General features: G+C 44.3%; 1 protein-coding gene across 2 annotated transcripts; it reads left to right on the forward strand.

The window, feature by feature from the left end:
- The first annotated feature begins 37,737 nt into the window (after nt 1–37,737).
- On the forward strand, nt 37,738–104,425 carry TSPAN32 (tetraspanin 32). Of its 2 annotated transcripts, XM_044270988.1 has the most exons (8): nt 37,739–37,917; nt 44,202–44,316; nt 49,096–49,193; nt 61,742–61,816; nt 89,323–89,424; nt 93,903–93,980; nt 95,614–95,697; nt 104,093–104,425. In XM_044270988.1, the coding sequence occupies exons 1-8, from the start codon at nt 37,852–37,854 to the stop codon at nt 104,255–104,257; spliced, it is 783 nt and encodes a 260-aa protein (XP_044126923.1). In that variant the 5' UTR covers nt 37,739–37,851; the 3' UTR covers nt 104,258–104,425. The 2 variants fall into 2 exon arrangements, with proteins under 2 accessions (XP_044126924.1, XP_044126923.1); XM_044270989.1 differs by lacking the exon at nt 61,742–61,816 and having other exon boundaries at nt 37,738–37,917.
- Nucleotides 104,426–144,179: the final 39,754 nt, after the last annotated feature.

Raw genomic sequence — 144,179 nt, forward strand, 5'->3', positions numbered from 1 at the left:
ATAACTCGCCCAGCTACAGCACTAAGGACAGATTTAGCGGGATATAAATTTGAGGCCTAGTATTTAGGCGCTGGGTGACAGGTATGGGTTTAGTGCCAGAATTAGACTTGGAAATACACAGTAGCGGGTGTGTGTGAAGTTATTCTGAATGACCCAATGTGCACCTTGAATATTATATACCCTTTTAGGGATAGATTTCAAATAGCTCTGATATAGCAGAAACCACTAAATTATGAAATTGCTAAATTGGGAATTGTATTTCAACCCAGAACAAGAAATGTGCTTGAACGGACACTAAATAACTCGCCCAGCTAATGCACTAGGGACAGATTTAGCTGGATATAAATTTGAGGCCTAGTATTTAGGCGCTGCGTGACAGGTATGGGTTTAGTGACAGAATTAGACTTGGAAATACACAGTAGCGGGTGTGTGTGAAGTTATTCTGAATGACCCAATGTGCACCTTGAATATTATATACCCTTTTAGGGATAGATTTCAAATAGCTCTGATATAGCAGAAACCACTAAATTATGAAATTGCTAAATTGGGAATTGTATTTCAACCCAGAACAAGAAATGTGCTTGAACGGACACTAAATAACTCGCCCAGCTACAGCACTAGGGACAGATTTAGCTGGATATAAATTTGAGGCCTAGTATTTAGGCGCTGGGTGACCGGTATGGATTTAGTGACAGAATTAGACTGGGATATGGCCAAAAAATAAACAGACTATTGCTGGTTAAATGCACTTGGTGTGACAGCTTCACCCTGATGTAGGCTTTAGCCAAAAAACAACCACACCATTGAGGGTTAAATGCACTTGGTGACAGGCGCAGCTTGCCCCTGATTTAGTATATGGCCAAAAAATGAACAGACTATTGCTGGTTAAATGCACTTGGTGTGACAGCTTCACCCTGATGTAGGCTTTAGCCAAAAAACAACCACACCATTGAGGGTTAAATGCACTTGGTGACAGGCGCAGCTTGCCCCTGATTTTGTATATGGCCAAAAAATGAACAGACTATTGCTGGTTAAATGCACTTGGTGTGACAGCTTCACCCTGATGTAGGCTTTAGCCAAAAAACAACCACACCATTGAGGGTTAAATGCACTTGGTCGCAGCTTGTGCTGGCGCACCACAAGACACAAAATGGCCGCCGATCACCCCAGAAAAATGTGACTGACAAACGGTCTGTGCAGCCTAAAAACAGTGAGCAATTGAGGATCAGCAGCTCAATGATCCACAGCTGCAGATCGATCAGTTAATCAAGTCCTTTGGAGGAGTTAATCTGCCTAATCTCGCCCTACTGTCGCAGCCGCAACCTCTCCCTACGCTAATCAGAGCAGAGTGACGGGCGGCGCTATGTGACTCCAGCTTAAATAGAGGCTGGGTCACATGGTGCTCTGGCCAATCACAGCCATGCCAATAGTAGGCATGGCTGTGATGGCCTCTTGGGGCAAGTAGTATGACGCTTGTTGATTGGCTGCTTTGCAGCCTTTCAAAAAGCGCCAAGAAAGCGTCACAAAAGCGCGAAGAAAGCGACGAACACCGAACCCGAACCCGGACTTTTACGAAAATGTCCGGGTTCGGGTCCGTGTCACGGACACCCCAAAATTCGGTACGAACCCGAACTATACAGTTCGAGTTCGCTCATCCCTAGTGGTGACACCTCAACAATGTCCGGGGGACCCAGCGTACCATTGGGGCCACCCCAAACCCGGCTACTAGACTTGTATCCTGGGAAAACAAAATAAGCCCAGCATTCTCTGCAGGTTTGGCCAACAATAGACTAAAGTGTATGAAGCTTTAAGGGTTCCATACCTGCCAATTTTTGAGAATCATAAATAGGGACAATAAATGTGCGGTTGCTGTGGCAATTTTTAGAGACATATACCAGTACATTTTTGGGTTAAAAAAGAAATCATGAAAATAAAAATATCTTAAAAGGGAAAGGCATCTGTAAGCAGATCTGTACCTATGACACTGGCTGACCTGTTACATGTGCGCTTGACAGCTGAAGGCATCTGTGTTGGTCCCGTGTTTATATGTGTCCGCATTGCTGAGAAAATTTAAGTTTTAATATATGCAAATTAGCCTCTAGGAGCAACGGGGGCGTTACCATTACATCTAGACGCTCTGCTCTGTCTGCAACTGCTCCACCCTATGCCCCATAAACTGTACATTTTTCTTTTTCATTTCTTCATAAATTGCAAGACAATATAAATTACATACATACAAGTTCTAGACTTGACAGCGGCGAATCAATGGATGTCGTGTATCTGGACTTCTCCAAAGCATTTGACTCTGTACCACATAAAAGGTTAGTATATAAAATGAGAATGCTTGGACTGGGAGAAAACGTCTGTAAGTGGGTAAGTAACTGGCTCAGTGATAGAAAACAGAGGGTGGTTATTAACGGTACACACTCAGATTGGGTCACTGTCACTAGTGGGGTACCTCAGGGGTCAGTACTGGGCCCTATTCTCTTCAATATATTTATTAATGATCTTGTAGAAGGCTTGCATAGTAAAATATCAATTTTCGCAGATGACACTAAACTGTGTAAAGTAATTTACACTGAAGAGGACAGTATACTACTACAGAGGGATCTGGATAGATTGGAAGCTTGGGCAGATAAGTGGCAGATAAGGTTTAACACTGACAAATGTAAAGTTATGCACATGGGAAGGAATAATGCAAGTCACCAGTACATACTAAATGGTAAAACACTCGGTAACACTGACATGGAAAAGGACCTAGGAATTTTAATAAACAGCAAACTAAGCAGCAAAAACCAGTGTCAGGCAGCTGCTGCCAAGGCCAATAAGATAATGGGTTGCATCAGAAGGGGCATAAATGCCTGTGATGAGAACATAGTCCTACCACTTTATAAATCACTAGTCAGACCAAACATGGAGTACTGTGTACAGTTCTGGGCTCCTGTAAACAAAGCAGACATAGCAGAGCTGGAGAAGGTCCAGAGGAGGGCAACTAAAGTAATAACTGGAATGGGGCAACTACAGTACCCTGAAAGATTATCAACATTAGGGTTATTCACTTTAGAAAAAAGACGACTGAGAGGAGATCTAATTACTATGTATAAATATATCAGGGGTCAGTACAGAGATCTCTCCCATCATCTATTCATTCCCAGGACGGTGACTGTGACGAGGGGACATCCTCTGCGTCTGGAGGAAAGAAGGTTTGTACACAAACATAGAAGAGGATTCTTTGCGGTAAGAGCAGTGAGACTATGGAACTCTCTGCCTGAGGAGGTGGTGATGGTGAGTACAATAAAGGAATTCAAGAGGGGCCTGGATGTATTTCTGGAGCGTAATAATATTACAGGCTATAGCTACTAGAGAGGGGTCGTTGATCCAGGGAGTTATTCTGATTGCCTGATTGGAGTCGGGAAGGAATTTTTATTCCCCTAAAGTGAGGAAAATTGGCTTCTACCTCACAGTTTTTTTTTTTGCCTTTCTCTGGATCAACTTGCAGGATGACAGGCCGAACTGGATGGACAAATGTCTTTTTTCGGCCTTATGTACTATGTTACTATGTAATGTAACATTCCACCATATAGTGCAATGACCCAGAGGCCACTGCTTAAAGATGTTTTCTGGTTATAAATATATTTTAAATAATGCCACTAGCCTGTGTTCTTAAAAAGAAGATTCATACTTACGTGCCCCACATGGCTCCGGTCCTCTGTGCTCTCTTCATCTTCCGGTCCCGGCACTGTTTACGTCCAGTTGGCTGTGGGCATGATCACACGCCCCATTCCAACCAATGACTGGCTTCAATGGTGATATGCTCATTCCTGATAATTGCCCCATATAAGGCTACTTTCACACTAGCGTTTCAGTTTTCCGTTATTGAGATCCGTCATAGGGGCTCAATACCAGAAAGAAACGCTTCAGTTTGGTCCCCATTCATTGTCAATGGGGACAAAACTGAACTGAACAGAACGGAATGCTCCAAAATGCATTCTGTTCCGTTTAGTTGCGCTGAGCGCTCCTATGCCATGTTAAAGATAATACAACCGGATCTGTTCATAACGGATGCAGATGGTTGTATTATCAGTAACAGAAGTGTTTTTTTTACTGAACCCTGCCAGATCCAGTAAAAACGCTAGTGTGAAAGTAGCCTTAATGTGTAGCTTATCACTTGATAAACTGCACTTCACGGATCTGTTGTTTACGTGGCACATGAAATCAGAGAGGTGCTGCAGGCAAACAATTTATCTGTATTGGGATGAATGATCACAGTAGCGATCATTCACTCACGTGCAGAGGTGATAAATACTGCATGTAAAGGCAGTTTAAAGGGCTGCATATTGTCACCACCAGACATCTGAGAAGCTCTGACAGACGTTCTTCAGAACCTCCTGCTTGAGGTTCCTTTTGTTTTGCTTTCGTTTTCTCATCTTGTTAGCCTCTCTCAGCTGTCATGTAGTTGCACTGATTGCATCCCTTTAAATCCCTTCCCATACTGCATCACTTTGCAGTTTATACAACTTCCTGGAGTGTGTGCATGCTGGATGCTACTACTGAGTCTTCTACAGATAAGTTTGTTCATTCATTTGTGTTTTCCTGTTTGCTGGATCCTAGGTGACCCTGACTCCCTCCGTATTAAGTGTAGGGAGCCGGTGGCCGTGTCCCCTCACTATTATAGGGTGTTCAGGTGTCATACAGTCGAGGAACGAGGATATGCAATCATCTACCATAGAGATTTTTGCATAGGCTGAGCAGTAAGGGAGAGAGCCAGGTCTGTTGCAGGGCTCTCCCTTTGGTTCCTTAGTTTTGGATCCAGTCAGTCGGATCTTCATTTTGTGTCTTCTAGTTTCTGTACACCTTCCGTGACACATATTGATAGGATATGCAATAGATGTCTGGTTCAGGTGACACTTGTAGGATCTGGTCATGTCACGAGGCTCTGAAGTGAACGGAGAACAACCTGCGCATGCACACCCACCATCTATATACCGGTATGGGAATTCCGAAAATAGCTGACTGCTGGCACATAGTGGGAAATGGAGGGGTGGCTGTGCTTGCTCAGCTTGTACCCCATTCACAGCTATTTTCGGCAGTCCCATAGCAATGAGAGGAGAGTACACCTTGCACACGTGGCCTGTTCTTCGTTCACTTTGGAGCCCCATTCTGGAGAAGAGAGGGGGTACCAGAGGTGGGACCTGCACCTATCTGACATTTATGGCATATACTATCCATTTTCTATAAATGTTCCAGATGGAACAACCCCTTTAAATGAGTGGGCAATGACTGGGAAAGAACAGTTTGTTCCCGATCATTGCCCAGTTTATTGGCCAATGTAAATGTTCCCTAACGAGGTAAATCTAATTAAATTACCTGAGAAAAATATGGTACTCGCTAAAACTTGACCTGTAGTGGTTTCTTGAAGGCATGAGAAACAAAGGTATGCAAAAGATGAGACACAAAGTCATCACTAAGTCGTCGCTTGAGTTTTTCCAGAGACCTACAGCTATTGAGAGTGCGGAGGTTGTGGAATATCATAAGACCATCTACAAACAGGTATACAAACACATTAGACAACTTTTTAGAATTTTAAGTATTTGATTTAATAAACAAACACATTAGACAAATTTTTTGAATTTTAAGTATTTGATTTAATAAACATGGTGCCATAAAGGCTTTAGATTTCCCATTTTTGCTGGACCTCCCTTCTAGTATATGCCGCTCTTTTTCTGTTTCAGTGTTTCTTTATTGGAAATACAACGTGTCCTGCTTATTAGCGATGCTGCTCTTTTTCTATAGCACCACAGTTTATCAGATGCTTTTTGAGATCAGCATTAAAACGCTTGCTTGTACACATTTGCAATGATAATTTTAGATGTCATGCCCCTCTTTATCCTGATCCATCTCTGCTTTTGTCCCCAGGCTGCTCTCCTGTCTGCAGTTAAGTGGTTCCTGTATCCACGCACAGAACTGTTCCTGTTATATGTCACTGCAAGCAAGGACAGTCGCGCATCCGGCACACACACCGCCTCGGGGTATCATGGCCTACCCTCTGATCTGAGTGTATCACTGAAGGTCACATATACAGAGGGACCCCTCCGTAACCTTGCTTTCTGTGTCCCGTGGGACTGGAATATCTCTCTGTCTTCAACTTGGTGGCCTGAGGGATCTTAAAGAAACATGATGTGCACCATCTTTCGTAGTTTTTTTCATTAAACCTTTATATAGCATCTACAACAAACTCCCTCATAGTCTTTTTCTCTTCCTCTTTGAAGAAGTCACCGCCTTCAGCCAGCCTTCCATGGTCCCGACGCCTGTACACTACTGCGCATGCGCCGGGACCAACGGCCATCTCTGCAGTGTACAGGCATCTATGTGCAGCCCGTACTGACTCCTACACAGCGCTATGTAAGCACTGTGCAGGACAGGAGTGACAGCATAGCGATAAGCCACAGAGGCTGATCGCTGTGCATGTCAGTGTGTGGATGGCACTGGGGGGCACTGTGGATGGCACTTGGGGGGCACTATGGATAGCACTGGGGGGGGCGCTTTGGATGTCACTGTTATGTTGGCGCTGTAGAAGTCACTGTTATGGGGGCATTGTGGATGTCACTGTTATGGGAGCGCGGTGGATATCACTGTTATGGGGACACTATGGCTGCCAATGTTATGTTGGGGGGCTGTTGATGCCACTGTCATGGGGCACTGTGGGTGCTCATGCAAATGACTGTGATCGGCCCAGGAATCCATGTCCTGGTCCATGTGTCAGCCACATTTTCCAGGCAGACTACGGGTTCCCGGACTCAGACTGCCTGTATGATAGTAATGTATGATACAATCAGTCTTTATCTGACCATGGGGCAGTTGTCATGCACTCACCTCCTCATGTGTATTTACCCCCCAATCAGATAGAGACTCCCTGGCAGTTGTGTCCTGCACACGGACTGTGTTTCCTTGGCTGATCATGATCGTATCACATGTGATAAGCCAAGATAAACACTTCAGTAGCCAGGACCAAAAAATATAGGATTAGGCCTCATGCACACAACCGTATCCATTTTGCAATCTGCAAGTTGCGGATCCGCTAAATAAGGATACCGTCTGTGTGAGATACGCATTTTTTGCTGAGCCATTGACTTCTATGGGTTTGAGGTCTGCATTTTGAGGACCAGATGTCCATGTGTTTTCCACATTTGTATGTCAGTTCCACAACAGATAGAACATGTCCTATTCTGGGCCTCAAACTGCAGACCTAGAACCCATAGAAGTCAATGGCTCTGCAAAAAAATGTGTATCTCACATGGACGGTATCGTTATTTAGCGGATCTGTGACTTGCAGACCTCAAAACGGATACAGTCGTGTGCATGAGGCCTTAGATAAACACTTCAGCAGCCAGTATCACACAAGATAGGATTAGATACACAGCTCAGCAGGCAGTATCATACATAAGAATCTTTGATACAAGAACAATAGGCACAGTGGACTGTATCTGACATGATAAGCTTAGATACACACCACACCAGACAGTATCATACAAGATAGGATTAGATACACAGTTCTGCAGGCAGTATCACACACAACAAGTTATAGTACATGATAGGATTAGATACACATGTGATTTGATGTGCTTGCTGATTAAAGCTGTTTATCGCACTCTGGAGATGGTGAGGCAATGAAAAAGAGACTAGCAGGATTCAGCTCCCTCCATATTGACTGCCAAGACTTATACCCTTGCCCCCCAACGCCTTGGCCGTCTTGCAGCCTATAATAAATAACAACACTTGACAACCATCTTGTTGGGTGAAGGTCGGTCACAGCTTTATGAGTTATTTTTCTCCAACCATCCAACTCTTATAATACCAAACAAATTGCCTCGGAGTAGAGGAAGCAGTATGGCGTGGGGTAGGCAACTTTTCTATTGGTTGCTAGGGATGTTGCTAAGCAGTGACAAAGCCTTCTCATTGGCCCACAAGCTAGAAGAAGGGAGGAATGATCACCTGATGTGTACTGTGTTCATGTGCAATGAGGAGATGAAATGGAATGATGAGGGAGGCAATGGTTGAGCCAAACAGGAACTTTACTTGTAAATTGTAGTCTTGCAATAAATATCATCCATTAGCAGCACTTTGTCATAAATGCAGATGGTAAAGCTGTAAATTCCCATACCAGGCTCAGTGAGGTGGTGTTTATGGGTGCAGCGTACCAGACACCCTAGGGGTGATATGTGGTGAGTGTACTAGTGATTAGGTGCCGAGGATAGTAGAACTCACAGTTCAGTTGTCCCCTGGGGCCGGCGTGCAGTGGATGGGAAGACAGCACTAAATCCTCCGGGGCACTCTCTATTGCAGAAAACACCAGCCAGATGGAATTTGAGGTGCCCTTGATGATATAGGTGTTTATGGTGCTTTGGTGGCTGGGCCCATGTGTTGAGTTCGTGACACCAGCACCGTGAGGTGCAATGAGGAGATGAAATGGAATGATGAGGGAGGCAATGGTTGAATCAAACAAGAACTTTACTTGTAAATTGTAGTCTTGCAATAAATATCTTCCATTAGCAGCACTTTGTCATAAATACAGATGGTAAAGCTGTAAATTCCCATACTAGGCTCAGTGAGGTGGTGTCTATAGGTTCCAGCTCCACTGTATAGAAGTGATGATTGTAACGCTCCAACGGGTGTGGACCCGCTGTGCCACTTGCCGGTTTGGCTTTGGGCCAAACTTGGGAGCGGAATCTAAGTGTTCCCCTGGTCTTCACCCTTTATCCCGCTCCAGGATGAGGAAGCTGGTCTCAGCTGCAGGGGAGACACCAGGTCGCTACCGCAAGAATCGTCCCGGCTAAGTGGCAGGGTGCAAGCACTGGAGATACAGGCAGGTGGATGGAAGAAGCGCCGCAGCAGCAGAGCCAGATGAAGCAGAGCTGAGTTGGTGATTAAGTAGAGCTGGAGCTGTTAGAACAGGAGAGCTGAATAGCTCAGGTGCAGCAAGTGTAACAAGCTGAACAGCAGACAGAGGCGTGGTCGACAATCCGAATCATACACTTTAGAGCAGCGAGGTACAGGAGGATCAGGCAGAGACGAGGTCAGGATACAGGCTAAGGTCAAATATCAAAACTTTATGTCAAATGTAGTTACCCTTTAATAATCTACCCCATGTTATTTATTTATTTATTTTCATTTCCTGGTGAACCCCTTTGTAAAGAAGAAAGGAGCTCACAGCGAGATAGTGGCTTTGTGTTTGTTTTGCTTGCTTTCTTCGGCCGCCATCCACAAGTGTTGGTCTGTGATTGCTGTTGGTTAGACATTGTCTGGAAATTGATTTTTTTCTGAAGAGATCTTTGGTCTTTATCTGAAACTGATGAAATGCAATGATCTGCAGGCGCCTTTGTTTGGCCACTTTTACATTCATCAGATTCTCGGAAGATGGACAGCCTGAACATCACTAATTACACAATTTAAGTGCTAGAGGTGACAGCCTCATTTCAGGGAATTACTCTGCTCCGGGTGTAGGAATATTCTAAGATAGATGAGACTTAGCTACTACTTTTATTTCTTTTTTTTTTTCTTTTTGCCATATTATGAAATTTTTAGCTTTTAATTTGATATTTTGGGGAATATGTTTTATATGGAAAAAAATTTAAGTCAGGTTCTGCGAAGGAGCTTCAGATTCTGGCAATAAAATGAGAAAACAGCAGTATGCAGTAGTATTTTGTCTGAAAGAGTGCCGGAATCCACTCTGGAAACCCGACAGGCCTCATTATAGTCAACAGGGTCCAATGAGCACCATTGGTGTCCAGCATACGCCACATCCAGAAATTACATTGTTATGTTCCTATACTGGAAAAGAAAAAAAGAATTTGTCAGTATGTGTGTAGCTAACCTTAGTAAATAGATTCCTTCAGATTTCAGATTCTTAAAGAGTTTGGCCCATCTCACGATATCCTCGGCAAGGCAAGGTGGCCAGGCTTATAGAAATAGCTGAGCAGGCCGGCAGTCCACTATTTCCATAACTCCCATTGTGGTGAATAGGAACTTCGCAAACAGCGTAGCAGAACAAAATACACTGCAAATGCCAGCGTTACAGAAGAAGAGTAGCTTGATTTGCTACACTGTTTGCGTAGCTCCCAATCCCATTTTACACTACGGGAGTTATGGAAACAGTGGAGCACCGGCCTGCTCGGCTGTTTCCATAAGTCCAGCCACCTATGCGAGCACTTATTTTCATCTTACCATTGAAATATTAGTATTTCTGCTTTTAGTTTTACACCGTCGAGTTACATTATTATGACCACTTCCTACTTTTGACGTCAGCAGCGTGTAATTCATGATCGAAGTCACGTGTGGTGAGCTGGCTTGGTGGGTCTGTAAGGGTCACCCCCTAGAATGACCAAGTTACATTGCGCTGCATTGCTAGTGATAATGTTTCACACAGACTGTGATTCCTTCCTCCAGCCACAAGAGGCCGCTGTGTCTTTGAGTAAGAGAGAACTGAAGTTGTTGGTCCCAGAGGATGTAGGAGGAGTTCAAGTTCCTGGGCTTTGCTGGGTGGTGTGTCTTCTTCCTGGCTGATGTGAACAGAGACTGTAAAGTGATTCTTCCTGGCTGCTGTGGGACAGATCAACAGAGACTGTAGAGTGTGTCCGAGAGGAGTGATATCGTTCAATTCAGAGATCAGTGACAGGACGGGTTACTCCTGTCAGAGCTGAACTATGTGGATGCCTGTACCTGCAATCTAGACAGAGAGAGGAAAAGACCGCGCTGGGACAAGCAAGCGACCGGATCAGGAGCCAGACTACACCTGCCTCCACGTACCAGACCAAGACAATCAGCTACCTACAGAACTGTGAATGTGCAACAGTGCCAATCTGTGATAGGTCATAGAGCAGGATACTTTAGTCAGTGCATTGTAGAAACGTACCCTGGATAGCAACAGCAGACAGGAAAATAGTAGAAGAGAGTAACCTGTTTTTTTATGTGTTTGTTGGGGCGCATTTTTTGGGATGCAAAGTTCAGTCATCCTTCTTGTAAATTTATGTAAACTTGTTAACACTGTTCCTGTCATTTGTCAATTGCGTCCTTATCTGCTGTACTGTATTTGAACCCAGTCCTGCGGTTTCTTCCTCCTCTGACCGCTACAGGTCTATGAGATATGTGATACGCTGTCTGCACACGTATCCCTCATTGCTGTCATGGGTAAAAGGGGCAATTTATCAGAGTTGCAAAAAGGGGTGATTATTGGCTTTCCATTTCTGAAACTGCACAGTTTGTGCACGGTTCTCGTGCTGCTTTGATGAAAATGTATTGTGAGTAGACAAATGGCACTATTGTGAATAAGAAACGTGGAAACTGCAGAACACTAAGTGCCACTGATGTGAGAGGTAACCGCTGGCTACGAAGGTGCGCGAAGGTGGACCGATACACTAAAGTGGAGCAGGTCACCTCCAAATAAACCAAGGGGCTACTAGATGTGTCACATGGCACAGTGAGGGGATGCATTTCCCCTCTCTCCTGTTACAGCAGCCCAGAAAGCAGCTCCTAGAGCACCCCACTCCTTGCTTTTGACTGAACTATAGACTTTATTTACATGATAGGGAAAACAGGCAAGAAACCCCCTACTCATTGAATAAATAACAGTCTTAAGCCAGACAGGAACCAACAGAAGCATTTGGACAAACTGCCGCCACCTTGCACCCTGCTGGTAACAAGTGAAGTGAATTAGTTCATTCAGTAAACTAGGTTCAAGTTTCCGTCTGGACTTCTTTGTCTACTTCAACTGAATTATTGCAGTGAACCACTCCCCAGGGATCGACAGCCTGAGGTAGGACCACTGTGACATAAGGACACTACACAAGGCCATATTATACCACAAGCAGAGCTCAACATAAATATACTGGTGCTCCCTGGGGCGTATGTTGCAGTTGGCATCACATACAGGATGTTTACTTCTGTGCATTATCATCACAAACATCTTCAGGCCGTTTTTAAACAGCTTAAATAAAGACTTTCTTATTGCTGAGGCTTGTGGAATCGCACCATCACTCGCACACGGGCAGAGCAGGGGTTACCTATATTGCCGTCCCTCTTCTACCATGGGAAAAGAGGGATCCACCCAGCCTAAGCACGGAAAAAGAAAGAAGGACTGCCCACTGAGATCCACCCACTCACAGAATTGATTCCGGTACCACAAGAGTTGCAGCGATGGCGAGCAGGAGGCCACCAGAGCTTGACTGGGATATTATGACCCTCGGCGAAGAGTTAGAGGTCCTGCATGCCTTGGAAGAGATTAGGATTGGTCTCAAGAGGAAAGCCCCCGAAGTACCAGATGTGGGCTCCACACCAGCCAGCGCGGCAGAAGCGGCTGGAGTTTCCACTCCGCCACCCAGACCGACAGCCTGAAAAATCCCGACACCAGGACAGACTGAAACCAAGACCCCTGTGAACTCCATGAACCTGAAGGTTCAGCTCGCTGTGGTGGCTCATGCTCATGATACATGGATGTATAAGGTGGCCATTGAAGATTGGGTCATACAGGTTCTGAACCACCCCTGGCCAGGAAACCCGAAATTAGAAAGGTGGTTAGGCACTGTGATTTAGTACTGTGATTTAGTTTTCGGTCGAGAGGGGAAGTAGTTTCCTTGCCGACAGCGAGACCCAAGAAGAACTTTTCGGTTCAGGTGCTGCATAATCATATAAAGGTTGATTCAACAAGGGATTGACCCTGCTCCCATCCCCTATGACACCACAGACCGCGCCCTAGAATTGACTGGAGAGTCCTGCAGCCGCTTCACAGGTGTGATGTCTTCAGGAAGCCCTAGATGGGACCTTATGATTCGGGCCTAAGCCAATGAATCCAGGCCTGCCTGCCGCGGTCCTGATCTGTGTCACGACTAACTTTAACCCCATCTTTGCCACAACCTTCAGTGATTAATTGGCCACAGTGGGGTACCAGCTACCATGGAAGATGATGGTGGAGTAGCTGGTCAAGAGCCAAACCAAACATGTTGCGCAGCTGGCACCACAAGTCCTTCTGCCAGCTCCCATGAAACCGGAGATGCTAAGACCTCTGGCTTCTGCACTGCACCTGATCTGAGGTCTGAAACTGGAGTCTGACATACAGGGTCCAAAGAGGGTCTGAGCTGAGGTCTAATATGGGGGTCTAACATGAAGGTCTGATGGGGAGTCTGATCTGAGGTTTGATATAGGGTTCTGATCTGAGGATCTGATATGGGGGTCTGATCTGAGGTCTGATATGGGGGTCTGATCTGAAAGGTAAGGGGGGATTTTTTGTACTGGCACACAATATAAGTTTTTTTTGTACTGGTCCACATTATAAGAGGGTATTTCCACTGATGCACATTATAAGGGGGTAGTTTTTGTACTGGCACACATTATAAGTTTTTTTTTGTACTGGTCCACATTATAAGAGGGTATTTCCACTGATGCACATTATAAGGGGGTAGTTTTTGTACTGGCACACATCATAAGTTTTTTTTGTACTAGTCCACATTATAAGAGAGTATTTGCACTGATGCACATTATAAGGGGGTAGTTTTTGTGCTGGCACACATTATAAGGGGTATTTTTCTACTGGTACACATTATAAGGAGAAGTATTATTACTGGGGGACTATGGGGAACATGATTATTAGGATGGGCACAATGGGGGTATTATTACTATTGGGGACACTGTTAATACTATGCACTCTGGCAGATAATTATTTCTATTGGTGGGACTTTGGGGAGCACTATTAATGTGGGGGGCACCTGGCACAGCTTAGCACAATTACTTTTGGGGCACATTATGGTTACACTATTAGTGTTAGACACTATTTGCTGGGTGCAGTTATGTTTTAGGGCACTGTGTGCCAATAAATATTAGGGAGCAGATCGGGCACAGTATTGGGGGTGGCAGGATGGGATGCTCAGAAGGTGGGAGGATGCTGGAAAAGTAGGAAACTAAGATGTCTTTGTTTGTCAAACAATGCAGAAAAAATTAATGATTAAAAGAAATCATCATGGTAGTCTGGCCTGAAAGGAGAATATCAGGAAAGAGACGATCCTGAGGATAGGACATCAATAGTATAAATAGGACAACCCCTTTAACAGTAGGACTGGAGGGAAGGGGTTAGGTTGAGAATTGGGCATGAATGAAGGGGGGAGGGGATTTAAATTTTATCCTCAGGCAGCAGAAAGGCTAGGTGCACCCCTGCCCCTTGCCACAAAGCACTGAGGAAAAGGGAGGGGGCCCAAGAGCCTTAAGCTACGACCCTATTTGAATCACTATTTCTAAGTGAGGGGCCCACATGTATGAGATGCTGCACTGCCTCACGTCTGCAGGAGAGGGCACTGGACAATACACAGCTATTGGCATCCCTATTTCCATGGTAACAGAGCATGCAACAGCAGCTGCAGCTCTGAATGGACAAACTGTGAAGTCAGGGGCATCGGGAGGAGCGTGGGAGTCGGGACAAAAAGGGAGGAGGACCTGCTGATTTCTCAGGAGAAGCTGCAGCGTCGGCTGGAGAGCGGCTTCCCATGCCTGGGCTTCCGTGAGAAAGGGGGATACAGTGAACACATGCCTGAGGGGACTCCCACAGCCTACACTGCCCCCACATCCCTGAGGTGACCACCCCACATCCCTGAGGTGAACCCCCCACGTCCCTGAGGTGAACCCCCCACATCCTGAGGTGAACCCCCACATCCCTGAGGTGAACCCCCCACGTCCCTGAGGTGAACCCCCACATCCCTGAGGTGAACCCCCCACGTCCCTGAGGTGAACCCCCCACATGCCTGAGGTGAACCCCCACATCCCTGAGGTGAACCCCCACACAAGTCGAGGGGTGGAGCCCCACAGAATTTGCCTGTATGGGTCCCTGAAATTCCTGATGGCAACCCTGCCCCACAGTAACAGTCAGGATTAGAGATAAATCCAATCCTGCCGTAGAGATTAAAGATTCATTGAAAGGGAGTAGTATTGCAGTAAATAAGCATAGCTACTACACAATGGACAAAGCTATGTAGTTTTGGTGCCTGCTTCCAGCATTTAGTAAAAATTTGTTGGGAGTTGGTCCCCAGGCTGGCAATATAGGCAATGTAGGCAGTATGCATTACATATATTTTGCCGGCAGTGTTGCTTTACAAACATGGTTCTATTTTTTTCATTCATGGGTGGTGATTGCACATAGAAGGCAGGATTTCACTTATTAAGAGACTCCCTAAAAGGACCCGATCACATAGAAGAATTTTGGTGCACCGCACCATAAATCCTGCAGTAGTTGCATTGCCTCTGCCTCCCATTGCTTTCAATGGGAAGCAATGCTGCATTTAATGGGCCAGCTTCTTAAAGTTGTGCGAGCGCCAAGAAGAACCATTTTCATTCACGGCGCGGTGTTTGCAGATCGCCACTGCTTGGAGCTGTGGTGGGTGTCCGCTCGCGGTTCAGCTTAATTTGAAACGTGCAAAACCACAGGGGCAATATGTGAGTGTAATGGTGTGCCAAATAGGTGTAGTAGTTGTACTCACTTTTTCCGTAGCTCCCTGGGCCGGCTTTGCAGTGGAGGGGAAGACGGCACTAAATCCTCCGGGGCACTCTCTATTGTAGGGAACACCAGCCAGATGGAAGTTGAGGTGCCCTTGATGGTAGTAGGTATGCTTAGTGTGCTTTGGTGGCTGGGCCCCTGTTGTTCATGATGCCAGCACCGTAAGGTGCAATTAGGAGATAGAGTTGAATGATGAGAGAGGCAGTAGTTGAACCAAACAGGAACTTTACTTGTCTTGCAATAAGTATAGCAGCACTTTGTCATACATACAGATGGTAAAGCTTTAAATCCCAATAACAGGCTCAGTGAGGTGGTGTATGTAGGTTCCAGCTCAACTGTATAGGAATGAGGATCTTACTTGTGTTTGGTTCCTGATCTTGCTCTGGTTACTCAGCCTTTCAATAATACTTTGGATCCTCTGTAAGTTCTATTCTGCACTTAGAAATTCAGCAATATTCAGTGCTTCACTGATTCAGCCACCCAAGGGTGGTCTCCCTCATGGCAGGAAACTCTCTGCTCCAGCACGTATTCTCTTAAACCCCAGAAGGGTCCGTGAAAGGGGTATTACGGTAAAGGATCAATAAGTCCTAGTCTTGGACTACAAAGGTTGAAGTAGCTTCACTCCCTGGGCTAGGCCCAGGAGGACAGAGCCAAGTCTGTCTCCTCTCCTCCTAACTCCTCACTCCTAATCTCTCACTAACTAGCTGTAGCTGACCTATATAAATGGTGTTACTGAGACCTATAGTGTTGGATGGATGCAATGCATTCACCAGCCTCAACTAGGAATGTAGCAGCTGTGACAAAGGGAATGCATAAAATGGCATGAAATGACATATAGCAATTTGGAGTGTTCCCATCCAACTGGAGTGGGACACTACATTCCACACTGCTTTAATGAAAGTCAACCTCGACTTTAGACTTGCTAGATTCTGTGGATCTCAACACCGTCACTTGAAAAACACCAAAAACATATATACATATATCTCCATTTCAACATTGCATGGTAATATTAAGGCACTGCAATAAAAGAGTTTGCATAAAAATACACATACTGTATTAGTACTTTTCTTGGTTCTCATGGCGCAAGAAGGGAAAATGGGCGTTGTACTCTTCTTTTCTTGACGTAGGGTTGAGCGATATACCGGTTCCTAATATACGCAGTGTTTAATGACGTCATAGGAGCGGTCACATGTGTGCCGACCGCTCCTAAAATGTCCACATCCTGCCGCCTGCTTACATGTCAGTTCCCGCAGCGGCGCATTCTCCTAGTTCTGAGACCTCCAGGTGCAGGTTGGCTAAGTATAGGGAGGTGGGTTTGTGGTGCTCAGGGTCCATTTCCTGCTGGGTATAACGGTGTCGGATAACGGCTGGTGCAGGCGGCTTCTCTGGGCATGGGCGCTGTGCAATCACTGGCCTCTGCCTCCTGCATTACTACTAGCGCGCGGAGGGCTGGGCGCGGCTGCAAGTGCGGGTTAAAAAAAAAAATTTACTTTATATATACTTTTACAAACAAGCTGCATGTTAACGGAGGCTCCATGACCCGCAGACACATTTCTAACATAAACTGCTGCGCAAGTCACTTTGGTTTTATGTGAGGTGAGGTCTGTTATTTCCTCTTTTTTTAGAGAGTATTTTTCTCATCCACAGCTATTGGTCATATCCTGCAAAGCAGCCAGAGCACAAGCATCACAGTGCCAGCCTGGGTGCCCCCAAAATAGTGTATATCAAATTACAAGCATGACAGTATGCAGTATGATGTCTCCTTGGCCCCAGCCGCCCCATGCAGTATAATGTCACCTTGGTCCCAGCCGCCCCATGCAGTATAATGTATCCTTGGCCCCCGCCGAACCATGTAGTATAATGTCTCCTTGGTAGAGATGGTCTTGCGGTTCGCCCGGCGGTCGTTTCATGGCGAACTTTATGCATTCGCGATTCACCGAACATATGAACATATGGCTATATTCGCACACACCATCTTTTTCTGCATAGCGCCGAACTTTGACCCTTTACACATCCATCAGGTGGGACAGGATGTTTAGGCACATGGACATACCCCCAACCCTTTAACAGAACCCGATCTGGCAGCCATTTTACATTATGTGTTTTGCCAGTGTTGGGAGAGGTTGCATTTTGGAGCAGGGACAGACTGTTAGGGACACCAAACGCTAGCTAATAGGGCCACAAAAGTCCTTTAAAGGACTGGTATAGGTGTGCTATCGATAGGTGTGATATAGAGGGGTGTGATATATTTATAATATACTTTCTAACATAGAAATTATATTATAGTGTATTTGTACTGTGTAGCAGTTGTGTGCGGTTCTGCTGCGATACCGCAGCTGGATAGAGGTGTAACACCCCAGAGTTGTGTTACTACACTCCTCTACCCTGCTACTGTCTGTTGAGAGCCTTTACCTTGTCATCTGATATAATTCACATTATGTCTTCACAACTGTGCATTTAAAACCTATGTTACATTCGATGTCCTTGTAATTTTCCATGTTCACCAGCAGGTCGCAGCAATGCGTTGATAAGTAACTAGTTACAGTTTAGTAAATCTATGCAGGAATGGTTCATTCCAGCTTAGCTCCCCCCCCTTCAGCATGGGAGGAGAAGGAAGTTAGGTCAGTGTGCCAGCCACCCCTGTTGGGGAAGGCTGTGTGATAGAGTTCAGGAGTCCCCCTGTATAGGGAAGAAAGTCAGGATCTTGTCTCAGCTGAGACATTGATCAAATACCCAGACTGAGCCCTGCAGCCTCAGCTGGACGACAAGAAAGCAGACAGCCTCCAGAGTTCCAGGACGAAAGCATTCCCTGAGAATACATCTGAGAGTAAGTCCAGAGACCTAGGAGAAGCCATATTCCTCCTCATCTAGTCAGTCCCCACAAAGTAGAAGATAGAGAGAAGCGCAGAAGATACATTCCTGCCACAGTTACAGAGCTACTAAGCAGACTTCTTTTCCTGCAAGCTCCAGATTAATAGTGCAGAAGATTTATTCCTGCCAACCATTGCTAAAAACCTGCTGGAACTAAAGACCAAAGCTGTATTCTGTTTGGATTCAAGCTATCCTCAGTAAAGAAAAGTTTGAACTTCACCTAAAGGTCTGGACATCAATTTCTTCTGCAAAATTCCTCTATTACTCCTACTATCACTACACTCAAATTTATTGCAAGTGAGCCAGTAGCCAGGAGTCTAGCCGTACCCAGGTAGGAGACACCATTGACACCATTATCATCACCATACAGAGACATTATAGGCAATCATAACACTCTGGCATTCCTAATCTGGGACATGCATTATAACACCTTGGGAGGGCCATGTGATAGTACCCTGTGCACGCTGCAATTGACGTCACAAACAAACCTATAGACTATTAAATACCCATATCCTGACCCATTGCATAAGTGGCGTCAGTGTACCCGTTCCTGCTCATTGCAGAGGGACAAACGCTATTGAAGTAACTAATTGCAACAGGTGTGATATACCTGTTGCCCCAAAAAAAACTTCTTGAGGGCTGCGATATACCTTCTTCCACAAAATCCTAATTAGGGGTGCTATATACCTGTTTCCGCCAAATACTGATTGAGGGGTGCTATATACCTGTTTCCACCTAATATTGATTGATGGGTGCTATATACCTGTTTCCGCCAAATACTGATTGAGGGGTGCTATATACCTGTTTCTGCCAAATACTGATTGAGGGGTGCCATTTACCTTCTTCCACAAAATACTGATTGAGGGGTGCTATTGCTATATACCTTCTTCCACCAAATACTGATTGAGGGTTGTGATACACCTGCTATTGCTATATACCTTCTTCCACCAAATACTGATTGAGGGGTGCTATTTACCTGTTTCCGACAAATACTGAATGAGGGGTGCTATATACCTAATACTGATTGAGGGGTGCCATATACCTTCTTCCACAAAATACTGATTGAGGGGTGCTATATACCTGTTTCAGCCAAATACTGATTAAGGGGTGCTATGTACCTGTTTCTGGCAAATACTGATTGAGGGGTGCTATATACCTTCTTCCACAAAGTACTGATTGAGGGGTGCTATTGCTATATACCTTCTTCCACCAAATACTGATTGAGGGCTGCAATACACCTGCTTCCACAAAATACTGATTGAGGGGTGCCATATACCTGTTTCCGCCAAATACTGATTGAGGGGTGCTATATACCTGTTTCCGCCAAATACTGATTGAGGGGTGCCATATACCTTCTTCCACAAAATACTAAATGAGGGGTGCTATATATGTAGCTGGCCAGCTAAGACCTGTCCTAGGTTGCTAATATAGCTTATATGTTTATACAGCTAGACCTGCCAATAAACTTAGTACAGTTCCTATGTGTGTGTGTTAAAGACAAAAGCAGAGTTATTTACAGTGACTTCATGTTTGGATGTCATATAACTGTTATATATATTGTGTTCACAGAAGCAGAAAAGATAATATGCCTTTAAGATTCATTATATTAATATGAGGTAAGCTCAATGACACAGCAGAAACAACAGAAAGCATAGGGTTAAACTGTTGTTGCTGGGCAGGAGTCTTGACCAATCCTAGCCAGCCTCACACAGCCCAGGAGTTTTGACCAATTACAGCCAGCCTCACACACAGCTTGTATGGGAAATTCCCTAGCAGGAGCTGCTGGAATCATTATTCACCAGAGAGAGAAGCTGAACAGACATTCGCTCCACTAAGAGCTGTGTATTATGGCAGCAGAGAGGCCAAAATAGGTATTTAAAACAGTTATATAATGTTCCTACTGTTAATATAGTGATTAGAACTGTATACTGAACTAGTTATATATGTGTTTACTTACAGTTCCACCAATTGCAAATACCATACAATTGCAAACTACAAAGTTCGCAATCCAAATTCAAATTCCATATTCAATCCAAATTGCATACAACCAAAGCAGATCATACTCAACCAATCTGCAAATAGTTACTGCTAGCTGCATACTGCAAATTGCGACCAAATTTAGCAAGTACAACTATTAGTTAGACCTCAGATATACCTCTCAGAGAGATCATAAAGTGCTTAAATAACTTAAAGTAGGAGTACAGCTACTGAAGAGAGAAATATATCCACCATTTTATTTTGAATGACAAGATTGAACAGTTGAACCACCATCGTATGCATACTGCCATCTCAGGAATCTTTATAAGTTAATAAAGAAGTTATTTCAAGCATTTGGTGTGCTCTTTAAACCTACTGTTTCCATAGAACGGCGCTAGAAGAATTACAGAGTAATTTGGTAGTTTGGTTAGACTAAAAAGTCAGAAATATCAGAATTCTTCTAATGCCACAGCGCAGAAAGGCACTTCATAGTGCTGCGACTGCCACAATATACCTGTTTCCGCCGAATACTGATTGAGGGGTGCTATATACTTGTTTCCGCCAAATACTGATTGAGGGGTGCCATATACCTTCTTCCAGAAAATACTGATTGAGGGGTGCTACATACCTGTTTCCGCCAAATACTGATTGAGGGGTGCTATATGCCTTCTTCCACAAAATACTGATTAAGGGGTGCTATTGCTATAAACCTTCTTCCGCCAAATACTGATTGAGGGGTGCCATATACCTTCTTCCAGAAAATACTGATTAAGGGGTGCTATATACCTGTTTCCGCCAAATACTGATTGAGTGGTACTATATGCCTTCTTCCACAAAATACTGATTAAGGGGTGCTATTGCTATATACCTTCTTCCACAAAATACTGATTATGGGGTGCTATATACAAACCGGATTCAAAAAAGTTGGGACACAAATCGTGAATAAAAACTGAATGCAATAATGTGGAGATGGAAAATGTCAATATTTTATTTGTAATAGAACATAGATGACAGATCAAACGTTTAATCCGAGTAAATGTATCATTTTAAAGGAAAAATACGTTGATTCAAAATTTTCACAGTGTCAACAAATCCCAAAAAAGTTGGGACAAGTAGCAATAAGAGGCTGGAAAAAGTAAATTTGAGCATAACGAAGAGCTGGAAGACCAATTAACACTAATTAGGTCAATTGGCAACATGATTGGGTATAAAAAGAGCTTCTCAGAGTGGCAGAGTGGCAGTGTCTCTCAGAAGCCAAGATGGGTAGAGGATCACCAATTCCCACAATGTTGCGCAGAAAGATAGTGGAGCAATATCAGAAAGGTGTTACCCAGCGAAAAATTGCAAAGACTTTGCATCTATCATCATCAACTGTGCATAACATCATCCGAAGATTCAGAGAATCTGGAACAATCTCTGTGCGTAAGGGTCAAGGCTGTAAAACCATACTGGATGCCCGTGATCTCCAGGCCCTTAAACAACACTGCACCACAAACAGGAATGCTACTGTAAAGGAAATCACAGAATGGGCTCAGGAATACTTCCAGAAACCATTGTCAGTGAACACAATCCACCGTGCCATCCGCCGTTGCCAGCTGAAACTCTACAGTGAAAAGAAGAAGCCATTTCTAAGCAAGATCCACAAGCTCAGGCGTTTTCACTGGGCCAGGGATCATTTAAAATGGAGTGTGGCAAAATGGAAGACTGTTCTGTGGTCAGACGAGTCACGATTCGAAGTTCTTTTTGGAAATCTGGGACGCCATGTCATCCGGACCAAAGAGGACAAGGACAACCCAAGTTGTTATCAACGCTCAGTTCAGAAGCCTGCATCTCTGATGGTATGGGGTTGCATGAGTGCGTGTGGCATGGGCAGCTTACATGTCTGGAAAGGCACCATCAATGCAGAAAAATATATTCAGGTTCTAGAACAACATATGCTCCCATCCAGACGTCATCTCTTTCAGGGAAGACCCTGCATTTTTCAACAAGATAATGCCAGACCACATTCTGCATCAATCACAACATCATGGCTGCGTAGGAGAAGGATCCCGGTACTGAAATGGCCAGTCTGCAGTCCAGATCTTTCACCTATAGAGAACATTTGGCGCATCATAAAGAGGAAGGTGCAAAAAAGAAGGCCCAAGACGATTGAACAGTTAGAGGCCTGTATTAGACAAGAATGGGAGAGCATTCCTATTTCTAAACTTGAGAAACTGGTCTCCTCGGTCCCCAGACGTCTGTTGAGTGTTGTAAGAAGAAGGGGAGATGCCACACAGTGGTGAAAATGGCCTTGTCCCAACTTTTTGGGGATTTGTTGACACCATGAAATTCTGATTCAACATATTTTTTCCTTAAAATGGTACATTTTCTCAGTTTAAACTTTTGTTCCGTGATTTATGTTCTATTCTGAATAAAATATTAGAATTTGGCACCTCCACATCATTGCATTCAGTATTTATTCACGATTTGTATAGTGATTTGTATAGTGTCCCTTCTTCCACTAAATACTGATTGAGGGGTTTTATTGCTATATACCTTCTTCCACAAAATACTGATTATGGGGTGCTATATACCTGTTTCCGCCAAACACTGACTGAGGGCTGCGATACACCTGCTTCCACAAAATACTGATTGAGGGGTGCCATATACCTGTTTCCGCCAAATACTGATTGAGAGGTGCTATATATCTGTTTTCGCCAAATACTGATGGAGGGGTGCCATATACCTTCTTCCACAAAATACAGATTAGGGGGTGCTATTGCTATATACCTTTTTTCACCAAATATTGATTGAGGGCTGCGATATACCTTCTTCCACAAATGCTGCTCTTCTCTACGGACTTAGGCAGAGGGGCATTTAGAAAATGACAGGCAGAGGAAGAGGAAGGCTGTTCCACAAGGATGGTAGGGGTCGGGCAGGTGCATCAGGCCGGAGCCTAAGTGGGAAGCTGGAGAAGGCACATGTGATAACTTCAAAGGGCGCACCAGAGTTGGTTGAGTGGCTCACTCAGCCTTCCGCTTCTGCACTCTCCTCATCCTCTGTATCTGCACCCTCCTCACTCTCTGCTGTGTGCACCCCCAAAGACGCCACCGTAGCCCCTCCACTCGAGTCAGAGGAATTATTTTCCATCCATTCCCAGACCTTACCGATGCGCAGCCATTCAGGCATCAGTTGAGGAAGAGGAGGTAGCAACGCCCACCACCCAGCAGTCTGACGACAGTATCTAGATCAGCCCAAGGAGGGTGGTCCCCGCTGTTGCTGCCTACTCCGAGATCTCGAATATCAGTGGTGGTGAAGGTGATGATGATGAGGTATCGATAGACGTCACATGGGTGCCCACAAGAGAGGAAGAGGAGGGGAGTTCAGAGGGAGAGACAGAGAAGCAGATAGGGAGGAGAAGCAGGCAGAACTCGCAGTGCACAGGAGGCAAAAAGCAGACTGAAAATGTATCTGGGGCAAGCCATCCACCGTGCACGATCACATCCTGCACTCCCAGGACACCGGCACATGGCTCCGCAGTGTGGGCTTTTTTTAACGTGTCAGCTGCTGACAATAGTGTTGCCATCTGCAGCCTGTGCTGTCAACGCATAAGTCACGGTTAGCCCAACACTCACCTTAAGAAGGCACCTGGCCTTCCATCACCGAGCCCAGTGGGGGCAACGCCATCAGAACCCACAAAGCCACACTCCCGGCGCTCCACGTCCTGCCTCTTCTCCTTCTCCTCCCATTTGTCCTCCACCTTCCACCATGCCGTTGTCGTGTTCATTTATCACAAGGCAGGCTTCCGTGATAAATAAAAAGATTATGACTCCGGATAATCTTCTTGCCCAACGGCTGACCGCTGGCTTGTCGAAACTTCTAGCCCGCTAACTACTGCCATATAAATTGGTGGACTCGGAGGCCTTTAGAAATTTTGTGGCTATTGGCCCACCGCAATGGAAGGTCCCTGGAAGGAAATATTTCTCCCAGAAGGGCATCCCTGAACTATATGGCCACGTTCAGCGGCAAGTTAATATATCTCTGGCACACAGTGTCGGTGCCAAGATACAGCTGACCACAGACACGTGGTCTAGCAAACACGGGCAGGGAAGGTACATAACTTTTACAGCCCACTAGCTGAACCTTCTGACGGCCGTCAAGCATGTAACCCGTGGCACCTGTGTGGATTTGGTGTTACCGCCAAGGATTGCATGCAGGCCTACCTCTTCTCCTCCTCCTACTCCATCCTCCATCTCCTCTTCGGCTGACTCCTCCTTTTCCACTGCTACCGCCTCTTCTGCTGCACCCCCCAAGCTCCTAAGAACCTATTCGATGTGCCAGGTGAGACGTTGCCATGCTGTGCTGTGGCTGTTGTGCCTGGAAGCCAAGAGCCACACCGGTCCTGCACTGCTTTCAGCTCTGCGATCACAGACCGATTAGTGGCTAACCCCGCTCAATTTGACAGTTAGTAAAGTGGTGTGCGACAACGGTGCCAATCTGCTGAGCGCGCTGAAACAGGGCAAAATGACACACGCGCCGTGCATGGCACACGTCCTGAACTTAGTCGTGCACCGATTTGTTGCCAAATACCCTGTCTTGAGGCAGGCCAGGAAAATCTCTGGCCATTTTAGAAGATCTTACACAGCCATGGCTCGCCTTTCTGATTTTCAGCGGCGACACTACTTGTCCATCAGACGTCTGATTTGGGATTGCCCGACGCGCTGTAACTCCACCTTGTATATGCTTGATAGGCTGATTCAGCAGAAATGTGCTGTTAACGACTGCCTGTACAAACTCTGCGGCAGGACAGGTTCTGGGGAGCTTGGTCAGTCGCAGCCAGGGCGCCATCAGTGACATCGTACCTTACGCCTTCTTTCTGGAGCGTGCACTGCATTGTGTCATTGATCAAGCTGTCGAGGAGCAGGAGCTGGAAGATGAGGAAGTCGCAATGCTGAATGAATTCCCAAGGGGGGCTACTCCATTTGAGACAAGTCAGCAGGAGTCTGAAGAGGAGTCAGAGGAGGATGGTAACTGGGGGGAGGAGGACGAGGAGCAAGAAGAACAGGCTTTAAACTTTTCATGGATCCCTGGTGTTGTCCGTGGCTGGGGGGAGGAGACCGAGAACGACATTCTCCTGGGCGATGAGCAGGAGCCAGGGAGCTCTACCTCTTCCAATTTAGTGCAAATGGGTGCCTTCATGCTCCAGTGTTTGAAGAGGGACCCCCGTATAAAAAGCATAAAGGTCAAGGACCTGTACTAAGACCCCGGTACAAACACAAAATGGCAGACATGTTACCAGCATCACCGAGGGCTGTCAGAATGAAGCATTTCCAGGCCTTGCTTTGAGAGATGCTGCATTCTGCTGTTGCGGGCACTGGCAGAGGAATTTCCACCCACAGCGAAACAATGTGGGTACCAATCCTACTGCGCCTGCAAAAAATATTGCGGTTTGAAGATGTGTTGGTCACTTCGGATATGAGATCATTCTTGCAGACAGCCCATTGACAGCCGCCCTCCGTTCCAGCCTCGGAACGCTTAGACCGACAGGTGTCCGACTACATCGGGTTAACGGCCAATGTGGATGCTCTGAGAAGCGAAGAACCCCTGGGCTACTGGGTGTGCAGGCTTGACCTGTGGCCAGAGCTGGCACAATTTGTCATGGAACTCTTAGCTTGCCCCTCGTCGAATGTCCTGTCCAAAAGGACGTTCAGCACAGCAGGGGGGATTGTGACGATAAGCGCACTTGCCTAGCTCACGACAGTGTGGACTACCTCACATTTTTAAAAATGAATGAGGCATGGATCTCGGAGGAATTCAACACCTTTGATGACCATGTGTAATAGAATTTCCTCATGCCAGCCCATACATATCCGCCACCACTCAGAAGAAAGAATGGTCCTTGCCTTATGTATATACAGCAGTATAAAAGACCTTTTATGTCAGGTGAATGCCTAATGTTTGGGTCCTGTACTGGCCGACAGTTAAATTTTTATCCTGTGACCACCTAATGTACCTCCAGCCACAGAATCCAAAGTTCTTTGCTGTTGGGTGAATGTCTATTGCCTAATGTTTGAGGCCTATACTGTCCGACAGTTACATTTTTATCCTATGACCGCCTAATGTACCTCCAGCCACAGAATCCAAAGTTTTTTGCTGTCAGGTGAATGCCTATTGCCTAATTTTTGGGGCCTATACTGGCCTACAGTTACATTTTTAGCTTGTGACGGCCTAATGTACCTCCAGCCACAGAATACAGAATTCTTTGCTGTCAGGTGAATGCCTATTGCCTAATTTTTGGGGCCTATACTGGCTGACAGTGACAATTTTTATCTCTAGCCACATAATCACACCCCTGTCTCACTCGGCTGCATCTCAATATGGTGGCGTATGAACCGCATTCACCATAAGAACCTTCTAATGTCACAGGGTCATGTGACTGTGCCCCCCACCCCGTACTGTGCCCCTCATTCCGTACTGTGCCCCCTTATACCCTGCATTGTACCCTCTTACCACACGCTGTGCAGTGCCCCTAGTCATTCCCTGTACTGTGCCCTCTTATACTGTTTTATCCGGTCACGGTATGGCGGTGTTATCCGGTCACTGTGCAGAGGTGTTATCTGTTCAGTGTATGGTGGTAGTATCCCATAACTGTATCCCTTTCCCTGCCCACGCCATCCTTTTTCAGGCCTGGCATGAGCAGGAAAAATATGCAGATTGCGGTGCTAAGAACCTTTGCGCCACAATATGTGTCAGAAATACGCCTAACATAGACGTATTTCTATAAACAAATGACCACCTAATTCTATTATTATTCTGGGGTAGGGCTAATATCTTTATATTATATAGAATCTAGTGTACTATACTGTGCCCTGTATGTCCCAGCAAAAAAATGATCCTTGGGAAACACAGTCCTCATCCCTGACCACCAGGACCAGGTAGCGCTCTGTCAGTACATGGCGGCCGCCCCTCTCCGCCACACTGCTCCGCTGTGTACTGGTGCTTATTCTGACACTATGGCTGGGTTTGCATCCTATTTTTTCCATCCATTTAATGCATACCAAAATCGTATGTGTTAACAGATGCCTCAGACTGATGCCGTACCATGACGTCCGTTCACCATACAGTTCCATGGTAGAAATAAAAATTGCATTTTTTTTACTGGACTCTGCAGGATACAAAAATGTGGAGTGCTGCACATTTGTATACATCAAACCGATAGGAAATAAAACTTTCCTAGGCTCTAGCAGGGCACATTTTTGAGAGTTTCCCTTTAAGACGCATGAAAATGGCCCCTGATTAAAATACATATTTTGGGGGGAATTTATGTCACTGTCCATGTTGTGGGACTAATTGTGCACTCATAGTTTGTATTTGGTGGCTGCAAATATGACCTGAAGGTTTTTTAGGTTCACCTGCCATTAAAGTGAATGGGGCCCGCCACAAACGTGCGGTTCGCGAACATTTGATCACGAATGCACGTTCGCGAAACGTCCCGGCTGATGTTCATCCATCACTACTCCTTGGCCCCCACCGCCCCATACAGAATAATGTCTTCTTGACCCCCACCACCAATGCAGTATAATGTCACCTTGGCCCCAGCCGCGCCATGCAGTATAATGTCACCTTGGCCCCAGCCGCCCCATGCAGTATAATGTCACCTTGGCCCCAGCCGCCACATGAAGTTTAATATCTCCTTGTGGCCTCCATACAGTATAATGTCTCCTTGTGGCTGCCCCATACAGTATAACGTCTTCTTGTGGCCCCCATACAGTATTACGTCTCCTTGAGGCCCCCATACAGAAAAATGTCTCCTTGTGGCTGCCCCATACAGTATAACGTCACCTTGTGGCCCCCATACAGTATAACGTCTCCTTGTGGCCCCCATACAGTATAATGTCTCTTTGTAGCCCCCATACAGTATAATGTCACCTTGCTGCCCCCATACAGTATAATGTCTCATTGTGGCCCACCTCCTCATACAGTATAATATCGCCTTCTGGCCCCAAATGTTTTTTTTTTCTTCTAAATGGGCATTTATCGCGATATTTATCGTTATCGCGATAAATTTCTTAATATCGTTATTGTGGAAATATTCTTGATATCGCCCAACCCTAGCTTGACGGTGACAAAATGGGCGGTGATTCATAAGTAAATAATACAGTCCATAGCAAAGTCCATTGGGGCAAAGTCCAACTCAATATTGAGGTATAAAACATTTATAATCCAAGCAAGTGCAAAAAGTTCTGGTATTGTAAACATGAGTATTGCATAAAACAGGCACAGAAAATGTCCTTCTGGGTACATAGCTTGAACGTTACATAACTTTTGAATTTAAAGTCCCAGACAACCTGCAAAGGGGGGGGAATGGTGTAACAAAAACAAAAATGCGCAATGGGGATATTTTGAGCAGCACTTTGATTAGAGTGTCTAGCATGGAATCCTGAATGTTTTCCTTTTCAAAGAACCAGTAGGCTCTAGAGTAGCCTTTTTGTAAACTACCACTGGGTTTGCAGCAATCAAGAGTCCATACTGATTAATTGTTTAGGGCTCACTGTCGATTTAAAAAAAGAAATTCTTGCAGTGATGGCCTTCTATCCTACTTACAAACATGTGTCTTCTTCTCCAGCATCAATGGCGGGTACCAGCCACCAAGGGAAGTCGTAATCAGATGGGCTGGTTTGAGGTGTCACCGCGAGGGTTACAGAGGTCTCCAAGCAACTGGCGAGAACATATCTTGCTTCTGGCGTAGGTCAATCTCTCTGGCTTCCATCTGCGCTGAGGGTTCGGTACAGGAGCAGCGGCGGCAGTAGGAGCTGGCTCTTGACCCGGAGGTTGTGGTTCGGGCTCCAACCCTTGGGGATCAAGCTCAAATTTAGGTTCAGGACGGCCACGTCCGACGCCCAGTCATCGCTGCACTGCTAACTGGAGTTGGCCTTCCTGGTAGGCCCGGAATTTCTCTCGGGCTTCAGCAGTGGCAATGTCCCTTGCTCTGCGGTGTAGATTGGGGGGTCTGGTAGTGTGGTGGTATTCCGAATATGCAGGAGGGCGAGCGGCTCGTCGTTCAGGCTGTGCTGTGTCGCCATTTTCTCAGCCATGGCTCCTCCTCTCTCTCTGGATCAGCACACATGAAAAGATCAAGCAGGAACTTTCAGTCGTCACACAAACTCCACCTTTTCTCTATCTTGTCCCCTAGGTTCACTTGCATAAGGTTCACTTGCAAAATGAACAACTGTAGCGGTTTCTGCCACGGTATACACAGCGAATTTTGACAGCCGTGTGAATGTACCTTATAATGTTGTGGTGTAACTTTTTAATTGATTTCTCAGACTGTTCATATTAAAATTATGACTCTTCCTTGACAATATATAGAGATCAGGCACTAACGAGAAGCAAATAAATCACTTTGTTTTTTAAAGTTTCACATAGCTACGACAATAGAATAAATTCCATGGTTTAACGCACACGAAGAAGGACTTGCTTTATTGTACAGCACTAGCTCCTGTAGAGATGTTACCATCATAATTACAGAATGTAAATGTCAGAGTTATTACAATAAATGTCTGAAGATATGACATTTCGGTTAAAAAATAAGCCAATTATTCCATTGTATTCAACATAAATATCTTTAAAACCTAACGTGTTAACCCTGGCTGTAGCGATCCTGTTATTTCTCTATTAGTAATTATTAGCTTGGGCTGTTCCATCTCCAGTCTAAGCTGGTCCTGTTTGAGAGGGTCAGTTCGTGTGTGGCCCTGATCCTATTACGAGATGCACCTCAATATGCAGTAAAGATACAGACACGTTGACTGTGAACTTGTGTTAGGGGGAACATCATTTGACAGCTACTGTCACAATATGTAAAAGGCTTGGTGGTTACTAGTGGAAACAGAACAGTCTCTCTAGAAGTGACAGAGCATATTGGTGGCAGTCTCTCTGTAACTGCATGCTATGTGTTGGTTATAGACAGTCTCTCAGAGAGGTACACAGCATATTGGTTACAGTCTATCAGTGAGGGGCACACAGCGTATTGGTTACAGTCTATCAATGAGGGGGCACACAGTGTATTGGTTACAGTCTCTCAGTGAGGGCACACAGCGTATTGGTTACAGTCTCTAAGTGAGGGCACACAGTGTATTGGTTACAGTTTCTCAGTGAGGGCACACAGCGTATTGGTTACAGTCTATCAATGAGGGGGCACACAGTGTATTGGTTACAGTCTCTCAGTGAGGGCACACAGCGTATTGGTTACAGTCTCTCAGTGAGGGCACACAGTGTATTGGTTACAGTTTCTCAGTGAGGGCACACAGCGTATTGGTTACAGTCTCTCAGTGAGGGCACACAGCGTATTGGTTACAGTCTCTCAGTGAGGGCACACAGTGTATTGGTTACAGTCTCTTAGTAAGGGCACAAAGCATATTGGTTACAGTCTCTCAGTGACGGCACACATCGTATTGGTTACAGTCTCTCAGTGACGGCACACAGTGTATTGGTTACAATCTCTCAGTGAGGGCACACAGCGTATTGGTTACAGTCTCTCAGTGAGGGCACACAGCGTATTGGTTACAGTCTCTCAGTGACGGCACACAGCGTATTGGTTACAGTCTCTCAGTAAGGGCACACAGTGTATTGGTTACAGTTTCTCAGTGAGGGCACACAGCGTATTGGTTACAGTCTCTCAGTAAGGGCACACAGTGTATTGGTTACAGTCTCTCAGTGAGGGCACACAGCGTATTGGTTACAGTCTATCAATGAGGGGGCACACAGTGTATTGGTTACAGTCTCTCAGTGAGGGCACACAGTGTGTTGGTTACAGTTTCTCAGTGAGGGCACACAGCGTATTGGTTACAGTCTCTCAGTGAGGGCACACAGCGTATTGGTTACAGTCTTTCAGTGAGGGCACACAGTGTATTGGTTACAGTCTCTCAGTGACGGCACACAGCGTATTGATTACAGTCTCTCAGTGACGGCACACAGCGTATTGGTTACAGTCTCTCAGTGACGGCACACAGTGTATTGGTTACAATCTCTCAGTGAGGGCACACAGCGTATTGGTTACAGTCTCTCAGTGAGGGCACACAGCGTATTGGTTACAGTTTCTCAGTGAGGGTACACAGCATATTGGTTACAGTCTCTCAGTGAGGGCACCCAGTGTATTGGTTACAGTCTCTCAGTGAGGGCACACAGCATATTGGTTACAGTCTCTCAGTGAGGGCACACAGTGTATTGGTTACAGTCTCTCAGTGAGGGCACACAGTGTATTGGTTACAGTCTCTCAGTGAGGGCACACAGCGTATTGGTTACAGTCTCTCAGTGAGGGCACACAGCGTATTGGTTACAGTCTCTCAGTGAGGGCACACAGCATATTGGTTACAGTCTCTCAGTGAGGGCACACAGTGTATTGGTTACAGTCTCTCAGTGAGGGCACACAGCGTATTGGTTACAGTCTCTCAGTGAGGCACACAGTGTATTGGTTACAGTCTCTCAGTGAGGGCACACAGTGTATTGGTTACAGTCTCTCAGTGAGGGCACACAGTGTATTGGTTACAGTCTCTCAGTGAGGGCACACAGCGTATTGGTTACAGTCTCTCAGTGAGGGCACACAGTGTATTGGTTACAGTCTCTCAGTGAGGGCACACAGTGTATTGGTTACAGTCTCTCATTGAGGGCACACAGTGTATTGGTTACAGTCTCTCAGTGAGGGCACACAGCGTATTGGTTAGAGTCTCTCAGTGAGGGCACACAGTGTATTGGTTACAGTCTCTCAGTGAGGGCACACAGTGTATTGGTTACAGTCTCTCAGTGAGGGCACACAGTGTATTGGTTACAGTCTCTCAGTGAGGGCACACAGCGTATTGGTTACAGTCTCTCAGTGAGGGCACACAGCGTATTGATTACAGTCTCTCAGTGACGGCACACAGTGTATTGGTTACAGTCTCTCATTGAGGGCACACAGTGTATTGGTTACAGTCTCTCATTGAGGGCACACAGTGTATTGGTTACAGTCTCTCAGTGAGGGCACACAGCGTATTGGTTAGAGTCTCTCAGTGAGGGCACACAGTGTATTGGTTACAGTCTCTCAGTGAGAGCACACAGTGTATTGGTTACAGTTTCTCAGTGAGGGAACACAGTGTATTGGTTACAATCTCTCAGTGAGGACACACAGCGTATTGGTTACAGTCTCTCAGTGAGGGCACACAGCGTATTGATTACAGTCTCTCAGTGACGGCACACAGTGTATTGGTTACAGTCTCTCATTGAGGGCACACAGTGTATTGGTTACAGTCTCTCATTGAGGGCACACAGTGTATTGGTTACAGTCTCTCAGTGAGGGCACACAGCGTATTGGTTAGAGTCTCTCAGTGAGGGCACACAGTGTATTGGTTACAGTCTCTCAGTGAGAGCACACAGTGTATTGGTTACAGTTTCTCAGTGAGGGAACACAGTGTATTGGTTACAATCTCTCAGTGAGGGCACACAGCGTATTGGTTACAGTCTCTCAGTGAGGGCACACAGCGTATTGATTACAGTCTCTCAGTGACGGCACACAGTGTATTGGTTACAGTCTCTCATTGAGGGCACACAGTGTATTGGTTACAGTCTCTCATTGAGGGCACACAGTGTATTGGTTACAGTCTCTCAGTGAGGGCACACAGCGTATTGGTTAGAGTCTCTCAGTGAGGGCACACAGTGTATTGGTTACAGTCTCTCAGTGAGAGCACACAGTGTATTGGTTACATTTTCTCAGTGAGGGAACACAGTGTATTGGTTACAGTTTCTCAGTGAGGGCACACAGTGTATTGGTTACAGTTTCTCAGTGAGGGCACACAGCATATTGGTTACAGTCTCTCAGTGAGGGCACACAGTGTATTGGTTACAGTATTTCAGTAAGGGCACAAAGCATATTGGTTACAGTCTCTCAGACCTGGTATATCTACAAATGTTTTATTATGTATTGTTGGCAATGGTTGACAGAAACGGGACTAACCACCCTGTTCCTCTCCTCTTGGCTGGTCCTACTTCCTGCCAGGAAGAAAAGTTCATGAGTAGACAGACAGCAAGAAGCTAGGAAGCACATGCCCTAGCTCCTACTCCAAGATGCCATATACAGTACTCCTGTGAGACCATCACTCCAGACAGATCGTCAAAACTAAAAACACTGCTTCCAAGAAGCTTCAGTGTGCCCAGACATCAGAATGATCAGCAAAATCTCAGAATTACAGGTGAGGGACTGCTGCAGGTAAGGGACTATGGCTGAGACACTCATCACCTAGAATAACCACAAGGCCAGACTAACTTCAAGCCTGTATCACACAATGGACACCTATATGCACAAGTGCCTGCACGTGCCACTAAATTACCCCACAACCAGCCACTATACCTCCTCATCTGGTGCCAGAAGCTGCACTTTGTACAAACTACTGTTAGATATGCCAGAAGTTATATTTTGAAGAGAAAAGAGAGAGTAAAGAGAGACTTTTGTACTTTTACTTCTGGCCTGAGTCTTTAAACCACCTTTCCACTGCGCTGATCCTCAGCAATGGCCTGAGGGAGTACACCACGCCACAACACCTCATCAGGGCCACTACCACTCCCATTCTCTACCCCAACTGCACAGGGGCACACTGCATATGCCACCATCTTACATGAATGTGACAAACAGCTGTAATTACACTGGTAATTCATTATTACAGAGAAAAAAACACTTCAACTTGGAAACCGAAGTCCAGTTCGGTTCCAAGGTCTTTTACTGTAATAATCAAATAACGAAGTTATTCAACGAAGTCTCACGCGACTTCGTGAATAACTTGCTTCGGCTCATCGGAGCCCATACATTCTAATACTGTACAGAGACGAATCTCCGTACAATATAATAACAAATATTTTAGCGAAGCGACTTCGGATGTAGCATCAGAAGTCGCTTCGCTCATCTCTACTTATTAGCTTATTGCATGAGGCTTTGAGCTCAGTAATAATGCAGCATACAGTTGCCATGGGTCGTAAACGCCATCTAGTGGCAGCTTCAAGCAGAACACTGTCATTTACTGTATGTCTAAGCAGAGGCTTAGAGAAAAATAAGAAAAACAGAGCTCTGACTACTATAAGGAGATAGGGGGTCATTAATGACCACAGAAGTGGCGTATATCTGGTGCAGATTCTGTCACACGTGGCACGCCATGGTGCGGAAGAAGTGTGCAATTTCTTTCCTGCTCACGTGGGTAGGGAAGGCAACGGGTAGGCCCGTCTCATTCATGATTTTCTACGCCTGGTTTTAGCATAGAAAATAGTCTAAATGTAAGACAGCCAGGAAGCTGTCTTACATTTATAATCGGCGGTGGATCAATTGCGGCACATCCAGCTATAGGGCTTATTAAGAACGGTGTCTTAAACGCTGTTTTTTTAAATAAATGTGCCGCATAGTAAAGAATTAATCAGCCATCATTTTGCACCTAAAATCTTTTGTTATCAGGGCTCGAGATTTACCATAAAAACAAGATTCTGAAAGAGTGCATGCCTTGTAGAGCAACCCAGCTGCTTTAGGCTTCTTGCACACAAACATGGCATGTTTTGCGGTCCACAAATTGCGGATCCGCAAAACACGGATGTCGCCCGTGTGCCTTCCTCAATTTGAGGAACAGAACAGACGGCCCATTATAGAAATGCCTATTCTTGTCCGCAAAACGGACAAGAATAGAACATGATCTATCATTTTTGTGGGGCCACGGAACGGAGAAACGGATGCTGACAGCACATAGAGTGCTGTCCGCATCTTTTGCGGCCCCATTAAAAGTGAATGGGTCTGCATCCGAGCCGCAAAAAATGCGGCTTGGATGCGAAACCAAACCACGATCGTGTGCATGAACCGTGTGGCTTTAGTGCCCATCAGTGTTTTCTTCTCTGAATGACAAGTCAAAGCTGCAGGCATAGATACACCCCTTAAAGGGGTTATCCCATTAGTAATGTAAAAAAAAGACAAAAAGAAAAAAAGAAAATCAGGCATCATATAGTACATGGTGGTGTCTTTCTAACAAACTCAGAACCAGCCCTGTACCTCACATGGATTCATAGATCTGCCCATTCATTGCTGCAATTGCTCAGGGGACGTGTCATTTCTCAGAGGGGGGGGTGGCACTACAAAAAACAATAAGTCTTCCAAAGAATTGCTGTGATAGGGATTTTCGAGTTAAGAGAGGGGAATTTTTTTTTTTAGGGGAGCAGGGTTTAAAAAGAGTTAATAGCTGATCCAGGGAGTGGGTTGAGTAGGTATTAGTTTAAAGGTTCAGAATTGGCTGTGGGGGTAGTGCAGTACGCAGCCTTGCAGGATGAGGCGAATGGTGAGGTCACAGGGGTAGTTACTAACCGAGGGTGGTTATGGTACTCACAGTCTTTTATATACCCTGGGCAGACGTACAGCAGTGATGGAGAGGCTGGCACAGGGGCCCTCTGGGGCACTCTCTGTATATAGGGACCAAGCCGGGTGGTGCGTGAGGTGCCCTGGATGTTGCAGGTTTTTAATGTGCCGGTGGCAAGATCCCTTTTAAGTTCATGACGCCAGTGCCGGTAACGGTGGCACACCGCTTTATGTTAGGAATAATTGAGGAACACGATGTTGTGGTGAACCAAAACTTTCTTTTACTTGAAACAGTTAACTATTTACAGTCTTTTAATCAAAGTTCCATATGTCGGCAGCAGTCACAAGCAGGCTTTACAACAATTGGCAGGCACAATGTTCTTGCAAGATACTCAGAGGGTTAAACACTTACAGATCAGGCTGCACTTTCCTCAGAAACCTGTCTGTCTTTATCCCAAGGCCCGTATGCCCTATTGCTGGCTTTATCCTTGGTTAGGGGAAACTTCCTCAGGTATATGTCTCCTTGCTTTGAATAGATCCTTCTGCCCTTCAGCTCTCTTGTTCAGCTGGCAACACTTTTGCTCTGCTCTGCACTGGTTATAGGAACTTCAGGTTTCTCAGGAGGCAACTTCTTCTCCTGGTGGCAACTAGAAGCCTGGGCTGTCTAGCTGCATGTCAGGAGGTGGCCCTCAGCTCCTCTCTGGCTGAAGTGCACACACTGTTCTGGCTCTACACAGACTCCTGACTCTACACTCACTTTCCTTGAACAGGACCTGACTATTTATACCAGGGGTTCCCTAGCTCCCTCTACTGTCTAGGAGGAGGAACTACACCCTAACAGGCCTGATACACACATAACAGGGAAAAATACACATAAAATGGACTGTAAAATACAATGCCACTGTTCCTCAGGAGTTGGAGAACAACGTGGCCCAATTGACCCTTGTGTAGTGCCCACATTTACCTAGTGGGACACTACAGTAGCAGGTTTGAAGGGGTTGTTTTACTACAGGAAATAGCATTTATTATGTAGAGGAAGGTAATACAAGCCCATTAATAATGTACTGTTATTATCTATATTGCTTCCTTTGCTGGCTAGATTCATTTTTCCATCACATTAAATACTGCTTGTTTCCATGGTTACGACCACCCTGCGATATATCAGTGGTGGTCGTGCTTGGACACTATAGGAAAATACACCAGCCCCTCTGGTGGCCAGGACAGTGGCATGGCGCATAAGCTAGTGTTTTTTTCCATAGTATGCAAGCATGACCACCACTGATGGTTTGCAGGGTGGTCGTAACCATGGAAACAAGCAGTGTTTAATGTGATGGAACAATTAATCCAGCCAGCAAAGGGGGCAATAGATTAGTATGGTAAGTGCCTTGCATTACCTTCCTCTACATAATAAATGCTATTTGCTGAAGTGAGACATTCCCTTTAAGAAAGGTGGGACCAGCGGTGGGGCTCCATGACTTCCGACCTTAGAACCATTAGTTTCACCGGGAAAGAAGACCAGGAGCGACTCTCCTGCTTGTGGGTCCCTGTTTTGGCTTGTGGATTTGGGTCTTTTTCTGTTGTAAGTCCTTTTTTCTAGGGTCTTTCAATCTCTGTCACGGCAGCTGGTGGAGAGGAGGTCATAGATGGAACCTATTGAGGTGGTGGTTGGGCCTCATTGGAGGTTTGTTCCCCCCCCCCTCCTTTTGTAGTTGGTGGGTTTGGTATAGTCAGGTTGTTTCACTAGGGGGGCCCTGGACAACAGGCCTTAAGGGATCAGTAGGCAGTACCCAGATATTTTTGTACTCCCCAAGTTGGCATGTCGTTGCAGCTGGTGAAGTTTGTCTTTGGTACTGAATTTGGCCATCCATGACCTCCTACCTGACAGCTTTCTGGTTGTTTTCCATTATCACACAGCATTAAGTGTTGCAATAGGAATTTTTGAAAGCCTTATGCAGGACAAAATTTCCCATCATGCCTTCAGTGCCTGCCCCGGCCAACTTGTCACTTATCAGCATCTGCCGTGTCAACAGCAGGAAGGAATTTGTGAATGTGCTTAATGAGTTTAACATGCAGCAGCTTGGTCGGTAAGGGGAACGCACACAGCAGTGCCCGCCGAGGTGCCCAGAAAGTGGGGTGCTGAACGAGCATGGGATATAGGTCGTGGGTCCGAGTGGCCAGATGCCAGCTCCTCGTCATCTGCCTCTTTATTATGGTAATGAGATCATTTCTTGTTATTTTATCATTTGTCATATTTCAAGGAAGGAACTTGCTATTCATGGGCTCGCATTATGTGCGCGCTTCATTGTTACAGAGCGCAGGGCAGAGAAGCCCTCATCAATTACAATTAGAGAAAAGGGTGCCCCTAGGAAACCGAACATTTGAACTGTTTGCTCCATTTTGTGACAGCTATGCCAAATTTATGACCAAGTGCCAATGTCTGGTGTTACATTTTGCCACAAATGTATGACGGCCATGAGGTTGCACAATTCAGTATGCGGAACCTTTCACTTCCATGGGGCCGCAAAAAAACTAAATGACTCCATGTGTGTTCCACTTCTGTATGTCCGTTCCACATAGAACACGTCCTATTATTGTCCGCATTACGGACAAGGATAGGACTGTTCTATTAGGGGCCAGCTGCTCCGTTCCGCAAAATACGGAATGCACATGGACGACATCCGTATTTTTTGCGGATCTGTATTTTGTGGAATGCAGAATACATACGGTCGTGTGCATGAGCCCTAGTCCTTAGGATAGATTGTCAATATCAGATCAGTGGGGATCCGACTCCTGGCACTCCCACAGTTCGGCTCCTGCAGGAAAGAAAGCAGCTCAGCTCCTATGTCAACAGGAGCAGCACTGCAGTACCATTCGTGTCCACAATCCAGTGTATGGAGCTGTTCTGTTCTGGATCGCAGCAGCCCTTTAAAAAAGCTGTTCAGTGGGGGGTGCCGTCAATATTACAGTCCTGGAAAACCCTTTTCAGGGTTCCTTCATGGGCAGTTATTGCCGTTATTTAGACCAATACTTGTTCAACTTTTTTTAGTTTTTTTTGTCAATATAATGTATTTTAGTACCTAGCTTTTTTTATTGGTGTTTTTTGCATGCCTAGCATTTTTGGGGGGAGGAAAGTATCTGGTAATGTCACGTTTTCTGTAGGGCTGTATGGGAAAAAAAGCATTGTGAAAAAAACAAAAGCATGCAAAAAACACTATTAAAAATGCCTACACTCTTTGCACGTAGGTTTTATTTGAAGCAGCAAAAAAAAATTTTTTAAAAGAGTTCTAGGGGAGAAAAATGCCAGGCGTTGAGGAGAAAAATGCTAGACTAAGCACATACTTTAAAAAACAGCCATTGACCCCAAACAAATTCATCTCAAGGTTAAAAAAAACACTATACAAAAACAATGCCTGTTTGTCTCGCATTAATATTTTTTTGCTTAATATGTTTTTATATAATACAACATATTCTTACAATGCTAGACATATTTAAGCCTCACTTCTATGTCTGCCCAGAACTGTCTTAGGGCTCAAGAACACAAATGTATTTATTTTTTTACATTCGATCCACATTTTGCAGACCCATTCATTTCAATGGGGCTGCAAAAGATGCGGACAGGACACCATATGCTGTACACATCCAGATGAAAAAAAATAGAAGGTGTCCTATTCTTGTCTGACTGGTATCGGTGTTTTGCGGATCCATAATTTGCGGGCCTCAAAACAGGCTACGGCTGCGTGCAGGAGACACTACCTGGGGGAAAAAAACACCACAGATGTAGGGGATGGAACCTGTGTCTTATAACACTTCTACCCACTAATATTTGCCAAGAGATATAGGGGGTAATTTACTAACCAGACGCATTAGACGTATTTCTGGTGTAGATTGCAGTGCAACAGTTATTCTAGCCACTAGTACACCCCTACCCACCCATATACTGATCAGCCTGAGGAAAACTTTAAAAATTAGAGCCCATATGGAGGGTTGTTGCTGTGTCATGGAAGGGCCAGGATCTGATGATTTGGCCAGATCCTGAGGTCACGGTGAAGACCATTGAGAGGGGAAGAGAGTGTGATGATCACTTGAGCTGGGAGCAGAGTGGAGGCAATCTGCCAGGATAGCACTGTTATCTTGGATGATTAGTAAAATAGTTGAGCTCCACCTGGACAGTCTAGCTGCTGTAAGAAGGACCCTCAAATCATCACTCATCACAAATAGGGTCTGTTAACAAATAGGTCTGGAGATTTGATGGTCATCAGTTAATAAAAAGTTCTTCTAGTTGACCCTCCAACTTTTGTAGGTGAGCCTGATCCTTCAACAGAGTCATTTAGTCTGCATGTTCATGTGCATGTGTAACGCCCCAGAGTGGCATTACCACTTCTTCACCCCGCTACTGTCTCTAATATGCTAATATCATGTCATCTATGCCTTTATTTCAGGTCCACTACACTGTGCATTTCTAATGTTTGTAACTGTCATGTTTAAATGTAACATGCCTGGTTCACCAGCAGGTGGCAGCAAATACGGCAGAGCTACAGTTATATAGAATGGAGCTTTTCATTCCATTCTAACCCCCCTCTTTGGAGGAGTGGGCGAGTCCCACTTCCTGTAGGAAGGGTGGGAATCGGTTTTAGTTAGTCTAGCTTACCCCCTGCTAGGAGCACCTGCTGGATGTGAAGGCCACAGCTTAGAGCCTCAGGAGCCAGGAGGAGAGTTCCCCGTCATGATTAAGAGACAGACTACAAAAAGAGAAGTTGCAGTATAAAGAAGAAGCTAAGTTATACAGCAAGACTGTCAGTACAGCAGAGCCAGAGAGCAACAGATGTAGTATAGACGAGTTTGCCTGCCAGAGTTTTAATGCTAAAGCCTGCTTGGACCAAGATAAAGCTTGAAGATTGTCTTGGATGAACATTTATGCAAAGTAAAGATGCTGTTCAACCTTATACAAGGTCTGGACTCAAGTTATTTCTTATATCCCTCAATTATCCCCCCTATTTGCCTGCTTTGGAGCCAACACCTGGGGTCCAACCATATCGAGGTAGGAGCACCGTGACACTCACACTAGAGGGGACATTTTAGGCCACCCTATACCGCTCGGCCATTCCTACACCTGGGCACCCCTTCAATCCACCTATAATAGGGAGATTCTGTAGTTTCACCTCTATTGATGTGGGGCATGGTTGGAGATCATAATATAGCCTATATTAGTGGAGCAAACAGTGGAAAGCTGGTGAGTTGAGTCACAGAGGCAATCAAGACAGTAATAATTAGCTTTTGGGGGAGATATGTAAAGGCTGCTGAAGAATCAAGATGAGAATCATTTAAGCCATGGAATTTAGTAAATATCCGGAGTACACACACGTGCAGTAGTGATTTTTGGATTAAAGGCTATGCACACCTTCAGGGGCAAATTTTTTATTATTGCATTTGACTCTTTTTTTTTTTTTTTTTAATTAGTCTTTATTAAAAATATTCAGCCGTTCTGTTACAAAGGGTTATGTTACAAAGGCTTTCCAAGACTTTAATACTCAGGATAGGTCATCAGCAACTGATCAGTTGAGGTCCGACAACTAGGACCCCTGACAATCAGCTGTTCGAGAAGGCAGCGGCGCCCGCAGTAGCTCAGCTTTTCCTAGGCCAGTGACGAAACATACATTGATCACGTGCTCTAGGTGCAGCTCAGCCCCATAGAAGTGAATGGGGCTGAGCGTGAGACCAAGCAAAGCAGCTATACAATGTACGCTGCTGTGCTTGGTGAGCTCGGAGAAGGCCGCATCGCTCACGAGAGTGTCGGTGCCTTCCCAAACAGCTGATCGCCGAGGGTCCAGGGTATCGGACACCCACCGATCACCTACTAATGAAATACGCAGAGGATACCTCATCAGTATTAACATCTTGGAAAACCTTTTTAACTGTGTATCTAGCTGTGAGAATCGTACTTTCACCTTATCTCTAAATTACTAATAGCGCTAACACTTATTTTACCCGCATTATTATCAGTAAGATAAGAATTGAGCTACAATGAGTGTTGATAAGTTCAGAGATAAGGAGCTGTCAGCTGAGTTGTCTGATGGAGCATAGTAAAAACACAGAGCATGCTACAAGAGAATCCCTAGGAAGTACAGAGAAAGGGGCTCAAAAGTTTTAATAAAAAACCTATTGAAAAAATTATTTTTAGCTGTTCTGTCACAAAGGGTTAACTGTTTTTCTAGCTATGTTCATCCTACTTTCACTTTCACTTTGTGCCTCTAATAACGCTTATCTCTAAATTAGTAAGGGGTCATAAACACGTATTTAACCCACATTCTTATCAGTAAAATAATGATTAATCTTTGGTGAGTGTTTTTAAGGTCTGACAGCAGAGATAAGGAGCACGTCAGCTCCCTGCCTGACGGAAGAGAGAGAGAGAATTGAGATCCTGCTAATAAACCATCTCAACTCTGTACAGAGAAAATAACTCCATATTTTTAATAAGGACCATTTAAAAAAATGATTTTTACCTCATAATAAGTACAATGAAATAATTAATAAAAATGCCCCCAAAGATGTACATGGCCTTTAAGAGTGGAACCGTTTAAAAAGAGAACTAACATCATCATCAGTTTGAGAGGATACACATTTTAGGCCAAGTTCACACTTCAATTTTTTGCTCAGTTATTTCCATCAGTTATTGTGAGCCGAAACCAGTAGTGAAGTCCACTCTGAGATAAGTTATAATGGAAACAAGTCCAAATCTTTCCATTATACCTTATCTCTGAGTGGGCTTCACTACTGGTTTTGGCTCACAATAACTGATGGAAATAACTGACCAAATAACTAAAGTGTGAACTTGACCTAAATGGGATATTTTTAGGGATTGCAACTGAGACCTCTCTAGAAGACCAATGAGTGTGTGTTGTAGAAACAAATGGGGTCATTCAGCAAACTGATGTAAAGTAGAACTGGCTTAGTTGCCCATAGCAACCAATCAGATTCCAACTTTCATTTTTGACGGCTCCTTTGTAAAATGAAAGATGGAATCTGATTGGTTGCTATGGGCAACTAAGCCAGATCTACTTTACGCCAGTTTGATAAATGACCCCAAAAGGTCATATTGTGAAGTTTGTGAGTTGTGACGTGTGGACAAAAGATCCTTCGGCTGACGATTGGCCAAAAACACAGCCGACTTCTTTTCAGGCAACAGTCTGCCATCAGTTGGCTCGTTGTTAAATTTAACCTGACAAATGATCGATTTGGTTGAAATCATCCTTTTTGATCCACTTTAGACCAATGTGTATGTCCACTATAAAGCTGATCACACACATTATGTCCCTGATTTATCAAGGTCAGTTTGTGTTACAGTACATCGGCCTTGGTAGCACCTGTGCTCTCAGAGGAGGCATATCATTTATGATGAAGCGTAGGCCCTTTCATCAATTATCTGCCTCCTCCGGCTCTCCGTGTGCCGGAATGAAATCAACAGTAGTTTGGAGCTGCCGTAGATTTCAGTCATTATTTACGGCAGTTTCTGGGGTAAATGATGAATTAGCCGGGGCCGATGGTCCAACCCTCACAACGCACACTTTTAGTAGAGCCGCAAATGCATTGAAAAGTTGCAAATCCAGTGGATTTGCAACATTTCTACGTCGACTAAATGGCAGATAAGGAATGGAAGTGATAAGGATCAGGCTTGTTGGATTTTAACTGCCCGATCCCTTTGTTCGGGTAGATGAGATGCTACCAGAGGAGTCTGGCAGCAACCTTCTCTATTCCTACTAAGAACATATACAAGCTTGGCTGACAGCTGCTGTATCTGATGTGTATGGCCTATAGAATCAAGGAATCTATAGACGGCCCACTCTGTGGACGGAGGCAGCGAGGGCCTCGTGTAAGCAACATTAGTATTTTCTAACCTCTGTGATTGCTGTCTGTTCACTAGATCTCGCACATTCCCTTTACCAATATACAGTATACAGCAGTGAGATGTATTTGCTATGGACATCTATACTTAAATGCTATGTAGACCTTCAGAGGCAATTCTCTTTTTTTATGATTGCATTTTACTCATTTTTGGTTAAAAATATTTTTTTCAATCGGCCTTTATTAAAAATATTGAGCTGTTCTGTCACAAAAGGGTTAACTGTTTTTCTAGCTGTGTGACTGGTACTAGAGCATCTCAGCAGCTCTGTACAGAAAAAAGGACTCCATATTTTTAATAAAGACCAATTAGAAAAAATATTTTTAGCCCAAAATTAGTACAATGCAATAATACAAAAATTGCCTCCAAAGGTGTTTATAGCCTTTAACCATTAGCTGAGAACTCAGAATGTGAAACTCTAATGATTATTTTCTATGTGAGTATTATTCTACAATGATGACACTTCTGCACAGGAACATACTGTATGTCTATGAATGAATCTTTGAAATCTTTGTGTATACGACCATGTTATGTAATCTTTATGTTTAGCTTTATCGCTTTGTATCTCTATTAACATGTGTGCACCTTCTTGTTTTTAGGTCCTGTCAGTAGGTTTTGCCTGTCTGACTATAATAACTGGGTTGGGCTCTCACTTCACCACGTTTACAGAGGCTTCCCCAGCTGACAATCCAATCAGGGATCTGCATTCCACCAGTAAGTCTTGGCTTTTTGAACTTTTTCATCGTTATTCGTATTAGTGTTGAGCAAATCAAAGTATCCGAAGTGGACTTCAATCCAAATTTAAGAAAAAATTTGATTTGCCGCAAAGCTGAATTTCCTTGTGCTACAGTCCCATGTAAATAACATAAATCCTTCCCCCAGTCACCTCCAACGTACATTCCTATATAGATAACATCACCCCTGCCTCAGTCCCATGTAAATAACCACTCCCTCACCCACCCCCTCCACCATACAGTCCCAGGTAAATAAAATCACTTCCTCAACCAAGCAGAGAGCGGGTGTGAGAGGAGAGAACTACAACTCTCATCATTACTCTGGCTCTCACACTAAATCCATCCCTTCACTTACCTCTCCTCATGTCACAGCGGTAGATACAGGTTCTTCAGCAGTATTTCTCTGCTTCACAGCTAAGCGCCTTCCTCTCCTGCATTGATCACATGATGGTGACATCATGGCAGGTCCTTCTCCACCACTGAGCTCTGCCTCTAGCTTTGATCATGTTACTGTGATATCATCACAGGTCCTTCAGCTCCTGCAATGCGTCCTGGTCCAAAGTCACCCCTGTTTTTTCATTGGCTGTGGACCAGCTGAGCAGGGGGCCCCACTACAGATGGGGGCCCTAGGCAGTTGATTCAGTTTTGTAGCATAGTGATTCAATTGTATCGCCATCCACAGTCCTATATGCAGTGGCGTGCCTAGGGTGTTTGGAACCCGGGGCAGGTCCTTTCTTTGGCACCCACCACCAATACTTAAAAAAAAATGTATCCTCTTACAGTAGTATTGCCCTCATTGTACAACCTTCACAGTAGTTTTGTCCAGATATGTGCCCTCTCATGGTAGTTCTGCCCATATTGTGCCCCTTCAAGGTAGTTATGCCTTCACTGTACAACTTTCACAGTAGTTATGCCCACATTGTGCCCTTTTAAAGTACTTATGCCTTCATTGTGCCCCCCTTCACAGTTGTAATGCCCTCTTTGTGCCTCCCTCACAGTAGTTATGCCATCTCTGTGCCCATTTCAAAGTAGTAATGCCCTATCTGTGCCCCCTTTACAGTTGTAATGCCCTCTCTGTGCCCCTTCAGAGTAGTTATGCCCTCATTCTGCCCCCATAACAGTAATAATGCCCTCTGTGCCTCTTGATAGTAATAATGCCTACTCAGTGCCCCAAAACAGTTATGCCCACCCACTTTACAAGAGTAATGCTCTCTGTGCCCCCTTCACAGTAGTAATGCCACCTGTGCTCCCTTCATAGTAGTAATACCTATTGTGCACCTTCATAGTAGTAATGCCCATTGTGCCCCCTTCATAGTAATAATGCCCATTGTGCCCACTTCATAGTTATAATTCCCATTTATAGTAGTAATGCTCATTGTCCCCCCCTAATACTAGTAATGCCCTTCGTAGTAGTATTGCCCTCTGTGCCCACTTTGTAGTAGTATTGCCTTCTGTTCCTCTTTGTAGTAGTAATGCCCTCTGTGCCCCCTTTGTAGTAATAATGCCCTCTGTGCCCGCTTTGTAGTAGTAATAATGCCCTCTGTGCCCCCTCCATGGTAGGAATACCCTCTGTGCCCCAACCATGGTAGAAATGCCCTCTGTTAAATAAATAAAAAAAACACAGTACCTACTCACCTTGTCCCGTTCCTGAAGCTAACAGTCCTCTCTCTCTTACAGACACAGATCGCTCTGCAGCACTGTGTGGGCGGAGCTTATGTAGATTTCCGCTCTGCAGGCTCCGTCCACACAGGCCGGTAGCGCGATCTGTGCCTGCAGGCTGAATGATGGAGGGGGAGAAGTCTTCCTGCTTCACCATTCAGTGCGGGAGAGACAGAGCGTCAGCTGAGTGACAGGACCGCAGCTCCCTGTGCTCCTGCAATGAACGCTTCCATCTATATTGATGGAAGCGCTCATTGCCTCATTGCTTCTAGACTCTGGCACCCCCCCCCCCCCCCCCCCCCCGGGTATGCCACTGCCTATATGTCTGGCAGGCAGTACATTCGGGGCCTGGGACAAAATATCCGTGGCCCAGGCCCTGAATGTTTTAACCTAGCGAGGCCCCTGGCCTAATGTGAACAGAGAGAGAGACACCACCCCTTTACTGTAGATAGCTGTAGACGGAGGTCTCGAGAGTTGGACCCCATTGAGCTTATAGTGATCAATATCCTGAACCTGGAAAACCTATGACTATGCATACTTGAATCTCTGTAGCAGAAGAATTTGAAGGGGACGTAATGAACCTCTGTCGGAAGTTTTGATCAGCAGGAATCCTTGTGCTCTGAACCCTACTGAGGGCTAAAATGGAGAGGCAGAACCAGGTTTTACAGAAGATTTTCAGCTGTAGACATTTACGACACCATTGGGTTCCTTGTACTCCATTTTAACGGATGGAGAGCATCGTGTGCATGCACAGCAGACTCAACCCTCTTCTCAGTTATGGTACTCCTGTTCTCCCATTTACATATCAGGCGCATATCTTATAGTTATGGAGTCAACCAGTAGGGATGTAACCACACTTCTAAACTAGCTATGGACCTTACATTAGATATTTGGCAATTTCAATTGGAATCCATTTAAGGCCTAATGCAGTGGTGGCGAACCTATGGCACGCATGCCAGAGGGGGCACTTAGAGCCCTCTGTGTGGGCACGCAGCTTTGTGTGGGCCACGCGTAGGGTTGCCACTTGTTAACTATTACTAATGATCGCTTCCATTGTGGAGGACTCATTAGTATAGCCTTTTCCCCCCTCTTCTGCTTGTGTTAAAAAATAAAAAAATGTAAATCTCACCTCATCCATTTGATCGCGCCACGGTGAACACTCGCTGCTCACTGGATGCGCAGGACAGGACCTGCCCTCCAGCGCAATGCCGTTTTGCAGGTCCTGCTGCCTCCAGTCAATGCTGCGAAACGTCATCATGCTGGAGTGCAGGTCCTTTTCTGTGCATCCAGTAAGCAGCGAGTGTTCACCAATCACCGCGGCGCGATCAAATGGATGAGGTGAGTTTTTTTTTTGAGGTGAGAAGAGGGGGAGGGGTATAAGCTGTACTAATGAGCGCTCCACAGTGGAAGCACAAGAAGTGGGGAAGGGGGCATTAATAATACTGTGGCCTCTAATAGTGGTATTATTAATTCTGGGAGCCACTAATGGAACAAAAATAATACTAGGGGGGCTCTAATGGGGGTCATTAATGAGGGCCGTATTAATACTGGGGGACATGAATGGGGCATTATTATTACTGGGAGCCACTAATGTGGCCTTATTCATACTGGGGGCCACTTATGGGCGCCTTATTAATACTAGGGGCCACTAATGGGACATTTTTAATACAAGGGGGCACCAACGTGGGAATTGATTTTACTGGGGCCTCTGGTAAACAACGTCCCCACAGCTTAACTTTTTCAGTATTCGGGTTAAATTGCCGGGTTGGAACTTTGTGATAAATAAGTGGGTTTTGGGTTACAGTTTGGGCTCTCAGTTTGCCATCACTGGCCTAATGTCTATGAAGTCTGGCAGATAGTCCCTCACCTGCATTGGATTTTCACCTGTGACTTGTTTGATCCTTTCTTTCCCTCGGAGGTGTCTGTTATATATTAAAGGGGTAGTCCAATCTTGGTCTTTCATGGTGGGGCAGGAATGACCCACAGTAAGTGCCGGCTCAGTGAGGCAGTGCATGGCCAAGTGATCAATGCTCCACTGTTTCCATAATTCCCATAGCAGTCAATGGGAGCTACAAAAACAGGAGTTATGCAAAGAGTACAGCTTACTCGCTTCAAATCAGCGGCGTGTAGGCCATTTTCGTAAACCCCGCGCTGGCGCTAGCTGTAGGTTCTCGGCCAGGAGAAGGTCTGCAGACTATCAGGCTAATATTAGTGAACATAAATCTTTACTGATAATTGGCCCTTGAAATCGTGCTGCCGATCAATCGACAAACAAACGCTGAGTGATGGCAGCTTTCAAAAGTTCTTGTTTGTTACCAACAAAGTCCTCTGTAAGCAAGGACATGCTGCCAACAAACTGAATTGGGGATGAATGATCGTAATAACGATTGTTGGTTCCCCATTCACTTTGCACTGTGTAAAACAGTTATTGAATCTTTGGCAGCTTTAGAGAATATGGGATAATGTCCTACTAGGCTCCAGCAGTGGAAACCCTGAGCAAGAGATGAATTCATAGGAACAGAGGCGGGCAGTGTTGTGTGGGTGCAGGGCTATGGATGCCCTGCTGATAAGCGATGGCCGTTATAGATGTAACTCAGTCAGGAAGTATATGGAGGAGAGATTAGTACATAATCTACCAGTACCCACCCCTCCGCCCTGATATGTTATCAATTGTATGAGCGCTGCATGGTCTCAGGAATGTCAGTCTGGATGTGCATAACCTCCAGTCCCTTTGTCCCTCTTTGGGAGGGACAGTCCCTTTTTTTGACCCAAGTCTCTCTGTCCCTCTTTGCTCCTTAAATGTCCCCCTTTTTCATTTCAATATTCATACAGAAAGTGTTTGCCTGGTTCCTCTCTGTTTATTACAGCCTGCCTTGTATATTAATTTATTATTTGATGCAATTTAAATTTTAGAAACGTCTATATTCAGATCATTTTTTGCGCTATTGAAGTGTACAAATATGCAGGGAAAATGTATCTTGATCTCAATAAATTATAAGTGTCTCACTTGGGACGTCCAAAAAGTTGGGAGGTATAAAGTAGATGAACAGGTGTAATACAGAGGTTTATTTCTCCATATAACTCCCTCTTCTCGCTCCAGTGATCCTGTACGGCAGCTTTATATGTGGACTGCTCCTTCTCACCCTCTTACTCAGCACCATGTCTGTTTTACGGGAATCCCAGTACCTCATGGCGACCGTAAGTGTAACATACATGTAATTGGACAGAATTAGGAAAAATTCACATCAGAAGTAAATGCTGTCACTTTAAAGGGGTTTTCCGGTTTACATCAACATCCTTTAAAATCTTCCTTTATGAAGGTCGTCGCTGTAATGTATTTCTTTTACCTTAATTTTTTATTTTATTTTATGCACTTATATAGCGCTACTATATTCCGCGGCTCTTTACAGACATTAGTGTCACACTGTCCCCAATGGGGCTCACAATCTAAGGTCCCTATCAGTATGTCTTAGGTGTGTGGTAGGAAACCAGAGTACCCGGAGGAAAGCCAACCGAACACGGGGAAAACATACAAACTCCATGCAGATGTTGTCCTTGGTCGGACTTCGAACCTAGGACCCCAGCACTGCAAGGCTCCAGTGCGGCAGTAATAGGGGAGTGTCTATGTAACTAGATGGTGGGAGGAGCTATAAACAATATGGGCGTTGTTATCGGCAGTGATAGGGGAGTGTCTATGTAACTAGCAAGGTGGGAGGAGCTATAAACTAGCTGGGCATTGTTAGGGGTAGTGATAGGGGAGTGTCTATGTAACAAGCTGGGTGGGAGGAGCTATAAACTAGCTGGACATTGATGGGGCAGTAATAGGGGAGTGTCTATGTAACTAGCTGGTGGGAGGAGCTATAAACTACATGGGCGTTGTTAGGGGCAGTGATAGGGGAGTGTCTATGTAACTAGATGGGTAGGAGGAGCTATAAAGTAGATGGGCGTTGTTAGGGGCGGTGATAGGGGAGTGTCTATGTAACAAGCTGGATAGGAGGAGCTATAAACTAGCTGGACGTTGATGGGGCAGTAATAGGGGAGTGTCTATGTAACTAGCTGGTGGGAGGAGCTATAAACTAGCTAGGCGCTGTTAGGGGTGGTGATAGGGGAGTGTCTTTGTAACTAGCTGGTGGGAGGAGCTATAAACTAGCTGTGCATTGTTAGGGCGGGGCTGGAGCTGTGGCAGAGAAAGGAGAAGTGCATCATGGGTTTGGTTGGATACAGCAACAGGAAGTGATACATACAGGATGGAATCAGACAAGAGTGATTGATTTACATAGTGAAAACGGGTCAGGAGAGCCCAAATTGAAAAAAAAAAGCATGTACATGACGTAAACAACTGCATATCTGTTAGAAACCACAGTAATCCTGGAAAAACTCTTTAAGGTAACGGATTACATGCAAATAAAAGTTATACGTATCAAAATGTGCTAATGTTGCTAAGGCAACATTCACATAACCGTTTTGTGTTCCGTTCTTTGATCTGTAACGGCCCATGCACACGACCGTATGTATTTTACGGTCCGCAAAAAACTGATCCGCAAAAAAGATGGATGACGTCCGTGTGCATTCCATTTTTTGCGGAACGGAACAGCTGGCCCCTAATAGAACAGTCCTATCCTTGTCCGTAATGCGGACAATAATAGGACATGTTCTATTTTTGTGCGGAACGGAAATACAGACAGATGGAAACGTAAAGCACATGGAGTACTTTTAATTTTTTTTTTGCGGACCTGTTGAAATGAATGGCTCTGCATACGGTCCGCAAAAAAAAAACGGAACGGTCACGGAAAGAAAATACGTTCGTGTGCATGAGCCCTATGAAAAACAGAAAAAAAAACGGATCCTTTATTTTGAGCATCCGTTGTATTAGTTCCATCAGAGATCCGTTATTTTAGACAGTAGAAAAGGTCCTCGTGGAAGACTTTCTCCCATCTAAAATAATGGATCTCTGATGGAACTGACAAAAACGGACATAAAATCAGCACAATGGATGCTCAAAATAAAGGATCCGTGTTTTAGAGGTTTTTTTCTCTGCTCATCTGGAAGATCAGAAGAACAGAAAACTAACCGGTGATGTGAATGTGGCTTTATATTATGTAAATGTCCCCAGGGTTCTCAGAACTGGGAATATACCATAAGTGATAGGGACTGGGAGAGCGTTACTGGCAGCTCCCGGTTTTGCTGATAACTGAGAACAATAGATTGCATTCATGGGCACTGGAAATGCTGATAAGTTCTTGAAACATTTGGTTCAGTGTCTTTCTGCGTCTGTAAAAAACCTTGAAGTGTTACAGTTAGAACTGCATTGCCCCCTACTGGACATGCACTGTAGCTCCAGATGTATCTGCGTTGTGTTCATCCAGGATGGTTTATTTTTTAAACTCATGTACTGACAATTTATATTTTTTAATTTTTAACAAAAAGTCTGAATGAATCATTTGACTATAAAATAATTTTCTATCACCCCTGTATGTAAAGAAATGCATGATGAAAGGATGCAGAATCGGGCTGGGCTCATGGCAATAATCAGAAACTGTTGCTAATACCACATCTTTTTTCCAGCCCAATGACTGTCCATACACGCCTGACCCCGCCAAGTCCCTTTTGTACCCCACAAAGTGTCCTTTATGTGACACACAGCATTAGTGACAGTAATTATGCCGTCTTGCTGCCCCCTCTCAGTATTTATGTCCCCCACACAGTAAGCATGTGCCATTGGGGCCCGCTCAAGGTAAAGATGTGCTTTAAGTCTCCCTTAGCATAATGCTAACAACACAGTATAGATGCCTGAGTAGTGCCGCCACACTGTACTGATGACCCCTTAGTGTATTCCCTCACAACAGGCATGTACCTTAGTGTCCTCCACACAGTACAGATGCCACGGTAGTGTCACCTTAATACCCTCCTACGTAGTAAATATGCTCCCTTAGTGCCCCCATACAGTTATGATGTCCGATTAGAGTTCTCCAAACAGAAACAGTGTCACTAATGATGCCCCTTGGTGCCATTCATACTGTATGATGCCCCCTTAGTGCGGCCCACACAGTATGATGCCCCTTAGTGTCCCCCATACAGTATGATGCCCCCCTGGTGTCGCCCACACAGTATGATGCCTCCTTGGTGTCCCCCACACTGTATGATGCCCCTTAGTGTCCTCCACACAGAATGATGCCCCCTTAGTGTCGCCCACACAGTATGATGCCCCCTTGGTGTCCCCCACACAGTATGATGCCCATTGGTGTCCCCCACACAGTATGATGCCCCTTGGTGTCCCCCACACAGTATGATGCCCCCTTAGTGTCCCCCAAACAGTACAATGCCTTCTTAGTGTCCCCGACAAAGTAAAATTCCCCCTTAGTGTCCCTGACAAAGTTTGACTCCCCCTTAGTGTCCCCACACAGTATGATGCCCTTAAAATGCCTCGAAAATGAATACTCACCCAGTCCACATTCCCAAGATAAATGGAGAAGATCACTCGGTGCATCAGGCAGGATGGCATCACTGAATCATGCCTGCTAACAGCAAACAATTGATGGAATGTGCCACAAGTTGAATGGTGCAGCAGGGAGCAAGTACTTTTGTATTTAACCGCTGAAATCAGGACAGCAACTGTTCTGGCAATAGCTTGGTGTGTATGAGTACAGTCAGACCACAAGGTAACCAGACCCAAAGAAATGCCTGGTCTATATGCTGGCAACTTAGCAGTGCTTACCTAAAACTAACCAACATGGTTTCTAAACATCCTGCCCTTAGTGATTCCAGCCATATTACCTCTGCAGTTCTTGCTCAGCAGTCTCCAACCTGCAGTTCTCCAGCTGATGTGAAACTACATGACAGGGCATGCTGAAAGTTGTAGTCTCACAACAGCTGGACAACCACAGGTCAGACATCACTCTTCTAGGCTTTAGCAGGGATGGGTTTTCCAATTTCCTGCAGATGAGCCGGTTTAATACCCCTAATACTAAACACATATTTTGGCATCTCCCCATTACCACAGGCTGAAAACCAAGCTTCAGCATTCACGTAAAAGTCATCATTTGTGGCCAACACTGTCTGCTTTATGTATTTTTTTTCTAAACCACAATGTGGATTCTCTAGAATGAAGAACCTCAGAGAAACACTGATGGTTCCTAATGTTCCTGCCGTACATGCAACCTTCTCAATCCGTGTATTCTAGCTTCTGCGTGCATGATGTATGTTATTTACTCTGAATTTATGATAGGTCTTTTTCTGTCAACGATGTACATGAGTGGAGTCTCTGAAGAGTGTGAGAGGTGATCTCTCATACATGCAATGGAAGATAGGAAATTTGCTATAATCATTCTCCTAGCAACATCAGTTGCATGTAGAATTTCAGGGAGAGAGATGCAATGGATATGGCTTTAGGTAATTTATTGAATGCACCTTGGAAAATGATGATAGAGATCAAAGGAAAATCCTCTCAACCAGTGGCGTAGCGTGGGTTGCCAGCACCCGGGGCAAGCCAAGTATTGAGCCCCCCCCCCCCCCCCTAATGTGTGACCACGCTCCTTTTTTTTCTCCAAATAATGGTAGTATATCTCACCTGCAGTCCTATGTAACACCACAGATAACACAGTGATAACTCTTTGAGTACAGATAATGTAGTAGATGGGTGTGAGGCCCCAGAATTCAGAGCACACACAGTGTGACCAGAAGTCTGGGGCCGGGCTGAGGCAGTGTGGGCCAAATTCTATATACCCCCTCCCCCCTACCCTACCTTGAAACAGATATTTGGATGGACATAACATACATTGCTATGAAATATACAGGAGAATACAGCACCATACCTGTTACATCCAGTGACATCTCCTGTGATATAGACTTTACTCAACGTCTTCATTCGGAGATAGGACCATCATGACACCTTCTTTCAGCCGCATCTCGTCTCTGCAAAGTTTCGCAGAAAATGTTTTAGATTCCTCACTTTACTATCATCCTCAGATAACAGACCTCCTCTTCCCCCGTAGTGCCCATAAGTATAATGCCCTCTGTGTAATTATAATATATAATGGCCCCCTCTGTAGTATTATAGTATTAATTATGGCCCCCTTCAGCTCCTCCAGCATACAGTCCCATGTAAGATACATCCCTCCTCCTGCCTTCAGTCCTTCTTGCAAACAGACCCATGTAAAATACATCACTCCCCCTGCCTTCCGCTCCAGCATACAGTCCCATGTAAGATACATCCCTCTGCCTTCAGCTCCTCCACCATATAGTCCCATGTAAGATACAACCCCCAGAGGATGCCATCTGCCCATCTCTGCTGTCCATATACCAGGCCTACCAGTATTACCCCTTCATATACCGCCTGGTCACCCCACACCTAACAGTCTGAGTCACTTGTCTCCCTGAGTGTTAGGTAGGGTGACCAGGCGGGCAGGTGGTATATCAAGGGGTAATGCTGGTAGGCCTGGCCTGGTATATGGACAGCAGATATGGGCAGATGGCATCCAATGGGCAGTACTGTCTCTCTGGTCATCCTTCACCAGTACCCTGACTGCCACGGTCCTGCTTGGCCTGGCTTTCATGGCACTTCACTGCCTGGTGCTTGGCTATTAGCACTAAGTGATAGTCAGTGTCACAGTGTGACTGAGTCACTCAGTGCTGATAGCCAAGCACCAGGCAGTGAAGTGCCATGAGAGCCAGGCCAAGCAGGACCGTGGCAGTCAGGGTACTGGTGAAGGATGACCAGAGAGACAGTACTGCCCATTGGATGCCATCTGCCCATCTCTGCTGTCCAAATGTAACATCCCAGAGTTATGTTACTAAACTCTTTCTCCCCGCTACTATTTGTTGGTAACAGGTGCCTTGTCATCTAATGTGATTTTATTTAATACTCCTCACAAATGTGCATCTTCTAAGCCTGTTACATGTATTTGCTGTAATTTCCATGTACACCAGCAGGTGTCAGCAATGCATCAGCAGGGCCTTAGCAACAGTTTAGTGTATCTAGACTGGAATAGTTCATTCCAGTTTAGCTCACCCTCTATGAGCAGAAGTGGGCTGGCCCATGTCCTGCCTCCTGGGGAGGGAAGGAAGTTACAGTTAGTGTGCCAGCCACCCCGGCTAGGGGAAGGTTGTGCAAGTAGGAGCTCCCAGTTCTAGGGATCCCAACCCAGGATCGTGTCTCGGCTGAGACCAAAGATCACCATTCCCAGTCTGAGCCCTTCAGCCTCAACTGGTGACAAGCAAGCAGCCACCTCCAGAACTCCAGGAAGAACCATTCCCTGTGAGCATAACTGCGAGTAACTATCCAGAGACCAGGAAAAGCCAAATTCCTCCTCAGCTAGTCAGTTCCCAACACAGCAGAAGATAGACAGAGCAGAAGATACAGATTCCTGCCATATTCTCCAGGCATATGATAGAAGCAGAAGAGATATTGATCCCTGCCACATATTGCCAATACCTGCATTTCATTGCTTGTGCAGCACGCCAGACCTGCAGGGTATTGCGAAGTGAGGTCACGGTTATGGGCAATCAAGGGTTACTGTTTGGAAGAGAGCCCTGGGCAGGCATGCGGCAGTGAAGGAGAGGCTGGCACAAAGTTCCTCTGGGGCACACTCTGGATGTAGGGACCAGGCCTGATGGTGGATGAGGTGCCCTGGATGTTGCAGGTGTTTTAAGTGCCTGGGGCAAGGTCCCTTTAAGGATCGTGACGCCAGTGCATGTAACGGTGGCACACCGATTTATAGCAGTAGTAACTGAGGTACATAAATGGTGAACCAAACGTTGCTTTACTTGGTAACAGTCCAAACTTTGTACATACAGTTGGTAATGATGATGCAGTCCCTTATGACAATATTCCACAAGCAGGCTTAACTCAATACTGGCAGGTAACAATCTTGCAAGATACTTGGAGGGTAAACAGTTAATGCTTCACAGACTAGGCTGCACTATCCCCTCAGCTATTCTAGCTGGCTGGATCCCAAGGCCTGGATGCCTAAATGCTGGCTTTAATCCTTGGCAATAAATCTTCCTCCCATATTGACCATTGCTCTTATTTTGTAGTACCTCTGCCCATCAGCTTACTTATCTGAGCTGGTTGTACCGGCTCTGCTGGGTTTTAGGTGGCTGCAGGTTGCTCCCAGGAGGTCCATCTCTACTACTGGGGTTACTTCTTCTGTGTTCACTGGATTTAGGTCTTCCAGGCAGGCTGTATTACTCCACTAGCCTCCTGGTGGCAACTAGAAACCTGGACTATCTAGCTGCATGCCAGGAGGAGGCCCTCAGCATATCTTGGGCTGGTGCCTTCCTGTTCTCCACAGACTATGACCTAACCCCTCCCTGTCTGGGCCTGAACATTTATACTAGGGGCTCCCTATCTCCCTCTAGTGTCTAGGATGTCTAACTACACCCCAATAGGCCTGCTTAGCATATAACAGGGAAACCAACAAATGTAAAAACACATAGAAAATACATTACAATGCATGGATAAACATAATGTCACTGTCCCTTGTGAGCAGGAGTAACACGTGACCCAATTGACCCTTGTGTAGTGCCCACCCCTACCTAGTGGGACACTACACTTGATGCAAAGACTTGAGGCTGGATTTCCACATTCAGGTTTTATGATGCAGTTTTTGAAGTCAAAGCCAGGAACGGATCATAAATGGAGGACACGTATAATGTAAAAACAAAATCCTATCTTCTTTTTTAATTCAGTCTTGGCTTTGGCTCCAAAACCTGCATCAAACAAACCAGAACTAGAAACCCATCCTTAGACCTCCTGCATGCCTTCCTGTCTGTGATAACATCCTTCACAAGGTGGTCAGTACTTCATCCATGAAGATGTCCGTGGAGGATCCGTGCTTTCCTCAGTTTGCCTGAGTGTTTTCTGCAACTCTTTTAAAGGGCTTACCGGGAGGACAATATTGGTGACTTATCATCAGGATAGGTCATCAATGTCTGATTAATGGGGTTCTGACACCCGCCACCCTCACCCATCAGCAGGTTGAAGAAGCCAGGGTGTTCCAGTGAGTGCCGCGGCCTCTTCACATCATAGCCAGCACAGCGCTGTCATTTGTATAGTGGCTGTACTTGGTATTGCAGAAAAATATGTATGGTAGGACAGCACCACTGACTTGAATCAACTCAAAGGCTTGCGGCGGTGCTCGTGGCGTCAGGTCTCGGCCTCAGAGACCCCCAAAAATACCATGAAGAAATTAAGAAGGTCACGGCACTCTCATAGCTTCCAGGTTCAGTGTTCTTTATTACACCAAAATATACAGCAGCAACGTTTCGACAATAAAGTCTTTATCAAGCTACATGTACTTGGTATTGCAGTCCAGCCCCATTAACTTAAATGGTTTCTGTCACCTGAAAAATGGGCCAGGCATCATTGGTCTCCTACCTCCGGCCCTGTCTGCAGTGTAAATCTCGTGCCGTTCAGTATACAGAGCAGGCGCACTAAGTAAGCTGGCAGACAGTGAATGCCCTTAACTCACTGCGCCTGCGCCGTATACTCAACTGCGCGAGATTTAAACTGCAGACAGGGCCGGACGTAGGAGACCAACGATGCCTTCCCCCTGTCAATCTAGTGTAGCAGGGCGCGGACAGAGTTGGGAGAACGGAGCCTCTAGGAGCAGGGGGGGGGGGCGTTGGGAGGCTAATTACCATATTATAAAAGTTCGGTTTTCTCAATAACGGCGGCAGGGAGTGAGATGGCGCTAATACAGTTATGTTCAGCTGACATTAGCACATCGCTAATGTCAGCCAGCTTAATACCTATTTTTCAGGTGACAGAAACCCTTTAAATCAGACTAAGCTGCTCCTAGGCCATGCGACCAATGAACGTAACGTTACTGACCTAGAAAGAGGACGCTGCGCTCACTGCAGTGCCGCGGCTTCATCATACAGCTGACCGGCGGGGTTGCTGGGAGACCTGGTCTGGCCATCAATATTAAACTCCCGGTAAACCCTGTTAAAGCGGTTGTCTGGGTACAGCTCTCCCTTCCCCTGCGCTGTATTGTGCAGGGCAAGGGCTTTTTTGTTTACATTTATACACTGCTAGACTGCTGGTACTAACCTAGGGATAGGGCAGGGAGATGACTGAGGGGGAGGGGGGAGGAGAGGAGACCACCAGACCCCCCCTTTCACTCAACCAAATAAAAACTCCAACACCTTAGCTCTTTAACCAATCCTTTACTGGGTGATGATCGGCCACAGCTAAATTTTTCTTTAACAAAATGGTAACAAAACACCACCTCCTCCACAGACCATTCCTCCTATGCGGTATACCACCGTGGATCCCCAGGGCGTACGTACGCCAGTCACTCTTCACCACGACTTGCTTTCCAAATGCCGCCTCCAGCTGTGACTTCCACCGTCCACCGAACCTCAAAAGAGAGAAACAGTGAACAAACCGTAACAACCTCTATTTTTTTTATTTTTTATTTTCTTTTATTTTTTATAAATGTATAAAAATAAACCTGTTATAAAACAAATCCAACATCTAAAAGGGGCGGGAGGGCGGGCAACTCGCTTACCCTGTCAAGAGGAAGTTCTCTTCCCTGAACTCCCCTATATATACCCACCCTATTCCTCCTCCCACCGTCTCTCCCACTTTTTCTTCACTCCACCTCCCACTTCTATTAACCCCTTTCTATCCTCCCTAAAAACCACTACCCAAGCCTATACTCCCCCTTAACAAGGGAAACATAAGGAGAGGGGAAGAGGGGACCAACAGTCCCTCATCACCCTCCTTATCCTGTCGGGTGCTCTCCAGGAGGAGGCTTCTGCCTAGCAGTGTTTCTGCTGACGTCACCGGCACTAATCGACGGGCTTTAGCGCTGCCCTGCCAGATCTGGGAGTGTGTCCTTTCTGCTGCAGTTCTCGCCCCAGCTCAGGGTGCAGATGAAGGATGGAACTGAGCACAGGCATCCACCTCAGCAAGGTGGACAGAGAAATAAGAAATGAGGAAAATAACAAACAGCAGGTGGCGCTATACAGATACATTTTATTGAATAACTCGGTAGCTATAATACATTTTTTATTACATGCAATTACAAAAGTATTCATATTCAGGTGCTGGTTTTAAAACTGAAGAATATTTTTTGTGGGACACCCCCTTTAGGAGGGCTGATCCTCCTGATAGTTGCTATTTAACAAAGCACCACATTCCAGCACTGCTTGTAGGGCAGGAAACCTTAGTAATTAAGAAAAAGCCATGATTTTTTTTTTCGGTGAAAAAAAGCTTCATGTCAGCGTATGAAATGTGCACAAAGAGGTACAGAACGCACATAGCAGGTCTAGTAGTCTAGACCTGGGGGACAGAAAAAGACACAAAAACGTACATAAAAATACAAAATAAGCGGCTACACCTCCTCCTGTTATGGCAGAAATGTGCTGAGTTCTCTGACTAAACTCCAGCACCAAAGAGCAAAAACAGTCCGTATGCAAAAAACAGATCTGCAAAAAATACGGATGACGTTCGTGTGCATTCCGTATTTTGCGGAATGGAACAGCTGGCCCTTCATAAAACAGTCCTATCCTTGTCCGTAATGTGGACAATAATAGGACATGTTCTATTTTTTGTGGAACGGAAATACGGACATGCGGAAACTGGATGCACACAGAGTAACTGCCGTTTTTTTTGCGGACCCATTGAAATGAAAAAAACCTGAACAGACATGGAAAGAAAATATGTTCGTTTGCACGAGGCCTAAAAATCCAAATACTTTTAGCCTTGCCTGCCAACTATAAGAAAAAATTAAAAATCTAAATTTTTTCTAATTATTTTAACCTTAAAGGGCTTCTGTCACCCCACTAAACGCATTTTTTTATAATCCCTATCCTGACATATTGCCATACATTATGTTATTAATAATTTTCGTTCAGTAGATTTAGCCAAAAACATACTTTTATGATATGCTAATTACCTTTCTACCAGCAAGTAGGGCGTCTACTTGCTGGTAGCCGCTGCAGAAAACCGCCCCTCCTCCTGTTAATTGACAGGGCCAGCCGTGATCTCCTCCTCCAGCCGGCCCTGTCAGCTTTTCAAAAATCGCGTGCCTGTGTTGACTTGGCGCAGGCGCTCTGAGATAAGGAGGCTCACCTCCTCAGCACTCTCTCAGTGCGCCTGCGCCGATGACGTCTTCTCTTTCGGTGATGTCATCGGCGCAGGCGCACTGAGGGAGTGCTGGGGAGGCGAGGCTCCTTATCTCAGAGCGCCTGCGCCGAATCAACACAGGCGCGCGATTTTTGAAAAGCTGACAGGGACGGCCGGAGGAGGAGATCGCGGCTGGCCCTGTCAATTAACAAGAGGAGGGGGCGGTTTTCTGCGGCTGCTACAAGCAAGTAGACGCCCTACTTGCTGGTAGAAAGGTAATTAGCATATCATAAAAGTATGTTTTTGGCTAAATCTACTGAACGAAAATTATTAATAACATAATGTATGGCAATATGTCAGGATAGGGATTATAAGTAGACAAAAAAAAATGCGTTTAGTGGGGAGACAGAAGCCCTTTAAAGGGGTTATCCAAAGTCTAACACATGCCCCCCCCCCCCCCCCAATGCCCGGTCCCCTCATATGAATTATACTTTTCCCGGCACCCGCGTCGCTCCTGATCCCCACACGGCCGCCACTCCATCTCCCTAGTGTCTCCCACGACCTGCTGTTGGCTGCTCTCCTGTCGCCTAATGTTTTGATCCGTGCGTCGGGGAGATGCAGCGGCGGCCGTGCGAGGAGCAGGAGCGACACGGTTGTCGGGGAGTGGGGTAAGTATATTCTATATGAGGGGCCCATGTGTCAGACGTTGGATAACCCCTTTAAGTGCCAACTATAAGTATTTGGATTTTCTTTTTAAAAACACAAAAACTGGTACATAAATAACAGTGTATTCTTCTCGATGTTTCTGATGCATTTTTCAAAGTCAAGTCTTTTTTGTCTAATTGTGTTGTCAAGTTGAATGCAAGCTATTGCTCTCTGTCGACAGGCTTCTTCACTATGTCCAGTTCTGAGATCCTCCTGATACCAATCTGTGAATAATATGAGCAGTTATGTTTACAAGCTTTATTGTCAGAAGATGCTGACTTGGTTTGTTTCAGCACCTACAATATATTATGGTGCAACACTCACTATGAACACTAGGTGTCCTCAGCATACCCATCTTTACACAGACTAAGGCCGGCATAGAGTTCCGTCGTCGGGGCTCTATGCCGGAAGAATCCTGATCAGTTTTATCCTAATGCATTCTGAATGGAGAGAAATCCGTTCAGGATGCATCAGGATGTCTTCAGTTCAGGACCGGAACGTTTTTTGGCCGGAGAAAATACGACAGCATGCTGCGCTTTTTGCTCCGGCCAAAAATCCTGAAGACTTGCCGCAAGGCCGGATCCGGAATTAATGCCCATTGAAAGGCATTAATATATACGGATTGTATGTAAGACCCATATATATAGGAATCAATGTCGGCCATGACGTTGTAGGAGCACATTACAGGCAGAGTAAGCGGGGGATCGGTGTCACACTACTCCCTATACACTCTATGAGCACTGTAGGCGGTATTAGCAGAGCTCATCTTCTGTAATGTGATAGGAAGCGGAGAGTGCACCCTAATCCAGTGCTGTATGCTGGCCATGGAGCGCTCCGGCCTGACACATTATCTAATCAAACAGAACATGAGCTGCCTCTGCGCGCTGTATGGGGAACGCGTGGAACATAAAGGGAATCAAATCAGGTTATTTTTAGACTCTTTCTTCAAGGACTGTTTCCTATCCTGCAGGCTTTCGTTGGGTTTGGCTTCCTGTTCTGCGCTCTCATGGCTGGACTGTCTTGGACACTAGAGTGTCAGAATCAGGTAAGTCACTTTTGGTTTCTGGGATAACATTAAACCCTATAGACACTATTATTATTATAATTATTAATATTATTATTATTATAGCATTTTTCTAATTTTGGGCTAAAAATAATTTTTGGGTTGGTCTTTATTAGTTTCTGTTCTTCAGCCTCCACTTTCATTGTGTCTGCAGACTGCCCTGCTTTCTATTTAACAGAGAATCCATCAGGCAGCTCCTCTGATGGCTCCTGATGGGTAACACCCATCTGGACCTTCACAGCAAACCGCTAGTAATTTATTCACCACTTCTAGCAGGAATAATAGGAACTGGCACAAGATAGAATAGACTCTATTACATGGGGAAGGCAAGCGGTTGCTAAAATGGACATGTCAGGAGAGGTGACAGGAAAGTGCTCTGGTGCTCGAGTAGAAGACCTCGGGTGTTCTACCGAGCACCCAAGTATAATGGAAGTCAATGGGAGAACCCGAGCATTAAACCAGGCATCCTCTGCTCTGAAGAGGGGAGGGTGTCTGGTTCATAGGAAAAGGTCAGAAATTGATGGAAACACCACTGAACTGGTTCGGGAACAGCACGGGGAGGATGTCTGGATGCATCTTGGACTCCCAGGTCACTGCTGGGAACGATGTTGTCCGAGTAGTATGACACTTTTACAGACTGACAATAATACGCACAAAACCGAAGATAAAATCGATTTTAGAGGAAAAATTGTTAGGAAACATTCTTTCCCATATATTTACTTGTATATAAAGTGCAAGTGCTGCCAAAAATTACAAAGAAAAGACACTCCGATACAACCTGTATATCACATAAAGGAGGGCCTCATTCACATTGTGGTACAATTGTTCAGGTAGTGGGACTCCTACACTCATAAAGCCTATGCACTAAGTGAAAGGGTTGCCAAAAATGACAAGGAAGAGGCACTCCGATACAACCTGTATATCACATAATTGTTCAGGTAGTGGGACTCTTACACACATAAAGCCTATGCAAGTGAAAGGGCAAAAATTGCAAGGAACCGGCACGCCAATACACCCTTTATTAAACATAAAGGAGGGCATCATACACAGCCTTGAAAAATTATGATTGATGGCCTGCTGGTGACCCTCAAAAACAGTAAGAGCAAGAGCCTGCTGATCTGACCATCTAAAACATTAGGGGCGAGGGCCTGCTGCTGATGTGACCCTATAAAACGTTAGTAGTGATGAGCGGCAGGGGCAAGATCCAAATTTGCAATATTTCGCGAATATTTTGTAGAATATTCGTCATATCTTCGCGAATTTGAGATTATATTCTTGATTGCGAAAATCGGCAATGTAATATTCGCGTAATGCGCGCGAAATACAGGCATGGGTCACTTATGCTACATTTTTTCAAGCTGGTATAAGTTTCCTGAGACTGGAGAAAATGGTTGGCACGGCAGAACAATAGAATAGCTTTATATGCAGATAGATTGCTCCAATATATTTGCGCTTGCGAATTTTTGGCAATACTAAGGGGTAGGCAACTTTTCTATTGGTTGCTTGGGATGTTGCAAAGCTGGGACAAAGCCTTCTCATTGGTCCACAAGCTAGAAGAAGGGAGGGATGATCATCTGATGTGTACTGTGTTAAAAAAAAAAAGAATATTCGATTTTACGAATATATAGTGCTATATTCTAAATATTCATAAATTCTCGAAGTGCCGATATTTGCGATTAAAATTCGCTATTCGAATATTCGTGCTCAACACTAAACATTAGGACCGAGTGCCTGCTGCTGATCTGACCCTCTAAAACATTAGGGGTGAGTGTCTGCTGCTGATCTGACCTTCTAAAACATTAGGGGCGAGAGCCTGCTGCTGATCTGACCATCTAAAACATTAGGGGCGAGGGTCTGTTGGTGACTCTCAAAAACATTATGGACAAGGGCCTGCTGGTGACTCTCAAAAACATTATGGTCGACGGCCTGCTGGTGACCCTCTAAAACATTATGGGTGAGGGCCTGCTGGTGTCCCTCATAAACATTATGGGCGAGGGCCTGCTGGTGACCCTCTACAACATTATGGGCGAGGGCCTTCTGCTGAGCTGACCCTCTAAAACATTAGGAGTGAGGGAAGCCTAATAAGCATGTTGATATGATGGAGGAGGAGGACGAGAAAAGGGAGATTGAACCATATACCCTTTTTAGTGGTGGAAGGGGTGCATGGGAATACAGTGTATTGAATACACCATAAAAGTCACATTTAGAGTGTCCTTTATGTTCAGCCGCTTTCCTCTGGTGGAGTAGAGAAGTCAGAGGCAATCCAGGCCTTGTTCATTTTTATAAGTCACCAGGTCAGCATTTTCAGTTGACAGATGGATGCACTTATCAGTTATTATGCCCCCAGCAGCGCTAAATACATGCTCTAACAAAACGCTGGCCGCAGGGCAGGCCAGCACCTCCAAGGCGTAGAGCGCCAGTTTGTGCCACGTGTGAGCTTGGACACCCAATAGTTGTAAGGCACAGAGGGATCGCTGAGGACACTGACTTGGTCTGCTACGTACTCCTTCACCATCTTCCCAAAACTTTCCCTCCTTGTGACACTAGGCCGCGCATACGGTTGTGGGTGCTCGCTGGGTGTCATATAACTGTCCCAGGCCTTGGAGAGTGTTGCCCTGCCTCTGTTGGAACTGCTGTGTGTTCCCCTCGTATCCCCTCCTCAGTTTGCCAAGAACTACGTACTCTGCAGCCAGCGTTGTCAGTTGGAAATTTTTGTATCAATTTTTCCACAAGGACCTTCTGGTATTGCACCATTTTGCTCATCCTCTCCACCACAGGAATGAGAGATGAGAAGTTCTCTTTGTAGTGGGGGTCAAGAAGAGTAAACAACCAGTAACTGGTGGTGGCCAAAATGCGTACAACGCGAGGGTCACGGTAAAGGCACCCTAGCATAAAGCCAGCCATGTGTGCAAGAGGCCCAACAGACAAGACTTTGCTGTCCTCATCAGGAGGATGACTCTCAATCTCCTCATCCTCTTCCTCCTCTTCTACCCATCCACGCTGAACAGATGGAATAAAACTTCCATGGGTACTACCCTCTGTAGCGGAGGCAACTGTCTCCTTCTCCTCCTTCTCCTCATCATCCAATTTGCGCTGAGAAGATGAACTGAGGGTGGTCTGGCTTTCACCCTGTGTACTGTCTTCCCCCTGTCTTCCCCCATTTCCGTCCGCCTTAATTGTAAACAGCGAGCGTTTGAGTAGACACAGAAGTGGGATGTTACGCTGATAATAGCGTTATCGCCGCTCACCATCTGTGTTGATTCCTCAAAGTTGTGTAAAACCTCACAGAGGTCAGACATCCATGCCCACTCCTCGCTTGTGAAGAGCGCAAGCTGACTGTAAAGGCGACAACCATGTTGCAGCTGGTATTCCACTACTACCCTCTGTTGCTCACAAAGCCTGGCCAACATGTGGAACGTGGAGTTCCAGCGCATGCTCACATCGCACAATAGTCGGTGAGCTGGCAATTGTAAGCGCTGCTGCAGCGTTGACAGACCGGCGGAAGCTGTCGATGAATTGCAGAAATGGGCACACACGCGGCGCACCTTCACCAGTAGCTCAGGCAAATTGGGGTAGCTTTTGAGAAACCGCTGAACCACTAAGTTAAATACGTGGGCTAGGCATGGTATGTGTGTGAGCTCGCCGAGCTTCAAAGCCGCCACCAAGTTACGAACATTAGTAGATACTGTACAACCATGCCTAGTTCTAGGTTGAGTGGTGAGAGCCACAGCTCAGTCTGGTCTCTTATCCCCTACCACAGCACTGCGGCAGTATGCTGTTTGTCACCTAAGCAGATCAGCTTAAGCATGGCCTGTTGACGCTTCCCCACTGCACTGCAATGCTACACTGCTTCCAGCTACTGACTGATGGCTGACTGGTGCTGCAAGAGGATAATTCTGAGGTGGAAGTGGAGGATGAGGCGGAGGAGGAGAAGAAGGGGTTGAAGCCACTAACGTAGGTGGTGGCGGAAACCCTGATGGAATTAGGGCCCGCAATCCTTGGCGTCGGTAGCACCTGTGCCATCCCAGGGTATGACTCGCTCCCGGCCTCCACAACATTCACCCAGTGTGCCGTCAGGGAAATGTAGCATCCCTGGCTGAAAGCACTTCTCCATGTGTCAGTGGTTAAGTTGGCCTTCCCAGTAACTGCGTTGGTCAGGGCACGGTTGATGTTACAGGACATATGCTGGTGTAAGGCGGGCACGGAACATTTCCAGGGCCAGTAATTTGGAAAGTTGCCCATTTAGTGCTATGGCCTGTTGGTGGGTGGCTGGGTATTTGCGCTTGCGTTTAAATTCCTGGGGTAATGACATTTGTATGCTGCGCTGGGACACGGAAGTGGATGTGGTCGCTGATGGTGCTTCCGAAGGTCAAGGTGCAGGGCGGGAGGCATCTGGGCCTGCTCCTTCGACAGGGGATTGGCCAGCACGTAACACAGGGGAAGAGGAGACAGTGGTGTGACCCACAGACGCAGATTGTGGACCCAGGCGTTCGGCCCACCTATTACGATGCTTTGATGCCATGTGGTGCTGGTGGTGGTGAGGTTGCTAGTGTTGACGCCCCTGCTCATTTTTTTATGGGACAGGTTGCAAATTACAATTCTTTTGTCATCCACACTTTCCTCAAAAAAGCGCCAGACGGTGGAACACCTACCCCTTGGCAAGGGAGATTTCCACAAGGGTATGCTCCGGGGAACAGTTGCGGGCCTGTTTGGTGTGGTCGCCTTCTCCCTTTTGCCACCCCACTGCCTCTTCCAGCCTGTTGCGGTGCTATGGATCCCTACCCCTCTGTACTGCTCTCCTTCCTCGGCTTGCCACCCCCCCAGGTTCGATCAGTGTCTTCATCGTCCACCACCTTCTCTTCCATTTCCTCACTCTGCTCATCCTCTTGACTTGTTGACCTAACCACAACCTCAGTTATTGACAACAGTGTCTCATCCTCATCATCAACCTCTTGAGATATTAATTGCGGTAGACTTATTGACAACTGTGTCTCATCATCATCATCCACCTCGTGAAACACTAATTGCCGTTCCCCACTGTCATCTTCTTGTGACTGTAGATGCTCAAGAGTTTGGGAATCAGGGCACAAGATTTCATGTCCCTCTCAGGGTATCAGGGTGAGGATTCTGTTGACTAGACTCTTGGCTACTGACCCTGGACTTTGTGGAAGACCGGTCGGTGCTTAACCGACTGGAAGCATTATCTGCTGCAATCCAACTGACCACCTGGTCGCACTGGTCTGACTTCGAGAGCGCTGTCCTGCGTGGCCCTGCAAACTGGGACATAAAGCTAGGTATTGTGGAGGATTGTTTTTCTTGTGCTCTGGCAGCAGGCACAGTTTCAACTCGCCCAGGGCCATGGCCTCTGCATGCACCACAGCATCACGGCCACTTCCCTGTCCCTTACTGCTCGCCTTCTTCATATTAAATGTTATATATGCTTGAAAGTATGTCACACGTACAGTAGCGTAGGATTTGTAAGTGTATGCGCCAAAAAACTTAAAGAAGGTATTTGGGATGTGGAAACGTCACACAGGAGATATATCTCAGATAATGTCGCTGATGTCAGCAGTGGCTAATATAAAATTACAGGAAATGTCACAGGTATTTGGGATGTGGAAACGTTACACGGGAGAAATCCTGCAGATAATGTTGCTGATGTCAGCAGCGGCTAATATAAAATTACAGGAAATGTCACAGGTATTTGGGGATGTGGAAACGTTACACAGGAGATATACCCCAGGTAATGTCACTGTCCACAGCCCACACCGTCTATAGAAAAAGTGCACTGGATGTCGCAGATATTTTTGGGATGTGCACACGTTACACAGGAGATGTACCCCAGATAATGTCACTGTCCACAGCGCACACTGTCTATGGAAAAAGTGCACTGGATGTCACAGATATTTTTGGGATGTGCACACGTTACACAGGAGATGTAGCGCAGATAAAGTCACTGTCTGCAGCGGCCTAACTATTGCACGCTATTTAGCGCAGGATCCGCTAAAAATAGATATTGCTGCCACACACAATAGTCCTTAAAAGGACTTTTGGGTCTGTAAAGTTTTAGCAATTTAGCGCAGGTTGCGCTAAAAAATATATATTGCTGCTGCCACACACAACAATAGTCCTTAAAAAGACTTTTGGGTCTTTGACAAGTTTTTCAACTTACAAAAAATAATTTCACTCCCTACACTATCTTTCCCTTCTTCAGCACAGCTCTCCCTGACTAACACTGAGCCAAACACGTGTCATCGGGTGCAATATAGCACCTGATGACTCGTTCCAGCCAGACAATCACTGTAATGCCAGTAACCAACATGGCTACGGCAATACAGTGAAGGGCAGTACTTACCTGCACGTGCGGGGAGGAGACTCCAGCATTGCGCTCAAACACAAGGCGGTATTTGGCCGAATTTCGTCATGTGCTGAGCATCGAGATGCTCGAGCCGAACTGGTGTGCACCTGAGCATGCTCGATCAACACTAGTCTCTAACAAGTTTTTTCACTAAAATATTACTATTTCACTCCCTACACTATCTGTCCCTTATTCAGGCACAGCTTTCCCTGACTAAGACTGAGCCGAACACATGTCATCGGGTGCTATATAGCACCTGATGACTCGTTCCCGCCAGCCAATCACTATAATGCTAGTAGCCAACATGGCTACAGCATTATAGTGAGTGCCAGTACCTCCGCAAACGTTTATTGGCTGCGTAGCAGCCAACAAACGTGCAGGGAGGAGACTCGAGCATCGCGCTCGAGCACACGCAGTGTTTTGTGCTGAGCATCACGATGCTCGAGTAAAATTAGTGTTTGGCAGAGCATCCTTCCTATAGATACTTCGTGTAGATTATACAGATCACATCCTTCATATACAGTGGATATAAAAAGTCTACACACCCCTGTTAAAATGTCAGGTTTCTGTGATGTAAAAAAATGAGACAAAGATAAATCATTTCAGAACTTTTTACACCTTTAATGTGACCTATAAACTGTACAACTCAATTGAAAAACAAACTGAAATCTTTTAGGTAGAGGGAAGAAAAAATAAGTGTGCACACCCTTAAACTAATAATTTGTTGAAGCACCTTTTGATTTTATTACAGCACTCAGTCTTTTTGGGCATGAGTCTATCAGCATGGCACATTTTGACTTGGCAAGATTTGCCCACTCTTCTTTGCAAAAACACTCCAAATCTGTCAGATTGCGAGGGCATCTCCTGTGCACAGCCCTCTTCAGATCACCCACAGATTTTCAATCGGATTCAGGTCTGGGCTCTGGCTGGCCATTCCAAAACTTTAATCTTCTTCTTGTGAAGCCATTCCTTTCTTGATTTGGATGTATGCTTTGGGTCGTTGTCATGCTGAAAGATGAAGTTCCTCTTCATGTTCAGCTTTCTAGCAGAAGCCTGAAGGTTTTGTGCCAATATTGACTGGTATTTGGAACTGTTCATAATTCCCTCTAGCTTAACTAAGGCCCCAGTTCCAGCTGAAGAAAAACAGCCCCAAAGCATGATGCTGCCACCACCATGCTTCACTGTGGGTATGGTGTTCTTGTGGTGGTGTGCAGTGTTGTTTTTGCACCAAACATATCTTTTGGAATTATGGCCAAAAAGTTCAACCTTGGTTTCATCAGACCATAACACCTTTTCCCACATGCTTTTGGGAGACTTCAGATTGTTTTTACAAAATGTAGCCTGACTTGGATGTTTTTCTTGGTAAGAAAAGGCTTTCGTCTTGACACTCTAACCCATAGCCCATAGACATATGAAGAATAGATTGTTGTCACATGTACCACACAGCCAGTACTTGCCAAATATTCCAGCAGCTCCTTTAATGTTGCTGTAGGCCTCTTGCTGTAGGCCTCTTGGTTTTCTTCTTGTCTTTTCATCAATTTTGGAGGGACGTCCAGTTCTTGGTAATGTCACTGTTGTGCCATATTTTCTCCACTTGATGATGACGGTCTTCACTGTGTTCCATGGTATATCTAATGCCTTGGAAATTCTTTTGTCCCCTTCTCCTGACTGATACCGTCTAACAATGAGATCCCTCTGATGCTTTGGAAGCTCTCTGTGGACCATGGCTTTTGCTGTGGGATGCGACTAAGAAAATTTCAGGAAAGACCAACTAGAGCAGCTGAACTTTATTTGGGGTTAATCAGAGGCACTTTAAATGATGGCAGGTGTATGCTGACTCCTATTTAACATGATTTTGAATGTGATTGCTTAATTCTGAACACAGCTACATCCCCAGTTATAAGAGGGTGTGCACACTTATACAACCACATTATTTTAGGTTTTTTTTCTTCCCTCCACCTAAAATTTGCAGTTTGTTTTTCAAATGAGTTGTACAGTTTATAGGTCACATTAAAGGTGGAAAAAGGTCTAAATGATTTATCTTTGTCTCATTTTTTTACAGCACAGAAACCCAACATTTTAACAGGGGTGTGTAGACTTTTTATATCCACTGTAGATACATTATTGTAATGAATACTGTACATTTCTAGTTGCTATATTAGTCTATTGATGTGCTTTAGTGCAGCTGATGCTGGGTCAACATTAGGGCTCCATATCCCTTTGCGTTAGGCTTATCTCACATTTGCGTTTGCCGATTCGCCAGCTGTTTCTGCCAGGAACAGCCTGCCAGATCCGGCATTGTTGGATGCTACCGGAATGCCGTCCAACCCCATTAACTATAATGGAGTCTGACTGCGATCCGACAAATATGCAGAGAATGCATGCAGTGGTTTTTGTCTGGCCGATTCCCAGTATTCTATGCTGGAACAACCTGATGAAACGCAGTGTGAAACAAGCCTTTCTGCAGTGAAGTAGACCCCGCAGCCCCTTTACTTTGCTAATTAGGAGAAGTCCTGGAGGGTTCTGTTCCCCCCCCCCCCCCCCCCGATCATACATTGATGGACTGTCTGTTCCCTTCTTCCTGTCTCTTGCCCCCCTTCTTTTCCTTCTTTCTGACCTGCTTTGACCTTCTTCGTAGATGTTTTGCAGTGGTTCATAGTAAGTTTCCTTTAGTTTCCTCTTCAAGTTTGATATAGTGAAGGGGGTAGCGTGTTTGACTTCAATAAATTCCTTGTCTACAGGCCGTTCATTACCGCCTGTTATTAGACATGTATATCCTGTATATGCGGCTGCATCCTGAAATGTTCACCAACTTTCTTGTATTCTATTTCTGTTCTGGAAGTCCATATTAAGAGCACAAACAAGAATTGTAAGGTGAAGGAAGGGATCTGACTGGTTCATAGGAAGGTTTGATATTAATTATAAAACTCTGTTGTTGAGTGGGATATTTTTTATGGATAAAAAAAAATGAATCATTACTCACCTAACCGATCGCCAGTCTTTGTAGTTTCAATTCTTTCCGGACCTTGCTGGTTTCCACTCGACATACATTAAATGGCAGAGGATGCTTACGCAACCGATCATTGGCCTAAACGAGTGATTCACTGAGCAGATATCTTCAGGAATTTGTTGTGTATCATGCCAGGACCAAAAAGCTGAGACTAGTGGAGACCAGGTAAGTGTAGGAACAGCAGGGTTCGGGGGGTTGGTGAGGTGAGTAAGGGTACTTTCTTAAAGTTTTCCAGTATTGAGTTCCGTCACAGGGGTTCAATACCGGAAAAAAACTGATCAGTTTTATCCTAATGCATTCTGAAAGGAGAGCATTCCGTTCAGTATGCATCAGGATGCCTTCAGTTCCGTCACTCTTACAGTATTTGGCCAGAGAAAATACTACAGCATGCTGCGGTATTTTCTCCGTCCAAAATTCCAGAACACTTGCCGGCATTATTTTCTATTGAAATGCATTAATGCTGTATCCGGCACCAAGTGTTCTGGCAAAACGGATCCGGTTTTCGGGTCTGCTCATGCTCAGACCTTTAAAATTGCAAAAAATAGCGGATCCGTTTTTCCAGATGACATCGGAGAGATGGATCCAACGTTTCAATGAATTTGCTAGACAGATCCGCATCCGGATCCGTCTACAAATCCTATCCGTTTGCACACGGATTTCCGGATCCGGCAGGCAGTTCTGGCGACAGAACCGCCTGCCGGATCTTCACAACGCAAGTGTGAAAGTACCCTTATGATTTATTTATTTTACTGATTCTTCCAGATGTCCAGTGTTGATTGAGCACCAAAGTGCTCGTGTAAAACACTTTGCGATGCTCGGGTGTTCTACCGAGCACAATGGAAGTCAATAAGAGAACCCCAGGCACCCCCTGCTCTGAAGAGGGGAGGGTGTCGGGACTCTAGTTCAGCTTAGGAGTCCCTGCTCTGACTCCATATATAGCTATGTCCATATATGGAGTCAGTGCTTGGGGAAACCCCAGTGTATTTTTTTTTTATTTTTTAAATATTTTATTATTTCAATACAAAATTTTAAATCCTTATTACATATTCCATGAGTCCACCATTTCCAATCTGTGAGCATAATTAACAATAATTTCATACAAATATCCCTAGCAGTGTTAACATTAAAAAGAAAAAACAAAGGGAGGTCTCCTAGAGGGGAGGGTACCAGGACCATCCAGCATCCATGGCTTAATGAAATAAATGAACTCTCAGCCCAAGTTCTATGTGGCTATAGGGATAGAGGTCCGACGTCCAGACATCCACCAAGCAGTGAGCGCCACTCGCGCACACCCTCACCCAGACACAGAAAAATACAAGCCAAGAGGTTGGCACCAGTATGACCAATCGCTTGATATTCCCTTACTACCTGTAGGCGAGCTTGCAGCGATCTTTAATCGCAAGCCTTTAATAGAACAAAAACCAAGAAGAGGGGGTCCAGCAGTCTCAACACAGTGGTCGAAAACCCACTCACATATTTCACTGCCTCATCCCCATATGATTAATCATATCAGAGCCATAGTTCGCCATACCTTACGTACATTCACATAGATATTTCATGCAGCAGGGAACTCAAATCGAATGTCAGATACTGGTAGCTGGAAAAGGATATATAGACAGAGAACAGAGCCTGAAATCAGCTCTGTCTCCTTAAAAGGGCACACAATAGCGTGCTCGTCACGTATGATCCATCCCTGCCTGCGCTCGAACTCCGTATCCAACGGGAAGAGCCGTACCCCGAGCCGCGCCCAGCACCCGTGGACCCCCGGACTCCAAGCCGCGACCCCCCACCCACATATCGCTCGGTATTTTAAATAGCTGAGAGCTCCCAACATCATTTAATGCCGGGAAGTCCCCCCTCCACCATCCTGGAGACCCACCCGTGCTCGGATATACCTTCACATCATCAATAAAGTACATAAGGAAACACCGGACAAATTAAATTTTCCCCAACTCATCCCTCCCACCCATCCCCCACCTTGCAGGAAACAACACAAAAAAATAAATAAATAAATAAAAAAAAATTAAAAAAAAAGGGAAAAAAAGTCTGAATTAATTAGCCATGTCCCAGTCTTTCCATAAGCTATTCCATTTTGAATAAGATCCTCTTTGTCTATGTAGGATCCTCTCATAGCTTTTCACTTTTTCCACCAGACTCAGCCAATTATTACAGTCTGGGGAGGAAGAGCAGAACCACGATCTTGAAATCAGGAGCCTAGCCAAGAACATCACCTTAATCACCAAATGACTTTTTATAGGTTGATGGTTAACCTCAGATAAGTCTCCCAGGACCCAAATCCTGGGGGACAGGGGAACAACAATTTTAAGTTTGTGCACCAAATTCTTTTGGACCGAGCTCCAGTACCTACTCACCATTGGGCAGTCCCAAAACAGATGTAAATGATCTGCCTCGGGACCGCCACAGCGTGGACAGTCAGAGGAGGCCCGGAATCCTCTTCTATATAACCATACAGGTGTCACATAAATTTTGTGCAAAATATTAAATTGTACCACGATGTGGTTAAAGTTATGTGAAACCAATTTTAAACTTTCCCCTATATTCTCCCAGTTTGGAGAGCCCCCCTCTAAAAGAAGAGAGGACCAGGCTCTCTGTCCTGGAGAGAGAACACCAGAAAAGAAGTTATGCATTAAATGTCTATAACAGTGCGATAATTTAATTCTCGTGACAATTTTTTTACGAATTAAATCCTGTAAAAATGCAGGAGTATCTATAATAAAAGAATTACTATTCAAGGTGCTAGAGCAGGGGTGGCCAACCTTACAGACCCAAAGAGCCAAAAAAAAAAAGTGTATGACTACCAGGAGCCACAAGCTATACATTTACACACGAGTCACTGTATTTTTCACCCTACAAGATGCACCTAGGTTTTAACAAAGAAAAATAAGTTTAACATTTTTTTTTCATCTGAGCTCTTATAAAAATAGCAGAGAAAAAAAAGAAAAAAAAGAAAAAATATATTTTTCAGTAATGATATGTTAGTTAGATGCACAGGATGGTTGATACACCATACATGGTGCTCTCAGTCTTACAGCGTCACCCCGCTGTTAGAAGGAATAAAAATATATAAAAAAGATGACTGGGCACACCTAAGATATTGGTTGCTAATGTTTATTAAAGTACTTGTAATAGTTTAAAACAACTCCAATGTGATGATGTATAGTACAGAAGTATAACTTTAAAACATTGCCACACTGTTTGGCAGCATTCAGGGCAAAAGTTCTGCGTATTTGTGATTGGGATGAAGCTGAAATGGTCACTCGCATGTGATCTAGTAACCTAACATCCTCATTCCAACCTCAACTTCGGCAGAGTGATAAAATACATGCGGTAGTAAATATATTAAAAATATTCAATATATTAGCAGTTAAACTACAATATTAGTAATGGTCATACATTGACATGAAGTATAAAATCGGGTGACAATATGAAAAGATAAAAAATAAAAATAAAAAGTTTGGGTTCACTTGATATAAGAAGTTCTAAATATCCAGATGTAGCAAATACAGTCCCACAGCTACTTGTTGCCGATTTGAGGTAGCAAAGTGATACTATGTGATGAACTTTCAATAGTCTGGTGTATTAGTTGACACCATCACTGACTCAGCGGCGTCCCGCTGTTGGTCAGAAATCCAGCAATGAAACAATAGTTGCTTTAAAGAACACTCTTACCGATGTTGGAGGGTTCTCACATACAGGAGAAACCTCTGCCGTCTATCGGAACTTCCTCCCAGTTTTTTTGTGCGGTCAGGTGGATCCCAATTAGTAGTATTCGTCACCTGTTAGCAGTTTGATTACTGCACGAGGTCCCGCTTGTTTGGGTTTGAGTAAGGTATCCCAGCTTTCAGGGTAGAAGTTTCAGACTGGCTGCGTTTTTCTGAGTCGGTTCAGAGTGGTTCCTCAATGAAAACGATGCGGTGCACTCGCATGAAGGTATGCTTGGTGGGTCAGACCAGATGCGTTTCGGGGCTAGAGTATCCCCTTCCTCAGTGACCTTATATCAGACTCCTAAATCAGATCCCCAATCCTCATCTGACCTACAATAAGATCCCCAAACTTCATTAGGCCTCCAAATCAGACCCCCAATGCTCGGATCTGACAACACAAATCAGACCCCCAGTGTCAGACCCTCAGTGCTCAGATCTCCCCCCTTCTCAGATTTGACCCCCCATGCTCAGACCTGACAACCCATGCTGAAACAAGCCCCCCATCCTCAGATCTGCCCCCCCATGCTCAGATCAGACCCCCATTGCTCAGATCAAGGTCCCACCCCATGCTCAGATCAGGACCCCCCCCCCCCCCCCCCATGCTCAGATCAGAACCTCCCATGCTAAGATCAGACCCCCATGCTCAGCTCTATCATTTAAAAAAATCTCTTCCCTCTCCTGATCAGGCACTGGGCTCCTTCTCGGGCACCTAATACTCTGCAGGTCTGACACGCTCTCCACTGTGAAGGTCATAAACTGTGTCTCCACGTACTACATTCTCACACTGTGTGAATCAGGACGTAGTGTAGAGTGAGCCGGAGCTGCAAAGTAGTAACAGTGCCCGATCAGGAAAAGAGATCTGAAAATGGAGTGGAGAGTGAGCCGGCCTTACTGCTTCCTGGCTCCACAGCTAGAGCCTCACTTGAAGAAGCAAAGAGCCGCATGTGGCTCAAGAGCCATAGGTTGGCCACCCCTGTGCTAGAGAGTGCTAACCTCAATTGAAAATATGCAAACCAAGCCACCTCACCTAAATTTGCCCTTAGTTCCATCGGGGACAAAATTTGTCCACCACTGACTACTTGGTGTAAGTACTGCACATTTTTGGTCCTCCAATACTGGCGGCAGCTTGAGTCATTTAGATTAAGAAGTTTTGGGTTATGCCATAATGGAGTGCAAATAAGCGAAGCCTTGACTCCACACCAACTCCTTATGAGAGACCAAGTCTTCATAGCCATTCTGCAGAAAAACGTGTATCCGCTCAGTGTGTTTAATAAATAATCTGATTCCAGTACGGTGAAAAAATCGGAAAAACCTGCATCCTTCACCACTTTACTGCAGAAGGGACTATTTTGCCAGTCATTAAAAAGGCATAGTTGGAAGGCCACAAAATAGCCCCTAAAGTAAGGGAGGTTAAGACCTCCCTGACTATAGGGCATAGAAAAATAAAGTGCCTTCAATCTCACGCGCTTCCTGCCCCATAGTAAATCATTGAGTATACGCTCTATCAGTCTAAAATACTTATCTGGAATCCATATAGGCGAGTTGCGTAGGACATAAAGAACCTGGGGAAGCACTACCATTTTTATCAGTGAGATTCTGTCCGCTCTTGCTAGCAGAATTTTTTGCCATATCTTAATTTTCGCTCTTAACTTCGTCAACAAGGGAATCAAATTAAGTTGTAAATATTCCTGAGGTTTAGCAGAAACTGTTATCCCCAGGTACTTTATTGAATCAGAGATCATTAATCGGTTATTAAATTCGCCTCGCAATTCGTCTATTGGGAGGAGGACGGTCTTATCCCAGTTGATCTCAAGTCCGGATAAATCGGAGAAGTGATTAACCAGGTCCATTATACGAGGGAGAGTAATATCTGTTTGATGAATAAAAACCAGAATATCATCTGCATAGAGAGATACTCGGTCATGCTTCCCCATTATGCCAAAACCGGCCACCTCCGGATCCTGTCTTATCATAACCGCTAGAGGTTCAATATAAATGTTGAACAAAAGGGGGGGAAAGGGGACAACCTTGGCGAGTGCCTCTTCCCAAAGTAAAGCTCTCTGTCATTGAATCATTGATCCTAATCCTGGCAACTGGGGAATTGTAGAGTAACTGGACCATCGCAATAAATCTTGGGCCAAAGCCCATTTTTTTCATTATCTCCCAGAGAAAAATCCACTCCACCCTGTCGAAGGCCTTCGTAGCATCCAACGACAGGATGGAGCGGGCGCCACGCTCCGGGGATTGAATATTAGTAAATAACCTATGCAAATTGTGATGGGTGCCCCTATTTGACATAAAGCCATTTTGATCTGGGTGGATAATCGTGGGCATAACTCGCGAGAGCCTCCTAGCCAAAACTTTTGATAATAGCTTAGCATCGGTATTTAATAAGGATATTGGTCTGTAGGAGCTCAGTTCTACCGGATCTTTATCCTTTTTTAAAATTAAAACAATAAGAGCCTCCATAATAGAATGTGGGAGTTTCCCTCCCTGAGCCGCTTGGGAGAAAACCTCCGACAGGTGGGGAAGAATCACATCACTATACTTGCGATAGACCTCATATGGGAAGCCATCTGCCCCTGGCGATGAGTTCCCCAAGACGGACCCAAGGGCCTCCTGCAACTCCGTAAAAGACAGCTCCTCCTCCAAATATCCCCTCTGAGCTTCACTTAGCATTGAGAGTGGAATTCTCTCTAGGAACCGCATCGCCAGCCCAGATGACAAACCAGGAGAGGATCTATATATCTGAGCAAAGTATTGTAAAAAAGTATTCCTAATTCCATCTAAATCTGTTATAACTTCACCCTCTGCATTGCGGATGGAAGTAATGGATTGTTTTTTTTTATCTTGTTGTGTAATTATTCTGGCTAAAAGCTTACCCGGGCGTCCAGATTCGATAAAATAATTAAGCCCCTTGAAGAATACCCTATGGTTTGCTTTCTCTGTTACATATTTCTCCAAAGAACAGCTAGCCTTCTGCATTCCTTCCCTATTGTACTCAGTGGGATGGCTAGCATATCGCTCAGTTGTAAGTGCAGCTGTCTTAACCAACTCCTCCTCTTTCTTCCTAAATGTTCTTTTTACTGCGGCAATCTCACTTATGAAGGTCCCCCTCAGATATGCTTTAAAAGCATCCCACACTGTGTTGAGATCGGCAGAGGGAAGATTCACCTCCCAAAAGGAAGACATTGGTAATTTCATTGACTGTAAATTATCCATGATAGTGAGCCAATATGGATTCAACTTGAATCCTAACCCCCTGATATCCTTATTCTTCCCACTGCGGACCTCAACCAGTACGGGTGAGTGATCAGAGACTGTTCTTACTCCATATCGCATCTTACAGATATTACTCAAGTTGCTCTCATTGGTAAGTGCTAGATCGATTCTTGACATTGCTCTACCCCCCCTGCTCACACAGGAGTATACTCTCTTTCCTCCGCCAAAATATTCCCATATATCCACCACTCCAAGCTCTGTGCAAAATTGAAGCAGCGGGGAATTACAAGGGTTCCTCCCCCTTTCCGCATCCAGTGAGAATCTGTCTTTTTTAGGGTCAATGACCGCATTAAAATCACCCATCAGGATTAAGCGACATTCTGGTCTCTTTTCATAAAAGAGCATTAACTGGAGCAATGGATACATTGAGAATGGCGGAGGAATATAGAAAAAAGCTAAAATATAACTATCGCCACACAGCTTACCATGCAAGAAAATAAATCTACCTTGAGTATCTATATAAGATTTTATAAGGGTAAAATCTATAGAATTATGAATAAGAACCGAAACACCCCTAGAGGAGCCACTAAAGGTAGAATGATACGATTGGAAGTGCCATCCCATTGTCAAGCGGAACACGGTTTCTTTAGTTAAATGAGTTTCTACTATACAGATAATCGCTGGAAGGTATCTTTTTAATGCATCCATGATCGCTTGTCTTTTAACTCTTTCCCCGAGTCCTCTGACATTCCAAGCTACAATTCTAATGGACATCCCTCAAAAAAAAAAAAAAACTGCAAGGTGGGTTCCCCCCCCCCCCCCCCTCTTGATCCGCCCGAACTAGTCAGCGAACCTCTAACCTCCGGCCGTTCTCCCCCCAGCCTGCCACCCCCTCCCACTGGTCCCAATAGTCATAGTGATGCACAATTTCAGATGCCCATTTGATCCATCCAATCTGATGCTTGTTGTGATGTCTCAAAAAAAAGCGAAGTCCCATTATGAATTACTCTTAATTTCGCTGGATACTGTAGAGAGTATTTATTCTCCTTGACCGCCAGGCGTTTCTTTATCTCTACAAAGTTTCTTCTTCTTTCCTGGGTCTGCCGCGCAAAATCAGGAAAGAAGAGCAGCCTTGTGCCCTGGTATTCAATGGGCGTGCATTCTCTTGCTCTTCTCAAGATTATATCTCTATCCGCGGATAATAGTAATCTGATCAAGATTGCACGCGGGGGTCTCCCTGGAGTAGGTTTCCCCCCTGGAATTCGATGGGCTCTTTCTATATGAAACGTGGAAGAGAAATTATCACTGCCAAGACTTTTCAAGATCACATCTTTAAGTTGTTCCTCTAACTGTCGGCCTTCAGCTCCTTCTGGAAAACCAATTATCCGAACGTTATTACGCCTTGACCTATTTTCTAAATCCTCTAACTTATTTTAAAGTGCTAGGTTTTCTGAGGCAAGAAGCAGAGTTTTTGATTTTAACATGCCCATTTCAGTTTGCAAAGAGTCAACAATTTTCTCCACATTCAACACTCGATCCCGAATCTTTACTAAATCGTCTCTTATTAGTGAAACATCACTCTGCACTGATCCCAGTTGAGTGGACATTCCTTGCACTAAAGTGCCGTTATTTTCCACAGCGCATAAGATTTTGTCCAAAACTAATGGGTCATATTCGGTTCGTATTTGTGCGGAGAGACACTCCTCGCCTACCTCCTGGTCTGCCTCCTCCATTCCATCCTCTGAAAGTTCCTCGTTTTGGGAAATTTTAGCAAATTTTTTCACCTTGGCGGGAGGTTTAGTTTTACCTGTATTCTTTTCATTTAAAAAGGGCGATTTCAAAAATTCTCCCTTGAAGATTATTATATGTATATATATTTTTTTGTTTTTGTTTTTTTCCTCCCCGCTTTTTTCTTCTCTTATCTTTTTTTCTTCTTTTTTTTTTCTTTCCCTTTTTTTTCTTTTTTTTTTCTTTTATTTCCTTTCCTTTTTCCTTTCCCTTTTTTATTTTTTTTTTCTCTCTTCCTCTTTCCCGCTCAAACTTCTGCTGTATTTTCCCCACCGCTTTTTTTTTTTTATATCACCCCCGTCCTTTTTTCCCTTTTGTACTTTTGTAGTATCCTTTATCTTTTTTTTTGTATTTTTATACTATCCTTTATATTTCTTTTCTTTCTTATCTCCCCTCCTATTTTCCCCCCTTTTAACCCCTTTCCTGCCCTTTCTTTTTCCCTCTTTTCTCCCGTAACACAAAATTTTCGGAGAAAAAAAAAAAAAAAAACAGAAACTGTGTCCTCGCTGCAGCTATATACACCGCTAGCCCTTCTTTTACAACGGTATAGCAAAAAAGACAAATGCAGTGGGTAAAAAAAAAAAAAAAGTAGATATAACAGGGTCTATGTTCTCACGTGTCCAAAGTCTCGCATCAAGAACCTTGATCCCAATGCAATCCGTAGCTGTAATGATGAGTCCAAACCAAGGGGAAAAGGAACAAAAGCATCCACAGCGTGGCAACAGGACATCCAGCAGGTGGCAGCAGAGCGGCAGTCCAGCAGCAGGAGGAGGCAGAAGAGTCGAGCCAAGCGAGACAAGCGACCCAGCAGCGAGGAAACCAGGAAACCAGGAGGACAGCAGGCAGGGCAGACACCCAAAAAAAAAACAAGGATCGGAAGGCAACAGCGGAGCAGACAGTGTCAGAGCGCAGACAGAGGAGCGAGGCAACCAGGCATCGAAGAAGCAAAATCCAGGGCAGTCAGGGGAAGAGCATACCCATAGACCAGACCAGGTATGGTGGAAACTCGCGGATCACGCTCGCGGCATCAGATTAATCGGCCGCGGCTACTCAGCATCAGCTGTTCGGCATCAACCTGGAGGGGGAGAGGCCAGCGCGGGGGGAATCGAGACGCACTCACGTCATCCCGCCGCTCTGGAAACCCCAGTGTATTTAAATCTAATTTAGCCTGTATTTCAGAAAAGCTTCTGCTGGGATTCAAACTCACGTCCTTCTGTATTAGAGGCAAGGCACTTAACCCCTCAGCTATAATAGCTGCATAGCCACTTACTTTAAAAAATAAATACAAAATTAGACACTGTACTGTACTTCTACTGAGACCTATACAGTAGAAGTCTCATATTATTTTTATTTTTTTGTGACTGGCTATGCAGCTATATAGTGAAGTGGTAAAAGTTCTGGGCTGTGAGGCATAAGCTGTGAGTTCAAATCCTGTCATAAAATTTTTCAGAAATAGAGGCTAAACTGGTGTTCAGCTGAGCATGCTCGCTCAACACTAGTATGCTAGACTATGCAATTATGTGTTATCATAATTGGTGGTTTTGTACAAATGCCAAATCTTGTATAATGCGGTTCTGCGCTGAGAACTAATGATGGATTATTCTGGATTACTACATTTTTTTTCCACTAATCAGCTACTGTAGCCCTCTTATGTGTCACTAGACACTATGTACCCATCATGTGACCAGGAGAGCCAGTCCCATAATCTGTAGGTAATTTAGAAACAGTGGCAGATCTATGATGGTACAGTCATCAGAGCATAGGAAAAGGGGCAACCGCTTCATATAATTTACTCATTCTCCAGTTTCAAATTTAAAGGCTATGGACACCTTTTGGGGTATTTTTTATGATTGCATTTTACTCATTTTGGTTTAAAAATATATTTTTTTTCTCTTTATTAAAAATGTTCAGCCATTTTTTTGTAAAAGAGTAAAAAAATCACTTATCAGTCCCATCAGCTGACGATTCATGTGAAACCTTATCTCTGATCTCCTGGCCTCATAAATACTCATTTAAGCCATATTCTTATCAGTTTGATAAGAGTGTAGCTATAATGCATTTTTATGAGGCCAGGAGGTCAGAGATAAGGCTTCACATGAGCCTTCAGCTGATTCAACTCAGGAGCGACAGTCTGCAAATAACCCTTGTTTCTCAAAAACAGCTGAACATTTTTAGTAACAACCAATTGAAAAAAATGATTTTCAGCTTGAATTAAGTAAAATGTAGTCATATAAAATGTGCCTTTAAGCCAGGGTGCCCGCTGTGGTCTTATGTGAACACTATATAGCATCTTTATTTGATTACTTTATGATATTATTAAGCTATTGTATGGATAAGGCCTCATGCACACGACCGTTGTTTTATTCCGTGTCCGTTGTTCCGTTTTTTGTGATTTTCTGCGGACCCATTGACTTTCAATGGGTCAGTTGAAAACTCAGCTAATGCACCGTTTGTCATCCGCGTCCGTGATCCGTGGTTCCAGTCCGTCAAAAAAATATAACCTGTCCTATTATTTTTGCTAAACACGGTTTGTGGCCCCATTCAAGTCAATGGGACCGCAAAAAAATGCGGAGGCACACAAGATTGTAATCCGCATCCGTGCGTCCGCGTCCGTTTTTTTCCTATCATTTGCATGGCAAACCAGACTTAGACTTTTTTTCACTTTCCTTTATGTCTGGTGGTCCTCCAAAAATAAAGGAAGACACACGGAAACAAAAACAGAAACGGATCACGGACCAACAGAACCCCATTTTGCGGAACGGAACACAACGGTCGTGTGCATGAGGCCTTACAATGTTGTCACTGTGTATGTTGTGCTTTTACTTATGGTTGTGAATAGTGCTATTATTCTGTACATAGAGTAAGGCCTCATGCACACGACAGTATTTTTTCACGGTCCGCAAAACGGGGTTCCGTTGTTCCGTGATCCATGTCCGTTTTTTCTTCCGTGTGTCTTCCTTGATTTTTGGAGGATCACCAAACCAGAAAAGTGAAAAAAAAAAATCTAAGTCAAGCTTGCCTTGAAAATGATAGGAAAAAAATGGACACGGATCACGGATGCGGATGACAATCTTGTGTGCCTCCGTGTTTTTTCACGGACCCATTGACTTGAATGGGTCCACGAACCGTTGTCCGTCAAAAAAATAGGACAGGTCATATTTTTTTGACGGACAGGAAACACAGATCACGGACGCGGATGACAAACGGTGCATTTTCCGAGTTTTCAACGGACCCATTGAAAGTCAATGGGTCCGCAGAAAATCACGGAAAACGGAACAACGGACACGAATGCACACAACGGTCGTGTGCATGAGGCCTAAAGCATATAATTATATACTAATTCTTCCCATTCTTTCTAAATACTACCCAAAAATGGGAATGAGTAAAGATAGGAATTGTGCCTAGGGACCGCCAATCTTGATGCCCTGGCAGTATGCACCATGTATGATCCTTGCTGTAATCACATATAGAGGAAATATTTGCTGAACGCCAATCTAAAAGTGTAGTAGGCCTATTGGCATATATAACTCCCCTACTGAACAATATCAGTCTCTTCTTGCTCCATGACACTTTTCTTTCTAGAAAAAGTTGTTAAAATTGTCATTTGTGTGAATACATTTGTGTTTTTTTTATGTAGCTATCATAGAAAACTGGCATTACTGAAATAATACATTCCACCCATTGTGCTGGTATTTTTAAAGGTTTATTCTAGCCAGTCTGAAAAATAACAGAGCCAGGGGCGGACTGGGAACTTAGATTGGCCCTGGAAAAAAATTAAAAGTGGCCCCATGTTGTAGGCGGGTCAAAATGGACAGAAGTCAACTCCAACACAAGTAGGCAGGGCCAGCAATACCATATCATGGCACAAATACCACAGTACAGCAGAATATACTGCCCCAGCAGCACAAAGCACCTCCAAGAATCCACCCCACTGTGGTGGCCACTGCCAGATGCCATCTTCCAGCCTCCTACCTCAGTTGCCTCAGAATGGTAATAAATTTGGAGTAAGTAGGGCACCCGACCAAGTGCCTAAGTGTTTGACGTTCCCAGTATTAATTAACCATGGGAGTGTCAGGACATTACTTCTCTGGCTGGCAGTCGTTAGGAGGCTTTAAAGGGTTATTCCCATCAAAGATAATGGGGGCATCTCGCTAGGACATGCCCCCATTGTCTGATAGGTGCGGGTCCCACCTCTGGGACCCACACCTACACCAATAATGGAGCAGGGAGAGCTGTGGCTGGAGGAGCCCGGGTTTCCCGGGGTCTGTCCACCACCAGGCGGTCTCCCCATACAAGTAAATGGGAGCGCACCGCGCTCAGCTGTTTTCGGCGGCCCCATAGAAATGAATGGAGGGCAGCTGAGCATGCACAGTTTGCTCTCTGCCACCTAACCCACTCTGTTCTCGGTGTAGGTGCGGTTCCCAGAGATGGGACCCGCACCTGTCAGACAATGGGGGCATATCCTAGCGATATGCCCCCATTGTCTGTGATAGGAATAACCCTTTAAAGCCTCCTAACAACTGCCAGCCAGAGAAGTAATGTCCTGACACTCCCATGGTTAATTAATGCTGGGAGCGTCAAACACTTAGGTACTTGGTCAGGTGCCCTACTTACTCCAACTGTATTACCATTCTGAGGCAACTGAGGTAGGAGGCCCCATGAGCATCGGCTCACCGGGAAGTTTCTCTGTAGATTCTATGGCCAGTCCACCCCTGAACAGAGCCTATACTCACCTCACTGATTCCCCACCGCTATCATTCCAACAGTACCCGGCTCCCCTTTGTGCTCCTGTTCCTGTCCCGATGCGGCAGGTAATAGATATGAGTGCCACTTGCCCAATCCCTGGTTGCAACAATGACCCACCTCAGGGAGTGATTGGCTGAGCGACATTCGCAGCCATTTTCTAATTTCGGGACGTCAGCAGGACCCAGGCACCGTCAGAACACCAGTGTCTGGGAATCAGTGAGGTGAGTAAAAGCTTAAGTTATTATTTTTTACATCATTTGTATCCTACTTCAGCTCTTTTTTTTTATTTAAGGGGCATAGCTATATGGGGTGCAGAGGTAGCAGTCGCTACCGGGCCCAGGAGCCTGAGGGGCCCAAAGACTCTTGTGGTCCATAAGAAGACACCAGTATTATAGAAAGTGTATGCAGGTCAAGTTACACCTCTGGCTCAAGGAGGTGCCGTTTAAATTTTTGCCTTGGGCAGTACGAAGGCCTTGTGCTTCCTGCTCCTGGCCACAAAGCACTGAGGGAAGGGGGCCCCTAGCTGGACTCTTGCACCAGGGCCCATGAGCCCTTTAAGGCTGGCTTGCTTGCTGTATGAGGATGTATTATACATGCAATTCTATCATGAGGGCCTTACATATTTCATTCCTAGAGCTGCACGTCATTGTATTGATCCGTGTCACTAAGAGGTGATGAATAAGCATCTGCGGATATCGCTCCCTGATTAAAAAGTGTTCTGTAGAATCTCTGCATGGAAAAAAAAATGGAGGAGTGGAGGGAGAGAGTGAGTGTGGGGGTGGACGACAGAATCAAATAGTGAGATAGAAATCTGGAAAGTGGATGAAGAAAGGAGAGGCAAATCTAACACTTTAGAAAGCACAGACCCTTTCTTGTGTGAACAGCAAGTAATAATCGAGCTTTAAGTGATCTTTAGCCAGCGCTTGATGTGGGAACGGAGAACTCGCTTTTGAACATCTTTCTATTAAAATCCACAAAAAAAAATTGTTTTGTAGTTAGAAGTACAGACTGTTTTCCTTCTCTTGTACTGATTGGGAGTTGCATAGCATTTTTCTTCTCTAGTTATCCATAAAGCTAAAATCAGAGTATCATGATAGGAGCACAGTTAGGCCTCATGCACACGACCGTGGTGTGTTTTGCGGTCCGCAAATTGCAGATCCGCAAAACAAGGATGGCGTCCGTGTGCGTTACGCAATTTGCGGAACGGCACGGACAGCCATTGATATAACTGCCTATTCTTGTCCTCAAAACGGACAAGAATAGGACAGGTTATATTTTTTTGGGCGGGGCCACGGAACGGAGCAACGGATGCAGACAGCACACGGAGTGCTGTCCGCATATTTTGCAGCCCCATTGAAGTGAATGGGTCCGCATCCGAGCCGCAAAAACTGCGGCTCGGATGGGGACCAAAACAACGGTCGTGTGCATGAGGCCTTACAGCGTTGCTGTTGTAAGGACACGTTTTCGCACTTATTCTCAGGACAGTAAAAATAATATAACAAAAATAAAGACAGGTGCACGCTGCGGTCTTACTAACCCTCGTACTGGTGTAAAATTGAGAGATTAGCCAACATATCCTGCTTGGAGGACATGTCTGAGCCCGAGCACCGCGCCAAGGTTTCTCAAGTAGCTCAGGACCTAACGCTAAACCTACCTGGGCCATGTGGGCAATACCAGGAGCCAGTGGGCGAATTACAAGGGTTAAAATAAATAAATAAATAGTTTAACCTTAATCTACTTGCTCGCACAGCCAGCATCTCTTCTGTCTTCTTCTTTGCTGTGTACAGGAAAAGGACCTGTGGTAACGTCACTCCGGTCATCACATGGACCATCACATGATCTTTTACCATGGTGATGGATCATATGATGGACCATGTGATGACCGGAGTGACGTCACCACAGACCTTTTTCCTGTACACAGCAAAGAAGAAGACAGAAGAGATGCCGCGAGCAAGTGGATTAAGGTGAGTTAAACTATTTATTTTATTTTTTTAACCCCTCCAGCCCTATTGTACTATGCATTCTGTATTAAGAATGCTATTATTTCCCCTTATAACCATGTTATAAGGGAAAATAATACAATCTACACAACCCCGATCCCAAACCTGAACTTCTGTGATGAACTTCAGGTTTGGGTACCAAACATGCCGATTTTTCTCACACTCGAGCAAAACGCATTACAATGTTTTGCACTCGTGCGGAAAAATCGCGCATGTTCCCGCAACGCACCCGCACCTTTTCCCGCAACGGCCGTGTGAACCCAGCCTTATAGATGGAATCACATAGATTAATATATGGGTAGAATATGATACTAAGACAAAGATGTAGAGTATAAATAAAAGAAAAGGTGATTAAAATATATATATATATAAAGTAGTATAAAATATATATGAATGTTCTATATTTTTTGAACATTCATATATATTTTATACTACTCTATATATGTATATATATATTTTAATCACCTTTTCTTTTATTAATACTCTACATCTTTGTCTTAGTATCATATTCTACCCATATATTAATACATTTTATTGACCTACTGCATATTTAATCTATGTGATTCCATCTATAAGAGTGCCCATCTACCTTTTCTTAACCTATCTATACTCACTCAAGCCTGCACTCATGTTCCACTCAGGCTGCAAACTGAGCATGAATCACATTGAGAATCGCGCATGTTCCCGCAACGCACCCGCACCTTTTCCCGCAACGGCCGTGTGAACCCAGCCTTATAGATGGAATCACATAGATTAATAATGCAGTAGGTCAATAAAATGTATTAATATATGGGTAGAATATGATACTAAGACAAAGATGTAGAGTATAAATAAAAGAAAAGGTGATTAAAAAAATAAAATATATATATATATATATATATATATATATATAAAGTAGTATAAAATATATATGAATGTTCTATATTTTTTGAACATTCATATATATTTTATACTACTCTATATATGTATATATATATTTTAATCACCTTTTCTTTTATTAATACTCTACATCTTTGTCTTAGTATCATATTCTACCCATATATTAATACATTTTATTGACCTACTGCATATTTAATCTATGTGATTCCATCTATAAGAGTGCCCATCTACCTTTTCTTAACCTATCTATACTCACTCAAGCCTGCACTCATGTTCCACTCAGGCTGCAAACTGAGCATGAATCACATTGAGAACACAGCTCACCCCCCCCCCCCCCAAAATACACACCGTCACCACTCCTCGGAGCCGACAAGCTGCCAAACTGTTAACACATAAGGGCTCTGGCATCAAGCAGATTAGATGCACTATAAAGGGCTATGGATTCTTGGAGCATACAAGGACTAACATAAAAAAAACCAATTTATTACAAAGTGCAGTGCTTACAAAAAGTAGAAAGGGAGGCAAGAGACAAAATAAAATGACATTCAAAATGAGCAAAACAGTTAATAAAAGGGAGTAAATAGCAGGCAACCTAATACTTACAAGGCTTTCTTCTTTAATGAGGGTAGGAGAAACATGGCTGCGCTCAAAATGTGTGACCCTGTTTTAAACATGTTTCTATACATTCAGCCCTTGGTTCAAGTTTCTAACACCACCCAGCAATGTATTATGCAAACTTTTTGCTCTTGACTGGTGAATTAATAAATACATATAATCTCCAATAAATTATCCAATCTGTCTCCTTCCCCCTCTTGTAGCTGTAAATAGTAACCTCTAGTAAATTCCCAAATCAGTCTCCTTCCACCACTTGTAGCAGACTTGTAGCAGTGAATATAATCTACAGTAAATTCCCCAGTCGGTCTCCTTCCCTCTCCGGCTGCTGTAAAATATAGGGGGTCATTTACTAATCTGAAATACGCCTAAATTAGGCGTATTTCAGGCGCAGATGGTGGAGCAATGGTTAGTTGCGCAACTATCTGTGACTTTTCCCCACTCACGCCATGTCTAAAATTGTGGGCGTGGCATGGGTGGGGAAAGGGGCGGGGCATTAGGCCCGTCTCATTCATAATCTTCAACTCCTGTTTTAGGCGTAGAAAATGGTCTAAATGTAAGAAGGCTCAGAAACTGGCTTACACTTAGAACTGGCGCTGGATGCGCTGAAGTTATGGAGAGGCCGACCCCTCTTCATAGCTTCGGAGGAAACACTGCCACACTGCGGCCTTTATTTAGACCAGCATCTAAAACACCGGTCTTAATAAATGTGCCCCATAGTCCTCAGTAATATGTGGTGGCTCTTCAGTCGGATGAAACACTTGTGGTCAGGTTCCTCAACAGACTGCAGCTAATATCTACGAGACAACCTGTGATTAGCTTCTTGTTGAGGGAAATATTCCAATGTTGGGGGCATTATTCAAAGCAATAATTCCCTTTAGGGTCCATTCACACGGACAGCAGAACACCTACAGACGTGTGAATGGACCCTTAGCATGATATTCTATCTATCAGAGTCTATCAGACTTTAATCTGTACTCAGGAAAGTTTGCCCATCCTATAAATATGTCATTTTAATATCTATTATTTAATCTTGGGTTTTTTATGATGGACACAGACAACAAAAAGACAATTGCTATACTCTAACTGTATAATGTAATATTACCTATGACACAGAAAAATATAATAATTTGACTAATGTCCTTCAGGTTGACGCCTCCGTCTTGGATGTCTATGATGATCTCTATGACCAGGCTCTTACAGGATATCCCGGAGATACAAAGGAACATCTTTTACATGTACATAAAATAGTAAGTAGAATAGTCAACAGATCAAATATGTTTTTTATCTCACAACTGGTGGATTTGTAGCCTGAGACGGAAGACACAGAACTGGTGTCCATAGAACAGCCCAGTGGAGAGCACTGGGACCCAGGGTAACCGCCGTCGGAGTGGTGGAAGGGTTGCACACGTGATGCATAATGGTGAAGCCCGGAAAAGGGACATAGAGGCATGCAGGGAGTGAGAGACGTTTTGGTAAGTTGCAGTGGACAAGACTTGGACCAGTGCACAGGCCTCATGATTCAATCACAACAAATCCAAGGCCAGAGAGCCCGGCGCACTGCTTCCATGTCAGGATGCAAGACAGTTGAGGTTGAGGATGCCCCATATTGTTGAGAGCTCAAAGATTGTACATGAGAGGCCTGTAATGGAACAGCACACGGACGTCTGATATAACTACACCATACAATTGTGGAGGACTGATAAAGGCTGTGAGATATCATTGCAGGGAATATAGAATTTCCTGCATTGGGGTCTGAGCCCAAGTTAAGTAGTTAAGTTGGACTATAGTCAGTAGAGTCAAGTGCTGGTGTTGAGTTGCTGGAGCCATCATGATCTGTCAATCCCTGTTGGGCTCAAGGTCATTAAAGGGGTTGTCCAAAGACTTAGTTATCAACCATCCACAGGATAGGTTACAAGTTTCTGCTTCATCACTGGGCCCACCACCGATCATGAGAACGGTACCCCCCATATGAAGAAGTAGGAGTCGAGAATGTGACTAATTACAGAATGGAGAAGCAGCACACAAAGACTTATTTTCATCTAACATTTATTGGCGCCCTTATAGCCGCACACAGAGTCTCTATTAGTCCAGACTATATATGCAGTGGCATACCTTCACTGTAGTCAGACCATTCAACTGCTACAGGGCCCCATGGGGAGGCGCGGGGGTGCCAATGCTGAAGTCCTACCTTTTATAGACAAAGTCCTCACTCTGATATGATAAAATCTGAGACACTTAGCCAATATATTTTGATCAAAACACATCTGAGCCCCTCTACCAAGCGCCATGGTGGTCTCAAGTCAGGCGGGTCCTACGCTAAACCTACCTAAGCCATTGGGCTTCTATGTTCAGGAGCGCAGACGCCGCACATATGGTGTGCTGCTCCTAGTCACCTCCATGTGCATCAAGCAACCAATGGGAGGAGAAGCAAGGACACCTATATGTACCACCTAATCAAGGCGCCTGACCTGAGACCACCTTGGCGCTTGGTAGGCAGGCTCAGATGTGTTTTGATCAAAATATATTGGCTAAGTGTCTCAGATTTTATCATATCAGAGTGAGGACTTTGTCTATATACAGGTCCTTTTAAAAAAATTTGCATATTGTGATAAAGTTCATTATTTTCTGTAATGTACTGATAAACATTGGACTTTCATATACTTTAGATTCATTACACACAACTGAAGTAGTTCAAGCCTTTTATTGTTTTAATATTGATGATTTTGGCATACAGCTCATGAAAACCCAAAATTCCTATCTCAAAAAATTAGCATATCATGAAAAGGTTCTCTAAACGAGCTATTAACCTAATCATCTGAATCAACTAATTAACTCTAAACACCTGCAAAAGATTCCTGAGGCTTTTAAAAACTCCCAGCCTGGTTCATTACTCAAAACCGCAATCATGGGTAAGACTGCCGACCAGAAGGCCATCATTGACACCCTCAAGCAAGAGGGTAAGACACAGAAATAAATTTCTGAACGAATAGGCTGTTCCCAGAGTGCTGTATCAAGGCACCTCCGTGGGAAGTCTGTGGGAAGGAAAAAGTGTGGCAGAAAACGCTGCACAACGAGAAGAGGTGACCGGACCCTGAGGAAGATTGTGGAGAAGGACCGATTCCAGACCTTGGGGGACCTGCGGAAGCGGTGGACTGAGTCTGGAGTAGAAACATCCAGAGCCACCGTGTACAGGCGTGTGCAGGAAATGGGCTACAGGTGCCGCATTCCCCAGGTCAAGCCACTTTTGAACCAGAAACAGCGGCAGAAGCGCCTGACCTGGGCTACAGAGAAGCAGCACCGGACTGTTGCTCAGTGGTCCAAAGTATTTTTTTCGGATGAAAGCAAATTTTGCATGTCATTCGGAAATCAAGGTGCCAGAGTCTGGAGGAAGACTGGGGAGAGGGAAATGCCAAAATGCCTGAAGTCCAGTGTCACGTACCCACAGTCAGTGATGGTCTGGGGTGCCATGTCAGCTGCTGGTGTTGGTCCACTGTGTTTTATCAAGGGCAGGGTCAATGCAGCCGCTATCAGGAGATTTTGGAGCACTTCATGCTTCCATCTGCTGAAAAGCTTTATGGAGATGAAGATTTCATTTTTCAGCGCGACCTGGCACCTGCTCACAGTGCCAACACCACTGGTAAATGGTTTACTGACCATGGTATTACTGTGCTCAATTGGCCTGCCAACTCTCCTGACCTGAACCCCATAGAGAATCTGTGGGATATTGGGAAGAGAAAGTTGAGAGACGCAAGACCCAACACTCTAGATGAGCTTAAAGGGCTTCTGTCACCCCACTAAAGTGTTTTTTTTTTTTTTGGGCTGGTGAAATTAGTTATATTGCGATATATCACAATATAATTGTGTCACTTACTTTGATCCAGCAGTTTCTTCAAAAAACGAAGTTTTATCATATGTAAATTCGGTCTCTAACAGCAAGTAGGGCGGCTACTTGCTGCTAGCTGCTGCAGAAATCCGCCCTCTCGTCGTGTTGATTGACAGGGCCAGCCGGGATCTCCTCCTCCGGCCAGCCCTGTCGGCATTTAAAAAATCGCGCGCCTCTGTGGATTCGGCGCAGGCGCTCTGAGATGAGGAGGCTCGTCTCCTCAGAACTCCCTCAGTGCGCCTGCGCCGATGACATCACCAAAATAGAAGACGTCATCGGCGCAGGCGCACTGAGGGAGTTCTGAGGAGACGAGCCTCCTCATCTCAGAGCGCCTGCGCCGAATCCACAGAGGCGCGCGATTTTTTAAATGCCGACAGGGCTGGCCGGAGGAGGAGATCCCGGCTGGCCCTGTCAATCAACACGACGAGAGGGCGGATTTCTGCAGCAGCTAGCAGCAAGTAGCCGCCCTACTTGCTGTTAGAGACCGAATTTACATATGATAAAACTTCGTTTTTTGAAGAAACTGCTGGATCAAAGTAAGTGACACAATTATATTGTGATATATCGCAATATAACTAATTTCACCAGCCCAAAAAAAAAAAAATCACTTTAGTGGGGTGACAGAAGCCCTTTAAGGCCGCTATCGAAGCATCCTGGGCCTCCATAACACCTCAGCAGTGCCACAGGCTGATTGCCTCCATGCCACGCCGCATTGAAGCAGTCATTTCTGCAAAAGGATTCCCGACCAAGTATTGAGTGCATAACTGAACATAATTATTTGAAGGTTGACTTTTTTTGTATTAAAAACACTTTTCTTTTATTGGTCGGATGAAATATGCTAATTTTTTGAGATAGGAATTTTGGGTTTTCATGAGCTGTATGCCAAAATCATCAATATTAAAACAATAAAAGGCTTGAACTACTTCAGTTGTGTGTAATGAATCTAAAATATATGAAAGTCTAATGTTTATCAGTACATTACAGAAAATAATGAACTTTATCACAATATGCTAACTTTTTGAAAAGGACCTGTGTAATGCTTTCATCTACTTTACTAAGTGCATTATTATCTTATTTCTGTGATTTTCTTCAATAATATGGCCAGTGACATCCGCAGATTTGTATATCATACCATGCAGGATGTTTTTATCTTAGTTTTTTCTGTGATTTTTTTTTGCCTACCTTTTATACTGGCAAGAAAACAATATTTTTTCATGTAGTGGCCACTCAGTGCAAAGAGATTGATGGTAAGTATATAAATTCCTATGGAATGAGCTCCCCCTAGTGGTGGCTACAGGCAAACAGCTTTTTAAAAGAGGAGAAGCAGAATTATCAGTGTTTATGAGTGCCATAGTTGTGAAGCCCCTGTTCCACGTTTTGTGCCTTAGGAGTCAGATTAAGTGGGTGAGGCGGACAACGTGTTTTATCACAGCTTTGTTAAGTAAAATTTCTTCACAAGAAAAATGGAAATTTGTCAGGGAACTGGGGCATTCTGGCTTGTGTTTTGCAATGCCTGGAAGTGATTGATGCTCGCATATTGGAAAACTTGGTGGGGCACTGGGCCCATTGAAAGTTTTGCTATGGGGCCCTATGAGATCTGTGTAACTGCTCTGGCTGTACACAATCCACATTCCTCATAGAGAAGCACTGGGCGGATGCATGTCAGTGACTCCTGGAGGAGAATGTGTCATTGTGGACCATACATCATACACCTTACCCTTATACCTTATTATAAGTCTAAAATTGTAGTTGGAAGCAAAAAACATGGATACTCTTTGTACGTTTGTCCAGTGTTTTCTTTTCATTGTAATGGTTTCTGTTTATTCATTTTTCTGTTCTTAGTTTCAATGCTGTGGGAAGACCTTGGAACAGCAGAAGATCTCTACGACACACATTACGTGCAGCAATACAGATGGCAAGGTACTTTCCTTATGGCTTCAAGGAACAACTCTTTTGTTTAAAGGGATTTTCCAGGATTCATATGCTGATGACCTATCCTTAGATTCAATATCAGATATGCGGGGGTCTGACGCCCAGGATCCCCACCAATCTGCTGTTTGAAGAGGAGGCAGTGCTTCAGTGAGCACTGCAGCTCAATACCATTTAAGTGAATGGGGCTGAGCTGCAATACCAAACACGACCTCTATCCAATGGACGGCGCTGTGCATGGTAAGCTGTGAAGAGCCCGTGTCGCTGATCGACAGGGATCCCCAGTTTTGATCCTCCACCAATCTGATATTGATGGCCTATCCTGAGGATAGGGGAACAATATCATTATCTCAGAAAACCCCTTTAAGGCTGGGTTAACAATTAAAGCAACCAAGAAAAAAAAAATCACATTAATGGGGGATTAAGCAGAACACTTACCAGGTGCCTTCCTTTTCATCTGCTGATTTCCAGGCTTGTCATCCTAGATGGCTGCATCACTTATACTGTGCATTTGGTGGCCCAAGACACTTCCTGCTGCCGTTGGATTGGCTAACACTGATCATGTGAACATTGCTGGCCAATCCAAGAGCAAAGCTGGACAAGTAGGAAGTGTCTTGGGCTACCGATGCATAGTGTGTATCAGGCAGTCTGACACATGGTGTGGCCATCTTGGATGGCAGAGGAGAAGCCTGACAATTAGCCGATCTACAACTAATAAGATGAAAAAGAGGTCACCAGGATAGGGTTCTGTGTGTTCTCCAGTTGAACCAGGGGTCACTTTAAATATTGTTTTGCCAAATTCATCCTAAAGTCATTACTCTACCTGCTTGAGCTTACAGCTGACTGTTTTTTTCCAGCATCCATGTCACTAGTGGGGTTCATAGAAGAGAGAGGTCCCTATAAACACAGATCAAAATGGCCTCCTTCATTAAAGTGGCTGTTTTGGCAACAAGAATTGATGGACCTGGCACTTGTTTCCTCCTCCATGTTCCTTCCATCATCCTTGGGACAGTTCCTCATCCTATTGTTTCCTAGCAATATACTTGGATATATATCCTGTATAGGTTTTTACCACCCAGTATCAAAGGGCATATGGTAGAGTCCAGATTTTGCTGGGACAATTCCAGAGACTGCACATCGAAAGGGGTAGGGTTTATGCAAGTTCCCCCCTAAAGTTGTCCCAAGGATAGTCCAATTTTTGACATTCAAACGTTGCCAAATATGAAAGAGGATGGGAATAATCTGCCCCACAGCATCTGTATAGACTGCTTCTATAGTATGGATGCCCATGTCCTCTCCCATACCTTCTCCTATCCCCTTATACTATCTCTTTCTTATCTCCAAGAACAGGCCCCCTAAAGTAAAGGGAGAGCAGTTGAGTATGCATGGCCACCCTCCTTCCACATCATGGGAGTTCCAAAAATAGCAGAGCGCTGGCCTGGCTATTTCCCGCAGTCCCATTACGGTGAATGGAGAGGTGGCCACACATAGGTGGTATGCTCTCTTTCACTTTATGGGCCCCGTTCTGGAGATAGGTCCCAGAGGTGGTGAACTAGTAATCTAGTGATAAGTGTTTGAGATGGGAATACGCCTTTAACTCTGTATATTGCTCTTCACCATCTAGGACTGTGTGTCAGTAATCTCTGATGTCCTGCGCCTACACTGGTTTTGGGTCAGGACTTTGTTGCTCTCATCACTGGGACTGACGGTATGTATCATGTTACTGAATTCATATATAGTGGATGAGCGTCAGGGGCTATATTCGAATTTGTGATATTTCACGAATATTTGGGTGAATATTCATCATAAATTTGCGAATTCGAGAATTCAACATTATTTACTTGATTGCGAAAATTGGCAATGTAATATGCGCATATTGCGCACGCAATACAGGCGTGGGTCACTTTTGCAAAATTTTTCAAGCTGCTAGAAGTTTCCTGAGACTGGAGAAAATGGTTGGCACGGCAGAACATTACATTGGCTTTATATGCAGATAGAGTGCTCTAATATATTCGCAATTGCGCAAATCGGCAATTAATGATGCTCATATTTTGGCGCAATACGTGCAACTTCACATTTTAGCAGGTCTGACTACATATTACTGATTGGTGCACTAAGTATTGTTGTGACATCACAGCACTATGTCTGTAGCATGTATGTATGGACAGCAGAACCGCTACACTATATCAGGATATAACCTACACTGACTATCTGCCACTAACTATCTGTATTATATATATATATGAGCTAACTAACTATCTATCACAGCAAAGCACAGAGTACAGCAATAACACTGCTCTCTCTCTCAGATCTGCAAAGTACAGCATACAAGGGCTGCCAGGTAGCTTCTTATATAGTAAGGGGTAGGCAACTTTCCTATTGGTTGCTAGGGATGTTGCTAATCTCTGACAAAGACATTGCAGCCTTCTCATTGGCCCACAAGCAAGAAGCAGGGAGGGATCATGGGTTCAGATGCGAAAAATCTAGAATATTCGCGAATACGAATATATATCACTACATTCTACAATCTTCGCAAATTCTCAAAGTGGCGATATTCGCTATTAAAGTTTGCGATTCAAATATATGCGCCCAACCCTATTCATATAGACCAAGTTGGGAGAGATGGGACGGATGGGGTATTTCTCTAATGGAAGAAACAATATCTTATTAGTCTTGCAAGTCCTGGCACTAAAGTTTTAGTTTTTTTTCACAGTAGTGCTAGAGGAGTGTTTAAAGGGCACCTGTCACCTAGAAAATGCATATTAAAGTACAGTACAGTAGTACCATAATGTAGCCTGTAGCATGATTATAAAGGTGTCTGTGTCTTTTCTGTACAATGCGCCAAAAGTCTGAAAAAAGACTTTTATTCAACTGGCCACGCTATGTAAACGATAGTCTTGAAGTCAAGGGGGCAGCGGCTTTCTAGTCTGAAGTCAAGCATGCCCCGCCCCCTTGCCCGCCCCTTAGTATTTGATTGATAGGATTTCCAATTTCTTCACTGCTGGGCACTTGAGCGTAGTCTCGCGCATGCACAGGCTCTCATGTGCGAGTGCCTTATCACTGAGCCTACCTCACAGTGGAGTGGAACAGTGCACAGGCGCCAGCACTGCAGGGACACAGCGCACGCGCAAGACTACGTTTGAGCATCCAGTGGTGAAGGAATTGGAATTCCTATCTATCAAACGCTAAGGGGCCAGAAACGCTTGACTTCAGGCGAGAAAGCTTCTGCCCCCTTGACTTTAAGACTATCGTTTACATAGAGCACCCAGTTGAATAAAAGTATTTTTTCAGACTTTTGGCGCATCGTACAGAAAAGACACAGACACCTTTATAATCATGCTACAGGCTGTAATAAGGTACTGCTGGCTGTTTAATACGCATTTTCTAGGTGATGGGTTCCCTTTAATGCATGCCTTGGGTTTCATCATTCTTTTTTTTTTCAGCTGGCTCCAAATTCCTTTGGCTTACAATACAAGGGCATATTGTCTACCAACAGGTGGTGAGTAGGGATGAGCAAACCCGTGGAAGTTCGGGTTCGCCAGGATCGGCTGAACTTTAGGTCAAAGTTTGGGTTTGGGACCCGAACTTGACCCTGAACCGAAACCCCATTGAAGTCCCTTTATTATTTTCCGTGGTTCACTGGTCCCTAGTGGTGAGACATCTTCCCACCCAGGGACTCATCTTAGGCTGCCAACAGATCTCATACATCTCACCAGTAGCATGTGAATATGCGACATTCCACCCCCCAGGGCCGATCGTGTCCCAGGTTTTTAGGAATGTCGAGTGGTGTGGTGCGGCCCTTAGTAGTCTGTGTGTGTGTCACGGTGCTCCTACCAGGATACCGCTGCTCCCCAGGGTTAGACTCCGAAGCAATAAAGGGGATGAGTAATGGTGGAGAAATAGTCGAGTCCAGACTCTTATAAATTTCAACAGCTTTACTTGCATCAACTTGCATCCAGACAATATTCAGGCTTTCTCTTGGTTCCAGCAGGCTTTGGCACAAACTGGCAGGCACACTTGATAACTCTGCTCTCTCTCTCTGCTGTGCTAAACTAGGCTTGGGTCTGGTTACTAGACTTTTGGTCAGTTTTGGTATCCCTGGATTGGGGTGCCTTCGGATGTTGTCCCCCTCCTGACACTCAGTAAAATTAGCTTGGAGATCGGGTGCTCTACAAGCTTCTTCCCTTTCGTGGCTCCTGCTCCAGCCGAAGAACAATTTCCTCTGGCTGCTATTTCTTTCAAGTCTTCTCAGCTCCCATATGGAATCTAAACTGGAATTAGCTACAACTGTAACCCCTCCCTTCTGGTAGGAAGCAGGATTAGCCCACTTCCCTCCAAAGGGGGGAGAATGGAATGGTTCCATTCTATCTAAAGATCTGTCTCTCTCTCTCTGCCAGATACACTGCCACCTGCTGGTGAACCAGGCATATAACATGTACAAAACAGTTGCATAACAATAATATCAATGCACAATGGTGAAGGACCTGGAAATAAATACGCATATGACATGTATGTTAACCATTAGACAGTAGCAGGGTGTAGAAATGGTAATACCACTCTGGGGTATTACAAATACAATCTTATCCAATAGTTAGTGCACATTTACAGCAATGCTGGGCTGATAAAATGGACGCTGATGGCCTCACAGGTAAGGACTCATCCACACAACCATATTTGTTTTGCAGTCCGCAAAAAATGAATACAGCCGGTACTTTCCCGTTCCGGACGCCCCGCACTATTGTAGAAATATGGACAAAAATAGATCATGTTCTATCATTTTTGCAGAGCCAGGGAATGGACATATGTACACCGTGTGCTGTCCGCGTCTTTTGCAGCACCATAGAAATGAATGGGTCCGCATCTGATCCGCAAACAATGCAGACTGGATGTAGCCCAAAAATAGTCATGTGCATGAGACCTAAATCAATGTCTCAGAGATGGAACATCAGACATTAAAAGGGTTTTCCAAGATTTTTTACTGATGACCTATAGTCTGGATAGGTCATCAGCATCTGATCTAACACCCGGGACCCCGACGATCATCTGTTTTGAGAAGGCAGCGCACTTCTCACAGCTGACCAAGGACTGCGCCATTCATTGTATAGCTGCTGTGCTTGGTATCGTGCTCAGCACCATTCACTTCTATGGGGCTGAGCTGCATCTAGACCATGTAACCGATGAACGTTTCGTCACTGGCCAAGGAAAAGCAGAGAGACAAACAGCTGACGGACGGGGGTCCAGGGTGTCGGACCCCCACTGATCAGATACTGATGACCTTTCCAGAGGGTAGGTCATCAGTAAAAAGATCTCGGAAAACCCCTTTAATAGCTTATCCATGGGATACGCCATAAATGATTAAATGAACCCATCACTAAGGCTAAGACCACTTTCACACAACAGTATTTTTGTTGTTTTTTTTTTTATGAGGATTTGTTAGCCAAAACCACAATATGCGTGAAAACCATGTGAATGTGTATTCATGTCAGCACAGTTTTCAAATTGATTACTTAAAATTGATTTTTAATTGATTGTCAACTGTTAATGGCTGGACAGTTTTGCAGGTCTACCTTCAAAGCCACACAGCCATTACATGGCACTGTACCTAAACTCGTCATGCAATTGTATCAGTTGGGCATGGTGGTCAAGACAGAAATCTGGTGAGAATCTGAACGTCTGCTGCGGGGAAATGTATTATGTGGTATGACTGCTCATTCTGTCCATGTAATACATAGAGAGCTGGAGTGTCACGGCTTTAAAGGGGCAGTACTAAGTGGGAGACTCCCATTTATGAAAACTATAAGTGTGATAATAGGGCACGTGAAAAGGGGATTCCTAATTGAAAAACTCCTAAAGGGCTAATGTACACGACCGGGCAAATTGCGGTCTGCAATGCACGTGCAGCCGACGTTTGCGGATGCAGGGCCCATTTACTTGAATAGGGTCCACGATCCACATCTGACGGTACTCACCGCAAAAAAGTAGTGCATGAACGGACAGAAAACCCACGGAAGCACTCTATAATGCTTCCGTTGGGTTCTGTGCCTCCACACCGCAACTTCCAGATTGCGGACCCATTCAAATGAATGGGTCTGCATCCGTAATGTGGTGCACAAACAGTCAGTGCCCATATTTTGTGGGGCTGCAATACGGGCACTGGCCAAGGTCGTGTGCAGGAAGCCTAAAAGGGGATGTCCTGTTTCAATAAAAAAACAAAAAACTGGTAATAGTAGGAAATGCAAGCAAATGATAAATGCAGCACTACTTACATATGAGATTCTGTAGCATGGGACCATTTCTCCCTGCCAGGCTTTGTTTACCCCCTCTGCAGCGATGACATCATGTTGACAACGTGCAGTGCTGCAGCCAATCACTGGCCTAGGTCACATGTCGATTTGATGTCACTGCTGCAGCCAGGTAAACAAAGCCCAATAGAGAAAACTTCAGCTGCAGAGCTGGATCTAATAGGTAAGTAGGACTGCTTTCATTTTTTTTTTTCGCAGAGCCCAACAAGCCGCTCTTTGGATGAATCTTGATAAGTCCTCTAAATTCGAATGCACATGTATAGCCATATAAAGGGTGGCATTGCTGTTTTCTCCGGAAATTACCCAAGGTACAGGAACTGCACTGAAATCTGTGACTAGAGATGAGCAAATTATTGGGAAATTCAATTCGGCTGATTCGCCGAATTTTTTAAAAAAAAATGCTTGGTGACGAATTACTTAGTCACGAAGTGCATTTCTTTGTAAGTAGTGGGTGCAATGACAGGGGCCGTCAATTGCGCCACCCCCCTTCCCTCATTTTACCCTTCAGATGCCGCGTTCATACATGATTGCGGCATCTGATGTACATAATACGGCGTAAAATTTTAAAAAACAAAAGAGAAAATATCACACTTACCTGATCCATTTGCTCACGACGGCCGGCCAACGCCATCTTGCTTGAAGAGCTGACGCGAAATCTCGCGCTGCCCGAAATGACGTCATCACGTGGGCAAGCGTGGTGACATCATATGTCGCAGCGCACGGGATCTTCAAGCAAGATGGCAGTGGCCGGTCTGTCGTGAGCACATGGAGCAGGTAATTATAGTTTTTTTATTTTGTTTTTCAAAAAAATTAACTTGCTGCCACAAAGTACGAGGATATTCGGCTTTGCAGCAAATCAAATTTATCCTGAAATTGTTTCGCTCAACACTATCTGTGACCCTCCTGGCAAATTAACTTTATAGAACAGGAGTTCTGTAGGGCAAAATTACTAACAGTTCTGCCGCACCACTAGGGGGGGACAAACTCTGCCGTTGTCTTTTTCTGGATCCACCAGTTCTTCACCTATTCAGATTTCCTCCCGCGTAGTCTTCCAGGTTTTGCACCTTTCGGTTATGCAATATTGCTTCTATAGTTTAGTCCATTATGTAACTACTTTGATGCAAGTACACAAGTATGCGGAGGTGTTGAAGCGTTAGCAGATTGTACGCTCTCTCTGCTCGATGGTATCCTCACGTCAACCTCCCTCCGTCTACTGGAAGCTTAATTGTGTCTGCATCTTTCGCGAGCAAGAGAAAAGCAGAGATTCGAAAATAACTCATTACTCATCCACTGTACATTATATTCCTAAATAGGAGAATGTGTTGCGAGAACTTGCTAGCAAAGTATGAAATGTTCTGTGTTTATAAGAGAGGAGTTAAAGGAAGGGAAGAAATGACAGAAATAAATAGAGCGTCATGGAAAATAGTCTCATGCAACAAAATCCAGAGCAAATTCTCGCAAGATTCAACCTCTCCGCTCTGACCCTGCGGTCGACCACCTATTCTGTAGAGAAAGTGGGGCACATTTACTATAGTGTCGCTGCCTGTTTTCATGAGTAAAAAGCTTGTCTTTTTTTTTTAAAGGCTATGTACATCTTCGGAGGCAACATTTTTTATGATTGCATTTTACTCATTTTTGGCTAAAAATCATATTTTCAATTGGCCTTTATTACAAAATATTTAGCCATTCTGTCACAAAGGGTTAACTGTTTTTCTAACTGTTTGACTGGTACTTTCACTTTCACTTTGTGCCGGGCATCTAATAAACCTTATTTCTTAACTACTAAGAGGTCATAAACACTTATTTAAGCCACAATTTTATCAGTAAGATAAGAACTGATCTGTAATGAGTGTTTATAATGTCAGAGAGCAGAGATAAGGAGCCTGTCGGCTCCCCAACCGACGGAATAGAGAGAAAATCCAGAGGCTGCTACTCGAGCATCTCAGCTATGTACAGAAAAAGGGCTCCATATTTTTAATAAAGACCAATTGAAAAAAAGAAGAGAGTACAATACAATAATAATAAAAATGCCCTCAAAGGTGTACAGTGTTTGCAGAAAGTCTCATTTACCAACAGTTTTGTGCCTATTTTGGAAGCATTTGCGCCTGTTGCGCCTATTTTGAGTTTTCTAACTTCTGGGCCTAATTTCCTATTGATGTAGGCGTGTCTTAATTTGGCCAGATTTCTATGCCATCCCAGGGCTGGCGTATTTTTCTCTCTCTGTTTTGAGTGGTGAGTTGCACCACAATTTGCCTACTTTCATGGAGATTTACGCTGCACCAAGTTTTCAGCCTCCCTAGCGTCATCCGTGATGCTAGGGAGGCTCATTGCCGTCATGGCCTGCTATTGGCTGCCACCGCCCCCACCGGCTGTAACCAGATCTTTTGATCCATGCAACTGGAAGATGCAGTGGCAGCCGTGCGAACATCAGAAGCAACGCGGGTGTCCGGGAGTGAAGTACAATATGTGTGAGGGGCCTGGGCATTTGGCAGAGGGGGGGGGGGGGGCATTATAGGGATTGATAACCCCTTTAAAGGGAACCTGTTACCGGGATTTTGTGCATAGAGCTGAGGACATGGGCTGCTAGATGGCCGCTAGCACATCCACAATACCAAGTCCCCATAGCTCTGTGTGCTTTTATTGTGTCAAGGCCAGGACTCATCTCAGGTTAATTTGTATATGTATCAAATCTTTTTTTACACAATAAAAGCACACAGAGCTATGGGGACTGGGTATTGCGGATGTGCTAGCGGCCATCTAGCAGCCCATGTCCTCAGCATTATACACAAAATCCCGGTGACAGGTTCCCTTTAATACAAGACACTTACTAATGTATTGTGATTGTCCATATTGCTTCCTTTGCTGGCTTTATTCATTTTTCCATCACATTATACACTGCTCATATCCAGGGATTATGTACACTGCTGCAGCGCAGATACAAGGTAGTCGGGACGGGAACCGCTGTGCATGCGTGCCTATGCGTGCTCCCATCAGAGAGGCCGGCACTTTTACCTATAGTGTACAAGCATGACCACCGCTGCTGGATTGCAGGGTGGTCATAACCCCTGGATACAAGCACTGTATAATGTGATGGAAAAATGAATCCAGCTAGCAAAGGAAGCAATATGGACAATCACAATATATTAGTAAGTGCCTTGTATTAGCTTTCTCTACATGATAAATGCCATTTGCTGAAGTGAGACAACCCCTTTAACACAATATATTATAAAACTGTCAGAACTAGGGGGCCCTCAGTGCAAAGGAATTTATACAGCTACCATTGAACTGAATGGCAGTTGATAAAATCTCTTGACACTGATCTCACCCTAGTGGTGGCTGCAGGAAAATGCCATAGACAAACATTACAACACCCAGCCCGCTCTCACCATAGGCCGCATAGTAATGTCTAAGACACTGCTCTAATGTCAGCTGAGGTGGGGTCCGATTGGAAAATCTTTTCAAATGATTAAATGTTTTTAGCCAAGTAAATGCAAGCAGTATATAAATGAAAAGTTCTACAACTATTTAATACACTCTGTATTGCAATTTGTCACCAGTTTTAAGACATTTGTTTGCTGTCAGTGAATAAAAACAACATTGTTTACATCCAGACACAGTAAACACGTATACACTCAGTTCTACCATCAGATGGGAGGTGGATACCGCTGTAACTAGTCTAAGCAATGCTCTGTGGGTTAAAAAGCCAGCAATCCAGACTGTTACAAAATATTAAGGCTGGGGATACAGCAAGGAATATAGCTCTGGTTAATAATCTATTATTCCTGTTTTGTATCTCCATAGGTATACGGCATGGTGCTGTCATCATTCCTTTACTTCTCCCTACCAAGAGGAAACATGTGGGAGAGAAGAGGAGAGTATAGCTTAAATGGTGGTTTAATATCACCTCCGAACTCAACAGTAGACACCCCCCTTATTCAGCTGATGCCCTCCCGGTCTGCACAATGAGCATTGTATAAGTATGTTGCTTAGTAAGAATACAGAGGTAGCCTTAAAGGTTATCCCATGATTAATATAAAAAATGAAAATCAGACATCATATAGTACATGACAATCTCTTTCTAACAAAGCTAGAACCAGCCCGGTACTTCACATGGATCCAGAGATCTCCCCATTCATTGCTCTGCTAGATTTATATCAAGCTGGAAGCTCAAGGGGAGTGTCTTTTCTGCTAAAGCTCAGGGGGCGTGTCCATACTCTCCCTATCACAGCTCAGGGGGGTTTGTCTCAGCTCTCCCTATCACAGCTCAGGGGGGCGTGTCTCAGCTCCCCCTATCACAGCTCAAGGGAGTTGTTAAAAGATGAAACTGAGCATGTGCGGCCATCTCGGTGAGCAGGACAAAGAAATAAGAAAAACACAAACAGTAGATGGCCCTCTACAGATACATTTTATTGAATAACTCAGTGGCTATGCTAAATTTTAAATTACATTCAATTCCAAATGTATTCAGATTCAGGTGCATGGATCCCCAATTATTTCTCCTATTGCTCTGCTAGATTTATTTCAAGCTAGTAGCACAGGGGGTGTGTTCTTTCTGCTGCAGCTGGTGACAGTTGAAGGATGGAACTGAGCATGTGCATCCACCTCAGTGAGGTGGAATGGGAAATAAGAAAAAGAACAAACAGCCGATGACGCTAGATACATTTTATTGAATAACTCAGTGGCTATACTACATTTTTAATTGCATGCCATTATAAAAAGGATTCAGATGTAATGCTGGTTTGAAAACTGTTACATAGTTGTTAAGGTTGGAAAAAGCCAAAAGTCCATCAAATCCAACCGGTAATCCTGCTATATTGATCCAAGGGAAGGCAAAAAAAATCCCTATGAGATTATAAAATCCTTCCCCACTCCAGATATGGCAATCAGAACAAATCCCAGTCCATATTCCTTTTAAAAGGGGGTTTGGCCAAAGGGAAAAGGTGTGTAGAACATGATTTCTAGACATTATCATTAGCCTCAATGTTATTTCGAAATAAAAAGTAATCTAAATCTTTTTTAAGCCATCTCCTGTATTTGCTGTGGCCGGCTCCTGCAACTATTCCAGAGATTCACAGCCCCTTAGACATCTTTATTTCAAGACTAAACAAATTCAGTTCTTTTAATCTTTGCTCATAGCTGAGATCTTCCAGGCCCTTTATCAGTTTAGTTGCTCTCCTCTGTACTCTTTCTAACTTCAGGGCATCCTTTTTATGGACTGGTGCCCAGAACTTAAATGCATAGTCCAGATGAGGCTGCACCAAAGCTTTATATAGTGGCGACATTACATCCCTGTCCCGCGAGTCCATACCTCTTTTAATACAAGACAAAATTCTGTTGGCCTTAGAATATTATTCGTGGGATAACCTCTTTAAGGCCAAGTTTACGCTTCAGTTATTTCCATCAGTTATTGTGAGACAAAACCAGTAGTGGAGCCTACACAGAGATCAGGTGTAATGTAAAGATATGCACCTGGTTTATGTTTTTGACCCACTCCTAGTTTTGGCTCCAAATAACTGATGGAAATAACTGATTAACTGAAGTATGAACTTGGCCTAATATGTAGTCAATCACATTAAATGGCAGAAATTGGAAAGTGGCAGAAGTAATGTGGTTATACTGTATAAATAGGTGGAACTATTTGAATAATGTGAATAATTTTATCATATTAACTATTCAAACATTTAGATGTCTAGGAGCAACTTCTCCATTACTTTCCATTAATATGAATATTATTTATTAATATAAGTTATCATTAACCCCCTTCAGTACCCTAGACCACCAGGGATAATGGCATTAGCCCATGTACTAGCCTAGACCACCAGTGGTGTTTCATTAAAAATGTTACTTCTTGACACAGTTAGAAATGTTGGTATTAACATCTTTACTACCCCAGACCACTAGGCATGTTGGTATTAGGACCCTTCATCATAATATTTGTTACCATAGATGCTGACTATTTAACTCCTGGGCTGGCTATTTAACTCCTGGGCATCTGAGGCAGCTTTCCCCCAAATGTGCTGCGCTCCTGGGGCCTGAAAGGCTTCCCTGTGCAGTGACCGGTTAGTTCACTGTGGTAGCCTCAATCACTCTGAAGGATCCAAGGCTACCACAACCCACAGCCCTGTGGTAGGACTCCATACTAACATAATAGATCTCCCATGGGCTATAATGGTACTTCATTGCAGTCTATCAGAAAAGCATGTTAAAGTCCCCTAGGGGGACTTTAAAACATGTTTGTTTTATTTTATTTTTTTACAAAGTTTTTAAAAATTTAAAAAAATAATAAAAATAATTAAAAATCAAATCACCCCAAACCCTTATTAAAAAATTAAATAAATAAACAATAAAATAAAGATTATTTGCACTGCCATGTCCCAAAATGTCCAAACTATTAAATATAAATGTATCCTATATGCTTCACTTCCCCAAAAAATGTCATAAAAAAGGCCCTCACACAGTTTCGTAGACATAAATATAAAAAAGTTATGGGAGTCAGAATATGGTGATGCAAAGAAAAAAAAATATATATATATTTAGTGGTTACCACCCTGTAATCCAGCAGAGGTGGTTGTGCTTGCACATTATAGGAAAAAGCGCCATCCTATGTACGCTCTCGTGGTCCTGGCAACCAGAGAGACCAACGCTTTTTCCTATAGTGTGCAAGCACTACCACCTCAGCTGGATTACAGGGTGGTCGAAACCCCTGGATACAAGTAGTGTATAATGTGATGGAGAAATAAATCCAGCCAGCATAGGAGGCTATATGGACAATCACAATACATTAGTAAGTGCCTTGTATTAACTTTCTCTACATGATAAATGCCATTTGATGAAGTGAGTCAACGCATGGACCAATCTAATTTTGGAATTTAGAACCAAAGCAATGTCCTTGTTTTCACTGTCTAAGCGGGTGTGCGAGGGCTTTATTAGGTGGTATTTCAGGTACATATAAATGTGCATACTACTTGCGTCACATCGCAAATAGTAAAATATATAACAACAGTTTTGAAATCTATCTGTATTTTTTATGCCACAAATAAGTTGTTAAATTTATTGTACAGATTGTTATGGTTAAGTTATGCTAAATATGCATACTTGTTATTGTGGCGTATGACTAATAAACGTAATAATGCTAAGAATGTGAGTTGACTGTTGCTTTGGGCTATGTTGATGTTCTGTTACATTAGTTTACATACAGCACACAGCTACATATTTTCCAAATTTTTTAATCACATATGGAAAGTGTTGCTTTAATATCCCCAACTTTCTGAATATTAAAATGTGTGATCAAGCAAAATGGGTAAAAGGGAGGTGGCCTCTTGCCATCTCTGCACTGGGGGCTCCAGACCCTAGTCCTACCCCTGCGTAATAGTACAACATGACAATGAGGATCTCAGACCCAAAATATAGTTCTACAGTACTTGTGGCGGACGCACCCTTTGGATGGGTCATTTTAATTGAACTATTATTTGCAATACATCTATGCAACATAACTAGGAATAGGCTTTTCTATGTACATTTTCCTGTCCGATAGCGCCCCCTGCTGTTTCTCCTGTGGCCAAAATTCAGGTCACCTTGTCTTGCGTTCAGTAGTGGACTGACATGCTCAGTAGCTTTCCTACTACCTTCCTCTTCTCTTTGCGGGCAAAGAGGTCTCATAGAAAAGCAGTCCAGACACCGTTCATTCATCTCTACGTCTAAATTCATAGAAATAGAGTATATAGTTATATCTCTCTCTAAAAAAGAAAAGAAGGAAACTGCGTACCCTTAGCGGAAATACTGGGGCTCTGTGTGAGGGACTATTTTCTATGAAGGGAAGGAAGACAGGAGAACAAGAGCTGACTGCAATGCACTCCTGGAGGTGCAGCTCCTTGACTGTACGTGTGTTGAGCTGCTGCCTACCCACAGAAACAGAGAGACAAGAGCTTCTGAAGAAGTGAGTTAAAAAAGGGGGAAAATTACCCTGGAGATCAGCATTTTTTTAAAGTTAAAATAGATGTTTTTACTTTTTTATTTTATTTTGCAAGATAAGTGTGTACTATTAGAAAATGACATTTTGGATGTTCCCAGAAACAAAATCTATCCCCTATTCACAAGAGGGAATACCGTAAGTGTCTGATAGCTGAGGGTCTAAATCCTGGGACCCACACCTATCACAAAAGCAGGGGTCCCATGTCCTCTATTTGAATGAAATCATAAATCGAGCATGCATGCCGTCTCTCCACCCAATGTCCATGGGACTTACAAAGCTGGTTGAGCGCTGTACTTCACTATGTCAACAGTCCCATAGGATTTGAATGGAGAGGCAGCATGCGACTCCAATCAAACAGGGGCATGCGCTCCTCAACCATTGGACTGGTCCAAGGATCCTCTGGTGGGCCCAGGCTCTGATACCACAGTGGGTTCCAAAGGTCAAGGAAAAAATAAAAACATTTGGAGCCAATAACTTGCCACTAGGGCCTTGAATCTATTAGACTTTATTAATGATATGGGGTTTGGGCCCTCAGCGGTGGAACCCCCAGCAATAAGACCTGTATTATCCATCCTATGGATAGGGGATACGTTTTGAGGACCAAACACAAGCAAATGCACGCTGTCACCCTGCTGAAAGAAAACCTCTGGAGTGGGAACCTCGAATTCTAAAACTTGAATTTATTAGCATCCATTAAAATTCCAGATCTATGAATGACATCGATAAACGGTCAACACGTTTCAAGAACCTGTCAGTTTGAAATGTGTTGACAGTTTCGTTCATGGAGCTGGAACTTTAATGGATGCTAATATATTCAAGTTTTAGAAGATCTCCATTGCTGGACATTTATTTATTTATTTCCACTTTTTTTAGGAAGTTTTGAGGACCACTATGAACCCCACTGATTGCTAGAGACCGAGTTTCCTCACCACAGGCTCATCCTTAGGGCTCATGCACACGACCGTGTGTATTTTGCGGTCCGCAAAAAATACAGATGACATCCATGTGCATTTCGTATTTTGCGGAACGGAACAGCTGGCCCTTTATAGATCAGTACTATCCTTGTCCGTAATGCGGACAATAATAGGGCCTGTTCTAATTTTTCGTGGAATGGCAATACTGACAAACGGAAACGGAATGCACACGGAGCAACTTCCGTTTTTTTTGTGGATCTATTAAAGTGAATGGTTCCGCATACGGTCCACAAAAAAAACAGAACGGACACGGAAATAAAATACGTTTGTGTGCATGAGCCCTTATGTTGTATGAACCAATGGTCAAGCATGTGTGCTGCTGCTCCATATAACTTCACGAGAGGTGAATCTTCGATATAAGATCACATGAATGGCAATGTCCTCAATATAATTTAAAGGGGTATTCCGGTTGGTTGAAATTATCTCCTATCCATAGGATAGGTAATAACTATCAGATTGGTGGGGATTCTATCGCTGAGACCCCCCGTCAAACACGAGAATGGGGGCCCCGTACTCCTGCAGCCCCCCAGTAATGAATGGAGCGGCCGGTTGGGCATGAGTGCGACCGCTCCATTAATTTCTATGGTAATTCCAGAGATAGCCAAGTACAGCGCACGGCTATCTCCGGAATTCCCCTAGAGAAGAATGGACCGGCCTCGCGCATGTGTTACTGGACACTACGTTCTTTTCAGGGGGGCTGCAAGGGTACAGAGCCCCCTTTCTCATGATCGTGGAGGTCCTCACCGATCTAACAATTGTCCTCTATCCTCTGTACAGGGGATAAGTTCAATCAACCGGAAAACCCCTTTAAGCTATTAATGAGACCGCTCCCTTTTACATCCCAGTGAGATTTACACTAAAGCTTTCCTGTCTGACCATCAGCAGATTTTGCCTGTTTTTCCATCGTAAGAGCCTGCAAGTCCATTAACAGCATTTCAAGCAAGGCTGTCATAAACCATAGTCGGAGTTTTGTTGGCAGGTGAGTATAGTAACCCTGGGGAATACATATATGTATCTATCTGCATAATTCATTCAGGCTTTTCAGTTATGATAGACAAATGGACAAGTTACATTGTAAGTTCTTGTTTCTGTATGCTCCGTAATGTTCTGTATTACTCACTGCATTTCTGCGCTGTGTATGTAGCTGATGTAAGAACTTAAAGGGGTTTTCCAGACTCCTGATATTGATGACCTATCCTCAGCAGAAGTCATTAACAGTGATGGTCAGTTCGCAGTGTTCGCCAGCGAACACATGCGGGCTGCCATCTTTAGTAAGGTAGACTCACCCGTCCAGCGATGCACAGGTAAGCCCTTACCTGTGCCGGGAGCCGGTCGGAAATCAAATGCAGTCATCGGGAGCAGGCAGTTCCGAGAACAGCCGCCGGGGGGCCTTCATCGGGCTGTTCTCGGAACTGCCTGCTTCCGGTAACTGCATTTGATTTCAGACCGACTCCTGGCACAGGTAAGGGCTTACCTGTGCATCGCCGGACGGGTGAGTCTACCTTATTAAAGATGGCAGCCCGCATGTGTTTGCTGGCAAACACTGCGAACTGACCATCACTGGTCATTAATATCCGATCGGTGAAGGTCCAACACCTGTTTACTGCAACCTCCAGCGCAGGAACTAGATCTTGAATGGAGCAGAAAGCACTGCTGGGTGACCGTGTGCACTTTAAACAGAGCTGTGCTTCCTGTTCCATTAAAAATGATAGTTCCTGCGCTGGAGGCTGTAGAGAACGACTGATCGTGGGGTGTCTGGCCTCAACTGATCGGATATTAATGACATATCCTGAGATTAGGCCATCAATATCAGGAGCATGGAAAACCCGTTTAATGAGACCTGTGTAGGAGAACCCTAAGGACTCATTCAAACGGCCATAGTGTTTTGTGGTCCACAAATTGTGGATCCTCAAAACAAGGATACTGGTCATGTGTGTCCTGCATTTTGTGGACCTCACATGGCCGGCACTATGATAGAAAGGACGTGCTCTATCTTTCTTGCGGGGACGCGGAACGGAAGTACTGTATGGATGCGGACAGCATACAGTGTGCTGTCCACATCTTTGCGGCCCCATTAAATGAATGGGTCTGCACCCATTCTGCAAAATTGCGTGACAGATGCGGATCCATTCATACAGTGGTCTGAATGAGCCCTTAATAACGTCATTAGATCTTCATGTAAGGTTCCCATCTGAGACTTCAATACTTTGAACAGTGGGCCGGATGTCACAGCAGCAGGCTTTCACAGGCCACTCAATCCATGGCCACAGCAAACTGCTTTTGTCCCCCGGGGCTCTCGCCCTCAGTAGCTGCTCTTATCCACAATCCATGGGGCACAGCTCCACTCAGCTATAGATACCCCAAACTCAAAGCACCCGAGGTCAGACAGCTGTCTCTACAGCTGCCCTAACACGTCTGCCTGTCTGCCCCCACTCTGGTCACTGGAACGGACACCTATACCCCTCTTGTCAATCATGGTAGCTGAAGTCGATACTCCCCAGTACCATATTGAACACACAACACCCCACCACTGCTCCAACCAATACACTATAAGGGCCCGGCTCACCTCTGAAGCCCATCCTGGAGCTGCAGGCTACTGCTAGTCCCCAACAAGCCCCGCTGCAGTGATGCCAAACACATTTCAATAAAATATATTAAAATTAGCACAGCTCGGATTACAGTATTTCCGCTAGTAAGGTGGCAATACTTTCCACCCACCAAAGTCACCACAATTTGGCTTCAAAGCAACATGTGGCTTGTGGGCCTCTTTTACACTAAATTCCCTGTCAAATGCAGTGCCTTGAAAAAGTATTTATACCCCTTGAACTTTTCCAAATTTCTTCACATTACACCCACAAACTTTAATGAATTTTATTGGCATTTTATGTGATAGACCAACACAAAGTAGAAGGTATGTGTGAAGTGAAAAAAATATGATATATGATTTTCAAAATTTTGAATAAATAAAAATGTGGAAAGTGTGACGTGCGTTTGTATTCAGCCACCTGAGTTAGTACTTTGTAGGACCACCTTTTGCTGCAATTACAGCTGCAAGTCTCTTGGGGTATGTCTCTACCAGCTTTGCACATCTAGAGGCTGAAATGTTTGCCAATTCTTTGCAAAATAGCTCAAGCTCAGTTTGGATGGAGAGCGTCTGTGACTGGGCCATCCTAACACTTAATGATGCTTTGATCTAAACCATTGAATTGCAGCTCTGGTTGTATATTTAGGGTTGTTGTCCTGCTGGAAGTTGAACCTCCACCCCAGTCTCAAGTCTTTTGGAGCCTCTACCAGGTTTTCCTCCAGGTTTGCCCTGTGTTTAGCTCCATCCATCTTCCTATCAACTCTGACCAGCTTTCCTGTCCCTGCTGAAGAAAAGCATCACCACAGCATGATGCTGCCACCACCATGTTTCACAGTGGAGATGGTGTGTTCAGGGTGATGTGCAGTGTTAGTTTTTCACTACACATAGCGTTTTGCATTTGGGCCAAAAAGTTCAACTTTCGCCTCATCTGACCAGAGCTCCTTCTTCCACATGTTTGCCTTGTCTCCTAAATAGCTTGTGGCAAACTTCAACTGAGACTTCTTATGGCTTGCTTTCAAAAATTTCTCTCTTCTTGCCACTCTTCCATAAAGGCCAGATTTGTGGAGTACACGACTAATAGTTCTCCTGTGGTCAGATTCTCCCACCTGAGCTGTTGATCTCTGCAGCTCCTCCAGAGTGACCATGGACCTCTTGGCTGCTTTTCTGACTAGTGCTTTCCTTGTCTGGGTTGTCAGGTTGGGTTGAAGGCCATGTCTTGATAGGTTTGCAGTTGCAACATACTCTTTCTTTCTTTTTTCGGATGATGGATTTGTTCAATCCATCATCCGAAAATGGAAAGAGTATGGTGCAACTGCAAACCTACCAAGACATGGCCTTCAACCCTTCAATTCCATTAGATATTCAGAGCTTGGGATATTTTTTTTATAGACTGAACAAAAATCTACAGAAAAAAAAACCAAAAACATCCTGCACAATGTAATAAATGAATATGCGTATGTACATGGCTACTTTTATAAAAGAAAAATCACAGAAAATAATGCACTAACACAAAAGATGGAAACATTATATATAGACTAATCCCTCATTCTGATATGATAAAATCTGAGACTCTCAGCCAATACATTTTGATTAAAACACGTCTGTGCCCGTCTACCCGCACCAAGGTGGTCTCAGTCAGGCAGGACCTACTTTAAACTTATATATGGGCATCTACATTACGGAGAGCAGACCCTGCACATATAGTGTGCTGCTTCTTGTTACCTCTGTGTGTCTCAGATTCCAGTAGGAGGGTGGAGTAGGATGGAGGAGGGTGGAGTAGGAAAACTGAAGTAGCTTTTCTAGACAAAAGTGTTAGGTTTAAGGGCTCATGCACACAACCATTGGGTGTTTTGTGGTCCGCAAATTGCGGATCCGCAAAACACGGATACCGGCTATATGCATTCAGAATTTAGCAGAATGGAACGGCTGGCCCCTAATAGAACAGTCCTATCATTTTCCCTAATTTGGACAAAAATAGGACATATTCAATTTTTTTGCAAAACAGCCACGCGAACATACGTACACGGAATGCACACATTTCAGAGTTTTTTTTTTAGGCCCCACTGAAGTGAATGGGTCCGCATACGGGGTGCAAAAAAACGGAACGGACATGGAAAAAAAATACATTTGTGTTCATGAGCCAAGAATGAGACAAATTTATCAAACATGGGACACTTGATAAATGTGGCATAAAATACACCAACGCAGACTGAAGCAAAACTGACTTACCCCCCATGTTGTTTTTAAACTTTGGATGCTGGATCATTACAAATCCCTAGGTGTCTTCATTATTTTAACCCTTTGGATACCGGAGGTTTTTTTCGTTTTCATTTTTCTTCCCTATTTTCCTGGATTTTATTTTTCTGTTCACGTATCAATTTCAGGGCTTGTTTTTTGCGGGACAAGTTCTACTTTATAATACCACCATTTAATATGGCATACAATGTAGTGGGTAGCTGGAAAAAAAAATCCAAATGGGGTGGAATTGGAAAACAATGCAATTCCTCCACCATTTTACGGGTTTTGTCCCTATGGCGTTCCCTTTGCGGCAAAACTGTGCCCTTCATTCTCTTGGTCAGTATGATTACAGCAATACCACATATTTATAGTTTTTTTTTTTTTGTCTCAATAGTATAAAAATAAATTCAAACTTTGAAAAAAAATTGTTTTTACATCTGAATTTTCTTTCTGCTCTGTCAAACAGGGAGCTGACAGGCTCCTTATCTCTGCTTTCTGACCTTATAAACACTAATTAAAGCTCAATCCTTATCTTACTAATGAAAATGTGGCTTAAATAATAGTTTTTTACCTCTTAGTAATTTAGAGCAGCAAGAAAAACAGTTAAAGTGTAACTTCCATGTTTTGATTAAAAAAAATCTATTTTAGCATATGTTACTGCTGCAGCATTATGCATGAAGCAATCTTTAGTTTTTTCACATACCACTGTTTTCTTTAGTCACTGTTGTTTCAACCTCTAATATGAGGACCTTCTCACGATGGCTCCTCTGCCAGTTCTCTGAGGCCAAAACTGCTTTCCCTCACTTCACATACACACTTGATGTAGCCAGCAGCTTCCTGCCAGCCAATCAGATTGGATTACTGAGAGACACGCCTCCTCACTCTGGAGCCTAATGCAGTGTGGAGGACCGCCCCTCTGTCTTCTGTTTATACTAAAAGGAAGACAGACAAGCCCTAGCAACGGTCTTTTAAGGGACCAGTAGAAAGGGAAAGGGGACATTAATGAAAGCTGTTATTATAAGGTAATTACAGATCTTTTGATAATCATTGACAGACTGACTCAGGTATACATGCCTAGCTTTAATAAACTGGCAAAAAAAATATGACAGTTACACTTTAACCCCTTGTTACAGAACGGCTCAATATTTTTCCCCAAAGGTGTGCATAGCCTTTAAACATGGCCATTCGTAGGTTGGAGCACTGCGCATTTCTGTCCCTTGTAGGCAGTTATAGTATAGAATCTATTTCTCTAACAGAGGGTTGTGCTTTAAAGGGGTTGGCCAGTTTATATTACTAGCTGCACATCAATGGCCTCCATACTCTTATACTGGGGATGGACAGGGGAACTAGCACATGTACAGTCCGTCCCCGGTATAAGTGAATGAAGGCCACTGGGGGACGGGATCCTTCATCATCGCCCATGTACCCAGCGCAGTTGTGACACTCAGGTCAGGGAACCTGCATATTATTATTTATCTATCGGACATTATTTATCTATCGGACTAATTTAATAATGTTGCCTGTTACCAGCACATATGCATCTTGTAATGTAAACTGGCCAACCCCTTTAAAAGGTTTATCCCATGTTTAAAGTGGCTATCCAACCCATATAATGCCCCCCCAAATGCCCGGGCCCCTCACACAGATTGTACTTACCCCGCTCCACAGCAGCCATGTCCCTTCTGAAGCCCTCACGGCCACTGTCGCATCTCCCTGTCACACGAATCAAAACATCCAGCGACGGGGGGGCCTTAGCCAATAGCAGGCCGTGACGGGAACGAGCCTCCCTAGTGTCACCCCCGATGTTAGGGAGGCTTGTTCCCGTCGCGGCCTACTATTGGCTGCCCCCCTTCGCCGGTTGTTTTAATGCATGCAGCAAAGAGATGCAGCAGCGGCGGGCATCAGAAGCGGTTGGTTAACCCCTTTAATGTAATACATAATTTAGTACATGACAATCTCTGTCTAACACAGCTAGAACCAGCCCTGTACCTCACATGGATCCAGAGATCTCCACATTCACTGCTCCAATTGTTCTGCTAGATTTCTTTCAAGCTGCTCTTTCTCAGAGGACATGTCCTGTCAGCCGCAGCGAGTATTAGTTCAAGGATGGAAGTGAGGACGTGCTTCCATCTAGCTCAGTGAGCAGGACAGAGATATTATAAAAAAGGATAGACAGCAGGTGGCGCTGTACAGATAGATTAAAATGAATTACATGGAATTACACAAGTATTCAGACCCTGGTGCTGGTTTAAAAAAAACTACAGAATATTATTGGTGGGACAACCCTTTTAAATAAGGTTTTCTCTTGATCAGTAAATGTTGGCGCCCCTGGTATCCCTTGCATGACCAGTGGGATTCCAGACGGTGACATACTGGGATTGTCACTGAGCATTCCTGTGACATAAAAAGACCGTATGACCGTGAACACGGTTGCTGAGGGAACAGAACTGATGAGGCTGTGACAGGATTTCCTGTTTGCGTGGGAGTAAGTCTAGCTTTTTTTTATTGTCTACATTCAGATTCGAAACGTGTCGATATCTACACAAAATTCAGTCCAATCCTTTTGTGCGACTCTCGTTATTTTCAGGACGTTTCAGCTTTGGCATTTTTACTGTATGCATTCATTTCAGAGGGGAAACTTTTAATAGTTATGGCGTCCAGTGACAGGTTCATACAATAGTACTGGGAAATTTTTTATATTTTTTTACAGCAGCCTTGACGTTTGAAAGGAAATAAATCTTCAGTACATTCCACCGCCTGAGCGCTTTTATTCTTCACTGTTTGCCCTACTCATAAAAATGTCGTGTTCATCAAATGATTTTTGGGTGAGGTCTCCTACCGGCCTGGTGACTTGGGCTTCCCAGTTCTATCTGCTGAAAACTGTTGTCCTGGGAAATGTCAGCAGCCTATAATACCACGTTATAATAAAATATAATAAAATATACAAAGTAAATAGAGATAAAGGGTTAGTATTGGGATTTCAGAACAGCTAGTCTATCTATGTTAATGAGGCCCAGGTTCATATGTCCCTATTGTATATTTGGGTAGGTTCACATCTGCGGTAGGTAAATCCAGTAGTCTGTTCAGGCAGAGGAGAAGACTACCGGAGCTACCGTATCAGGTATACACCACTGCACATTGCCGGATCCTCATTGGATTTCATTAGTGAATGAGCATCTGGTGGTGCCCGGCAGTGTGTGGCAGTGTCCTGCTAGGCCAGATACATTGACTTCAGTAGTTTGCTCCTCTGCCTGAACAGACTACTGGATTTGCCCGCAGTGCAGTTTTTTACACTTGCCACTAGGCCTAATAATATGTAGAGACTTCCAGTTCTGTACAGGTAACTTTTTAATAGCTATCACATTGTCATAATCAGAATTACAATGACAGATATCTCCTCTATTGAGATAACACAGGCTTCACCATTCACAATAGGTGATATCACAGCTTATCTACTCCCTCCTGACCTCTGCACAGGTCACTGAGCGTGCCAACAAAACTTTCCCATAGAAGTCAATGGCCCAGATTTATCATGTCCTAAAGAGGTTGTCCGAGTTATATTTATTGATGACCTATCCTCAGGGTAGGTCATCAATATCAGATCGGCTGGGGTCCGATATCGGCACCTCCGCCGATCAGCTGTTTGAAGTGGAGGTACGCGCCGTGCTAGCGCTGCCTCGTCTTCACTGTTTACCTTCTAGCCGTTGCATCTGCAGTGGTGAGCAGGTGTAATTACACCCAAGCCATCCCATTCATTTCAGTGGGACGGCTTGGGTGTAATTACACCTGCTCACCACTGCAGATGCATCGGCGAGAAGGTAAACAGTGAAGAGGAGGCAGCGCTAGCACGGCGCGCGCCTCCTCTTCAAACAGCTCATCGGCAGGGGTGCCGGGTGTCGGACCCCCGCCGATCTGATATTGATGACCTATCCTGAGAATAGGTCATCAATAAATATAACTTGGACAACCCCTTTAACTTCAAAAAGGTGCAAAATAGGGCTTTTGTGACTTTTTGAACCTACATACTCAAAACTTTTGTGACTTTTAGAAAAAAAAAATTCTGAAACAGTCTATGTTGTAATCTAGAATTTGATTGTGTCCAGGTTGTGGGGTCCAATTTCTTCTCTTTTTCTTCCATGAAGTTTCTTGTTCTCAACTTGTTGTCAACTTGGCCACCCTCCATTCATCACTACGGGCCTTCTGAAAATAGCCGAGCTGTCTCTAGTGTCGAGCAAATCGAAGTGCATGACGTGGACTTCGATCCGAATTTCAGGGAAGATTCGATTCGCCGAAAAAGGCAAATTTCCTCATGCTTTGTAGTAACTAATCGATTTTCCCTGAAATGGGGTAAAAAAAATGTTGAAAAAATCATACTTACCTCATCCGTTTGAGTGCAAAGAACTTCACTTCTGTCCATGGACTGTGTTTAGTATTGCAGCTCAGCCCCATTCATTTGAATGGACTGAACTGCAATACTAGACAACGCCTATAGACAAGAAAGGCACTGCCCTCCCCCCACAAAAAACATTTTTTGTGTAACCCCTTTAATAATTCTCTTGCCTATTGGTTCTGTACTTTTATTTCAGCAGTGCCGGGAACATACTGTATAAGCAATGTGTTTTTGGCTGCGGTACCATCAATACGTGACTGTGGCCTCACTATAAACAATGGAACAAACTTTGCTCTCCTTCATTTCCATTAGTCCATTATTTAGCAGGGAGGGTTATACTCAGCAGATGGTTTTTCTTCTTCTGCACACAGCAGAAAACAGACATTATTATATAACACTATGGTAAAAGGTAATGTGAAAGATAAACGTAGTTCCAGAACTTCAATTCTGTTGTGTTGCTTTCTTCTTTATTATGATGACAAATTTCCAACATGTAAAAAAATCCAGACACTCCAACACTAGTTAACGCGTTTCGGACTAACCGTCCGTAGTCATGACTAAGAACGGTTCGTCTGAAATGCGTTAACTGGTGTTGGAGTGTATTACAGTATATTGATTTCATATTAAACCCACCTGCCCTTAAAACGGCTGTATGGTAAGACACAACGAAGCTCCTTACAATGAACATGGAGCTTTAATACAACTATGTACAAGGCATTCGGAAAATCTTCAGACCCTTTCACTTTTTTTATATTATGTTGCAGCCTTGAAAGACAAAGCCCTGTCTCACAGCTGACAATGCATATCAGAGCAAAAACCAAGCCATGAGGAGGAAAGAACTGCCTGAAGAGCTCAGAGACAGGATTGTGTGCAGGCACAGATCTGGAGGAGAATACAAAAAACTTCTATTGCACTGAAAGTTCATAAGAGCATAGTGGCCTCTATAATTCTTTAATGGAAGAAGTGTGGAACAACCAGGACTATTCTTAAGGTAATCGGAGGAGAAGGGCCTTAGTAAGGCCTGGTTCGCACTTCAGTGATTTTTACTGATGACCAGTCTTTAGAGAGTTTCAAGGGTTCCCTCTTCTTTGTGATCTTCGCTGTAAGGCTAGCCACTCAGCAACTTCTCCGGGAGAGGTGAAGAAAACCGCTGTATCTCCGTCTAACACTTTTAATTTCACAGGATATCCCATGGATAATGATATGTTGGCCTCTCATAGCCACCGTTTTACGCCCATGAAGGTGGCGCGTTGTTTTTGCAGCTCCATGGAGAAATCTGGAAAGATGGAGACTCTGGTATTGTCGTATTTGATTTATTGCCGTCTTCTGGCTAGAGCCAATATCTTTTCTATATCTTTGCAATTGAGAAATCTTGCCAGCATGGGTCGAGGTGGGGCGTCAGGTGGTGGAGGTCTAGCTGGTACTCTATGAGCCCTTTCAACTGCAAATGCCAAAGAGAAGTTTGCATCCGGGAAAAGTTATTTTATCCACCTTTCTATAAACTCATCTGGTGCTCGGCCCTCCGCTCTTTCAGGCAAGCCAACGATTCTTATGTTATTTCTCCGGAGCCTATTTTCTAGGTCATCCGCTTTCTGTTTCCAGAGTTCTGCTTTAGTATTAGGCTTGGGTATGGATCTGGGAACAGTGGCTGTCAAATCTTCTATGCGTGATATACATTCTTCAGTATGTTGACTCTGTCACGTAAGTTATGCATGTCTTGACATAGGAGGCCTAGATCAATCTTAACTTCATCCAATTTCCCTGTAAGAGACGTCTTGCAGGCCATGATGGCCTCTAGGACTTGTGCTGTTACTTGTTTGAGGGTAGGTTTATCATGAGCTTCCTCTGGAGCTGTTGCAGGGACTGCAGTATCTGATACAGTGCTAGCCCTAGTATGCATATTCCGCTGCGGTAAAGGAGATCGTGGGGCCTCGTCTGGTTGTCTAGCAAACTCTCTCAGTTTATCTGCAGCACTTTGTGCTTTTTGTGGCCCCATTATTATATTGATTTAAAGGTTGATATATCTGAAGCAGGGCTGTTGTGAACACTTATATAGTGTGATTATTATCTTTCCTGTGATTATGGTGCCTGCCAAGAAAGTGTGCAGGATATCTGGAGCCGGAGGCTGCCCTGCCATCTTACATTAGGAGTATCATCCCAACAGATGGGGTCGAGGACTTTTTATGGCACTGACTACTTTGTAGTGGAGCTGGATTTTCCGTTGCGCTGCTCAGGGATTCCTCCTCCCTCCTGATGCCGCTGGGGAAGCTAACAATATGGCCGACTGGCGGGAAAAATGGCAGGAACTCGCAGCGTCTGCTGCACCCAGTCTTCCTCTGTTTCTGTGCCTCTCTGCCCGCTCCGACTTCTCACCCTGTGCCTCTCACCTCTTCTCCGGCGCAGCTGCACTGTGCACCTCCACTTCTCAGCTCTCCTCCCGGCGCTCGTGGTTTCTGTGTTCGCGCTGCTCCCTCCGGTTCTCTGCAGGGTGAGTCGGGTGTGAGCCGGCTTCCTGTTAGTTGTAGGGCCCCTCCAGGAGGTTTATGTCGCTGGTGCTGGCTGTTAAGATACAGGATTTTTCCTATAGTGCTCTGCCTGCCACGGAGCTCAGCTCAAACACGTCCAGCCATCTTGGCTGCAGGCCACGTTCCCCCAGGCTTCCTGTTTTTTGTTTGTTTTTTAGATTGAGTTTAATATTGCTATTAAACATTTTTGTAACAGCTCTCCTCGCATGCCTCTTTTAGTCATTCATATTGACATAAAGAAAGAAATTTGGAGCTTCTTCATAAAAATTCTGTGCTTTTCCTCAGTTATACTTCTGGGAAATGAATGAATACAGTCATCCGTTGGGGTTACAACCCCCCCCCCCCTCCACCTCCTCTCAAAGGAGCGCATCCCAACATACTCCAATCACTGCTGACAACTGTCAGACATAGTGGGAACACATCATACTGACAAGAGGCATGCTAAGTTGTCCATATAATTATACATTTTCAAGAGGAATGGCATAACACTGAGTTCTAAAATGATCTGGCATTATTATGGGGAATACAAGTATCTACCAAAGCAGGTATGTCAGGAAAGCTGACCGGTCCTTGTAACGTTATCTCCTGGCACCCCGACCGGGTACCTTCGTTGATGGATGCTCCTAGTGCTTCCCGAGGACTCCAAGCACTCCACTCGACACCGTAACCACCACAGACCCCACGAACCGCTGCAGCTTGGATGGGGTCTCACCGTCCTCCACCCACGCTGGACCCAAGACCGGGCTTCAGCTTCCAGTAGGTTAACCTCTCCTAAATCAAGAGAGCAGGAACAGCTCTTACAAGTGCTAGTAGTTATAGCCAGGGGAGTATAGCAAATCTTCAGCGTGTAGCAATCCCCAGTGTCGATCAGTTACCCAAACACCAGCCTCAACATGATGAAGGGTAAAAAAGGAACTCTCTATTGAACACACAAGCATTGACTTATATACACATTTTCCAACAAGGGTAACACCCCCGTGGACCTGGTTGGGAACTGAGGACATAACATAGCAGCCAATCCTTTACAGTTTTACAGTTTAAACACAAAAACTGTACATTCAACAAACACAATGGCATCGTCTGTGACGCAATTAACAAACACAATGGCATCGTCTGTGACGCAATTAACAAACACAATGGCATTGCCTGTGACACACTCAATAACAGAATAGGCGTTGTCTTTGACGCAATCAACAAAATACAATTACCAAAACACAATAGGCTCTGCCTGTGATACAATTACCAAACATAATGGGCTAACTTAATCACTCACAGGCAGAAAACACACATTTTTTCCCCAAAACACAGAAACCACCTCAAAACCCTACATATCCCCATAATTTATACATCCATGGATAGCTCTGATCTGGGTCAACAACATATCCAAAAATCACCCAGATACAAGCAGGGGTTCCCGAATTCCATGGAAGGGCCATAATCCTGAGGCAAGAGGCTGGCAAACAGGCCCTTCTAAAACCCAATGGCGAGGTTAGTTTTGCCACAGTCTTCTTTAAAATCCCCATCCTCAAAATGATCACTGCAGAAGATCTGGATTTACAGCTTGTTTATATCACAGCCATAAAGTCACAAAGTGAGGCCCTCCTGCTACCATAGTATGAGAATGGTGATGATGGACCATCTGCTTGTCAGTTTTGATGTGTGCTATTCATAAGCCTTTCCAATGTTATCAAAACAGGACTCAGGCTACTACCTCCTGCCCTGGCCATGTCCACAGCTCCTCATTGTCTGTCTACCATTTCCTTTTGGATGTTGAAGTGATCATATCCTGTCCCTCAAAACGTATTATCCAACCAGGAATTCCAAAGTACAATTGCTTTGGCAGTGAACGAGCTGTGGAGAAACTGCTACACTAGAGGTCAATTTACACAGGCAGATAATCAACAGCAGGTCGATGAGCTCTTGTCTATTAAATGGAACAATCATTGGAGTTTATGGAGATGAATGATCGCAAATAGGTGTCAAGACTCCCCCTGCTTTTATTAGAGGATGTGCTTCCGCCAAACAATGACTTTTATGCCAGTATAACCGATATGCAGTACCCCAGACCTGGGGATAGCTGCAATTGTTTAATAGATATGTATTGTTATGTATTTTCACGTTTAGGCCATTCATTCCAGCAGAAGAGGTATGGTTGGCAGGAACAATACTAACCACCCTGTTCAAACCCTCTTGGTAGGACTGCCAGGAGGGGGAGTTCCAGTTCAGACATCAAATGGAGAGGAAGCAAATGTCAGAGCTCCTACTCCTAGGAACCATATCCAATTCATCTGTGAGAGAAACACTCCAGAGAACTTCAAAATCAAGAACACTGCTTCGAGAATGCATCAGTGTGACAAAACAGCAGTGAAATTACAGCTTTACAAACACTCCTACGAGGTGAGGGACTACAGCTCAGACACCCATCACCCAAACCGCCTTCAGGCCAGTATTACAGTGAGCACCTAACTGTATATGAGCAAGTGCCTGCTAGTACTATATAACTGAAATCCAGCCAGCCACCATACCTCCCCATCTTCTGCTTAATACTTCTGGATGTGCCACAAGTAGGGAAGAGCAAACCTGTGGAAGTTTGGGTTCGCCGGGTTCGGCTGAACTTCAGGTCAAAGTTCGGGTTCGGGACATGAACTTGACCACAAACCCGGACCCCCATTAAAGTCAATGGGGACCAGAACTTCAGTGTATTATTTTCCATTATAACATGGTTATAACGGAAAATAATAGCATTCTTAAGACAGAATGCTCAATAAATTGGCCATTGAGGGGTTAAAAATAATTTAAAAAAAGTCACCTCATCCACTTGATCGCGCAGTCGGTATCCTCTTCTTTCTGTAGGACCTGCAATGACGTCACCTCACTCACCACGTGGTGAGCACGGTGACGTCATTGCAGGTCCTTTTGCAGGTCCTGCAGAAAGAAGAAAGAAGAGGATACTGGCTGCGCCATCAAGTGGATGAGGTGACTTTTTTTTATTATTTTTAACCCCTCAATGGCCATTTTATTTAGCATTCTGTCTTAAGAATGCTATTATTTTCCGTCATAGCCATTTTATAATGGAAAATAATAAAATCACCCGAACACCGAACCCAAATTTCAGTGAAAAGGTTTGGGTCTGGGTACCCGAACTCGCAAAGTTCAGTACGAACCCGAACTTTGCAGTTCGGGTTCGGTCAACCCTAGCCACAAGTTATATTTTGCACTTATTAAAGAGAGACTGTTATACGTCTACTTCTGGCCTGATTCTTCAAACTACCTTTCCCCTGCAACAGGGAGCAGCAACCAGAGGAAGTACACCGTGATACAACATCTTATCAGGGCCACCAGCACTCCCAGTGTACTGGTTGTGGTTGAGTTTCTTGTGTATGCTGGTTGGTTGCGTGGTGCGTGCTGACTGTGTTCTTCTATCATGTGTGAACTGCGCCATGTGTATTGTGTGCTCCTTGCGTCTATTTGGGGTTAATGCTTCCCTGAGCTTGACTATCAGGTGGACAGGTGCCTTAATTACTCTGCTATTTAGACCTGTGTGCGATATCCCTGGGGGTATTAAGCTATTTTTACACAATATTTTCCGCTATTGAGATACGTCATAGGGGCTCAATACTGGGAAAAAAACGCTTCCGTTTTGTCCCTATTCATTGTCAATGGGGACAAAACGTAACTGAACAGAACGGAGTGCTCCAAAATGCATTCCGTTCTGTTCTCATACCGGAGAGCAAACCGCAGCGTGCTGAGGTTTGCTTTCCGTCCTGGGATGCGGAGCAAGACCATGCAAGTCAATGGGGATGGATCCGTTTTCTCTGACACAATCTGACACAATAGAAAACGGATCCGTCCCACATTGACTTTCAGTGGTGTTCATAACGGATGCAGATGGTTGTATTATCAGTAACAGAAGAGTTTTTGCTGAACCCCGCCGGATCCAGTAAAAACGCTAGTGTGAAAGTAGCCTTTTGTCTCCAGGAATGCTGTGTGCAGGGTGCTTGCTCTCCTGACCTGCTTCCTTGTTACTTTTCCTTGACTTGTGTGGTCAGCCTCGTTATCCACTGATGTCTTTATGTCCTGATCTGTCTGAGAACGCCAAGCTCCCTGTTCCGCATGGGTTCCTGGCATGTTTGTACATCTGTCTGTGTATCTGCCCAGGTCTCTGTGAAATCTACACTTGCAAGGGAGCGAGCGTAGATTTTCTAGTGTAGATTAGAACTAAAATGCGGGGCTGGCTATACCTGGCCCCTCGCCACCCATTCTGCACCCTGCTCTGCCTACTTTTCTGTAAAAGTGGCGAGTGGGGCTGAAAACAAGCAAAAAGTTGAAAAATTTAGTCCAGGTAAGTTGTGTGCCAAACGTTCTGACTTTTTGAAACCAATTTTTTTTTTTTAGGGGATCATTAATGTTCCCCTATGTGCTTGCATCTGTATGTGGTAAACTTGGCTATTAAAGGAAACAAGGATAGAGAATCTTTAGATGTGATGAGCAGATCCTCTCTTTCCCTGAAGATAAGCAGTGCCAGTTCAGTTTGGCAGTGATTTATAAACCATTAAGTGTATAATAATATGTGGTCGGGGGTTTTTTTTGTTTGTTTTTTGTTGCTTGTACAAACCTCTCTTTTTTACCATAATTTTGTGGAAACCGCAGTACAAAATACCACTAAACCAGCCTGTGTGTCAGTACATATTTGCAAGCATACTGAGGAAGACTAGCCGTTGGCTAAACGTTTGCATATGGGCAGCTTCAGAGACCCAGGTTTATTATGCTGTGACTCCAGGGGTGCATTTTAGAGGATGACTCATAGGGGCACATTTATTAAGACCGGCGTGTTAGACGCCGGTCTTATTAAAGTCCTAAACTGGCGGTGGATCCTCCGAAGTTATGAAGAGGCGCAGACCTCTTCATAACTTCGGTGCATCCAGCGCCAATTCTAGATGTAAGACCGCCTCTGAGGCATTGGAAGTAGAAAATGGTGAATGAGACAGGCCCGCCCCCTCCTCCAATTTTAGGCCTGGTGTGAGCGGGGCAAAGTGGTGCAACTAACCATTGCGACGCTATCTGTGCCGTATTTCAGCATAGTAAATGACCCCCATAGTCTTACACTTTCCTGGTGTGACTGGCCCAGAAAAGGGTACCAGAGGATCATCTGGTGGATCCAGGCTCTTACCCAATAATGGGTCTTTTAGATCTGCAGTGAGCCCAGGAGGAACCAGAGTGGAGGATGGGAGTGGAAGTGGCTCTGGCTGTCACAGTCAATCACAGTGGCTTTCCTAACACCATTGCTCCCTAGGACTATGCAGTGAAATGAGGGAGCACCCTTTTTTCTCTCAGGGCACACCTTGGCTCTCAGGCTCCTACCTGATGGGTGTTGGGGTGCCCTGTGATGTTAAGTGTTTGTATGGGTGCAAGACAGGGCATATAGAGTGCAATGGCTGGAGTATAGTGCAGTAACCAGGCCATATTTAACAGAATAAATGTCTCTCTTAAGTGGTAAATGGGAGTTGTACCATGGCCCTCTACCCTCTCCTCTATCTGTAGAATCTATGGTGGGAAATATTACTTTTTCTGTGGCGGCTGTAATGTCCACTGAGGGATACAGTGTTTTAGAGATAAGACTGGCGAGGTTGTTTCCAGATGTGAAAGGTGTTTTAACGGTGCCCCTCACTGCAGTAAAGTCTTAACAGCTTTTGGTAGCAGGTTACCTTACTGACTCCAGGCTCTATGTTCTCTAGCTCTCTCCTTTGTTATCATCTTCTCTCCTTCTGTAGATCATGTAGAGATCAGTCAGTCTCTGTAGTTTTTTGGGTGTAAGAAGAGGGAGCACATGTCACAGCTTCCTCTCCCTTCAAACTCCAGTCTAGAACCTTAGATCTAGATGTGGAGCCAGTCAACACCTAACCTCCTGCAAGCACTTAACCAGGATTGTTAACCCTGACTGTACCATCCATACATGGCCATACTGGGTGTAATACATAGCATGACATTACATTATATTACATAACATAATGAAATAAACAATTTGCAGATTCCACCAATTCTCTGTTGTACTGAAGTTCCAGCAGAAGACAACCCTGTTTAGAGCTGACTGAGGATTTGATTTGCCTGTGTTCTCCAACAGTGCTATGACTTGTGTACTCCTTTAAACTCCATTTGCTAACTAGCTGATACGGCATCCACATCTGTCTCTACTGCAGATATCCCGCATTGGGACTCTGGGGCTGTAACTTCTGTCCTCATGGCTCTGATTCTCTATTCCAGCTTCTAGGATAGATGGACTCCACCCCTGGTCTCTGCACATGTGTGCACACACTGGAGCAGTATTCCCTGCCTATGTCCTGTGTGCTAACAACAATAACAACAACCTTTAAAGACACAAGATACTGTAAGCTCTCTAATAAATTCCTCCGATAAGCCCAGTTAACCTCAGTCTGACACTGCTCCCTATCACACTGAGCAACACAGCATGGTTTACACTAGATTAATCTAGTACCAATCACAGTCCACCAGCTCTTTTTTCTGTTATCCCAGATATTTAAGAGTGCGAACAACAGTGTTGGACTGGGGTACCTGGGGCCCACTAGTGTAACTGATTCTGGGGGCCCACATTAGGGCTTCTGCACACAAATTAATTTTTTTTCCGTGTCCATACAATTTTTTTTGTGTGGCCTGTATGTTAAACCATTCACTTCAATGGGGCCGCAAAAAACGGAAATGACTTCATATGCATTCCGTGTCTGTATGTCCGCATGGCCATTACGCAAAATTATAGAACATGTCCTATTATTGTCGGCATTACAGACAAGGATAGGACTGTTCTATTAGAGGCCGGCTGTTCTGTTCCGCATGATGTGGAATGCACACACCCGGTATCCATGTTTTGCAGAGCTGCAATTTGCGGACTGCGAAACATCCAACAATCGTGTTCATGAGCCCTTACAGTGATAACAGAAATATTAAAGATGAAGTCTGATGGTAGACAATCACGGCAAAATGCACAAACATGCATGTGGCAGAATTTAGTCCACTTTCACACTTGCAGTAGTAGGGACCGGCTAGATGTTCCGGCGGGGGGAACAGTCTGCCGCATCTGTGCTAAAGCTAGCCCACCGTGCCGCCGGAAGTCCGCATGATTGCCTTGCTGCGGGCGGACCTCCGGCCCGCCACCATTATAGTGAATGGGGCCAGAGCGGACGTCCGGCTGCATGGTGGGCTAGCGTAAACATGGATCTGGCAGGCTGTTCCCCCACTGGAATAGCCTGCTAGACCCTGCTACCGCAAGTGTGAAAGTAGTCTTACACATATATGGATATCCTGCCCTTAAGTCAGTCAGAAACAAGACACATGCAGTTCCTATCACACATAGGAAACATACAAAGCACACACCAAGACATTTTTTGCTTACTTACTTACTAATATATTGTTATTATCCATATTGCCTCCTTTCCATCACATTATACACAGCACATATCCGTGGTTATGACCACACTGCAATCCAGCAGCGGTGGCCGCGCTTGCACACTATAGGTAAAGGTGTTGGCCTATGTGTACTTCCAGCCTAACCCTATAGTGTGTAAGCACGGCCACCGCTGCGGATACGTGCTGTGTATAATGTGATGGAAAGGAGGCAATATGGATAATAACAATAAATTAGTAAGTGCCTTGTATTAACTGCATGATAAATGACATTTATTGAAGTGAGACAAACCCTTTAACTCCTTTAAGCATAAATTGCACATAATCTACAGTATATTTAAAAGGGTTGTCCTACCATAATGACCTATCGCCTATCTACGAGATTGGTGATAAATATCAGATTGCTGGGGTCTGACTGCTGGAACACCCACTGATCATGAAAAAAGGGGTCCTGAGACATTCAATTACATTACCGCCAATCTATGTATACAAGGGTCTTAAAGGGGTTGTCTCACTTCAGTAAGTGGCATTTATCATGTAGAGAAAGTTAATACCAGCAACTTACTAATATACTGTTATTATCCATATTGCTTCCTTTGCTGGCTGGATTTATAGATTGGCGGTAATGTAATTGAATGTCTCAGGACCCCTTTTTTATGATCAGTGGGTGTTCCAGCAGTCAGACCCCCAGCAATCTGATATTTATCACCTATCCCGTAGATAGGCGATAGGTCATTCTTGTAGGACAACCCTTTTAAATATACTGTAGATCAGTGGTGGCGAACCTATGGCACAGGTGCCAGAGGCGGCACTCAGAGCCCTCTCTGTGGGCACCTGCACCCTGGAAAAAGTATTTTGTGTACCAATATCCCTTAGACTTTTCCTGCCATTCTTCAGAGCATGGGGCACTATGAACAGGACAGGCAGCGCACTGAATGTAGGCAAGCTATTATAGCTAAATGATAAAGTACATGGAAGATATTCTATATTGGGCTGTAGAATTCAGGGTAAATTGCCGTGTTGGCACTTTGCGATAAATAAGTGGGGTTTAGGTTGCAGTTTGGGCACTCGGTCTGTAAAAGGTTCCCCATCACTGCTGTAGATTATGTGCAATCTGAGAAGGTTAAGATTTGATAAATTTAATGCCAGACATTTATGCTTAAAGGGGTCGTCTCACTTCAGCATATGGCATTTATCATGTAGAGAAAGTTAATACAAGGCACTTACTAATGTATTGTGATTGTCCATATTGCCTCCTTTCCATCACATTATACACAGCTCGTTTCCATGGATTTGACCACTCTGCAATCCAGCAGTGGAGGCCGTGCTTGCACACTATAGGGAAAGGCGGGAAGTACGCATAGACCAACACCTTTACCCATAGTGTGCAAGCGCGGCCACCGCTGCTGGATTGCAGAGTGGTCAAATCCATGGAAACGAGCTGTGTATAATGTGATGGAAAGGAGGCAATATGGACAATCACAATACATTAGTAAGTGCCTTGTATTAACTTTCTCTACATAATTAATGGCATTTGTTGAATTGAGACAACCCCCTTTATGTGTGCTACACTTAATAGGGTTAGGTGAAAAATGTATTGCTGAGGTCCGGCCACAGCACGGAAAACATGCCAAGAGGCGGCCATACTTCCGCCTCTTGGCATGTTTTCCGTGCTGTGGCCGGACCTCAGCAGCACTGTGGGCTAGCGTTAGCACAGATGCGGCAGGCTGTTCCCCCGCCGGAACATCCAGCCGGACCCTGCTACTGCAAGTGTGAAAGTAGCCTAAATTCTGCCACATGTATGCTTGTGCATTTTGCTGTGAGTGTCTGCCATCATACTTCATCTTTAATATTCCTGTTATCACTGTAAGGGCTCATGAACACGATTGTTGGATGTTTTGCAGTCCGCAAATTGCGGATCTGCAAAACATAGATACCGGGTGTGTGCATTCCACATCATGCGGAACAGAACAGCCGGCCTCTAATAGAACAGTCCTGTCCTTGTCTGTAATGCCGACAATACTAGGACATGTTCTATAATTTTGCGTAACGGCCATGTGGACATACAGACACGGAATGCATATGGAGTCATTTTTGTTTTTTGCAGCCCCATTGAAGAAAATGTTTTCAAATACAAGCCACAAAAAAAAAAAAAAAATTGTACGGACATGGGAAAGAAAATAAGTTTGTGTGCAGGAGCCCTAAGGTGGGCCCCCAGAATGAGTTACACTGGTGGGCCCCAGGTACCCCAGACCTTTATGGCTACCAAACTCTTCAGTGACCTCTTATATTCCTACACCTTACAGACATCATTCCAGCATGAATAATTGACTGTGTTCTTCAAAGGAAGTCTAGATGTGTCGGAGCTATTGTGCAACTCCCAAAACTAATATAAGGTTAAGCAAAGTTCAGATGTGGGTGAGGGAGCTTCCGAAAAAAGAAGTGAAAATCAAAATGTAATGACCCAGAGTGCCATTACCACTCCGCGCCCCGCTACTGTCTTCTATTGGCTAACACAGTGTCATCTTATGCATTTATTTCAGTTCTATACAATGTGCATTGCTATTCCTATGTAATGTTAATGTTCATGTAATGTACCTGGTTCACCAGAAGGTGGCGGCAAGCATGGCAGAGCTACATTTGCAAAGGATGGAACCTTCTTTCCATTCTCTTCTCTCCCTCTAAGGAGGGGAGGGACTAGTTAGTTAGAAGTCAGTCCTAGCTTACCCCCTGCTAGGGGAAGGAAGCAGGTCCATGTCCCTGCTAGACATGTCCTGCCTAAGCCAGCTAGAGCACCTTCAACTCTTCTGGACACGGAGGCCAAATCCTGAAGCCTCTGAGGCCAGGAGGTATAGATTCCCTGGTATTAATCTAGAGACAGACTACAGAGAGAAGTTGCAGCATAAAGAAAGAAGCAAAGTTATACAATAAGCTTGTCAGCACAGCAAAGCCAGAGAGCAACAGATGTAGCAGGTTTGAGATTGTTTGCCTGCCAGAGTTAATTGCCTGCTGGGAACCAAGACAAAGCCTGAAACTGTTGGAGAAACGTTTATTCAAGTAAAGCTGTTATTGAACTTCATCACAAGGTCTGGACGCAATTTATTTCTTCAAAACCCTCAAGTATTCACCCTATTTGCTCTGCTTGGGACGACAACGCCTGGGATCCAGCGTATCCAGGTAGGAGCACTGTGACATGTGCACCAACATTAATAGACATTTAGGCCACCCTACACCACTCTGGCATTCCTACACCTTGGTACCATCTACTACATCACTAAAAGGGGCCCTGTGCCCTTGTTGCCTCACTGCAACTTGCGTCACGAAAAACATTTGCATTTAAGGGACCAATGGCGGTTGCCGTGCGTCGCAAGAACAGCTGGTTGCCTGGAATTATTGCATCAATTTAGTTCTCTACTCTCATATCTGTATCTTTCCATACAACCTCTGAGTCAATTTCACCATTAAATACTTGATTGATTGATCTGTGTTTTAAGCGTAAGGATAGGTTGTCTGGGGATCATGGGAGGTATTACCCAGTAATCAGTGCTGCATTCTCTAAGCACTGGCTTTTTCATCACTTAGCTTTTCCCTATGGTCATATATTAAAGGGTTTGACCTATCAAGGAGCCTGCTCGACAGTGGTTTTATGCATTTCCATGATTTATGAATAACTATGATTTGTTAAATTACTGTAAGATATGCATGAAGATGCAACGTCAGGAACTTAAGATGAATTAGAGGTTTTCCGCATGTCTGTATCTGACGTTACCATTAAAAATGTCCTTTTACATTCCAAAATGATAGCTCTCCTTCACCTTTGGGTTGTGGCATCATTAATGGAATTTGTGGCAATACTTCTGCATTATAAATTGTCTTATTCTGCCAGACATCAAGCGATGCTCGTAAGCCGAGGGACCAGAGGACACTAATGAAATTCATTGTTGGACTGGGCATACAGATATGTCCTTTCTTACTTTCCTTCCTGGTTTTATGGTGGATTCTGAAATATGAGAATACATAGGCTTAAACAATGGCTTAGTGAATAAAGTGATTTACCGAATAAGAGCAGTGATAAAAGACATACAGATAGCAGTTATATCACATAAAAGCATATTAAGAACCAACTTCTTTGAGGAATAGGACCTTTGATGACGTCACTGCGCTCATTACATGGTCCATCACATGATCTTTTACCATGGTGATGGATCATGTGACGGACCATGTGATGAGCGTAGTGACGTCACCACAGGTCCTTTTCCTGTGCACAGCAAAGATGAAGACAGAAGAGAAGCCGGGCTGCGCGAGCAAGTGGATTAAGGCGAGTTACATTTTTTATTTTATTTTTTTAACCCCTCCAGCCCTATTGTACTATGCATTCTCTATTAGGAATGCTATTATTTTCCCTTATAACCATGTTATAAGGGAAAATAATAATGATCGGGTCTCCATCCCGATCGTCTTCTAGCAACCGTGCGTGAAAATCGCACCGCATCCGCACTTGCTTGCGGATGCTTGCGATTTTCACGCAGCCCCATTCACTTCTATGGGGCCTGCGTTGCGTGAAAAACGCACAATATAGAACATGCTGCGATTTTCACGCAACGCACAAGTGATGCGTGAAAATCACCGCTCATGTGCACAGCCCCATAGAAATGAATGGGTCCGGATTCAGTGCGGGTGCAATGCGTTCAGCTCACGCATTGCACCCGCGCGGAAAACTCGCCCGTGTGAAAGGGGCCTTATACAGACGTGGACAAAATTGTTGGTACCCTTTGGTCAATGAAAGAAAAAGTCACAATGGTCACAGAAATAACTTTAATCTGACAAAAGTAATAATAAATTAAAATTCTATAAATGTTAACCAATGAAAGTCAGACATTGTTTTTCAACCATGCTTCAACAGAATTATGTAAAAAAATAAACTCATGAAACAGGCATGGACAAAAATGATGGTACCCCTAGAAAACACAGAACATAATGTGACCAAAGGGACATGTTAATTCAAGGTGTGTCCACTAATTAGCATCACAGGTGTCTACAACCTTGTAATCAGCCATTGGGCCTATATATATGGCTCCAGGTAATCACTGTGTTGTTTGGTGATATGGTGTGTACCACACTCGACATGGACCAGAGGAAGCAAAGGAAAGAGCTGTCTCAAGAGATCAGAAAGAAAATTATAGACAAGCATGTTAAAGGTAAAGGCTATAAGACCATCTCCAAGCAACTAGATGTTCCTGTGAGTACAGTTGCACATATTATTCATAAGTTTAAGATCCATGGGACTGTAGCCAACCTCCCTGGACGTGGCCGCAGGAGGAAAATTGATGACAAATCTAAGAGACGGATAATCCGAATGGTAACAAAAGAGCCTAGAAAGACTTCTAAAGAGATTCAAGGTGAACTTCATGCTCAAGGAACATCAGTGTCAGATCGCACCATCCGTCGTTGTTTGAGCCAAAGTGGACTACATGGGAGACGACCAAGGAGGACACCATTGTTGAAAACGAATCATAAAAAAGCAAGACTGGAATATGCCAAACTACATGTTGACAAGCCACAAAGCTTCTGGGAGTATGTCCTGTGGACAGATGAGACAAAAATCGAAGTTTTTGCCAAGGCACATCAGCTGTATGTTCACAGACGAAAAAATGAAGCATATCAAGAAAAGAACACTGTCCCTACTGTGAAACATGGAGGAGGCTCTGTTATGTTCTGGGGCTGCTTTGCTGCGTCTGGCACAGGGTGTCTTGAATCTGTGCAGGGTACAATGAAATCTCAAGACTATCAAGGAATTCTAGAGAGAAATGTACTAGCCAGTGTCAGAAAGCTTGGTCTCAGTCGCAGGTCATGGGTCTTGCAACAGGACAATGACCCAAAACACACCGCTAAAAACACCCAAGAATGGCTAAGAGGAAAAAATTGGACTATTCTAAAGTGGCCTTCTATGAGCCCTGACCTCAATCCTATTGAGCATCTTTGGAAGGAGCTGAAACATGCAGTCTGGAAAAGGCACCCTTCAAACCGGACACAACTGGAGCAGTTTGCTCATGAGGAGTGGGCCAAAATACCTGCTGAGAGGTGCAGATGTCTCATTGACAGTTACAGGAAGCGTTTGATTGCAGTGATTGCCTCAAAAGGTTGCGCAACAAAATATTAAGTTAGGGGTACCATCATTTTTGTCCATGCCTGTTTCATGAGTTTATTTTTTTACATAATTCTGTTGAAGCATGGTTGAAAAACAATGTCTGACTTTCATTGGTTAACATTTATAGAATTTTAATTTATTATTACTTTTGTCAGATTAAAGTTATTTCTGTGACCATTGTGACTTTTTCTTTCATTGACCAAAGGGTACCAACAATTTTGTCCACGTCTGTATATGTATTTATACCCTTAATGCCAACACTGGGATGGGCGTGCAATGTTCTAGAATATTGCCTAATAGGTGAGTGTTGTGCTGGGATGGGATGTGGCCTTGAAGCTGAATCTAAGACGTTTAGAAGGGGTGGAAGCAAAAGAGCAAAAATGCACGGCTATATAATGGTTCTGTAAAAGTTCTATATTATATGGTGCCATAACGAGTGTTGATCGCAAATATTCTAATCGCACATTTTTATTGCGAATTTTGGAACTTCGAGAATTCGCAAATATCTAGAATATAGTGCTATATCTTCATAATCGCGAATATTCTAGATTTTTTTTCATCAGTACCCATGATCCCTCACTGCTTCTTGCTTGTGGGCCAATGAGAAGGCTCCAATATCTTTGACTTGAGAAGTAGTGTTGATCGCTAATTTTCGTATTGCGAATTTTCTGATTGCCGATTTTCGCAATCAAGAAAAAATGACTGGAGGTAACGAATTCTCGAATATATGACGAATATTTGCCCACATATTCGTGAAATATCGCAAATTCGAATATTGCCCTGCCGCTCATCACTGGCCATAACACAGCACCCATAAGAGTCGCTGAGGCTGTACTGTACCTCTGTGCGCTTCCGATTTTGTAAAGAGGCATGTGGAGGTAAAGTCCCTAAGAATCATTGCTCTTCTCTAATATAATGTTGTACAGAGACACCATATGGCAGCATACAGAGTGTTGATGGCACTACTGTACAGAACTGTGGGATCCGTGCACATGCCCATACTAGCAGGGGTGTGCTATAGGGGTGCAGAGATAACAGCCACAGCTGGACCCTAGCGCCCCTCTGCCACACCTGTATTATAAATGGAACATGGCAGGTGGAGGTTCTATTAGAGATTTGGAATTGGGTCCTATGAGGTTCAAGTTACCTTACTGTATACCGTCCACATGGTAGATTATGAAGCTGTCAAAATCCGCTGCGTATACTGCGGCAGTTCCTGCCACGGTTGTTCACTTAGGAGCTAAGGTGCGAGCGGACAGCCACCATAGCTTCAAGCGTCAGCCGTCCCAGCACATCCCTTCTTAGCGCAGTCCTGGGCCGCAAACTGCGGCACTGCCTCCCAGTGAAAACAAGGGGACGCAGAGCACAAGCGACCAGGGCAAAATCATCCGTGTGAATGGTCCTATAGAGTTCATGGAGTACTGTCTGCATCTTTTGCGGCCCCATTGAAGTGAATAGGTCCGCATCCGAGCCGCCAAAACGGCGTCTCGAATGCGAACCCAAACAACGGTCGTGTGCAGGAGGCCTGATTCTGATGGAATAGAAACAAATGGCTAATTGATAATCTTAGTATCTTATGGGAAAAAATTCATTGAGTTTAATGGTAGAAAATGTGTTGGTATACCATTTGTTATTTTGATAATAATATTATTACCAATAATAATAAAATATTTTTATAAGGTGTTATCATTATTATTTTTTATTATTCAGCTCTCGTCTACCCGCTAAATCCTCCAGTCTTTCTGATACGCTGCACATAGTCAGTCATGTCGGTGTTCTTTCCATACCTTCCTCACATCTTCTCACCCCTCCTGTTTTCTCTCACTCTCTCTCTCTAAATATGTCATGTCTCTTTCCTTCTCCTCCGCGTCTAAGTGAATTTTCATTTTCCAAAGTGACTCCCCCCATCCTTCGTACAAAGATGATGTCAGAGGCAGATTTCTTTATAGCGTCCAAGCCTCAATGACTGCAGTGTTCTACCAGAAGAACCCTGGAATGAAGGTTATGAAGCTTTTACATTTTCCAGAAACATCTCAGCATATTTTCCAATTTAGAGGCACAATCCACTACTAGTGATGAGCAAGGGCGATATATTCGAATTTGCGATATTTCGCAAATATTGTGTAAAAGATTTGTCATATATTGGCGAATTCGAGATTATATTCTTGATTGCGAAAACGGCAATGTATTATTCGCATATTGCATGCAAAATACCGGCGTGGGTCACTTAGGCTACATTTTTCAAGTGAGACTAGAGAAAATGGTTGGCACGGCAGAACGTTAGAATGGCTTTATATGCAGATAGAGTGCTCCAATATATTAGCGCTTGCGAATTTTTGGCAATTAATGATGCGCATATTTTTTCGCAATACGTGCAACTTGTGACATCACAGCACTATGTCATTAGCATGTATGTATGGACAGCAGAACCTATCAGCTACACTATATCAGGATATAACCTACACTGACTATCTCCCACTAACTATCTGTATTATATACAGTACAGACCAAAAGTTTGGACACACCTTCTCATTCAAAGAGTTTTCTTTATTTTCATGACTATGAAAATTGTAGATTCACACTGAAGGCATCAAAACTATGAATTAACACATGTGGAATTATATACATAACAAAAAAGTGTGAAACAACTGAAAATATGTCATATTCTAGGTTCTTCAAAGTAGCCACCTTTTGCTTTGATTACTACTTTGCACACTCTTGGCATTCTCTTGATGAGCTTCAAGAGGTAGTCACCCGAAATGGTTTTCACTTCACAGGTGTGCCCTGTCAGGTTTAATAAGTGGGATTTCTTGCCTTATAAATGGGGTTGGGACCATCAGTTGCGTTGTGGAGAAGTCAGGTGGATACACAGCTGATAGTCCTACTGAATAGACTGTTAGAATTTGTATTATGGCAAGAAAAAAGCAGCTAAGTAAAGAAAAACGAGTGGCCATCATTACTTTAAGAAATGAAAGGTCAGTCAGTCTGAAAAATTGGGAACATTTTGAAAGTGTCCCAAAGTGCAGTCTCAAAAACCATCAAGCGCTACAAAGAAACTGGCTCACATGCGGACCGCCCCAGGAAAGGAAGACCAAGAGTCACCTCTGCTGCGGAGGATAAGTTCATTCATCACCAGCCTCAGAAATCTCAGGTTAACAGCAGCTCAGATTAGAGACCAGGTCAATGCCACACAGAGTTCTAGCAGCAGACACATCTCTAGAACAACTGTTAAGAGGAGACTGTGTGAATCAGGCCTTCATGGTAGAATATCTGCTAGAAAACCACTGCTAAGGACTGGCAACAAGCAGAAGAGACTTGTTTGGGCTAAAGAACACAATGAATGGACATTAGACCAGTGGAAATCTGTGCTCTGGTCTGATGAGTCCAAATTTGAGATATTTGGTTCCAACCACCGTGTCTTTGTGCGACGCAGAAAAGGTGAACAGATGGACTCATGGGGGAGAAGGTGTGATGGTGTGGGGGTGCTTTGCTGGTGACACTGTTGGGGATTTATTCAAAATTGAAGGCATACTGAACCAGCATGGCTACCACAGCATCTTGCAGCGGCATGCTATTCCATCCGGTTTGCGTTCAGTTGGACCATCATTTATTTTTCAACAGGACAATGACCCCAAACACACCTCCAGGCTGTGTAAGGGCTATTTGACCATGAAGGAGAGTGATGGGGTGCTGCGCCAGATGACCTGGCCTCCAACAAGTGCTAAGCATCTCTGGGAACTCCTTCAAGACTGTTGGAAGACCATTTCAGGTGACTACCTCTTGAAACTCATCAAGAGAATGCCAAGAGTGTGCAAAGCAGTAATCAAAGCAGAAGGTGGCTACTTTGAAAACATACACTTTTTTGTTATGTATATAATTCCACATATGTTAATTCATAGTTTTGATGCCTTCAGTGTGAATCTACAATTTTCATAGTCATGAAAATAAAGAAAACTCTTTGAATGAGAAGGTGTGTCCAAACTTTTGGTCTGTACTGTATATGAGTTAACTAACTAACTAATGTAATGACACAGGAAAACACAGAGCACAGCAATGACACCGCTGTCTCTCTCAGAACTGCAATAAACATAGGCCTCATGCACAAGACAGTATCTTTTTGCGGTCCGCAAAAAGGGGTTGCGTTGTTCCGTGTCCATTTTTGTTTCCGTGTTTCTGCCTTTATTTTTGGAGGATCTCCAGACATGAAGGAAAGTAAAAAATCTAAGTCAAGTTTGCCATGCAAATGATAGTAAAAAAAACGGACGCGGATGACAATCTTGTGTGCCTCCATGTCCGTAAAAAAAAATTGAATAGGACTGGAAACACGGATCAGGGACGCGGATGACAAATAGTGCATTAGCCGAGTTTTCCACGGACCGATTGAAAGTCAATGGGTCTGCAGAAAATCACGGAAAACGGAGCAACGGACACGGGACACAACAACGGTCGTGTGCATGAGGCCTTAGGGGTAGGCAACTTTTCTATTGGTTGCTAAGCTGTGAAAAAGCCTTCTTATTGGCCCACAAGCTAGAAGAAGGGAGGGATGATCACCTGATATGTACTGTGTAAAAAAAAAACAAAAAAAAACAAATATTCGTCATTACGAATATATAGCACTATATTCTAAATATTCACGAATTCTCGAAGTGTCGATATTTGCGATAAAAATTAGCTTTTCGAATATTTGCTCTCAACACTATCCACTACCACTACTATCGATGCGGTGACCCTACCAATTTTCACTATAACTACACCCATATATTACGAATATGTTTATATTCTTTTAACCTCAACTATTATATTTTTTTTCACAATCACTGAACTTATTTTTTTACTTTTTCATATTTTAATACTTTTATTATACTTTTTCAATTTTTCACAAATCACCGGAATATTTTTCCTTTTTTCCTTTTCTGATCAACGCAATTATAGATATATCTATTTCCTACATGGACATAACTAACTAAATTAAAACTACAACAGAACTACCCATTGATTAATCCACATTATTTTGTAAAAACTTTTATATACATTTTTCAGATTTTTTTATACTTTTTGTATATATTTATATTAGAATATAATATCTTAATAAATTCTACAATTTTTAATTTCAATTTTATATATGAATTTATACACTATTTGATATAATCAATTGGTGATTGTAAGACAATGTATTGGTTATTGTGATATACATTCCTTTATTAGATCTTGTTTATTACGTCTTACATCGGTGCAGTTCTGAATGGTTGAGTTGCCTGTTATACAACACCATTTATATTTTCCAATATTAGGCTGTTTCAGGATTTCATTTTTACGCTGGGTTCATACCTGAGCGTTCTGAAAGGAGCGCTCTGTATGCGCGATTGTACGGGCGTTTGCAATCGCGCATACAGAGACAAGCGAACGCCCATTGTCGCGCGTTCCCGAAAGTCTATGTACGGGAACGCGCGACAAGACGCCCCAAAGAAGCTCATGTACTTCTTGGGGTGTCGGGCGTTTTACAGCGCAATCGTACGCGCTGTAAAACGCCCAGGTGAGAACCATTCCCATAGGGAATCATTGGTTTCTCCTTGTTGAGCGTTTTACAGCGCGTAGGAACGCGCTGTAAAACGCTCAGGTGTGAACCCAGCCTTGTAGGGTACATTCTCAGAGCATCAGGTCATTTTGGAGAAAGGGGTTAGCTATGACCATAGACATTCGATATCTCAGGGGAATATATGTTAATAGTAGAGAAAGAGAAGGATACGTGGCTGCCCGACACCTCTTATTTCGAGAGAAGCAAAGGATCAGACAAGTCAAAAATTTCATTCAACGCAGAGTGGGGGTTATAGACAACAGAGTGGCGGCAGAAAATGGCCTGACATCAATTTTAATACCTAATACAAGGTACAACTCTACACCCAGGAAGACTTTAAAGTGCCCATACATATTAGGCTACTTTCACATCTGCGATTTCCCTTTCCGCTATTGAGATCCGTAGATCCGTCATATGATTCTCAATAGAAGGGAAAAACGCTCCTGTTTTGTCCCCATTCATTGTCAATGGGGACAAAACTGAACTGAACGAAATGGAGTGTACCAGAATGCGTTCCGTTTGGATGCGTCCCCATCGCGGACAGAATAATGCTGCAAGCAGCGTTTTTCTGTCCACGATGTGGTGCGGAGCCAGACACAAAAGAAAACAGATCCGTCCCCCATTGACTTACAGTGGTTTTAGAGACGGATCCGTCTTGGCTATGTTAAAGATAATACAACCAGATTCATAACGGATACAGCCGGTTGTACTATTATGACGGAAGCGTTTTTGCTGAGACATTAGTAGCTTAGATTGGCCGAACCTGAAGATTAGAGATGAGAGAATCGAAGTCAAACGAACTGACTTTTGATCCAAATTTCAGGAAAAATTCTGTTTGCCACGAAGCCGAATTTCCTCGCGCTTCGTGGTAGCGAATCTACTTTTCCTGAAAAGGCGGATAAAAAACTAAACTAAAATCTAACGTGCGGTGATGTCTTCAGTGATGATGTTACCCCGCCCAGTCAGCGTGTTGATGTCACCGCGTAAGATTTTGTACCATTTCTTCAGTCAACATGGTCGCAGCAGCCTCTCTGCGAGCAGATGGATGTAATTTTTTACCCTGATTAACCCCCGAAAGGCCTCAATTTTAATGTCAGATGCCGCAATCAGCGATAAACGCGGCATCTGAGGGGTTCAATGACATGGACGACGCGATTGCCATTCTTCGTCAGTGCGTCCGCTGCATACAATGGAATGCTATTTGTAGCAAAGCAATTCGCTAAGAATCTAATTTCTCTGTGAGAAATCGATTTTTCCTGTATAATGGTAAAAAATAAAAAATAAAATCATACTTACCTCTTACGAAGAGCCAGCCGCCGCCGTCTTGATTGAAGATTTTGCGAGGTGTCGTCACCACACCGGCCGCTCTAGATTTCACTCTAGATCTTCAATCAAGATGGCGACGGCCGACTCTTCGCGATCAAATGGATGAGGTCAGTATGATTTTATACATAAAAAAAAAAAAAATTGGACTGTAATATTAATGTCAGATGAGGGGTACGACGGGGAACGGCACAATGAACACCAACAAAGAAATGCGCTTAGTGACTAAGTAAATTATAACGAAGCACATTTTTTATAAAATTCGGTGAAGCAGCAGAATCGAATTTTTCAATACTTGGCTCATCTCTAATCATATCCCATCCTTTCGAATGTTTGTTTAGGTGACAATTTCTTCAGGCCCTCATGCACACGACCGTATATATTTTGAGGTCTGCAAAAAACGGATCCACAAAAAATACAGATGACATCCGTCTGTATTTTGGGGAACAGAACAGCTGGCCCTTTATAGAACAGCACTATCCTTGTCTGTAATGCGGACAATAATAGGATATGTTCTATTTTTTTGCGGAACGGAAATACGGAAACGGAATGCACACGGAGTAACTTGGTGTTTTTTTATTTTTGTTGACCCGTTGAAATGAATGGTTCCGTTTACGGTGCGCAAAAAAAAACAACGGAATGGACACGGAAAGAAAATACGTTTGTGTGCATGAGGCCTTGGTCTGAACTGTTAACAACTACTTCTGGTGGCGGAGAGGCTAGCCGTAGGGTGTAGGGTAACTTAGACCTCTCCTATATGTCCTGAAAAATGTCATACGTATACGTGAACTAGGATATGTCAGGAGGGGCAAATAACTCAACCCTAAGCAATAATTCACATAATACTCATATAACATTCACATTTTATAAAAAGTCAAACCAAATTTTGCAGTCACTGGGATTTCTAATGGAGTGTGGCTGAAAAAAAATCATTTCCCATGTGGCCAGTCATTTTTAGGGTATGGCCACACGTGGTGGATATGCTTTGGATTTCCTGTGTGGATAAATCTCGGCGGATACAATAGCAGTGATGTTGGGTGAGATTTTTTAAAACTGTTGTGGAAAATTCCACAATAGAATCTTCACGTAACCTGGCCTGCAGGATGGCAATTTATGCTGTGGAGTTTCATCACATCCATGTGGACGTGCTCTTAAAGGGGTTGTGTCACTTCAGCAAGTGGCATTTATCATCTAGAGGAAGTTAATACAAGGCACTTACTAATGTATTGTGATTGTCCCTCTTGCTTCCTTTGCTGGCTGGATTCACTTTTCCATCATATTACACACTGCTCGTTGCCATGGTTATGACCACCCTTCAATCCATCAGCGGTAGCCGTGCTTGCACACTATAAGAATAAAGTGCTGGCCTCTCTGGTCGCCGAAACAGTGGGCACACGCTGAGGCCAGCATTTTTTTATTTTTTTGGTGCGCTAACATGACCACCTCGGCTGGATTGCAGGGTGGTCAAAAACATGTATAATGGGATGCTAGTTGCTGAAGTGAGACAACCCCTTTAAAGCAGTATTCCCATCCTGACATTGACATCCACAGGAGAACAGGGCATATCTCAAGATTGAGGCCCGATTTGGGGCCACTGTGAATCCTCTCCATTCATTTCTACGGGAGTTCCCAAAAAATCTTGGAAATTTACTTGGCTATTCTTGGAACTCCTTTACTGAATGGAGAGTGCCACATATCCCATGAAATAGGTCCTCCTTCACCTTCATTATTCGTACCTATTGTGTGTTTATGGCATATCCTGTGGATACGTTATACAGGTCCTTCTCAAAAAATTAGCATCTTGTGATAAAGTTCATTATTTTCTGTAATGTACTAATAAACATTAGAATTTCATATATTTTAGATTCATTACACACCAACTGAAGTAGTTCAAGCCTTTTATTGTTTTAATATTGATGATTTTGGCATACAGCTCATGAAAACCCAAATTTCCTATCTCAAAAAATTAGCATATTTCATCCGACCAATGAAAGAAAAGTGTTTTTAATACAAAAACAGTCAACCTTCAAATAATTATGTTCAGTTCTGCACTTAATACTTGGTCGGGAATCCTTTTGCAGAAATGACTGCTTCAATGCGGCGTGGCATGGAGGCAATCAGCCTGTGGCACTGCTGAGGTGTTATGGAGGCCCAGGATGCTTCGATAGCGGCCTTAAGCTCATCCAGAGTTTTGGGTCTTGCGTCTCTCAACTTTCTCTTCCCAATATCCCACAGATTCTCTATGGGGTTCAGGTCAGGAGAGTTGGCAGGCCAACTGAGCACAGTAATACCATGGTCAGTAAACCATTTACCAGTGGTTTTGGCACTGTGAGCAGGTGCCAGGTCGTGCTGAAAAATGAAATCTTCATCTCCATAAAGCTTTTCAGCATATGGAAGCATGAAGTGCTCCAAAATCTCCTGATAGCTAGCTGCATTGACCCTGCCCTTGATAAAACACAGTAGACCAACACCAGCAGCTGACATGGCACCCCAGACCATCACTGACTGTGGGTACTTGACACTGGACTTCAGGCATTTTGGCATTTCCCTCTCCCCAGTCTTCCTCCAGACTCTGGCACCTTGATTTCCGAATGACATGCAACAGTCCAGTGCTGCTTCTCTGTAGCCCAGGTCAGGCGCTTCTGCCGCTGTTTCTGGTTCAAAAGTGGCTTGACCTGGGGAATGCGGCACCTGTAGCCCATTTCCTGCACACGCCTGCACACGGTGGCTCTGGATGTTTCTA

Source organism: Bufo gargarizans, chromosome 10 (genome assembly GCF_014858855.1).
Source record: "Bufo gargarizans isolate SCDJY-AF-19 chromosome 10, ASM1485885v1, whole genome shotgun sequence".
Classification (NCBI taxonomy): domain Eukaryota; kingdom Metazoa; phylum Chordata; class Amphibia; order Anura; family Bufonidae; genus Bufo; species Bufo gargarizans.

What these genes read in the sequence shown, in the direction of transcription:
- TSPAN32 (XM_044270988.1), top strand. Translation starts at nt 37,852, where the DNA reads ATGGGATATAGGTCGTGGGTCCGAGTGGCCAGATGCCAGCTCCTCGTC. An exon ending in CAGGGATCTGCATTCCACCA is followed by an intron (nt 44,317 to 49,095) that starts GTAAGTCTTGGC and finishes TTCTCGCTCCAG; the next exon opens with TGATCCTGTACGGCAGCTTT. An exon ending in CCCAGTACCTCATGGCGACC is followed by an intron (nt 49,194 to 61,741) that starts GTAAGTGTAACA and finishes CCTATCCTGCAG; the next exon opens with GCTTTCGTTGGGTTTGGCTT.